General features: G+C 40.6%; 69 non-coding genes across 69 annotated transcripts; all 69 read right to left on the bottom strand.

Annotated features, from left to right (window-relative positions):
- Positions 1–5,351: 5,351 nt before the first annotated feature.
- Positions 5,352–5,433, bottom strand: Trnas-uga (transfer RNA serine (anticodon UGA)). The gene has a single exon. It is a non-coding gene; the product is annotated as a tRNA-Ser (tRNA).
- A 1,029-nt stretch (positions 5,434–6,462) lies between these two features.
- Positions 6,463–6,544, bottom strand: Trnas-uga (transfer RNA serine (anticodon UGA)). Its single transcript has one exon. It is a non-coding gene; the product is annotated as a tRNA-Ser (tRNA).
- Positions 6,545–11,705: 5,161 nt separating this feature from the next.
- On the bottom strand, positions 11,706–11,787 carry Trnas-uga (transfer RNA serine (anticodon UGA)). The gene has a single exon. It is a non-coding gene; the product is annotated as a tRNA-Ser (tRNA).
- A 5,241-nt stretch (positions 11,788–17,028) lies between these two features.
- Trnal-uaa (transfer RNA leucine (anticodon UAA)) lies at positions 17,029–17,144 on the bottom strand. The gene is made up of 2 exons: positions 17,108–17,144; positions 17,029–17,073 (listed from the first exon to the last, which is right to left on the bottom strand). It is a non-coding gene; the product is annotated as a tRNA-Leu (tRNA).
- A 478-nt stretch (positions 17,145–17,622) lies between these two features.
- Trnae-uuc (transfer RNA glutamic acid (anticodon UUC)) lies at positions 17,623–17,761 on the bottom strand. Its single transcript has 2 exons — positions 17,725–17,761; positions 17,623–17,666 (listed from the first exon to the last, which is right to left on the bottom strand). It is a non-coding gene; the product is annotated as a tRNA-Glu (tRNA).
- A 760-nt stretch (positions 17,762–18,521) lies between these two features.
- On the bottom strand, positions 18,522–18,603 carry Trnas-uga (transfer RNA serine (anticodon UGA)). Its single transcript has one exon. It is a non-coding gene; the product is annotated as a tRNA-Ser (tRNA).
- Positions 18,604–25,525: 6,922 nt separating this feature from the next.
- Positions 25,526–25,607, bottom strand: Trnas-uga (transfer RNA serine (anticodon UGA)). Its single transcript has one exon. It is a non-coding gene; the product is annotated as a tRNA-Ser (tRNA).
- Positions 25,608–25,806: 199 nt separating this feature from the next.
- Positions 25,807–25,888, bottom strand: Trnas-uga (transfer RNA serine (anticodon UGA)). The gene has a single exon. It is a non-coding gene; the product is annotated as a tRNA-Ser (tRNA).
- A 198-nt stretch (positions 25,889–26,086) lies between these two features.
- On the bottom strand, positions 26,087–26,168 carry Trnas-uga (transfer RNA serine (anticodon UGA)). The gene has a single exon. It is a non-coding gene; the product is annotated as a tRNA-Ser (tRNA).
- Positions 26,169–26,366: 198 nt separating this feature from the next.
- Trnas-uga (transfer RNA serine (anticodon UGA)) lies at positions 26,367–26,449 on the bottom strand. Its single transcript has one exon. It is a non-coding gene; the product is annotated as a tRNA-Ser (tRNA).
- Positions 26,450–26,647: 198 nt separating this feature from the next.
- Positions 26,648–26,729, bottom strand: Trnas-uga (transfer RNA serine (anticodon UGA)). The gene has a single exon. It is a non-coding gene; the product is annotated as a tRNA-Ser (tRNA).
- Positions 26,730–27,747: 1,018 nt separating this feature from the next.
- On the bottom strand, positions 27,748–27,829 carry Trnas-uga (transfer RNA serine (anticodon UGA)). Its single transcript has one exon. It is a non-coding gene; the product is annotated as a tRNA-Ser (tRNA).
- Positions 27,830–28,858: 1,029 nt separating this feature from the next.
- On the bottom strand, positions 28,859–28,940 carry Trnas-uga (transfer RNA serine (anticodon UGA)). Its single transcript has one exon. It is a non-coding gene; the product is annotated as a tRNA-Ser (tRNA).
- Positions 28,941–30,238: 1,298 nt separating this feature from the next.
- Positions 30,239–30,320, bottom strand: Trnas-uga (transfer RNA serine (anticodon UGA)). The gene has a single exon. It is a non-coding gene; the product is annotated as a tRNA-Ser (tRNA).
- Positions 30,321–30,518: 198 nt separating this feature from the next.
- On the bottom strand, positions 30,519–30,600 carry Trnas-uga (transfer RNA serine (anticodon UGA)). The gene has a single exon. It is a non-coding gene; the product is annotated as a tRNA-Ser (tRNA).
- A 1,028-nt stretch (positions 30,601–31,628) lies between these two features.
- On the bottom strand, positions 31,629–31,710 carry Trnas-uga (transfer RNA serine (anticodon UGA)). The gene has a single exon. It is a non-coding gene; the product is annotated as a tRNA-Ser (tRNA).
- Positions 31,711–32,738: 1,028 nt separating this feature from the next.
- Positions 32,739–32,820, bottom strand: Trnas-uga (transfer RNA serine (anticodon UGA)). The gene has a single exon. It is a non-coding gene; the product is annotated as a tRNA-Ser (tRNA).
- A 1,028-nt stretch (positions 32,821–33,848) lies between these two features.
- Positions 33,849–33,930, bottom strand: Trnas-uga (transfer RNA serine (anticodon UGA)). Its single transcript has one exon. It is a non-coding gene; the product is annotated as a tRNA-Ser (tRNA).
- A 198-nt stretch (positions 33,931–34,128) lies between these two features.
- On the bottom strand, positions 34,129–34,210 carry Trnas-uga (transfer RNA serine (anticodon UGA)). The gene has a single exon. It is a non-coding gene; the product is annotated as a tRNA-Ser (tRNA).
- A 1,028-nt stretch (positions 34,211–35,238) lies between these two features.
- Trnas-uga (transfer RNA serine (anticodon UGA)) lies at positions 35,239–35,320 on the bottom strand. Its single transcript has one exon. It is a non-coding gene; the product is annotated as a tRNA-Ser (tRNA).
- Positions 35,321–38,277: 2,957 nt separating this feature from the next.
- Trnay-aua (transfer RNA tyrosine (anticodon AUA)) lies at positions 38,278–38,359 on the bottom strand. Its single transcript has one exon. It is a non-coding gene; the product is annotated as a tRNA-Tyr (tRNA).
- A 1,585-nt stretch (positions 38,360–39,944) lies between these two features.
- Positions 39,945–40,026, bottom strand: Trnas-cga (transfer RNA serine (anticodon CGA)). Its single transcript has one exon. It is a non-coding gene; the product is annotated as a tRNA-Ser (tRNA).
- A 197-nt stretch (positions 40,027–40,223) lies between these two features.
- On the bottom strand, positions 40,224–40,305 carry Trnas-cga (transfer RNA serine (anticodon CGA)). Its single transcript has one exon. It is a non-coding gene; the product is annotated as a tRNA-Ser (tRNA).
- Positions 40,306–41,057: 752 nt separating this feature from the next.
- Positions 41,058–41,139, bottom strand: Trnas-uga (transfer RNA serine (anticodon UGA)). The gene has a single exon. It is a non-coding gene; the product is annotated as a tRNA-Ser (tRNA).
- A 2,148-nt stretch (positions 41,140–43,287) lies between these two features.
- On the bottom strand, positions 43,288–43,369 carry Trnas-uga (transfer RNA serine (anticodon UGA)). The gene has a single exon. It is a non-coding gene; the product is annotated as a tRNA-Ser (tRNA).
- Positions 43,370–43,847: 478 nt separating this feature from the next.
- Trnas-uga (transfer RNA serine (anticodon UGA)) lies at positions 43,848–43,929 on the bottom strand. The gene has a single exon. It is a non-coding gene; the product is annotated as a tRNA-Ser (tRNA).
- Positions 43,930–44,407: 478 nt separating this feature from the next.
- Positions 44,408–44,489, bottom strand: Trnas-uga (transfer RNA serine (anticodon UGA)). Its single transcript has one exon. It is a non-coding gene; the product is annotated as a tRNA-Ser (tRNA).
- Positions 44,490–44,962: 473 nt separating this feature from the next.
- On the bottom strand, positions 44,963–45,044 carry Trnas-uga (transfer RNA serine (anticodon UGA)). The gene has a single exon. It is a non-coding gene; the product is annotated as a tRNA-Ser (tRNA).
- A 1,877-nt stretch (positions 45,045–46,921) lies between these two features.
- On the bottom strand, positions 46,922–47,003 carry Trnas-uga (transfer RNA serine (anticodon UGA)). The gene has a single exon. It is a non-coding gene; the product is annotated as a tRNA-Ser (tRNA).
- A 477-nt stretch (positions 47,004–47,480) lies between these two features.
- Trnas-aga (transfer RNA serine (anticodon AGA)) lies at positions 47,481–47,562 on the bottom strand. The gene has a single exon. It is a non-coding gene; the product is annotated as a tRNA-Ser (tRNA).
- Positions 47,563–48,039: 477 nt separating this feature from the next.
- On the bottom strand, positions 48,040–48,121 carry Trnas-aga (transfer RNA serine (anticodon AGA)). Its single transcript has one exon. It is a non-coding gene; the product is annotated as a tRNA-Ser (tRNA).
- Positions 48,122–48,598: 477 nt separating this feature from the next.
- Trnas-aga (transfer RNA serine (anticodon AGA)) lies at positions 48,599–48,680 on the bottom strand. The gene has a single exon. It is a non-coding gene; the product is annotated as a tRNA-Ser (tRNA).
- A 477-nt stretch (positions 48,681–49,157) lies between these two features.
- On the bottom strand, positions 49,158–49,239 carry Trnas-uga (transfer RNA serine (anticodon UGA)). Its single transcript has one exon. It is a non-coding gene; the product is annotated as a tRNA-Ser (tRNA).
- Positions 49,240–49,716: 477 nt separating this feature from the next.
- On the bottom strand, positions 49,717–49,798 carry Trnas-aga (transfer RNA serine (anticodon AGA)). Its single transcript has one exon. It is a non-coding gene; the product is annotated as a tRNA-Ser (tRNA).
- A 197-nt stretch (positions 49,799–49,995) lies between these two features.
- Trnas-uga (transfer RNA serine (anticodon UGA)) lies at positions 49,996–50,077 on the bottom strand. The gene has a single exon. It is a non-coding gene; the product is annotated as a tRNA-Ser (tRNA).
- A 1,317-nt stretch (positions 50,078–51,394) lies between these two features.
- Positions 51,395–51,477, bottom strand: Trnas-uga (transfer RNA serine (anticodon UGA)). Its single transcript has one exon. It is a non-coding gene; the product is annotated as a tRNA-Ser (tRNA).
- A 477-nt stretch (positions 51,478–51,954) lies between these two features.
- On the bottom strand, positions 51,955–52,036 carry Trnas-uga (transfer RNA serine (anticodon UGA)). The gene has a single exon. It is a non-coding gene; the product is annotated as a tRNA-Ser (tRNA).
- Positions 52,037–53,120: 1,084 nt separating this feature from the next.
- Positions 53,121–53,203, bottom strand: Trnas-uga (transfer RNA serine (anticodon UGA)). Its single transcript has one exon. It is a non-coding gene; the product is annotated as a tRNA-Ser (tRNA).
- A 1,596-nt stretch (positions 53,204–54,799) lies between these two features.
- Positions 54,800–54,881, bottom strand: Trnas-uga (transfer RNA serine (anticodon UGA)). Its single transcript has one exon. It is a non-coding gene; the product is annotated as a tRNA-Ser (tRNA).
- Positions 54,882–55,638: 757 nt separating this feature from the next.
- Trnas-uga (transfer RNA serine (anticodon UGA)) lies at positions 55,639–55,720 on the bottom strand. Its single transcript has one exon. It is a non-coding gene; the product is annotated as a tRNA-Ser (tRNA).
- A 1,037-nt stretch (positions 55,721–56,757) lies between these two features.
- On the bottom strand, positions 56,758–56,839 carry Trnas-uga (transfer RNA serine (anticodon UGA)). The gene has a single exon. It is a non-coding gene; the product is annotated as a tRNA-Ser (tRNA).
- A 754-nt stretch (positions 56,840–57,593) lies between these two features.
- Trnas-uga (transfer RNA serine (anticodon UGA)) lies at positions 57,594–57,675 on the bottom strand. Its single transcript has one exon. It is a non-coding gene; the product is annotated as a tRNA-Ser (tRNA).
- A 2,158-nt stretch (positions 57,676–59,833) lies between these two features.
- Trnas-uga (transfer RNA serine (anticodon UGA)) lies at positions 59,834–59,915 on the bottom strand. The gene has a single exon. It is a non-coding gene; the product is annotated as a tRNA-Ser (tRNA).
- A 197-nt stretch (positions 59,916–60,112) lies between these two features.
- Trnas-aga (transfer RNA serine (anticodon AGA)) lies at positions 60,113–60,194 on the bottom strand. Its single transcript has one exon. It is a non-coding gene; the product is annotated as a tRNA-Ser (tRNA).
- Positions 60,195–60,389: 195 nt separating this feature from the next.
- On the bottom strand, positions 60,390–60,471 carry Trnas-uga (transfer RNA serine (anticodon UGA)). Its single transcript has one exon. It is a non-coding gene; the product is annotated as a tRNA-Ser (tRNA).
- A 1,318-nt stretch (positions 60,472–61,789) lies between these two features.
- Positions 61,790–61,871, bottom strand: Trnas-uga (transfer RNA serine (anticodon UGA)). The gene has a single exon. It is a non-coding gene; the product is annotated as a tRNA-Ser (tRNA).
- Positions 61,872–62,068: 197 nt separating this feature from the next.
- Positions 62,069–62,150, bottom strand: Trnas-aga (transfer RNA serine (anticodon AGA)). Its single transcript has one exon. It is a non-coding gene; the product is annotated as a tRNA-Ser (tRNA).
- A 195-nt stretch (positions 62,151–62,345) lies between these two features.
- On the bottom strand, positions 62,346–62,427 carry Trnas-uga (transfer RNA serine (anticodon UGA)). The gene has a single exon. It is a non-coding gene; the product is annotated as a tRNA-Ser (tRNA).
- A 1,879-nt stretch (positions 62,428–64,306) lies between these two features.
- On the bottom strand, positions 64,307–64,388 carry Trnas-uga (transfer RNA serine (anticodon UGA)). The gene has a single exon. It is a non-coding gene; the product is annotated as a tRNA-Ser (tRNA).
- A 1,038-nt stretch (positions 64,389–65,426) lies between these two features.
- Positions 65,427–65,509, bottom strand: Trnas-uga (transfer RNA serine (anticodon UGA)). Its single transcript has one exon. It is a non-coding gene; the product is annotated as a tRNA-Ser (tRNA).
- A 1,038-nt stretch (positions 65,510–66,547) lies between these two features.
- On the bottom strand, positions 66,548–66,627 carry Trnas-uga (transfer RNA serine (anticodon UGA)). Its single transcript has one exon. It is a non-coding gene; the product is annotated as a tRNA-Ser (tRNA).
- Positions 66,628–73,815: 7,188 nt separating this feature from the next.
- On the bottom strand, positions 73,816–73,898 carry Trnas-uga (transfer RNA serine (anticodon UGA)). Its single transcript has one exon. It is a non-coding gene; the product is annotated as a tRNA-Ser (tRNA).
- Positions 73,899–77,169: 3,271 nt separating this feature from the next.
- On the bottom strand, positions 77,170–77,251 carry Trnas-uga (transfer RNA serine (anticodon UGA)). Its single transcript has one exon. It is a non-coding gene; the product is annotated as a tRNA-Ser (tRNA).
- Positions 77,252–80,190: 2,939 nt separating this feature from the next.
- Trnas-uga (transfer RNA serine (anticodon UGA)) lies at positions 80,191–80,272 on the bottom strand. Its single transcript has one exon. It is a non-coding gene; the product is annotated as a tRNA-Ser (tRNA).
- A 1,319-nt stretch (positions 80,273–81,591) lies between these two features.
- On the bottom strand, positions 81,592–81,673 carry Trnas-uga (transfer RNA serine (anticodon UGA)). Its single transcript has one exon. It is a non-coding gene; the product is annotated as a tRNA-Ser (tRNA).
- A 1,318-nt stretch (positions 81,674–82,991) lies between these two features.
- On the bottom strand, positions 82,992–83,073 carry Trnas-uga (transfer RNA serine (anticodon UGA)). The gene has a single exon. It is a non-coding gene; the product is annotated as a tRNA-Ser (tRNA).
- A 477-nt stretch (positions 83,074–83,550) lies between these two features.
- Positions 83,551–83,632, bottom strand: Trnas-uga (transfer RNA serine (anticodon UGA)). Its single transcript has one exon. It is a non-coding gene; the product is annotated as a tRNA-Ser (tRNA).
- Positions 83,633–83,830: 198 nt separating this feature from the next.
- Positions 83,831–83,912, bottom strand: Trnas-uga (transfer RNA serine (anticodon UGA)). Its single transcript has one exon. It is a non-coding gene; the product is annotated as a tRNA-Ser (tRNA).
- A 198-nt stretch (positions 83,913–84,110) lies between these two features.
- Trnas-uga (transfer RNA serine (anticodon UGA)) lies at positions 84,111–84,192 on the bottom strand. The gene has a single exon. It is a non-coding gene; the product is annotated as a tRNA-Ser (tRNA).
- Positions 84,193–85,230: 1,038 nt separating this feature from the next.
- Trnas-uga (transfer RNA serine (anticodon UGA)) lies at positions 85,231–85,312 on the bottom strand. The gene has a single exon. It is a non-coding gene; the product is annotated as a tRNA-Ser (tRNA).
- A 198-nt stretch (positions 85,313–85,510) lies between these two features.
- Positions 85,511–85,592, bottom strand: Trnas-uga (transfer RNA serine (anticodon UGA)). Its single transcript has one exon. It is a non-coding gene; the product is annotated as a tRNA-Ser (tRNA).
- A 198-nt stretch (positions 85,593–85,790) lies between these two features.
- Trnas-uga (transfer RNA serine (anticodon UGA)) lies at positions 85,791–85,872 on the bottom strand. The gene has a single exon. It is a non-coding gene; the product is annotated as a tRNA-Ser (tRNA).
- A 1,597-nt stretch (positions 85,873–87,469) lies between these two features.
- Trnas-uga (transfer RNA serine (anticodon UGA)) lies at positions 87,470–87,551 on the bottom strand. The gene has a single exon. It is a non-coding gene; the product is annotated as a tRNA-Ser (tRNA).
- A 475-nt stretch (positions 87,552–88,026) lies between these two features.
- Trnas-uga (transfer RNA serine (anticodon UGA)) lies at positions 88,027–88,108 on the bottom strand. The gene has a single exon. It is a non-coding gene; the product is annotated as a tRNA-Ser (tRNA).
- Positions 88,109–91,942: 3,834 nt separating this feature from the next.
- Trnas-uga (transfer RNA serine (anticodon UGA)) lies at positions 91,943–92,024 on the bottom strand. The gene has a single exon. It is a non-coding gene; the product is annotated as a tRNA-Ser (tRNA).
- Positions 92,025–92,221: 197 nt separating this feature from the next.
- Trnas-uga (transfer RNA serine (anticodon UGA)) lies at positions 92,222–92,303 on the bottom strand. Its single transcript has one exon. It is a non-coding gene; the product is annotated as a tRNA-Ser (tRNA).
- Positions 92,304–93,341: 1,038 nt separating this feature from the next.
- On the bottom strand, positions 93,342–93,423 carry Trnas-uga (transfer RNA serine (anticodon UGA)). Its single transcript has one exon. It is a non-coding gene; the product is annotated as a tRNA-Ser (tRNA).
- Positions 93,424–93,620: 197 nt separating this feature from the next.
- Positions 93,621–93,702, bottom strand: Trnas-uga (transfer RNA serine (anticodon UGA)). Its single transcript has one exon. It is a non-coding gene; the product is annotated as a tRNA-Ser (tRNA).
- Positions 93,703–94,460: 758 nt separating this feature from the next.
- Positions 94,461–94,542, bottom strand: Trnas-uga (transfer RNA serine (anticodon UGA)). The gene has a single exon. It is a non-coding gene; the product is annotated as a tRNA-Ser (tRNA).
- Between the last annotated feature and the right edge of the window lie 40,935 nt (positions 94,543–135,477).

The following is a 135,477-nucleotide window of genomic DNA, read 5'->3' on the forward strand; positions in this document are numbered from 1 at the left end:
CATTTCCAACACCTTTACAACGCGGGCGTAACAGCTTCCATCCAAAAACAATTGTGATTGAATAAATTGACTGATAATTGTGATTTAACAAAAGAAAAGAATTTCCTTATTCTTCGCTGCTAGCAGGCCTGCAACATACGTAAGAAGCTCCCCATGCATTTCAAGTCCCCTTTCGCAACCACTCGGTCATCACGGCTTACGCGGAAGTCATCGGGCAAAATTCCGGAAGCAATGGAGGTAAAATTTTCACGCTCGAGTGTTGAGGTGAGTTAGTGAAGTTTCTTTTTTTGCGATGACCATTAGCTAAGAAAAAAGGTCTTTGAATGAACAAAGTGATTGATTTTCTTTTTCTATAGACAAATAAAAGTTTTCCTTTTTGTTCGCTACAAGCCGGATCCAAACCTACGTGTGAATCTCATATTGTTCTTTAATTCCAACGCCCCAAACACTCGGCCACCACAACTTGAAGAGAAGCGCCACTAAATTGTTGAATTTCTGGCAGCAAAAATCGTAGATCTTTAATTCCAAGTGAGCTGAGTGATCAACTGTTTTGATTAAGTTTCCTCTATTCAGATGAGCAGTAATTAAAAAACAACTTAGAGTGAATACTTTGTAAAATAATCGTGATTTAACGACTAAACAAAATTTCTATTTTTTGCAGCGAGTAGAGTTTGCACCTACCCGGGAAGCACCCACTTGGATACAAGTCCAACGCCTCAAGCACTCGGCCATCAAAGCTTGAAGGGAAGCGCCAGTCATCTGGTGATTTTCTGGCAGCTAAAGTGTGGGAGCTTTTGTGTCTAGTAAGCTGACCGATGAGGTGGTTTGATGAGTTGGTTTGACTTACTCGCAAGTCATCTGGCAAAGTTCCGGAAGCAATGGAGGTAAAACTTTTGTGCTCAGTCGGCTGAGTGTTGAGGTGGGTTAGTGAAGTTTCATTTTTTTATGACCATTAGCTGAAAGAAAAGGTATTTGAATGAACAAATTGATTAACGTTCTTTTTCTACAGACAAAGAAAATTTTCCTTTTTGTCCGCTACAAGCCGGATCCGAACCTACGTGTGAATCTCATATTGTTCTTTAATTCCAACGCCCCAAACACTCGGCCACCACAACTTGAAGAGAAGCGCCACTCAACTGGGGAATTTCTGGCAGCAAAAATGGTAGATGTTTATTTCCAAGTGAGCTGAGTGATGAAGTCGTTTGAGGAAGTTTCCTCTTTTCTGATGAGCAGTAATTATAAAACAACTTAGAGTGAATAATTTGTAAAATAATCGTGATTTAACGACTAAGCCAAAATTCTATTTATTGCAGTGAGTAGAGTTTGCACCTACCCGGGAAGCACCCACTGGGGTACAAGTCAAACGCCTGAAGCACTCGGAGCATGAAGGGAAGTTCCAGTCATCTGGTGATTTTCTGGCAGCTAAAGTGTGAGCAGTATATAAGAAAAGACAGTTTTGATTGAATAAATTGGCTGATAATTGTGATTTAACGACACAACAAAAATCCCTTAATCTTCGATGCGCGCAGGGTTCGAACCTACGCGGGAAGCTGCCATTGGATTTCAAGTCCAACGCTTTAACCACTGTCATCACAGCTTGAAGGGAACCGCCAGTCATCTGGTGATTTTCTGGCAGCTAAAGTGTGAGAGCATTTGTGCCTAGTAAGCTGACCGCTGAGGTGGTTTGATAAAGTTTTCTCTGTTTTGATGAGCAGCATTTAAGAAAAGATCAATCAAATGATGGAGTTCCGTCAGCAATTGATGTAAAAATTATGCTCAGTGGGCTGAGTGGTGAGGTGGGTTGACAAAGTTTCTTTTTTCTGACTACCATTGTTTAAGAAAACACATTTTTGATTGAATAAACTGATTGAAGTTCGTTGTTGAACAACAAAATAAATTGGCTTTTTGCTTCGCTGGAAGCCGGGTTGGATCCTACGCGGGAACATCCCATTGGATTTCACGTCCAACGCCTTAATAACTCAGAAGTCACCTTTTCCATCTAAACTCCAATCATCTGGTGAAGTTCAGTCAGCAATGGAGGTATAACTTTTATGCTTAGTCGGTTGAGTCGCTTTTTGTTCGCTACAAGCAGGATCCGAACCTAAGTGTGAATCTCACCTTGTTCCCTAACTCAAACGCCGCAAACACTCGGCCAACACAGCTCGAAGGCAAGCGCCAGTCATTTGGTGAATTTCTGGCAGCAAAAGTGGTAGATCTTTTTCGCCAAGTGAGAGAAATGGTGAGGCTGTATGATAAAATTTCCTCCTTTCTAAGGAGCAGTATTTAAGAAAAAACAAATTTGATTGAGTAAATTGTATGATAATTGTAATTTAACGACAAATCAAATATTTCTTCTTTGCTGCGAGTAGAGTTTGCGCATACGCGAGAAGCTCCCTTTCGATTTCAAGTCGAACGCCTTTACCACTCGGCCAGCACATCTTTAAGCAGAGAACCAGTCATCTGGCGAAGTTTCATCAGCAATGGAGTTCAAACTTATATTCTCAGTGGGCTGAGTGGTTAGGTTGGTTGACAAAGTTTTTTTTCTGATTACCAGTATTTAAGAAGACACATTTTTGGTTAAAAAAACTGATTGATGGTCGCTGTTTAACATCAATAGCTTTTGTCTTCGCTGCGAGCAGGGTTCTATCCTACGCGTGAAGCTCCCATTGGATTTCAAATCCAACGCCTTAAGAACTTGGCCGTCACAGCTTCCATCTAAGTTCCATTCATCTGGTGAAGTTCAGTCAGATATAGAGGTAAAAGTTTTATGATCATTGGGCTGAGGGTTGAGGTGTGGTGTGTTGGCGAAATTTCGTCTTTCTGATGACTATAATTAAGAGAAAAACATTTTTGATTGAATAGATTGATTGATACTCTATATCAAATGACAGAAAAAAGTTTTTTGTTCACCACAAGCAAGATTTGAACTTACGAGCGAATCTCCCAATGTTTTTGTAACTCCGGCGCCCCAACCACTAGGCCATCACAGAATGAAGGGAAACGCCACTCATCTGGTGATTTTCTGGCAGCTAAAGTGTGAGAACTTCTATGCCTAGTGAGCTGACCGGTGAGGTGGTTTAATCGTTTTCTCTTTTCTGATGAGCAGTATTTTAGAAAAAACCACTTTGATTGAATAAACTGTATGATAATTGTGATTGAACGAGAAAACAAAACTTCGTTTTTTGCTGAGAGCAGAGTTAGCACCTACGCGAGAAGCTCCCTTTGGATTTCAATTCGAATGCCTTAACCACTCGGCCATTACATCTCTAAGCAGTGAACCACTCATCTGGTGAAGTTCCATCAACAATGGAGTTAAAACTTATATGCTCAGTGGGCTGAGTGGTGGGTTGACAAAGTTTCTTTTTTCCGATTTGCAGTTTTTAAGAAAACTTATTTTTGTTAGAAAAACTGATTGATGATCGTTGTTTAAAGACAAAATAAAGTGGCCTTTTTCTCCGCTAGGAGCAGGGTTGGATCCTACGCTTGAAGTTCCCTTTGGAATTGACGTCCAACGCTTTTACAACTCGGGCGTCATAGCTTCAATCTAAGCTCCACAAATCTGGTAAAGTTCAGTCAGATATGAAAGTAAAAGTTTTATTCTCGTTGGGCTGAGTGTTAAAGTGTGGTGTGTTAGTGAAGTTTATTCTTTCTGATTACCAATATTTAAGCAAAAACATTTTTGATTGAATAAATTGATTGATATTCTTTATCAAACGACAGAAAAAATATTCCTTTTTTCTTCGCTACAAGCAGGATTCGAACTTACGAGGGACTTGCACATTGTATTTTCAGTCCGACGCCCCAACCACTAGGCCATCACAGCTTGAAGAGACGCGCCAGTCATCTGGTGATTTTTCCGCAGCTACAATGTGAGAACTTTTCTGCCTAGCGAGCTGACCGCTGAGGTGGATTGATGAAGTTTGTTCTTTTCTGATGAGCAGTTTTTAAGACAAAACAATTTTGATTAAATAAATTATATTTATTTGCACCTACGCGAGAAGCTCCCTTTGAATTTCAAGTCGAAGGCCTTAACCACTCGGCCATCACATTTTGAAGCAGAAAACCATTCATCTAGTGAATTTCCGTCAGGAATGGAGGTAAAACTTTTATGCTCAATCAGCTGAGTGGTGAGGCGGATTGGTGAATTTTCCTTTCTTTGATTGCCACTATTTAAGGAAGAAGACTTTTTGAATGAATAAATTGATTGACGTTCTTTTTCTAACGACAGGAAAAATTTTTCTTTTTTTCCGCTACAAACAAGATCCGAACCTACGTGCGAATCTCACAATATTTGTTAATTTCAACGACCCAAAACACTGGGCCAACACAGCTCGAAACGGAGCGCCAGTCAACTGGCAGCAAAAGTGGTAGATCGTTTTCGCCAAGTAAGATAAATGGTGAGGCGGTGTGATAAAGTTTCATCTTTTCTAAGGAGCAGTATCTAAGAAAAAACAATTTTGATTGAGTAAATGGTATGATAATCGTAATTAAACGACAAAACAAATATTTTTTTTGATGTGAGTAGAATTTGCGCCGACGCGAGAAGCTCCCTTTCGATTTCAAATCGAACGCCTTTACCCACTCGGTCATCACATCTTTAAGCAGAGAACCATTCATCTGGTGAAGTTTCCTCAGCAATGGAGTTGAAACTTATATTCTCAGTGGGCTGAGTGTTGAGTTGGGTTGACAAAGTTTCTTTTTTCCCAGTACCAGTATTTAAGGAAACACATTTTTGATTGAATAACCGGATTGATGTTCGCTGTTTAATGACAAAAAAAATGTCCTTTTTCTTCGCTGCGAGCAGTGTTGGATCCTATGCATAAAGTTCCCATTGGATTTCAAGTCCAACGCCTTAACAACTTGGCCGTCACAGCTTCCATCTAAGCTCAACTCATCTGGTGAAGTTCAGTCAGATATGGAGGTAAAAATTTTTTGCTCATTGGGTTGAGTGTTGAGGTGTGTTGTGTTGGTGAATTTTCTTCTTTCAGATGACCACTCTTTAAGGAAAAACATTTTTGATTGAATAAATTGATTGATATTCTATATCAATTGACAGAAAAAAACTTTTTTTGCCACAAGCAGGATTTGAACCTACAAGGGAGTTTCCCATTGTTTTTCTAATTCTGACGCCCCAACCAATAGGCCATCACAGAATGAAGGGAAACGCCAATCATCTGGTGATTTTCTGGCAGCTAAAGTGTGAGAATTCTTGTGCCTAGTAAGTTGAGCGGTGAGGTGGTTTCATAAAGTTTTCTCTGTTCTGATGAGCAGTATTTAAGAAAAGACAGTTTTGATTGAATAAATTGGCTGATAATTGTGATTTAACGAGAGAACAAAAATGCCTTATTCTTCGCTGCGAGCAGGGTTCGCACCTACGCGGGAAGCTCCCATTGGATTTCAAGTCCAACGCCTTAACCACTCGGCCATCACAGCTTGAAGGGAAGCGCCACTAAATCCGGTGATTTTCTGCCAGCTAATTTGTGAGAACTTTTATGCCTAGTGAGCTGACCGGTGAAGTGTCTTGATAGTTTTCTCTGATCTGATGAGCAGTAGTTTAAAAAACCACTTTGATTAAATAAATTTTATGATAATTGTGATTTAACGAGAAAACAAAACTTTGTTTTTTGCTGAGAGCAGAGTTAGCACCTACGCTAGAAGCTCCCTTTGGATTTCAATTCAGATGCCTTAACCACTCGGCCATCACATCTCTAAGCAGAGAACCATTCATCTGGTGAAGTTTCCTCAGCAATGGAGTTGAAACTTATATTCTCAGTGGGCTGAGTGTTGAGTTGGGTTGACAAAGTTTCTTTTTTCCCAGTACCAGTATTTAAGGAAACACATTTTTGATTGAATAACCGGATTGATGTTCGCTGTTTAATGACAAAAAAAATGTCCTTTTTCTTCGCTGCGAGCAGTGTTGGATCCTATGCATAAAGTTCCCATTGGATTTCAAGTCCAACGCCTTAACAACTTGGCCGTCACAGCTTCCATCTAAGCTCAACTCATCTGGTGAAGTTCAGTCAGATATGGAGGTAAAAATTTTTTGCTCATTGGGTTGAGTGTTGAGGTGTGTTGTGTTGGTGAATTTTCTTCTTTCAGATGACCACTCTTTAAGGAAAAACATTTTTGATTGAATAAATTGATTGATATTCTATATCAATTGACAGAAAAAAACTTTTTTTGCCACAAGCAGGATTTGAACCTACAAGGGAGTTTCCCATTGTTTTTCTAATTCTGACGCCCCAACCAATAGGCCATCACAGAATGAAGGGAAACGCCAATCATCTGGTGATTTTCTGGCAGCTAAAGTGTGAGAATTCTTGTGCCTAGTAAGTTGAGCGGTGAGGTGGTTTCATAAAGTTTTCTCTGTTCTGATGAGCAGTATTTAAGAAAAGACAGTTTTGATTGAATAAATTGGCTGATAATTGTGATTTAACGAGAGAACAAAAATGCCTTATTCTTCGCTGCGAGCAGGGTTCGCACCTACGCGGGAAGCTCCCATTGGATTTCAAGTCCAACGCCTTAACCACTCGGCCATCACAGCTTGAAGGGAAGCGCCACTAAATCCGGTGATTTTCTGCCAGCTAATTTGTGAGAACTTTTATGCCTAGTGAGCTGACCGGTGAAGTGTCTTGATAGTTTTCTCTGATCTGATGAGCAGTAGTTTAAAAAACCACTTTGATTAAATAAATTTTATGATAATTGTGATTTAACGAGAAAACAAAACTTTGTTTTTTGCTGAGAGCAGAGTTAGCACCTACGCTAGAAGCTCCCTTTGGATTTCAATTCAGATGCCTTAACCACTCGGCCATCACATCTCTAAGCAGAGAACCATTCATCTGGTGAAGTTTCCTCAGCAATGGAGTTGAAACTTATATTCTCAGTGGGCTGAGTGTTGAGTTGGGTTGACAAAGTTTCTTTTTTCCCAGTACCAGTATTTAAGGAAACACATTTTTGATTGAATAACCGGATTGATGTTCGCTGTTTAATGACAAAAAAATGTCCTTTTTCTTCGCTGCGAGCAGTGTTGGATCCTATGCATAAAGTTCCCATTGGATTTCAAGTCCAACGCCTTAACAACTTGGCCGTCACAGCTTCCATCTAAGCTCAACTCATCTGGTGAAGTTCAGTCAGATATGGAGGTAAAAATTTTTTGCTCATTGGGTTGAGTGTTGAGGTGTGTTGTGTTGGTGAATTTTCTTCTTTCAGATGACCACTCTTTAAGGAAAAACATTTTTGATTGAATAAATTGATTGATATTCTATATCAATCGACAGAAAAAAAATTAACTTTTTTCGCCACAAGCAGGATTTGAACCTACAAGGGAATTTCCCATTGTTTTTTTAAGTCTGACGCCCCAACCACTGGGCCATCACAGAATGAAGGGAAGCGGCACTCATCCGGTAATTTTCTGGCAGCTAATGTGTGAGAACTTTTATGCCTAGTGAGCTGACCGATGAAGTGGTCTGATAGTTATCTCTGTTCTGATGAGCAGTAGTTTAAAAAACCACTGTGATTGAATAAATTGTATGATAATTGTGATTTAACGAGAAAACAAAACTTTGTTTTTTGCTGAGAGCAGAGTTAGCACCTACGCTAGAAGCTCCCTTTGGATTTCAATTCAAATGCCTTAACCATTCGGCCATCACATCTCTAAGCAGAGAACCACTCATCTGGTGAAGTTCAGTCAGATATGGAGGTGAAAATTTTATGCTCATTGGGTTGAGTGTTGAGGTGTGTTGTGTTGGTGAATTTTCTTCTTTCAGATGACCACTATTTAGGAAAAAACATTTTTGATTGAATAAATTGATTGATATTCTATATCAATCGACAGAAAAAAAATTAACTTTTTTCGCCACAAGCAGGATTTGAACCTACAAGGGAATTTCCCATTGTTTTTTTAAGTCTGACGCCCCAACCACTGGGCCATCACAGAATGAAGGGAAGCGCCACTCATCCGGTGGTTTTCTGGCAGCTAATGTGTGAGAAATTTTATGCCTAGTGAGCTGACCGGTGAAGAGGTTTGATAGTTATCTCTGCTCTGATGAGCAGTAGTTTAAAAAACCACTGTGATTGAATAAATTGTATGATAATTGTGATTTAACGAGAAAACAAAACTTCGTTTTTGCAGAGAGCAGAGTTAGCACCTACGCGAGAAGCTCCCTTTGGATTTCAATTCGAATGCCTTAACCACTCGGCCATCACATCTCTAAGCAGAGAACCACTCATCTGATGAAGTTCCGTCAACAATGAAGTTAAAATTTATATGCTCTGAGTGGTTAGTTTGATTGACAAAGTTTCTTTTTTTGTGATTACCAGTATTTAAGAAAACACATATTTGGTTTAATAAACTGATTGATGTTCACTGTTTAACGACAAAATAGAATGGCCATTTCGTTTGCTGCGAGCAGGGTTGGATCCTACACGTTATGCTACCATTGGATTTCAAGTCCAACGCCTTAACAAGTTGGACGTCACAGCTTCCATCTTAGCTCCACTTTTCTGGTGAAGTTCAGTCAGCAATGGAGGTAAAACTTTTATGCTCATTGGACTGAGTGGTGAGGCGTGTTCGTAAAGTTTCCTCTTTTTGATGACCATTATTTAAGGAAAAACACTTTCGATTGAATAAATTGGTTGATTTTTTTTTATCAGACGACAGAAAAATATTTCTTTTTTTCTGCCATAAGCAGGATGCGAACCTACGAGGGAATCACACATTGTTTTTTATGTCCGACGCCCCAACCATTAGGTCATCACAGCCTGAAAGGAAGCGGCACTCATCTGGCAGCTAAAGGGTGAGAACATTTATGCCTAGTGAGCAGACCGACGAGGTGATTTGATAAAATTTCTCGTTTCTGAAGAGCAGTATTTAAGGAGAAACAGTTTTGATTGATTAAATTGGCCGATAATTGTGATTTAAGGACAAACAAAATTCCCTTATTCTTCGCTGCAAGCAGGGTTCGAACCTACGTGGGAAGCTCCCATGGGATATAACGTCCAACGCGCTAACAACTTGGACGTCACAGCTTCCAACTAAGCTCCACTTATCTGGTGAAGTTAAGTCAGATATGAAAGTAAAAGTTATATGCTCATTGGGCTGAGTGCTGAGGTTAGTTTGTTGCTAAATTTTTTTCTTTCTGATGACGACTAACTTAGGAAAAACATTTTTGATTGAATGAATTGATTGATATTCTTTATCAAAGGACAAAAAACAATTTTTTCGCTACAAGCAATATGTCAACCTACGAGGGAATCTCACATTGCTTTCTAGGTCCAACGCGCCAACCAGTAGGCCATCACAGTTTGTAGGGAAGCGCCTGTCATCTTGTGATTTTCTGACAGCTATTGTGTGAGAACTTTTATGCCAATTGAGCTAACCGGTGAGAAGGTTTGATAAAATTTCTCTTTTCTGATGAGCAGTGTTTAAGGAGAAACAATTTTGATTGAATAAATTGGCTGATAAATGCGATTTAACGACAGAACGAAATTACCTCATTCTTCGCTTCGAGCAGGGTTCGAACCTACGCGGGAAGTACCTATTGCATTTCAGGTCAAAAGTCTGAACAACTCGGGCGTCACAGCTTGCATCTGAGCTCTGCTCATCTGGTGAAGTTCAGTCAGATACGTAGGTAGAAGTTTAATGCTCATTGGGCTGGGTGTTGAGGTGTGGTGTGTTGGAGAAATTTTTTTCTTTCTGACGACCACTATTTAAAGAAAAACATTTCTGACTGAATAAATTGCTTGATATTCTTTATCAAATGACAAAAAAATTTCCTTTTTAATCGCTACAAGCAGGATTCGAACTTAAGAGCGAATCGAATATTGTTTTTTAATTCCGACACCCCAACCACTGGACCGTCACAGCTTGAAGGGAAGCGCCAGTCATCTGGCGATTTTCTGGCAGCTAAAGTGTGAGAACTATCATCCCTAGTGAGCTAACCGGTGAGGTGGTTTGATAAAACTTTCTCTCTTCTGATGAGAAGTCGTTAAGGAGAAACAGTTTTGATTGAATAAATTGGCTGATAAATGTGATTTAACAACAGAACAAAATTACCTCATTCTTCGCTGCGAGCAGGGTTCGAAACTACGTGGGAAGCTCCCATTGGATTTAACGTGCAACGCCCTAACAACTCGGACGTCACAGCTTCCACCTAAGCTCCACTTATCTGGTGAAGTTCAGTCGGATATAAAAGTAAAAGTTATATGCTCATTGGGCTGAGTGCTGAGGTTAGTTTGTTGCTGAATCTTTTTCTTTCTGATGACCAATAAATTAGGAAAAACATTTTTGATTGAATAAATCGATTGATAATCTTTATCAAAGGACAAAAAACATTTTTTTCGCTACGAGCAATATGACAACCTAAGAGGGAATCTCACCTTGCTTTTTAAGTCCAACGCGCCAACCGGTAGGCCATCACAGTTTGAAGGGAAGCACCAGTCATCTTGTGATTTTCTGGCAGCTAAATTGTGAGAAATTTTATGCCAATTTGAGATGATGGCCTGATGAGAAGTCGTTAAGGAAAAACAATTTTGATTGAATAAATTGGCTGATAAATGCGATTTAACGACAGAACAAAATTACCTCATTCTTCGCTTCGAACAGAGTTCAAACCTACGCGGGAAGCTCCCATTGGATTTCATGTCCACCTTCTTAACAACTTGGGCGTCACAGCTTCCATATGAGCTCCACTCATCTGGTGAAATTCTGTCAGATATGGAGGTGAAAACTTAATGCTCATTGGGCTGGGTGTTGAGGTGGGGCGTGTTGGAGAATTTTTTTCTTTCTGATGACAACTATTTAAGGAAATACAATTTTTATTGCTTAAATTGGCTGATAATTGTGAATTAACTACAGAATAAAATTCCCTTATTCTTTGCTGCGAGCAGGGTTCGAACCTACGTGGGAAGCTCCCATTGCATTTCACGTCAAACGTCTGAACAACTCGGGCGTCACAGCTTCCATCTGAGCTCTACTCAACTGGTGAAGTTCAGTCAGATATGGAGGTAAAAGTTTAATGCTCATTGCGCTGGGTGTTGAGGTGTGGTGTGTTGGAGCAATTTTTTTTTCTGATGACCACTATTTAAAGAAAAACATTTCTGATTGAATAAATTGCTTGATATTCTTTATCAAATGACAGAAAAAAAATTCTTTTTTAATCGCTACAAGCAGGAATCGAACTTACGAGGGAATCTAATATTGTTTTTAAATTCCGACACCCCAACCACGGGCCGTCACAGCTTGAAGGGAAGCGCCAGTCATCTGGTGATTTTCTGACAGCTGAAGTGTGAGAACTATCATCCCTAGTGACCTGACCGGTGAGGTGGTTTGATAAAACTTTCTATCTTCTGATGAGAAGTAGTTAAGGAAAAACAATTTTGATTGAAAAAAATGGCTGAACATTGTGATTTAACGACAAAAAAAATTCCTTTATTCTTCGCTGCGAGCAGGGTTTGAACCTACGCGGGAAGATCCCATTGCATTTGACGTCAAACGTCTGAACAACTTGGGCGTCACAGCTTCCATCTGAGCTCTACTCATCTCGTGAAGTTCAGTCAGATATGGAGGTAAAATTTTAGTGCTCATTGGGCTGGGTGTTGGAGAAAACTTTTGTTTCTGATTAACACTATTTAAGGAAAAACAATTTTGATTGAATAAATTGGCTGATAATTTTTATTTAACGACCGAATAAATTTCCCTTATTCTTTGGTGCGAGCAGGGTTCGAACCTACGCGGGAAGCTCCCATTGGATTTCAAGTCCAACGCTTTAACAACTCGGCCATCACAGCTTGAAGCCAAGCGCCGATAATCTGGTGATTTTCGGGCAGCTAAAGTGTGAGAAGTTTTGTGCCTAGTGGGCTGACCGTTGAGGTGGTCTGCTAAAGTTTTCTTTTTTTCTGATGAGAAGTATTTAAGGAAAATCTATTTTAATTGAGTAAACAGGCTGTTAATTGTAACTTAACGTCAGAAAATGTTTCCCATATTCTTCGCTGTGAGCAGGTTCGCACTAAACGAGAAGTGCCAATTGGATTCCAAGTCCAACGCCTGAAGCACTCGCCCATCACAGCTTGAAGGCAAGCGCCAGTCATCTGGTGATTTTCTGTCAGCTAAAATGTGAGAACTTTTATGCCTGTTGGACTGACCGGTGAGGTGGTTTGCTAAAGTTTTCTCTTTTCCGATGAGAAGTGTTTAAGGAAAATCTATTTTAATTTAGTAAATAGGCTGATAATTGTAACTTCACGTCAGAAAAGTTTCCCATATTCTTCGCTGTGAGCAGGGTTCGCACTTAAGCGAGAAGTTCCCATTGGATTTCAAGTCCAACGCCTTAACCAGTCGGCCATCACAGCTTGAATGGAAGCGCCATTCATCTGGCAATTATCTGGCAGCTAAAGTGTGAGAACTTTTATGCCAGTGAGCTGACCGGTGAGGCAGTTTGATAAAATTTTTTTTATTCTGATGAGCAGTATTTTAGAAAAAACAATTTTGATTGAATTATTTGGCTGATAATTGTGATTGGACGACAGAAAAAAATAATCCTTTTCCTCGCTGTGAGCAGGATTTGCACTTACGCGAGAATTTCCTATTGGATTTCAAGTCCAACGCTTTAACCAATCGGCTATCACAGCTTGAAGGGAAGCGACGTTCATCTGGCGATTATCTGGCAGCTAAAGTGTGAGAACTATCATGCCTAGTGAGCTGACCGGTGAGGTGGTTTGATAAAGTTTTCTCTTTTCTGATGGGCAGTATTTAAGGAAAAACAATTTTGATTGAGCAAATTGGCTGATAATTGTGATTTAAGGACAGAACAAAATTCCTTTATTCTTCGCTTGGAGCAGGGTTCGAACCTACGCGGGAAGCTCTCATTGGGTTTCACATCCAATGCTTTCACAACTCGGGCATCACAGCATCCATCTAAGCTCAACTCATCTGGTGAAGTTCAGTCAGATATGGATGGAAATAAGAGTTTTATGCTCATTGGGCTGAACGTTGAGGTGTGGTTTGTTGCTGAATTTTCTTCTCTCTGATGACCACTATATAAGGAAAAACACTTTCGATTTAATAAATTGGTTGTTGTTTTTGTATCAGACGACAGTAAAAAATTCTTTTTTGTCTGCTACGAGCAGGATGCGAACCTACGAGGGAATCTCACATTATTTTTTAAGTCCGAAGCCCCAACGACTAGGCCACCACAGCTTGTAGGCAAGCGCCAGTCATCTGCTGATTTTCTGTCAGCTAAAATGTGAGAAATTTTTTGCCTATTGGACTGACCGGTGAGGTGGTTTGCTGAAGTTCTCTTTTCTGATGAGAAGTGTTTAAGGAAAATCTATTTTAATTGAGTAAACAGGCTGTTAATTGTAACTTAACGTCAGAAAATGTTTCCCATATTCTTCGCTGTGAGCAGGTTCGCACTAAACGAGAAGTGCCAATTGGATTCCAAGTCCAACGCCTGAAGCACTCGCCCATCACAGCTTGAAGGCAAGCGCCAGTCATCTGGTGATTTTCTGTCAGCTAAAATGTGAGAACTTTTATGCCTGTTGGACTGACCGGTGAGGTGGTTTGCTAAAGTTTTCTCTTTTCTGATGAGAATTGTTTAAGGAAAATCTATTTTAATTTAGTAAATAGGCTGATAATTGTAAATTCACGTCAGAAAAAGTTTCCCATATTCTTCGCTGTGAGCAGGGTTCGCACTTAAGCGAGAAGTTCCCATTGGATTTCAAGTCCAACGCCTTAACCAATCGGCCATCACAGCTTGAAGGGAAGCGACCTTCATCTGGCGATTATCTGGCAGCTAAAGTGTGAGAACTTTTATGCCTAGTAAGCTGACTGGTGAGATGGTTTGATAAAGTTGTCTCGGTTCTGATGAGCAGTATTTAAGGACAAAACAATTTTGATTGAATAATTTCGCCGATAATTATGATTTAACGACAGAACGAAATTCTTTTATTCTTCGCTGAGCGCAGTGTTCGAACCTTCGCGTGAAGCTCCCATTGGATTTCACGTCCAGCCCCTTAACCACTCGGCCATCAGAGCTTGAGGTGCAGCGCCAGTCTTCTGCTGATTTTCTGGCAGCTAAAGTGTGAGAACTTTTATGCCTAGTAAGCTGACTGGTGAGGTGGTTTGATAAAGTTTTCTCTGTTCTACTAAACAGTATTTAAGAAAAAACAAATTTGATTGAATTATTTGGCTGATAATTGTGACTTAACGACAGAAAAATATTCATTTATCTTTCGCTGCGAGCAGGGTTCAAATCTACTCGGGAAGCTCCCATTGTATTTCACGTCCAACGCTTTAACAACTCGGGCGTCACATTTTCCATCTAAGCTCCGCTGATCTGGTGAAGTTCAGTCAGATAAGGAGGTAAAAGTTTTATGCTCATTGGGCTGAGTGTTGAGATGTGGTGTGTTGGTGAAGTTCCTTCTTTCAGGAACACTATTTAAGCAAAAACGTTTTGGATCGAATAAATTGATTGATATTTTTTTAACAAACGACAGAAAAAAATTCTTTTTGTCTGCTACAAGCAGGATTTGAACCTACGAGAGAGTCTCACATTGCTTTTTAAATCCGACGCCCCAACCACAAGCCCACCACAGCTTGAAGGCAAGCGCCAGTCATCTCGTGATTTTCTGGCAGCTAAAGTGTGAGAACTTTTATGTCTAGTGAGTTGACCGGTGAGGTGATTTGCTGAATTTTTCTCTTTTCTGATGAGAAAATTTTAAGGAAAAACAATTTTGGTTTAGTGAATTGGCTGATAATTGTAACTTAACGACAGGAAAAATTCCCCTATCTTCGCTGTGAGCGGGGTTCGCACTTACGCGAGAAGTTCCCATTGGAATTCAAGTCCAACGTTTGAACCAATCGGCCATCACAGCTTTAAGGGGAGCGATATTCATCTGAAAATTATCTGGCAGCTAAAGTGTGAGAACTTTTTTGCCTAGTAAGCTGACCGGTGAGGTGGTTTGATAGAGTTTTCTCTGTTCTGATGAGCAGTATTTAAGGAAAAACAACTTTGATTAATTAAATTGATTGATAATTGTGATTTAACGACAGAACAAAATTCCTTTATTGTTTGTTGTGAACAGTGTTCGAACCTCCGCGGGAAGCACTCATTGGATTTCACGTCCAACACCCTAAAAACTCGGGCGTCTCAGTTTCCGTCTAAGCTCCACTCATCTGTTGAAGTTCAGTCAGATTTGGAGGTTAAAGTTTTATGCTAATTGAGCTGAGTGTTGAGGTGTGGTGTGTTGGAGAAACTTTTTCTTTCTGATGTCCACTATTTAAAGAAAAAAGCTTTGATTGAATAAATTAATTGATATTCTTTATCAAAGGACAGAAAAAAATTTAAATTTTCTTGCTACAATAAGGATTCGAACCTGCGAAGGAATCTAACATTTTTTGAGTCTGACGCCCCAACCACAAGGCCATCACAGCTCGAAGTCAAGCACCAGTCATCTGGTGATTTTCTGGCAGCTAAAGTGTGAGAACTTTTATACCTATTGAGCTGACCGGTGAGAATGTTTGATAAAAATTCCCTTTTCTGATGAGCAGTATTTAAGGAAAAACCATTTTTTATTGAATAAGTTGGCTGATAAATGTGACTTAACGACAGGAAAAAATTCCCCTATTCCTCGCTGTGAGCGGGGTTCGCACTTACGCGAGAAGTTCCCATTGGAATTCAAGTCCAACGTTTGAACCAATCGGCCATCACAGCTTTAAGGGAAGCGACATTCATCTGTCAATTATCTGGCGGCTAATGTGTGAGAACCTTCATGCCTAGTTAGCTGATTAATGAGGTGGTTTGATAAAGTTTTCATTTTTCTGATGAGATGTACAGAAGAAAAAACAATTTTGATGGAAAAAAAATTGGCTGATAATTGTGATTTAACGACAGAATAAACTTCCCTTATTCTTTGCTGCGAGCAGGGTTCGAACCTACGCGGGAAGCTCCCATTGCATTTGACGTCAAATGTCTGAACAACTCGGGCGTCACAGCTTCCATCTGAGCTGTACTCATCTCGTGAAGTTCATTCAGATATGGAGGTAAAAGTTTCTTGCTCATTGGGCTGGGTGTTGAGGTGTGGTGTGTTGGTGAAGTTTCTTCTTTCTGATGACCAGTACTTAATGAAAAATATTTTTGATTGAATAAATTGATTGATATTTTTATCAAACGACAGAAAAAAATCCTTTTTGTCTGCTACAAGAAAGATTTGAACTTACGAGGGAATATCACATTGTTTTTTAAGTCTGACGCCCCAACCAATAGGCCATCACAGCTTGAAGGCGAGCACCAGTCATTTGGTGATTTTCTGGCAGCTAAAGTGTGAGAACTTTTATGCCTAGTGAGCTGACTGGTGAGGTGGTTTGCTGAAATTTTCTCTTTTCTGATGAAAAGTATTAAAGGAAAAACAATTTTTATTGAGTAAATTGACTGATAATTGTGATTAAATGACAGAAAAAAAGTACCTCATTCGTCGCTTTGAGCAGGGTTTGCACTTACGCGAGAAGTTCCCACTGTATTTCTAGTCCAACGCCTTAACCAATCGGCCATCAAAGCTTGAAGAGAAGCGCCAGTCATCTGGTGATTTTCTGTTAGCTAAAATGTGCAAATTTTTGTGCCTTGTGGGCCGACCGGTGAGGTGGTTTGATTAAATTTTCCCTTTTCTGATGAGCAGTATTTTAAGGAAAAACAGTTTCGATTGAACAAATTGGCTGATAATTCTGATTTAAGGAGAGAGCAAGAGTACCTGATGCTTCGCTGCAAGCAGGGTTCAAACCAACGCGGGTAGCTCCCTTGGATTTCAAGTGCAACGCTTTAACCACTCGACCATCACAGCTTGAAGAGAAGCGCCAGTCATCTGGTGATTTTCTAGTAGCTAAAATGTGCGAAAATTTACGCCTTGTGGGCCGACCGGTGAGGTGGTCTGATAAAATTTTCTCTGTTTTGATGAGCAGCAATTAAGAGAAGAAAGTTTAGATTGAATAAATTGGCTGATAATTGTGATTTAACGACAGAACAAAAAAACCCTATTCTTTGCTGCGAGCAGGGTTCGAACCTACGCGGGAAGCTGCCTTTGTATTTCGAGTGGTTAAAGAAGGAAGCTCGCAATGTATTTTAAGTCCAACGCCTTAACCACTCGGCCATCACAGCTTGCACGGAAGCGAAATCATCTGGCGATTTTCTGGCAGCTAAGGTGTGCGAACTTTTGTGCCATGTGGGCCGACCGGTGAGGTGGTTTGATTAATTTTTCTCTTTTCTGATGAGCAGTATTTTAAGGAAAAACAGTTTCGATTGAATAAATTGGCTGATAAATGTGATTCAAGGACAGAACACGAGTACCTGATGCTTCGCTGCGAGAAGGGTTCAAACCAACGCGGGTAGTTCTCATTGGATTTCAATCCAACGCTTTAACCCTTCGACCATCACAGCTTGAAGAGAAGCGCCAGTCATCTGGTAATTTTCTGGCAGCTAAAATGTGCGCAATTTTGTGCCTTGTGGGCCGACGGATGAGGTGGTTTGATAAAATTTTCTCTTTTCTGATAAGCAGTATATTAATGAAAAACAGTTTAGATTGAATAAATTGGCTGATAATTGTGATTTAACGACAGAACAAAAATACCCTATCCTTTGCTGCGAGCAGGGTTCGAACCTACGCGGGAGCTCCCATTGAATTTCGGGTGGTTAAAGCGGGAAGCTCCCATTGATGGTCGGGTGGTTAAAGCGTTGGACTTGAAAGTCCAACGCTTTAACCACTCAACCATCACAGCTTGAAGAGAAGCGCCAGTCATCTGGTGACTTTCTGGAAGCTAAAATTTGCGAAATTTTGTGCCTAGTGAGTTGACCGATGAGATGGTTTGTTAAAAATTTTCTTTTTTTCTGATGAGCAGTATTTAAGAAAAGACAACTTTGATTAAATAAATTGGCTGACAATTGTGATTTATCGACAGAACAAAACTGCCCTATTCTTCGCTGCGAGCAGGGTTTGAACCTACGCGGGAAGCTCCCACTGGATTTCAAGTCCAACGCTTTAACCACTCGGTCTTCACAGCTTGAAGCCAAGCTCCAGTCATCTGGTGTATTTCTGGCAGCTTATTTGCGAGAATTTTTATGCCTAGTAAGCTGACCGGTGAGGTGGTTTGATAAAGTTTTCTCTGTTCTGATGAGCAGTATTTAAGTAAAAGCAATTTTGATGAAACAAATTGGCTGATAATTGTGATTTAACGACAGAAAAAAATTCCCTTATTCTTCGCTGCGACCAGGGTTCGAACCTACACGGGAAGCTACCATTGGTTTTCAAGTCCAACGCCTTAACCACTCGGTCATCACAGCTTGAATTGACGCGCCATTCACCTGCTGATTTTCTGGCAGCTAAGGTTTGAGATCTTTTGTGCCTAGTAAGCTAACCGCTGAGGTGATTTGATAAAGTTTTCTCTGTTCTGATGAGCAGTATTTAAGAAAAAGCTATTTTGATTGAATAAATTGGCTGATAATTGTGATTTAACGAGAGAGCAAAATTGCCATATTCTTCGCTGCGAGCAGGGTTCGAACCTACGCGGGAAGTTCCCAATGGATTTCAAGTCCAACGCCTTAACCACTCGGCCTTCACAGCTTGCAGTGGAGCAACAGTCATCTGGCAATTTTCTGGCAGCTAAACTGTGAGAACTTTTATGCCTGGTGAGTTGACCGGTGAGATGGTTTGGTAAATTATTTCTTTTTTTCTGATGAGCAGTATTTAATAAAAGACAACTTTGATTAAATAAATTGGCTGACAATTGTGATTTAACGACAGAACAAAACTGCCCTTTTCTTCGCTGCGAGCAGGGTTTGAACCTACGCGGGAAGCTCCCACTGGATTTCAAGTCCAACGCCTCAACAACTCGCCCATCACAGCTTGGCGAAAACGCCAGTCATCTGGTAATTTTCTGGCAGCTAAAGTGTTAGAACTTTTATGCCAAGTAAGCTGACCGGTGAGGTGGTTTGATAAAGTTTCCTCTGTTCTGATGAGCAGTATTTAAGGAAAAACAGTTTTGACTAAATGAATTGGCTGATAATTGTTATTTAACGACAGAAAAAAATTCCCTTGTCCTTCGCTGCCAGCAGGGTTCGAACCTACGCGGTAAGCTTCTATTGGATTTCAAGTATAACGCCTTAACCACTCGGCCATCAGAATTCGACGTGAAGTACCAATCATTTGGCAATTTTCTGGCAGCTGAAATATGAGAATTTTTATGCCTAGTAAGCTGAGCGCTAAGGTGGTGTGATAAAGTTTTCTCTGTTCTGATGAGCAGTATTTAAGAAAAGTTAATTTTGATTGAATAAATTGGCTGATAATTGTGATTTAACGAGAGAACAAAAATGCTTTTTTCTTCGCTGCCAGCAGGTTCGAACCTAAACGGGAATCTCCCATTGGATTTCCAGTCCAACGCCTTAACCACTCGGCCATCACAGCTCGCAGGGAAAGGCCAGTCATCTTCTGAATTTCTGGCAGCTAAATTGTGAGAACTTTTGTGCCTAGTAAGCTGACCGGTAAGGTGGTTTGATAAAGTTTTCTCTGTTCTGATGAGCAGTATTTAAGAAAAGACAACTTTGATTGAATAATTTGGCTGATAATTGTGATTTAACGAGAGAACAAAAATGACTTCTTCTTCGCTGCGAGCAAGTTTCGAACCTACGCGGTTGTCTCCCATTGGATTTCAAGTCCAACGCCTTAACCACTCGCCCATCACAGCTTGAAGGGAAGCGCCAGTTATCTGGTGATTTTCTGGCAGCTAAAGTGTTAGAGCTTTTGTACCTATTAAGCTGACCGCTGAGGTGGTTTGATAAAGTTTTCTCTGTTTTGATGAGCATCATTTAAGAAAAGGCAGTTTTGATTGAATAAATTGGCTGATAATCCTATATATTAAATGCATGACAGTTTATAAGGCACCGTGTTTAACGAAAGGCGAAAATGCATGTTTAAGAGGCCTCTGAAGAGCATGTTTAAGAGCTATCGAAGAGCATGTTTAAGAGCTGTTGAGCAGCATGATTAAGAGGGTATATTGTGAGAGGTCAATGACCAAAAAAATGCTCTCGTAAAAGGCCAATGTCCGAAAAAGCGCAGACTGCAAAAGAGTCATTGGCCTAAATGCAAAAAGTCATTGACCTAAATGCAAAAGAGTCAATGACCGATAGTCCAGCTGCCAAAAGGTTTACGCGCCGCAAAAAAAAGGGATGCAAGAAAAGTCATTCACCGAAAAATGTCAATTAGAAATAGATCCAAAAAGAGGGTATTGCTATTTTTGGCCTTTCAATGATTTCTTGTTATTCCGTTGACAATATGCTGGTTGTCAGCATATGAGGTTAAACTACTCTATTTAATTGCTCTCAAACGAAGTTTGTAGCAATTATATTAGTCCTGTTGGTCTTTTTCATGCGATTTTTTTCTTGACCGACTATTTTTGACCCATTTGACTTTTTGTCCTTAAAAACGGGATAAACAGGTAGCGCCCACCTAAGTTTCTCTTTAACTTCTCCTGAACACAAATTCTTGCGATGCTTTAATCGGAACTTTGTATGCAAAATGTATGTGTGAGCGATATGATATTTTTGAACAATCTTCATTTGTTTTCGGTTTTGCTTGATCTCTGTCTCTTGAAAGTTTTTAAACTGAAGTTTAATTAATTGCATCATTTGCTGCCAGTTTTTTTCTAGATCAAATGAAGAGTTAGCTTGAGAAAAGAATTGATTCTTTTATTCTTTTGTACTCTCGAAGGAAGATGTTTTCTCTCTTTTTTTTCTTTGTGCTCCTTCTTGCTCTCCTTCTTTTCTCTCTGTCCTTTTTTTATTCCTTTTCTCTGTCCTTTCTGTATTTTTCCTTTTGCTTTTCTCTTTCTGTTCGCTTCTTTCAGTTGAATTTTTTTTCTGTCTTCGTTCTAGTTCGTTTGTTCTCTGATTTCTGTTTTTTTTCGCCCTTTTCTCTTTCTGATTTGTATTTTTTTCCTGTTTTTTTCTCTATCTTTTTTCCGGTCTTGTTTTGCCTTTCTTTTATCTCATTTTTAAAAATTTTGTTCCTCTCTTTCGTTTCTGTTTTTAGTTTGCCCCTCCCTCTCCTTTTCTCTCTTGCTTTTCTCTCTTTCCTTTCTGTATTTCTTTCCTGTCTTTCTTCTCTTTCGTTTGTCTTTTTCTTTTCTGTTCTTTTCTTCTGCCTTCCTTTTTGCTCATTACTTTTTTCTCTTTCGTTACTGTCATCATTTTCTTGTTCTTTTCTCTTTTTAATAGCCGCACAGCGATAGCTGGGGCTATTTTTAGTCTTATCACGGTTTTTTATTTCCTTGGCAGGATTTTTGTTACGACCATATGAGCTCACAACCACTTCAAATCTGCTTTTTGTTCATTCGTTCATATAACTTCAACTGAAATGCGAGCGTGGCGTTTTTTTCGCCCTTAGTGGAGCGAGTTTTTTCGTTCATTCGCTGTGATTAAATTTTTGGTCACACTTGACTTATCCCACTCTCAAAAATGACTTCCTCTTTTTGAATAAACTTTTTATTACGTTAAGTCAAAGAGATACGGTCAACTGGGTGTGTGTCACTCTAAATGAAGGTTATTTGAGATCAGCTTATGGAGGCAGCAAAAACTTATCAAGATTTTTAATCAAAATATAACATATCAGCCTTGAATGAAAAGACGATTTTATTTGTTGGTCTGTTCTTTTAACTGTTTTAGACTGCTGATCTACGACGCTATTGAAGCTATTTTCTGGCAATCTGCCAGCTATGTTTGTTTTTTTTCTGTCTTGCTTTTATCTCTGTTCTGTATTTATTTTCTCTCTTGCTTTTCCTTTTTTCTCTTGCTCTTCTCTTTCATATCCTTTCCGTTGTTGGTCTTTTTCTTCCTGTTTTTCTCTCTTTTCTGCTTTTCTTTTCTCTTTTATTTCTTTTGCTGTTCGTCTGTTCTGCCTCTTTTCTGTTTTGTTTATTTTGTATTTTATATGTCTCTTCGTTTCCTTTTCTTTTGTTTTTTTTTCTGCCGTCCTTTTTCTCAATATTTTTACTTTCGTTCCCCTCTCATTTCTCTTTAGTTTGTCGTTCTTTGCTCTTTTCGTTCTGTTTTCCTTTTCTCTCTTGCTTTGCTCATTCTTTTCTACTTTTATTTTCTTGTTTCCCCTTTCTGTTCTTTTCTTCTGCCTCTTTTCTCATCCTTTGTTTCTTTCTCTGTTGTTATCTTCTCTTTTTGCTCTTTTGTCTTTTTTTCTGTTCTTTTCTGCCTTTTTACTCTTTATGTGTTCTCTTACTTTTTCCTCTTTTTATTTTCTGCCTTTCGTTAGCTCTGCTTTTCTGGTTTATTTTTCTGTCTTTTCTCTGCCGTTCATTTTTCTCATCCTTTTTCTCTTTTGTTTCTCCTTAGCTTCTCTCTTTATTTCTTGCTTGATTTTTTGTTCTTTTTGTCTTCCTTTTCTCTTTCTTCTCTGTCTTTTGTTTCTGTCTTTCTGTTCTCTAATTTTTTTCTGTTTGTTTTTTCTGCCTCTTTTCGTTTCTTTTGTGTTTTTCTGTTCTGTCTCTCTCCTCTTCTGTTCTTTTTAGTCTGCCTTGCTTTTCTTTGTCCTCTGTTTTTTTTTCTCTTACCTTTTTGTATTCCGGTTTTGTCTTTCCTCTATTCCTTTTCTCTTTTCTTGGTTTTTTCCTGCCTTTCTTTGTTCGCATTCGTTTTTTCTCCTTCCTGCCTTTGTCGTTTCTCCATATTTTCTCGTTCTTTCCTTTTTTTTGTTTTTTCTCTCGCTTTTCTCTGTCTTTTCTGTCTGTCGTTTCTCTCTTGCTTTTGTCTTTTTCTCTTTTTTCTCTTGCTTTTCTTTTTCTTTTCTCCCTTTCCTTTCACTTTCCTTTTTCCCAATTCTGTCTTTCTTATACCTCTTGCTCTTGTTCTTTTTTTCTTTCTTTCATCATTTTTTTTCTTTCTCTTCCGTCTTTCCATTCTAGACTTTTTTTTACCTATATCTTTCATCTCTTGTTTTTCTCTTTTTCTCTCCTGCTTTTGGCTCTTACCTCTCTCTTGCTTTTATTTTGTCTTTTTTGCTTTTCTCTCTTTTGTCTCTTTACTGTCTTTCGATTCTCTTTCTTTTCTCTCTTTCGCTTCTCTTTCTTTTCTCTTCCTTTTCTGTCCATCTTTTTTTCTCTACTGTTTCTCTGTTTCTCTCGCTTTGCTCTGTATTTTCTGTCTTTCTTTTCTCTCTTGCTTTTCTCTTTCCTTTTTCTCTTGCTTTTCTCTTTCCTGTTTCTCAATTTTGTGTTTTCTATCTTTCTCTTACCTCTTTCTCTTGTTCTTTGTTGTGCATTTTTTCCTCATTTGTTTCTCTTTTCTCTTTTTCTCCTCTCTTTCCTTTCTGCCTTTTTTTACTTCTATCTTTCATCTCTTGTTTTTCTCTTTTTTCTCCTGCTTTTCTCTCTTACTTCTCTCTTGCTTTTCTGTCTTCTTTTTTTCTTCTCTCTTTTTTCTCTTTCTTTTCTGTCTTTCATTTCTCTCTTTCTTTTCTCTCTTTTTTCTGTTCATCATCTTTTTTTTACTGTTCCTCTCTTTTTCTCTGGCTTTTCTTTTTTTCGTTTGTTTTTCTTTTCTCTCTTTCATTTGTTGTTTATGTCTTTTCTCTTTTTCGTCTTTTCTCTCTATTTTGTCTTTTTTCTGTCTTTTTTCTCTCCTCTTTGCTCTTGCTTTTCTTTCTTTTCAGTCTTTTTTTCTCTTTTTTTCTGTCTCTTTTCTCTTTTTCGGTTATTTCTTTTCAAATTCCTTTCTGCTTTTCCTTTTTTTGTCTGTTTTATCCTTCCATATCTCTTTTTACGCTCCTCAAACATGCAGCCTAACGTATTAAGTGCGTTACGCTACGCCACCGTGTAGAAGTTCGCTATCTGTACTAGTCTTTGCGCTCCTTAAATATGCAAATTATCAAAGCCCAAAAATTGAATTTAAAATTTCTGGTACTTGGGGGTAATATACTAAATCAAACACATCGTTAACGTAACGTAATACCTATGACTGTTGAACGAGTGGCATATGTTCCAGCCCGACGTGGTACGAGGAGAAAATGAAGTTTAAAACTTCTGTTCTTTTAAATTATCTTGTTATGCTTTTGCGGGCCTGCTAGTTGTGATTTAATGACAAAACAAAAATCACCTTTTTTCGCTTCGAGAAGGATTCGAACCTACGCGGGAAGCTGACTTTGGATTTCAAGTCCAACGCCTTAACCATTCGGCCTTCACAGCTTGCAGGCAAGCGCCAGTCATCTGGTGATAATCTGGCAGCTAAAGTGGGACAGCCTCTGTGCCTAGTAAGCTGACCACTGAGGTGGTTTGATAAAGCTTTCTTTTTTCTGATGAGCAGTTTTTAAGAAAAGACAATTTTGATTGAATAAATTGGCTGATAATTAAGATTTAGCGACAGAACAAAATTCCTCTATTTTTCGCTGCGAGGAGGGTCCGAACCTACGCAGGAAGCTCCCATTGGCTTTCAAGTTTAACGCCTTAACCACTCGGCCATCACAGTTTGCAGGGAAGCGCGAGTCATCTGGTGATTTTCTGGCAGCTAAAGTGTGAGAACTTTTGTGCCTAGTAAGCTGACCGCTGAGGTGGTTTGATAAAGTTTTCACTGTTTTGATGAGCAGTATTTAAGAAAAGGCAATTTTGCTTGAATAAATTGGCTGATAATTAAGATTTAGCGACAGAACAAAATTCCCCTATTTTTCGCTGCGAGGAGGGTCCGAACCTACGCAGGAAGCTCCCATTTGATTTCAAGTCCAATACCCTAACCACTCGGCCATCACAGCTTGAAGGCACGCCCCAGTCATCTGGTGATATTCTGGCAGCTAAAATGTGAGAACCCTTGTGCCTAGTAAGCTGACCGCTGAGGTCGTTTGACAAAGTTTTCTCTTTTCTGATGAGCAGTATTTAAGAAAAGACAATTTTGATTAAATTGGCTGATAATTTAATGATAGAACAAAAATCCTTTTCTCTTCGTAGCGATCAGGGTTGGAACCTACGCGGGAAGCTCCAATTGGCTTTCAAGTTCAACGCCTTAACCACTCGGCCATCACAGTTTGCAGGGAAGCGCCAGTCATCTGGTGATTTCCTGGCAGCTAAAGTGTGAGAGCTTTTGTGCCTAGTAAGCTGACCGCTGAGGTGGTTTGATAAAGTTTTCTTCTTTTCTGATGAGCAGTATTTAAAAAAAGACAATCTTGATTGAATTGATTGATAATATAACGACAGAACAAAAATCCCTTTCTCTTTGTTGCGATCAGGGTTCGAACATACGCGGGAAGCTCCCCATGGCTTTCAAGTTCAATGCCTTAACCATTCGGCCATCACAGCTTGCAGTGAAGAGCCAGTCATCTTGTGATTTTCTGGCAGCTAAGTTGTGAGAACTTTTGTGCCTAGTAAGCTGACTGGTGAGATTGTTTGATAAAGTTTTCTCTGTTCTGATCAGCAGTATTTAAGAAAAGACCATTTTGATTGAATGAATTGGCTGATAATTGTGATTTTACGAGAGAACAAAAATGTCTTTTTCTTCGCTGCGAGAAGGGTTCGAACCTACGTGGGATGCTCCCATTGGATTTCAAGTCCAACGCCTTAACCACTCGGTCATCACAGCTTGCAGGGAAGGGCCAGTCATCTTGTGATTTTCTGGCCGCTAAAGTGTGAGAGCTTTTGTGCCTATTAAGCTGACCGCTGAAATGGTTTGATAAAGTTTTCTCTGTTTTGATGAGCAGTATTTAAGAAAATGCAGTTTTGATTGAATAAATGGGCTGATAATTGTGATTTTGACGACAGAACAAAAATCCCCTATTTTGCGCTGAGAGAAGGGTTCGAACCTACGCGGGAAGCTCCCATTGGATTTCAAGTTCAATGCCTTAACCACTCGGCCATCACAGCTTGCAGTGAAGAGCCAGTCATCTTGTGATTTTCTGGCAGCTAAATTGTGAGAACTTTTTTGCCTAGTAAGCTGACTGGTGAGATTGTTTGATAAAGTTTTTTCTGTTCTGATCAGCAGTATTTAAGAAAAGACCATTTTGGTTGAATAAATTGGCTGATAATTGTGATTTAACGAGAGAACAAAAATGTCTTTTTCTTCGCTGCGAGGAGGGTTCGAACCTACGTGGGATGCTCCCATTGGATTTCAAGTCCAACGCCTTAACCACTCGGTAATCACAGCTTGCAGGGAAGGGCCAGTCATCTTTTGATTTTCTGGCCGCTAAAGTGTGAGAGCTTTTGTGCCTATTAAGCTGACCGCTGAAATGGTTTCATAAAGTTTTCTCTGTTTTGGTGAGCAGTATTTAAGAAATGACAGTTTTGATTGAATAAATTGGCTGATAATTGTGATTTAACGAGAGAACAAAAATTCCTTATTCTTCGCTGCGAGCAGGGTTCGAAACCTACGTGGGATGCTCCCATTGGATTTCAAGTCCAACGCCTTAACCACTCGGTCATCACAGCTTGCAGGGAAGGGCCAGTCATCTTCTGATTTTCTGGCCGCTAAAATGTGAGAGCTTTTGTGCCTATTAAGCTGACCGCTGAAATGGTTTGATAAAGTTTTATCTGTTCTGATGAGCAGTATTTAAGAAAAGACAATTTTGATTGAAAAAATTGGCTGACAATTGTGATTTAACGACAGAACAAAAATCCCTTGTTTTTCGCTGCGAGCAGGGTTCAAATCTACGTGGGAAGTTCCCATTGGATTTCAAGTCCAACGCCTTAACCACTCGGCCATCACATCGTGAAGGGAAGCGCCAGTCATCTGGTGATCTTCTGGCAGCTAAATTGTGAGAACTTTTGTGCCTAGTAGGCTGACCGGTGAGGTGGTTTGATAAAGTTTTATCTGTTCTGATGAGCAGTATTTAAAAAAAGACAAATTTGATTAAATTGGCTGATAATTTAACGACAGAACAAGAATCACTTTCCCTTCGCTGAGATCAGGGTTCGAACCTACGCGTGAAGCTCCCATTTCCGTTCAAGGTCAACGCCTTAACCACTCGGCCATCACAGCTTGCAGGGAAGATCCAGTCATCTGGTGATTTTCTGGCAGCTAAATTGTGAGAACTTTTGTGCCTAGTGAGCTGACCGGTGGGGTGGTTTGATAAAGTTTTATCTGTTCTGATGAGCAGTTTTTAAGAAAAGTCAATTTTGTTTGAAAAAACTGGCCGACAATTGTGATTTAACGACAGAACAAAAATCCCTTATTTTTCGCTGCGAGAAGGGTTCAAATCTACGTGGGAAGCTCCCATTGGATTTCAAGTCCAACGCCTTAACCACTTGGCCATCACATCGTGAAGGGAAGCGCCATTCATCTGGTGATATTCTGGCAGCTAAAGTGTGAGAGCCTTTGTGCCTAGTAAGCTGCCGCTGAGGTGGTTTGATAAAGTTCTCTCTTTTCTGATGAGCAGTTTTTTAAGAAAAGACAATTTTGATTGAATTGGCTGATAATTTAATGACAGAACAAAAATCCCTTTCTCTTTGTTGCGATCAGGGTTCGAACCTACGCGGTAAGCTCCCATTGGCTTTCAAGTTCAACGCCTTAGCCACTCGGCCATCACAGCCTGCAGTGAAGAGCCAGTCATCTTGTGATTTTCTGGCAGCTAAATTGTGAGAACTTTTGTGCCTCGTAAGCTGACTGGTGAGATTGTTTGATAAAGTTTTCTCTGTTCTGATGAGCAGGATTTAAGAAAACACAGTTTTGATTGAATAAATTGGCTAATAATTGTGATTTAACGAGAGAACAAAAATTCCCTATTCTTCGCTGCGAGCAGGGTTCGAACCTACGCGGGAAGCTCCCATTGGATTTCAAGTCCAACGCCTTAACCACTCGGCCATCACAGCTTGAAGGGAAGCGCCAGTCATCTGGTGATTTTCTGGCAGCTAAAGTGTGAGAGCTTTTGTGCCTAGTAAGCTGACCGCTGAGGTGGTTTGATAAAATTTTCTCTGTTTTGATGGGAAGTGTTTAAGAAAAGGCATCTTTGATTGAATAAATTGGCTGATAATTGCGATTTAACGACAGAACAAAAATCTACTGTTTTTCGCTGCGAGGAGGGTGCGAACCTATGCGGGAAGCTCCCATTTGATTTCAAGCCCAACGCCTTAACCACTCGGCCATCACAGCTTGCAGGGAAGATCCAGTTATCTGGTGATTTTCTGGCAGCTAAATTGTGAGAACTTTTGTGCCTAGTGAGCTGACCGGTGAGGTGGTTTGATAAAATTTTATCTGTTCTGATGAGCAGTATTTAAGAAAATTCAATTTTGTTTGAAAAAACTGGCCGACAATTGTGATTTAACGACAGAACAAAAATCCCTTCTTTTTCGCTGTGAGAAGGGTTCAAATCTACGTGGGAAGCTCCCATTGGATTTCAAGTCCAACGCCTTAACCACTTGGCCATCACATCGTGAAGGGAAGCGCCATTCATCTGGTGATATTCTGGCAGCTAAAGTGTGAGAGCCTTTGTGCCTAGTAAGCTGCCGTTGAGGTGGTTTGATAAAGTTCTCTCTTTTCTGATGAGCAGTTTTTTTAAGAAAAGACAATTTTGATTGAATTGACTGATAATTTAATGACAGAACAAAAATCCCTTTCTGTTTGTTGCGATCAGGGTTCGAACCTACGCGGTTAGCTCCCATTGGCTTTCAAGTTCAACGCCTTAGCCACTCGGCCATCACAGCCTGCAGTGCAGAGCCAGTCATCTTGTGATTTTCTGGCAGCTAAATTGTGAGAACTTTTGTGCCTCGTAAGCTGACTGGTGAGATTGTTTGATAAAATTTTCTCTGTTCTGATGAGCAGGATTTAAGAAAAGACAGTTTTGATTGAATAAATTGGCTAATAATTGTGATTTAACGAGAGAACAAAAATTCCTTTTTCTTCGCTACGAGAAGGGTTCGAACCTACGCGGGAAGCTCCCATTGGATTTCAAGTCCAACGCCTTAACCACTCGGCCATCACAGCCTGCAGTGAAGAGCCAGTCATCTTGTGATTTTCTGGCAGCTAAATTGTGAGAACTTTTGTGCCTCGTAAGCTGACTGGTGAGATTGTTTGATAAAGTTTTCTCTGTTCTGATGAGCAGGATTTAAGAAAAGACAGTTTTGATTGAATAAATTGGCTAATAATTGTGATTTAACGAGAGAACAAAAATTTCTTATTCTTCGCTGCGAGCAGGAAGCGGGAAGCTCCCATTGGATTTCAAGTCCAACGCCTTAACCACTCGGCCATCACAGCTTGAAGGGAAGCGCCAGTCATCTGGTGATTTTCTGGCAGCTAAAGTGTGAGAGCTTTTGTGCCTAGAAAGCTGACCGCTGAGGTGGTTTGATAAAATTTTCTCTGTTTTGATGAGAAGTGTTTAAGAAAAGGCATCTTTGATTGAATAAATTGGCTGATAATTGCGATTTAACGACAGAATAAAAATCCACTGTTTTTCGCTGCGAGAAGGGTGCGAACCTATGCGGGAAGCTCCCATTCGATTTCAAGCTCAACGCCTTAACCACTCGGCCATCACAGCTTGCAGGGAAGATCCAGTCATCTGGTGATTTTCTGGCAGCTAAATTGTGAGAACTTTTGTGCCTAGTGAGCTGACCGGTGAGGTGGTTTGATAAAATTTTATCTGTTCTGATGAGCAGTATTTAAGAAAAGTCAATTTTGTTTGAAAAAACTGGCCGACAATTGTGATTTAACGACAGAACAAAAATCCCTTATTTTTCGCTGCGAGAAGGGTTCAAATCTACGTGGGAAGCTCCCATTGGATTTCAAGTCCAACGCCTTAACCACTTGGCCATCACATCGTGAAGGGAAGCGCCATTCATCTGGTGATATTCTGGCAGCTAAAGTGTGAGAGCCTTTGTGCCTAGTAAGCTGCCGTTGAGGTGGTTTGATAAAGTTCTCTCTTTTCTGATGAACAGTTTTTTAAGAAAAGACAATTTTGATTGAATTGGCTGATAATTTAATGACAGAACAAAAATCCCTTTCTCTTTGTTGCGATCAGGGTTCGAACCTACGTGGTTAGCTCCCATTGGCTTTCAAGTTCAACGCCTTAGCCACTCGGCCATCACAGCCTGCGGTGAAGAGCCAGTCATCTTGTGATTTTCTGGCAGCTAAATTGTGAGAACTTTTGTGCCTCGTAAGCTGACTGGTGAGATTGTTTGATAAAGTTTTCTCTGTTCTGATGAGCAGGATTTAAGAAAAGACAGTTTTGATTGAATAAATTGGCTAATAATTGTGATTTAACGAGAGAACAAAAATTCCTTTTTCTTCGCTACGAGAAGGGTTCGAACCTACGCGGGAAGCTCCCATTGGATTTCAAGTCCACAGCCTTAACCACTCGGCCATCACAGCCTGCAGTGAAAAGCCAGTCATCTTGTGATTTTCTGGCAGCTAAATTGTGAGAACTTTTGTGCCTCGTAAACTGACTGGTGAGATTGTTTGATAAAGTTTTCTCTGTTCTGATGAGCAGGATTTAAGAAAAGACAGTTTTGATTGAATAAATTCGCTAATAATTGTGATTTAACGAGAGAACAAAAATTTCTTATTCTTCGCTGCGATTAGGGTTCGAACCTACGCGGGAAGCTCCCATTGGATTTCAAGTCCAACGCCTTAACCACTCGGCCATCACAGCTTCAAGGGAAGCGCCAGTCATCTGGTGATTTTCTGGCAGCTAAAGTGTGAGAGCTTTTGTGCCTAGTAAGCTGACCGCTGAGGTGGTTTGATAAAATTTTCTCTGTTTTGATGAGAAGTGTTTAAGAAAAGGCATCTTTGATTGAATAAATTGGCTGATAATTGCGATTTAACGACAGAATAAAAATCCACTGTTTTTCGCTGCGAGAAGGGTGCGAACCTATGCGGGAAGCTCCCATTCGCTTTCAAGCCCAACGCCTTAACCACTCGGCCATCACAGCTTGCAGGGAAGATCCAGTCATCTGGTGATTTTCTGGCAGCTAAATTGTGAGAACTTTTGTGCCTAGTGAGCTGACCGGTGAAGTGGTTTGATAAAGTTTTATCTGTTCTGATGAGCAGTATTTAAGAAAAGTCAATTTTGTTTGAAAAAACTGGCTGACAATTGTGATTTAACGACAGAACATAAATCCTTTATTTTTCGCTGCGAGAAGGGTTCAAATCTACGTGGGAAGCTCCCATTGGATTTCAAGTCCAACGCCTTAACCACTTGGCCATCACATCGTGAAGGGAAGCGCCATTCATCTGGTGATATTCTGGCAGCTAAAGTGTGAGAGCCTTTGTTCCTAGTAAGCTGCCGCTGAGGTGGTTTGATAAAGTTCTCTCTTTTCTGATGAGCAGTTGTTTAAGAAAAGACAATTTTGATTGAATTGGCTGATAATTTAATGACAGAACAAAAATCCCTTTCTCTTTGTTGCGATCAGGGTTCGAACCTACGCGGTAAGCTCCCATTGCCTTTCAAGTTCAACGCCTTAGCCACTCGGCCATCACAGCCTGAAGTGAAGAGCCAGTCATCTTGTGATTTTCTGGCAGCTAAATTGTGAGAACTTTTGTGCCTCGTAAGCTGACTGGTGAGATTGTTTGATAAAGTTTTTTCTGTTCTGATGAGCAGGATTTAAGAAAATACAGTTTTGATTGAATAGATTGGCTAATAATTGTGATTTAACGAGAGAACAAAAATTTCTTATTCTTCGCTGCGAGCAGGTTTCAAACCTAAGCGGGAAGCTCCCATTGGATTTCAAGTCCAACGCCTTAACCACTCGGCCATCACAGCTTGAAGGGAAGCGCCAGTCATCTGGTGATTTTCTGGCAGCTAAAGTGTGAGAGCTTTTGTGCCTAGTAAGCTGACCGCTGAGGTGGTTTGATAAAATTTTCTCTGTTTTGATGAGAAGTGTTTAAGAAAAGGCATCTTTGATTGAATAAATTGGCTGATAATTGCGATTTAACGACAGAATAAAAATCCACTGTTTTTCGCTGCGAGAAGGGTGCGAACCTATGCGGGAAGCTCCCATTCGCTTTCAAGCCCAACGCCTTAACCACTCGGCCATCACAGCTTGCAGGGAAGATCCAGTCATCTGGTGATTTTCTGGCAGCTAAATTGTGAGAACTTTTGTGCCTAGTGAGCTGACCGGTGAAGTGGTTTGATAAAGTTTTATCTGTTCTGATGAGCAGTATTTAAGAAAAGTCAATTTTGTTTGAAAAAACTGGCTGACAATTGTGATTTAACGACAGAACATAAATCCTTTATTTTTCGCTGCGAGAAGGGTTCAAATCTACGTGGGAAGCTCCCATTGGATTTCAAGTCCAACGCCTTAACCACTTGGCCATCACATCGTGAAGGGAAGCGCCATTCATCTGGTGATATTCTGGCAGCTAAAGTGTGAGAGCCTTTGTTCCTAGTAAGCTGCCGCTGAGGTGGTTTGATAAAGTTCTCTCTTTTCTGATGAGCAGTTGTTTAAGAAAAGACAATTTTGATTGAATTGGCTGATAATTTAATGACAGAACAAAAATCCCTTTCTCTTTGTTGCGATCAGGGTTCGAACCTACGCGGTAAGCTCCCATTGCCTTTCAAGTTCAACGCCTTAGCCACTCGGCCATCACAGCCTGAAGTGAAGAGCCAGTCATCTTGTGATTTTCTGGCAGCTAAATTGTGAGAACTTTTGTGCCTCGTAAGCTGACTGGTGAGATTGTTTGATAAAGTTTTTTCTGTTCTGATGAGCAGGATTTAAGAAAATACAGTTTTGATTGAATAGATTGGCTAATAATTGTGATTTAACGAGAGAACAAAAATTTCTTATTCTTCGCTGCGAGCAGGTTTCAAACCTAAGCGGGAAGCTCCCATTGGATTTCAAGTCCAACGCCTTAACCACTCGGCCATCACAGCTTGAAGGGAAGCGCCAGTCATCTGGTGATTTTCTGGCAGCTAAAGTGTGAGAGCTTTTGTGCCTAGTAAGCTGACCGCTGAGGTGGTTTGATAAAATTTTCTCTGTTTTGATGAGAAGTGTTTAAGAAAAGGCATCTTTGATTGAATAAATTGGCTGATAATTGCAATTTAACGACAGAATAAAAATCCACTGTTTTTCGCTGCGAGATGGGTGCGAACCTATGCGGGAAGCTCCCATTCGATTTCAAGCCCAACGCCTTAACCACTCGGCCATCACAGCTTGCAGGGAAGATCCAGTCATCTGGTGATTTTCTGGCAGCTAAATTGTGAGAACTTTTGTGCCTAGTGAGCTGACCGGTGAGGTGGTTTGATAAAATTTTATCTGTTCTGATGAGCAGTATTTAAGAAAAGTCAATTTTGTTTGAAAAAACTGGCCGACAATTGTGATTTAACGACAGAACAAAAATCCCTTATTTTTCGCTGCGAGAAGTGTTCAAATCTACGTGGGAAGCTCCCATTGGATTTCAAGTCCAACAACTTAACCACTTGGCCATCACATCGTGAAGGGAAGCGCCATTCATCTGGTGATATTCTGGCAGCTAAAGTGTGAGAGCCTTTGTGCCTAGTAAGCTGCCGTTGAGGTGGTTTGATAAAGTTCTCTCTTTTCTGATGAACAGTTTTTTAAGAAAAGACAATTTTGATTGAATTGGCTGATAATTTAATGACAGAACAAAAATCCCTTTCTCTTTGTTGCGATCAGGGTTCGAACCTACGCGGTTAGCTCCCATTGGCTTTCAAGTTCAACGCCTTAGCCACTCGGCCATCACAGCCTGCGGTGAAGAGCCAGTCATCTTGTGATTTTCTGGCAGCTAAATTGTGAGAACTTTTGTGCCTCGTAAGCTGACTGGTGAGATTGTTTGATAAAGTTTTCTCTGTTCTGATGAGCAGGATTTAAGAAAAGACAGTTTTGATTGAATAAATTGGCTAATAATTGTGATTTAACGAGAGAACAAAAATTCCTTTTTCTTCGCTACGAGAAGGGTTCGAACCTACGCGGGAAGCTCCCATTGGATTTCAAGTCCAACGCCTTAACCACTCGGCCATCACAGCCTGCAGTGAAGAGCCAGTCATCTTGTGATTTTCTGGCAGCTAAATTGTGAGAACTTTTGTGCCTCGTATGCTGACTGGTGAGATTGTTTGATAAAGTTTTCTCTGTTCTGATGAGCAGGATTTAAGAAAAGACAGTTTTGATTGAATAAATTGGCTAATAATTGTGATTTAACGAGAGAACAAAAATTTCTTATTCTTCGCTGCGAGCAGGGTTCGAACCTACGCGGGAAGCTCCCATTGGATTTCAAGTCCAACGCCTTAACCACTCGGCCATCACAGCTTGAAGGGAAGCGCCAGTCATCTGGTGATTTTCTGGCAGCTAAAATGTGAGAGCTTTTGTGCCTAGTAAGCTGACCGCTGAGGTGGTTTGATAAAATTTTCTCTGTTTTGATGAGAAGTGTTTAAGAAAAGGCATCTTTGATTGAATAAATTGGCTGATAATTGCGATTTAACGACAGAATAAAAATCCACTGTTTTTCGCTGCGAGAAGGGTGCGAACCTATGCGGGAAGCTCCCATTCGATTTCAAGCCCAACGCCTTAACCACTCGGCCATCACAGCTAGCAGGGAAGATCCAGTCATCTGGTGATTTTCTGGCAGCTAAATTGTGAGAACTTTTGTGCCTAGTGAGCTGACCGGTGAAGTGGTTTGATAAAGTTTTATCTGTTCTGATGAGCAGTATTTAAGAAAAGTCAATTTTGTTTGAAAAAACTGGCCGACAATTGTGATTTAACGATAGAACAAAAATCCTTTTTTTTTCGCTGCGAGAAGGGTTCAAATCTACGTGGGAAGCTCCCATTGGATTTCAAGTCCAACGCCTTAACCACTCGGCCATCACATCGTGAAGGGAAGCGCCATTCATCTGGTGATACTCTGGCAGCTAAAGTGTGAGAGCCTTTGTGCCTAGTAAGCTGCCGCTGAGGTGGTTTGATAAAGTTCTCTCTTTTCTGATGAGCAGTTGTTTAAGAAAAGACAATTTTGATTGAATTGGCTGATAATTTAATGACAGAACAAAAATCCCTTTCTCTTTGTTGCGATCAGGGTTCGAACCTACGCGGTAAGCTCCCATTGGCTTTCAAGTTCAACGCCTTAGCCACTCGGCCATCACAGCCTGAAGTGAAGAGCCAGTCATCTTGTGATTTTCTGGCAGCTAATTTGTGAGAACTTTTGTGCCTCGTAAGCTGACTGGTGAGATTGTTTGATAAAGTTTTTTCTGTTCTGATGAGCAGGATTTAAGAAAATACAGTTTTAATTGAATAGATTGGCTAATAATTGTGATTTTACAAGAGAACAAAAATTCCTTATTCTTCGCTGCGAGCAGGGTTCGAACCTACGCGGGAAGCTCCCATTGGATTTCAAGTCAAACGCCTTAACCACTCGGCCATCACAGCTTAAAGGGAAGCGCCAGTCATCTGGTGATTTTCTGGCAGCTAAAGTGTGAGAGCTTTTGTGCCTAGTAAGCTGACCGCTGAGGTGGTTTGATAAAATTTTCTCTGTTTTGATGAGAAGTGTTTAAGAAAAGGCATCTTTGATTGAATAAATTGGCTGATAATTGCGATTTAACGACAGAACAAAAATCCACTGTTTTTCGCTGCGAGAAGGGTGCGAACCTATGCGGGAAGCTCCCATTCGATTTCAAGCCCAACGCCTTAACCACTCGGCCATCACAGCTTGCAGGGAAGATCCAGTCATCTGGTGATTTTCTGGCAGCCAAATTGTGAGAACTTTTGTGCCTAGTGAGCTGAACGGTGAAGTGGTTTGATAAAGTTTTATCTGTTCTGATGAGCAGTATTTAAGAAAAGTCAATTTTGTTTGAAAAAACTGGCTGACAATTGTGATTTAACGACAGAACATAAATCCTTTATTTTTCGCTGCGAGAAGGGTTCAAATCTACGTGGGAAGCTCCCATTGGATTTCAAGTCCAACGCTTTAACCACTCGGTCTTCACAGCTTGAAGGCAAGCGCCAGTCATCTGGTGATATTCTGGCAGCTAAAGTGTGAGAGCCTCTGTGCCTACTAAGCTGACCACTGAGGTGGTTTGATAAAGTTTTCTCTTTTCTGATGAGCAGTAATTAAGAAAAGACAATTTTGACTAAATTGGCTGATAACTTAACGACAGAACAAAAATCCCTTTCTCTTCGCTGAGATCAGGGTTCGAACCTACGCGTAAAGTTCCCATTGCCGTTCAAGTTCAACGCCTTAAACACTCGGCCATCACAGCTTGCAGGGAAGTTCCAGTCATCTGGTGATTTTCTGTCTGCTAAATTGTGAGAACTTTTGTGCCTCGTATGCTGACTGGTGAGATTGTTTGATAAAGTTTTATCTGTTCTGATGAGCAGTATTTAAGAAAAGACAATTTTGTTTGAAAAAACTGGCTGACAATTGTGATTTAACGACAGAACAAAAATCCCTTATTTTTCGCTGCGAGCAGGGTTCAAATCTACGTGGGAAGCTCCCATTGGATTTCAAGTCCAACGCCTTAACCACCCGCCCATGACAGCTTGAAGGGAAGCGCCAGTGATCTGCTCATTTTCTGGCAGCTAAAGTGCGAGAACTTTGTGCCTAGTAAGCTGACCGGTGAGGTGGTTTGATAAAGTTTTCTTTGTTCTGATGAGCATTATTTAAGAAAAAACAATTTTGATTGAATAAATTGGCTGATAATTTTGATTTAACGAGAGAACAAAAATTCCTTATTCTTCGCTCAGAGCAGGGTTCGAATCTACGCAGGAAGCTCCAATTGAATTTCAATTCCAACGCCTTAACCACTCGGCCATCACAGCTCACAGGAAAGAGCTGATAATCTGGTGATTTTCTGGCAGCTAAAGTGTGAGAACTTTTGTGCCTAGTAAGCTGACCGGTGAGGTGGTTTGATAAAGCTTTCTTTGTTCTGACGAGCAGTATTTAAGAAAAAACAATTTTGATTGAAAAAATTGGCTGATAATTGTGAATTAACGAGAGGAAAAAAATGCCTTATTCTCTGCTGCGAGCAGTGTTCGAACCTAAGCGGGAAGCTCCCATTGGATTTGAAGTCCAACGCCTTAACCACTCGGCCATCACAGCTTGATGTGAAGCGCCAGTCATCTGGTGATTTTCTGGCAGCTAAAGTGTGAGAGCTTTTGTGCCTAGTAAGTTGACCGGTGAGGTGGTTTGATAAAGCTTTCTTTGTTCTGACGAGCAGTATTTAAGAAAAGACAATTTTGATTGAAAAAATTGGCTGATAATTGTGAATTAACGAGAGGAAAAAAATGCCATATTCTCCGCTGCGAACAGGGTTCAAACCTACGCGGGAAGCTCCCATTGGATTTGAAGTCCAACGCCTGAACCACTCGCCCATCACAGCTTTAAGGGAAGCGCCAGTGATCTGCTGATTTTCTGGCAGCTAAAGTGTGAGAACTTTTGTGCCTAGTAAGCTGACCGGTGAGGTGGTTTGATAAAATTTTCTTTGTTCTGATGAGCAGTATTTGAGAAAAGACAATTTTGATTAAATTGGCTGATAATTTAACGACAGAACAAAAATGACTTTCTCTTCGCTGCGATCAATGTTCGAAACTAAGCGAGACGCTCCCATTGGATTTCAAGTCCAACGCCTTAACCACTCGCCCATCACAGCTTAAAGGGAAGCTCCAGTGATCTGCTGATTTTCTGACAGCTAAAGTGTGAGAAATTTTGTGTCTAGTAAACTGACCGTTGAGGTGGTTTGATAAAGCTTTCTTTGTTCTGACGAGCAGTATTTAAGAAAAGACAATTTTGATTGAAAAAATTGGTTGATAATTGTGTATTAACGAGAGAAAAAAATGCCTTAGTCTCCCCTGCGAGCAGGGTTCGAACCTACGCGTGAAGCTCCCATTGGATTTGAAGTCCAACGCCTTAACCACTCCAGCTTGAAGGGAAGCGCCAGTGATCTGCTGATTTTCTGGCCGCTAAAGTGTGAGAACCTCTGTGCCTAGTAAGCTGAGCGGTGAGGTGGTTTGATAAAATTTTCTTTGTTCTGATGAGCAGTATTTGAGACAAGACAGTTTTGATTAAATTGGCTGATAATTTAACGACAGAACAAGATCACTTTCTCTTCGCTGCGATCAAGGTTCGAACCTAAGCGGGAAGCTCCCATTCGATTTCACGTCTAACGCTTTAACCACTCGCCCATCACAGCTTGAAGGGAAGTGCCAGTTTTCTGCTGATTTTCTGGCAGCTAAAGTGTGAGAATTTTTGTGCCTAGTAAGCTGACCGATGAGGTGGTTTGATAAAGTTTTCTTTGTTCTGATGAGCAGTATTTAAGAAAAAACAATTTTGATTGATTAAATTGGCTGATATTTTTTATTTAACGAGAGAACAAAAATTCCTTACTCTTCGCTGCGAGCAGGGTTCGAATCTACGCGGGAAGCTCCCATTGGATTTATATTCCAACGCCTTAACCACTCGGCCATCACAGCTCACAGGCAAGAGCTGATAATCTGGTGATTTTCTGGCAACTAATGTGTGAGAACTTTTGTGCCTAGTAAGCTGACCGGTTAGGTAGTTTGATAAACCTTTCTTTGTTCTGACGAGCAGTATTTAAGAAAAGACAATTCTGATTGAAAAAATTGGCTGATAATTGTGAATTAACGAGAGAAAAAAATGCCTTTTTCTCCGCTGCGAGCAGGGTTCGAAACTACGTGGGAAGCTCCCATTGGATTTGAAGTCCACCGCCTGAACCACTCAGCCATCACAGCTTTAAGGGAATCGCCAGTGATCTGCTGATTTTCTGGCAGCTAAAGTGTGAGAACTTTTGTGCCTAGTAAGCTGACCGGTGAGGTGGTTTGATAAAGCTTTCTTTGTTCTGACGAGCAGTATTCAAGAAAAAACAATTTTGATTGAATAAATTGGCTGATAATTTTGATTTAACGAGAGAACAAAAATTCCTTATTCTTCGCTGCGAGCAGGGTTCGAATCTACTTGGGAAGCTCCCAATGGATTTCAATTCCAACGCCTTAACCACTCGGCCATCACAGCTCACAGGCAAGCGCTGATAATCTGGTGATTTTCTGGCAGCAAAAGTGTGAGAATATTTGTGCCTAGTAAGCTGACCGTTGAGGTGGTTTGATAAAGCTTTCTTTGTTCTGACGAGCAGTATTCAAGAAAAAACAATTTTGATTGAATAAATTGGCTGATAATTTTGATTTAACGAGAGAACAAAAATTCCTTATTCTTCGCTGCGAGCAGGGTTCGAATCTACTTGGGAAGCTCCCAATGGATTTCAATTCCAACGCCTTAACCACTCGGCCATCACAGCTCACAGGCAAGCGCTGATAATCTGGTGATTTTCTGGCAGCAAAAGTGTGAGAATATTTGTGCCTAGTAAGCTGACCGTTGAGGTGGTTTGATAAAGCTGTCTTTGTTCTGACGAGCAGTATTTAAGAAAAGACAATTTTGATTGAAAAAATTGGCTTATAATTGTGAATTAACGAGAGAAAAAAATGCCTTATTCTCCGCTGCGAGCAGGGTTCGAACCTTCGCGGGAAGTTCCCATTGGAATTGATGTCCAACGCCTTAACCACCCGTCCATCACAGCTTGAAGGGAAGCGCCAGTGATCTGCTGATTTTCTGGCAGCTAAAGTGTAAGAACCTCTGTGCCTAGAAAGCTGAGTGGTGAGGTGGTTTGATAAAATTTTCTTTGTTCTGATGAGCAGTATTTGAGAAAAGACAATTTTGATTAAATTGGCTGATAATTTAACGACAGAACAAAAATCACTTTCTCTTCGCTGCGATCAAGGTTCGAACCTAAGCGGGAAGCTCCCATTGGATTTCAAGTCTAACGCTTCAACCACTCGCCCATCACAGCTTGAAGGGACGCGCCAGTGATCTGCTGATTTTCTGGCAGCTAAAGTGTGAGAGCTTTTGTGCCTAGTAAGCCGACCGCTGAGGTGGTTTGATAAAGTTTTCTTTGGTTTGAGGAGCAGCATTTAATAAAAGCAATTTCGATTGAATAAATTGGCTGATAATTTTGATTTAACGAGAGAACAAAAATTCCTTATTCTTCGCTGCGAGCAGGGTTCGAACCTACGCGGGAAGCTCCCATTGGATTTCGAGTCCAACGCCTTAACCACTCGGCCATCACAGCTTGATGTGAAGCGCCAGTCATCTGGTGATTTTCTGGCAGCTAAAGTGTGAGAGCTTTTGTGCCTAGTAAGCCAACCGCTGAGGTGGTTTGATAAAGTTTTCTTTGGTTTGAGGAGCAGCATTTAATAAAAGCAATTTCGATTGAATAAATTGGCTGATAATTTTGATTTAACGAGAGAACAAAAATTCCTTATTCTTCGCTGCGAGCAGGGTTCGAACCTACGCGGGAAGCTCCCATTGGATTTCGAGTCCAACGCCTTAACCACTCGGCCATCACAGCTTGATGTGAAGCGCCAGTCATCTGGTGATTTTCTGGCAGCTAAAGTGTGAGAGCTTTTGTGCCTAGTAAGCCAACCGCTGAGGTGGTTTGATAAAATTTTCTTTGGTTTGAGGAGCAGCATTTAATAAAAGCAATTTCGATTGAATAAATTGGCTGATAATTGTGATTTAACGACAGAACAAAAATCCACTATTTTTCGCTGCGAGAAGGGTTCGAAACTAAGCGGGAAGCTCCCATTGGATTTCAAGTCCAACGCCATAACCACTCGGTCATCACAGCTTGCTGGGAAGGTCCAGTCATCTGGTGATTTCCTGGCAGCTAAATTGTGAGAACTTTTATGCCCAGTAAGCTGACCAGTGAGGTGGTTTGATAAAATTTTCTCTGTTCTGATGAGCAGTATTTAAGAAAAAAAAATTGATGAAATAAATTGCCTGATAATTGTGATGTAACGACAGAACAAAACTCCACTATTTTTCGCTGCGAGAAGGGTTCGAAACTATGCGAGAAGCTCCCATTGGATTTCAAGTCCAACTCCTTAACCACTCGGCCATCACAGCTTGAAGGGTAGCGCCAGTCATCTGGTGATTTCCTGGCAGCTAAATTGTGAGAACTTTTATGCCCAGTAAGCTGACCAGTGAGGTGGTTTGATAAAATTTTCTCTGTTCTGATGAGCAGTATTTAAGAAAAAAAATTGATGAAATAAATTGCCTGATAATTGTGATTTAACGACAGAACAAAATTCCCTTATTCTTTGCTGCGAGCAGGGTTCGATCCTACGCGGGAAGCTCCCATTGTATTTCAAGTCCAACGCCTTAACCACTCGGCCATCACATCTTGAAGGGAAGCGCCAGTCATCTGCTGATATTCTGGCAGCTAAAGTGTGGAAAATGTTGTGCCTAGTAAGCTGACCGCTGAGGCGGTTTGATAAAGTTTTCTCTGTTTTGATGCGCAGTATTTAAGAAAAGGCTATTTTGATTGAATAAATTGGCTGATAATTGTGACTTAACGACAGAACAAAAATCCCCTATTTTTCGCTGCAAGAAGGGTTCGAACCTACGTGGGAAGCTCCCAATAGATTTCAAGTCCAATGCCTTAGCCACTCGGTAATCACAGCTTGCAGGGAAGGGCCAGTCATCTTGTGATTTTCTGGCCGCTAAAGTGTGAGAGCTTTTGTGCCTATTAAGCTGACCGCTGAAATGGTTTGACAAAGTTTTCTCTTTTCTGATGAGCAGTATTTAAGAAAAGACAATTTTGATTAAATTGGCTGATAATTTAATGATAGAACAAAAATCCTTTTCTCTTCGTAGCGATCAGGGTTGGAACCTACGCGGGAAGCTCCAATTGGCTTTCAAGTTCAACGCCTTAACCACTCGGCCATCACAGCTTGACGGGAAGCGCCAGTCATCTGGTGATTATCTGGCAGCTAAATTGTGAGAACATTTATGCCTAGTAAGCTAACCGGTGAGCTGGTTTTATAAAGTTTTTTCTGTTCTGATGAGCAGTATTTGAGGAAAAACAATTTTGATGAAATAAATTGGCTGATAATTATGATTTAACGACAGAACAAAAATGCTTTATTCTTCGCTGCGATCAGGATTCGAACCTACGCGTGAGGCTCACATTGGATTTCAAGTCCCACGCCTTAGCCACTCGGCAATCACAGCTTGACGGGAAGCGCCAGTCATCTGGTGATTATCTGGCAGCTAAATTGTGAGAACATTTATGCCTAGTAAGCTAACCGGTGAGCTGGTTTTATAAAGTTTTCTCTGTTCTGATGAGCAGTATTTAAGGGAAAACAATTTTGATGAAATAAATTGGCTGATAATTATGATTTAACGACAGAACAAAAATGCCTTATTCTTCGCTGCCAGCAGGGTTTGAACCTACGCGGGAAATTCCCATTGGATTTCAATTCCAACGCCTTAACCTCTCAGTCATCACAGCTTGAAGGGAAGCGCCAGTCATCTGCTGATTTTCTGGCAGCTAAAGTGTGGAAAATTTTGTGCCTACTAAGCTGACCGCTGAGGCGGTTTGATAAAATTTTCTCTGTTTTGATGAGCAGTGTTTAAGAAAAGGCTATTTTGATTGAATAAATTGGCTGATAATTGTGACATAACGACAGAACAAAAATCCCCTGTTTTTCGCTGCGAGAAGGGTTCGAACCTACGCGGGAAGCTCCCAATAGATTTCAAGTCCAACGCCTTAGCCACTCGCCAATCACAGCTTGACGGGAAGCGCCAGTCATCTCGTGATTATCTGGCAGCTATATTGTGAGAACTTTTATGCCTAGTAAGCTGACCGGTGAGCTGGTTTTATAAAGTTTTCTCTGTTCTGATGAGCAGTATTTAAGGAAAAACAATTTTGATTAAATAAATTGGCTGATAATTATGATTTAACGACAGAAGAAAAATGCTCTATTCTTCGCTGCGAGCAGGGTTCGAACCTACGCGTGAAGCTTATATTGGATTTCAAGTCCCACGCCTTAACCACTCGACCATCACAGCTTAACGGGTAGCGCCAGTCATCTGGTGATTTTCTGGCAGCTAAATTGTGAGAATTTTTATGCCTAGCAAGCTGACCGGTGAGGTGGTTTGATAAAGTTGTCTCGGTTCTGATTAGCAGTATTTAAGGAAAAACAAATTTTGTTGAAATAAATTGGCTGATAATTATGATTTAACGACAGAACAAAAATGCCTTATTCTTCGCTGCGAGCAGGGTTCAAACCTACCTGGGAAATTCCCACTGGATTTCAATTCCAACATCTTAACCACTCAGTCATCACAGCTTGAAGGGAAGCGCCAGTCATCTGGTGATTTCTGGCAGCTAAAGTGTGAGACCTTTTGTGCCTAGTAAGCTGACCGCTGAGGTGATTTGATAAAGTTTTCTCTGTTTTGATGAGCAGTGTTTAAGAAAAGACAGTTTTGATTGAATAAATTGGCTGATAATTGTGATTTAACGACAGAACAAAAATCCTTTATTTTTCGCTGCGAGCAGGGTTCAAATCTACGTGGGAAGTTCCCACTGGATTTCAAGTCCAACGCCGTAACCACTCGGCCATCACAGCCAGAAGTGAAGCGCCAGTCATCTGCTGATTTTCTGGCAGCTAAAGTGTGGAAAATTTTGTGCCTAGTAAGCTGACCGCTGAGGCGGTTTGATAAAATTTTCTCTGTTTTGATGAGCAGTGTTTAAGAAAAGGCTATTTTGATTGAATAAATTGGCTGATAATTGTGACATAACGACAGAACAAAAATCCCCTGTTTTTCGCTGCGAGAAGGGTTCGAACCTACACGGGAAGCTCCCAATAGATTTCAAGTCCAACGCCTTAGCCACTCGCCAATCACAGCTTGACGGGAAGCGCCAGTCATCTCGTGATTATCTGGCAGCTATATTGTGAGAACTTTTATGCCTAGTAAGCTGACCGGTGAGCTGGTTTTATAAAGTTTTCTCTGTTCTGATGAGCAGTATTTAAGGAAAAACAATTTTGATTAAATAAATTGGCTGATAATTATGATTTAACGACAGAAGAAAAATGCTCTATTCTTCGCTGCGAGCAGGGTTCGAACCTACGCGTGAAGCTCATATTGGATTTCAAGTCCCACGCCTTAACCACTCGACCATCACAGCTTAACGGGTAGCGCCAGTCATCTGGTGATTTTCTGGCAGCTAAATTGTGAGAATTTTTATGCCTAGCAAGCTGACCGGTGAGGTGGTTTGATAAAGTTGTCTCGGTTCTGATTAGCAGTATTTAAGGAAAAACAAATTTTGTTGAAATAAATTGGCTGATAATTATGATTTAACGACAGAACAAAAATGCCTTATTCTTCGCTGCGAGCAGGGTTCAAACCTACCTGGGAAATTCCCATTGGATTTCAATTCCAACATCTTAACCACTCAGTCATCACAGCTTGAAGGGAAGCGCCAGTCATCTGGTGATTTCTGGCAGCTAAAGTGTGAGACCTTTTGTGCCTAGTAAGCTGACCGCTGAGGTGATTTGATAAAGTTTTCTCTGTTTTGATGAGCAGTGTTTAAGAAAAGACAGTTTTGATTGAATAAATTGGCTGATAATTGTGATTTAACGACAGAACAAAAATCCTTTATTTTTCGCTGCGAGCAGGGTTCAAATCTACGTGGGAAGTTCCCACTGGATTTCAAGTCCAACGCCGTAACCACTCGGCCATCACAGCCAGAAGGGAAGCACCAGTCATCTGTTGATTTTCTGGCAGCTATATTGTGAGATCTTTTATGCCTAGCATGCTGACCGGTGAGGTGGTTTGATAAAGTTTTCTGTGTTCTGATGAGCAGTATTTAAGAAAAAAACTTTGATTGAATAAATTGGCTGATAATTTTGATTTAACGACAGAACAAAATTCACTTATTCTTCAGTGCGAGCAGGGTTCGAACCTACGCCGGATTTTCCCGTTGGATTTCAGGTCCAACGCCTTAACCACTCGGTCATCACAGCTTGAAGGGAAGCACCAGCCATCTGATGATTTTCTGGCACCTAAATGTGAGAGCTTTCGTGCCTAGTAAGCTGACCGCTGAGGTGGTTAGATAAAATTTTCTCTGTTTTGATGAGCAGTATTTAAGAAAAAAACTTTGATTGAATAAATTGGCTGATAATTTTGATTTAACGACAGAACAAAATTCCCTTATTTTTCGCTGCGAGCAGGGTTCGAACCTACGCGGGAAGCTCCCATTGGATTTCAAGTCCCACGCCTTAACCACTCGTCCATCACACCTTGAAGGTAAGGGCCAGTCATCTGGTGATTTTCTGGCAGCTAAATTGTGAGAACTTTTATGCCTAATAAGCCGACCGGTGAGGTGGTTTGATAAAGTTTTCTCTGTTTTGATGAGCAGTAATTAAGAGAAGAAAGTTTTGGTTGAATAAATTGGCTCATAAATGTGATTTTACGACAGAACAAAAATCCTTTATTTTTCGCTGGGCTCAGGGTTCGCACCTACGCGGGAGGCTCGCATTGGATTTCAAGTCCAACGCCTCAACCACTCGGCCATCACAGCTTGAAGGGAAGCGCCAGTCATCTGGTGTTTTTCTGGCAGCTAATTTGCGAGACCTTTTATGCCTAGTAAGCTGACCGTTGAGGTGATTTGATAAAGTTTTCTCTGTTCTGATGAGCAGTATTTAAGGAAAAGCAATTTTGATGAAACAAATTGGCTTATAATTATGATTTAACGACAGAACAAAATTCCCTTATTCTTCGCTGCGAGAAGGGTTCGAACCTACGCGGGAAGCTGCCATTGGATTTCATGTCCAACGCCTTAACCACTGGGTCCTCACAGCTTGAAAGGAAGCGCAAGTCAGCTGGTGATTTTCTGGCAGCTAAAATGTGAGAGCTTTTATGACTAAAAAGCTAACCGGTGAGGTGGTTTGATAAAGTTTTCTCTGTTTTGATGAGCAGCAATTAAGAGAAGAAAGTTTTGATTGAGTAAATTGGCTGATAAATGTGATTTAACGCCAGAACAGAAATCCCTTATTTTTCTCTGCGAGCAGGGATCGAACCTACGCGGGACGCTTTCATTGGATTTCAAGTCCAACGCCTTAACCGCTCGTCCATCACAGCTTGAATGGAAGCACCAGTCACCTGGTGATTTTCTGGCAGCTAAATTGTGAGAACTTTTATGACTAAAAAGCTAACCGGTGAGGTGGTTTGATAAAGTTTTCTCTGTTTTGAGGAGCAGTATTTAAGAGAAGAAAGTTTTGATTGAATAAATTGGCTGATAAATGTGAATTAACGACAGAACAAAAATCCCTTATTTTTTGCTGCGAGCAGGGTTCGAACCTACGTGGGAAGCTCGCATTGGATTTCAAGTCCAACGGCTTAACCACTCGGCTTTCACAGCTGCTAGCGAACGTCAGTCACCTGGTGATTTTCTGGCAGCTAAATTGTGAGAACTTTTATGACTAAAAAGCTAACCGGTGAGGTGGTTTGATAAAGTTTTCTCTGTTCTGATGAGCAGTATTTAAGGAAAAGCAATTTTGATGAAACAAATTGGCTTATAATTATGATTTAACGACAGAACAAAATTCCCTTATTCTTCGCTGCGAGAAGGGTTCGAACCTACGCGGGAAGCGGCCATTGGATTTCAAGTCCAACGCCTTAACCACTGGGTCCTCACAGCTTGAAAGGAAGCGCAAGTCAGCTGGTGATTTTCTGGCAGCTAAAATGTGAGAGCTTTTATGACTAAAAAGCTAACCGGTGAGGTGGTTTGATAAAGTTTTCTCTGTTTTGATGAGCAGCATTTAAGAGAAGAAAGTTTTGATTGAATAAATTGGCTGATAAATGTGATTTAACGCCAGAACAAAAATCCCTTATTTTTCTCTGCGAGCAGGGTTCGAACCTACGCGGGAAGCTCCCATTGTATTTCAAGTCCAACGCCTTAACCGCTCGTCCATCACAGCTTGAATGGAAGCACCAGTCACCTGGTGATTTTCTGGCAGCTAAATTGTGAGAACTTTTATGACTAAAAAGCTAACCGGTGAGAGGGTTTGATAAAGTTTTCTCTGTTTTGATGAGCAGTATTTAAGAGAAGAAAGTTTTGATTGAATAAATTGGCTGATAAATGTGATTTAACGACAGAACAAAAATCCCTTATTTATTGCTGCGAGCAGGGTTCGAACCTACGCGGGAAGCTCGCATTGGATTTCAAGTCCAACGGCTTAACCACTCGGCCTTCACAGCTGCTAGCGAACGTCAGTCATCTGGTGTATTTCTGGCAGCTAAATTGCGAGAACTTTTATGCCTAGTAAGCTGACCGGTGAGGTGGTTTGATAAAGTTTTCTCTGTTCTGATGAAGAGTATTTAAGAAAAAGCAATTTTGATGAAACAAATTGGCTGATAATTGTGATTTAACGTCAGAACCAAATTCCCTTAATCTTCGTTGCGAGCAGGGTTAGAACCTACGCGTGAAGCTCCCATTGGATCTCAAGTCCAATGCCTTAACCACTCGGTCAACACAGCTGGAAGGGAAGCACCAGTCATCTGGTGATTTTCTGGCAGCTAAAGTGTGAAAGCTTTTGTGCCTAGTAAGTTGACCGCTGAGGTGGTTTGATAAAATTTTCTCTGTTTTGATGAGCAGTATTTAAGAAAAAGCAATTTTGATGAAACAAATTGGCTGATAATTGTGATTTAACGACAGAACCAAATTCCCTTATTTTTTGCTGCGAGCAGGGTTCGAACCTACGCGGGAAGCTACCATTGCATTTCTAGTCCAACGCCTCAACCACTCGGCCATCACAGCTTGAGGCTAAGCGCCAGTCATCTGGTGATTTTTTGGCAGCTAAATTGTGAGAAATTTATGCCTAATAAGCTGACCGGTGAGGTGGTTTGATAAAGTTTTCTCTTTTTTGATGAGCAGTATTTAAGAGAAGCAAGTTTTGATTGAATAAATTGCCTGATAATTGTGCTTTAACGACAGAAAAATAATCCCCTATTTTTCGCTGCGAGAAGGGTTTGAACCTACGCGTGAAGCTCCCATTGGATTTCAAGTCCCACGCCTTAACCACTCGTCCATCACACCTTGAAGGTAAGGGCCAGTCATCTGGTGATTTTCTGGCAGCTAAATTGTGAGAACTTTTATGACTAAAAAGCTAACCGGTGAGAGGGTTTGATAAAGTTTTCTCTGTTTTGATGAGCAGTATTTAAGAGAAGAAAGTTTTGATTGAATAAATTGGCTGATAAATGTGATTTAACGACAGAACAAAAATCCCTTATTTATTGCTGCGAGCAGGGTTCGAACCTACGCGGGAAGCTACCATTGCATTTCTAGTCCAACGCCTCAACCACTCGGCCATCACAGCTTGAGGCTAAGCGCCAGTCATCTGGTGATTTTTTGGCAGCTAAATTGTGAGAAATTTATGCCTAATAAGCTGACCGGTGAGGTGGTTTGATAAAGTTTTCTCTTTTTTGATGAGCAGTATTTAAGAGAAGCAAGTTTTGATTGAATAAATTGCCTGATAATTGTGCTTTAACGACAGAAAAATAATCCCCTATTTTTCGCTGCGAGAAGGGTTTGAACCTACGCGTGAAGCTCCCATTGGATTTCAAGTCCCACGCCTTAACCACTCGTCCATCACACCTTGAAGGTAAGGGCCAGTCATCTGGTGATTTTCTGGCAGCTAAATTGTGAGAACTTTTATGACTAAAAAGCTAACCGGTGAGAGGGTTTGATAAAGTTTTCTCTGTTTTGATGAGCAGTATTTAAGAGAAGAAAGTTTTGATTGAATAAATTGGCTGATAAATGTGATTTAACGACAGAACAAAAATCCCTTATTTATTGCTGCGAGCAGGGTTCGAACCTACGCGGGAAGCTACCATTGCATTTCTAGTCCAACGCCTCAACCACTCGGCCATCACAGCTTGAGGCTAAGCGCCAGTCATCTGGTGATTTTTTGGCAGCTAAATTGTGAGAAATTTATGCCTAATAAGCTGACCGGTGAGGTGGTTTGATAAAGTTTTCTCTTTTTTGATGAGCAGTATTTAAGAGAAGCAAGTTTTGATTGAATAAATTGCCTGATAATTGTGCTTTAACGACAGAAAAATAATCCCCTATTTTTCGCTGCGAGAAGGGTTTGAACCTACGCGTGAAGCTCCCATTGGATTTCAAGTCCCACGCCTTAACCACTCGTCCATCACACCTTGAAGTTAAGGGCCAGTCATCTGGTGATTTTCTGGCAGCTAAATTGTGAGAACTTTTATGACTAAAAAGCTAACCGGTGAGAGGGTTTGATAAAGTTTTCTCTGTTTTGATGAGCAGTATTTAAGAGAAGAAAGTTTTGATTGAATAAATTGGCTGATAAATGTGATTTAACGACAGAACAAAAATCCCTTATTTATTGCTGCGAGCAGGGTTCGAACCTACGCGGGAAGCTCGCATTGGATTTCAAGTCCAACGGCTTAACCACTCGGCCTTCACAGCTGCTAGCGAACGTCAGTCATCTGGTGTATTTCTGGCAGCTAAATTGCGAGAACTTTTATGCCTAGTAAGCTGACCGGTGAGGTGGTTTGATAAAGTTTTCTCTGTTCTGATGAAGAGTATTTAAGAAAAAGCAATTTTGATGAAACAAATTGGCTGATAATTGTGATTTAACGTCAGAACCAAATTCCCTTAATCTTCGTTGCGAGCAGGGTTAGAACCTACGCGTGAAGCTCCCATTGGATCTCAAGTCCAATGCCTTAACCACTCGGTCAACACAGCTGGAAGGGAAGCACCAGTCATCTGGTGATTTTCTGGCAGCTAAAGTGTGAAAGCTTTTGTGCCTAGTAAGTTGACCGCTGAGGTGGTTTGATAAAATTTTCTCTGTTTTGATGAGCAGTATTTAAGAAAAAGCAATTTTGATGAAACAAATTGGCTGATAATTGTGATTTAACGACAGAACCAAATTCCCTTATTTTTTGCTGCGAGCAGGGTTCGAACCTACGCGGGAAGCTACCATTGCATTTCTAGTCCAACGCCTCAACCACTCGGCCATCACAGCTTGAGGCTAAGCGCCAGTCATCTGGTGATTTTTTGGCAGCTAAATTGTGAGAAATTTATGCCTAATAAGCTGACCGGTGAGGTGGTTTGATAAAGTTTTCTCTTTTTTGATGAGCAGTATTTAAGAGAAGCAAGTTTTGATTGAATAAATTGCCTGATAATTGTGCTTTAACGACAGAAAAATAATCCCCTATTTTTCGCTGCGAGAAGGGTTTGAACCTACGCGTGAAGCTCCCATTGGATTTCAAGTCCAACGCTTTAACAACTCGGCCATCACAGCTTGAAGCCAAGCTCCAGTCATCTGGCGTATTTCTGGCAGCTTATTTGCGAGAACTTTTATGCCTAGTAAGCTGACCGGTGAGGTGGTTTGATAAAGTTTTCTCTGTTCTGATGAGCAGTATTTAAGGAAAAGCAATTTTGATGAAACAAATTGGCTGACAATTGTGATTTAACGACAGAACAAAATTCCCTTATTCTTCGCTGCGATCAGGGTTCGAACCTACACTGGAAGCTCCCATTGGTTTTCAAGTCCAACGCCTTAACCACTCGGTCATCACAGCTTGAAGGGAAGCGCCAGTCATCTGGTGATTTTCTGCAGCTAAAGTGTGAGAGCTTTTGTGCCTAGTAAGCTGACCGCTGGGGTGGCTTGATAAAGTTTTCTCTGTTTTGATGAGCAGTATTTAAGAAAACAAAATTGTGATTGAATAAATTGGCTGATAATTATGATTTAACGATAGAACAAAATTTCCTAACTCTTCAGTGCGAGCAGGGTTCGATCCTACGTGGGATTTTCCCATCGCTTTTCAAGTCTAACGCCAAAACCACTAGGCAATCACAGCTCGAAGGGAAGCGCCAGTCATCTGATGATTTTCTGGCAGCTAAAGTGTGGGAGCTTTTATGCCTAGTAAGCTGACCGCTGGGGTGGTTTGATAAAGTTTTCTCTGTTTTGGTGAGCAGTATTTAAGAAATGACAGTTTTAATTGAATAAATTGGCTGATAATTGTGATTTAAAGAGAGAACAAAAATTCCTTAGTCTTTGCTGTGAGCAGGGTTCGAATCTACGCGGGAATTTCCCATCGTTTTTCAAGTCTAACGCCTAAACCACTAGGCAATCACAGCTTGAAGGGAAGCACCAGTCATCTGGTGATTTTCTGGCAGCTGAAGTGTGGGAGCTTTTGTGCCTAGTAAGCTGACCGCTGGGGTGGTTTGATAAAGTTTTCTCTGTTTTGGTGAGCAGTATTTAAGAAATGACAGTTTTGATTGAATAAATTGGCTGATAATTGTGATTTAACGAGAAAACAAAAATTCCTTAGTCTTCGCTGTGAGCAGGGTTCGAATCTACGCGGGAATTTCCCATCGTTTTTCAAGTCTAACGCCTAAACCACTAGGCAATCACAGCTTGAAGGGCAGCACCAGTCGTCTGGTGATTTTCTGGCAGCTAAAGTGTGGGAGCTTTTGTGCCTAGTAAGCTGACCGCTGGGGTGGTTTGATAAAGTTTTCTCTTTTTTGATGAGCAGTATTTAAGAGAAGAAAGCTTTGATTGAATCAATTGGCTGATAATTGTGAGTTAACGACAGTGCAAAAATCCCTTATTTTTCGCTGCGAGCAGGGTTCGAAACCTACGCGGGGAGCTCCCATTGGATTTCAAGTCCAACGCCATAACCACTCGGTCATCACAGCGTGAAGGGAAGCGCCAGTCATCTGCTGATTTTCTGGCAGCTAACTTGCGAGATTTTTTAAGCCTAGTGAGCTGACCGGTGATGTGGTTTGATAAAATTTTCTCTGTTCTGATGAGCAGTATATAAGGAAAAACAATTTTGATGAAATAAATTGGCTGATAATTGTGATTTAACGAAAGAACAAAATTCCATTATTCTTCAGTGCGAGCAGGGTTCGAACCTACGCGGGAATTTCCCATTGTTTTTCAAGTCCAACGCCTTAAATACTCGGCCATCACAGCTTGAAGGGAAGCGCCAGTCAACTGCTGATTTTGTGGCAGCTAAAGTTTGAGAATTTTGTGCCTAGTAAGCTGACCGGTGAGGTGGTTTGATAAATTTATCTCTGTTCTGATGAGCAGTATTTAGGAAAAAGCTATTTTGATTGAATAAATTGGCTGATAATTGTGATTTAACGAGTGAACAAAAATCCCCTATTTTTCGCTGCGAGCAGGGTTCGAACCCACGCGGGAAGCTCCCACTGGATTTCAAGTCCAACGCCTTAACCACTCGCCCATCACAGCTTGAAGGGAAGCGCCAGTCATCTGCTGATTTTCTGGCAGCTAACTTGCGAGAACTTTATGCCTAGTGAGCTGACCGGTGAAGTGGTTTGATAAAATTTTCTCTGTTCTGATGAGCAGTATTTAAGGAAAAACAATTTTGATGAAATTAATTGGCTGATAATTGTGATTTAACGACAGAACAAAATTCCCTTACACTTCAGTGCGAGCAGGGTTCGAACCTACGCGGGAATTTCCTATTGTTTTTCAAGTTTAACGCCTAAACCACTTGGCCATCACAGCTTGAAAGGAAGCGCCAGTCATCTGGTGATTTTCTGGCAGCTAAAGTGTGAGAGCTTTTGTGCCTAGTAAGCTGACCACTGGGGTGGTTTGATAAAATTTTCTCTGTTTTGATGAGCATTATTTAAAAAAAGAAAATTTTTATTGAATAAATTGGCTGATAATTATGATTTAACGATAGAACAAAATTTCCTTAATCTTAAGTGCGAGCAGGGTTCGATCCTACGCGGGAATTTCCCATCGTTTTTCAAGTCTAACGCCTAAACCACTAGGCAATCACAGCTTGAAGGGAAGCGCCAGTCATCTGGTGATTTTCTGGCAGCTAAAGTGTGGGAGCGTTTGTGCCTAGTAAGCTGACCGCTGGGGTGGTTTGATAAAGTTTTCTCTGTTTTGGTGAGCAGTATTTAAGAAATGACAGTTTTGATTGAATAAATTGGTTGATAATTGTGATTTAACGAGAGAACAAATATTCCTTATTTTTCGCTGTGAGCAGGGTTCGAATCTACGCGGGAATTTCCCATCGTTTTTCAAGTCTAACGCCTAAACCACTAGGCAATCACAGCTTGAAGGGAAGCGCCAGTCATCTGGTGATTTTCTGGCAGCTAAAGTGTGAGAGCTTTTGTGCCTAGTAAGCTGACCACTGGGGCAGCTAAATTGTGAGAACATTTAAGCCTAAAAATCTGACCGGTGAGGTGGTTTGATAAAGTTTTCTCTCTTTTGATGAGCAGTATTTAAAAGAAGAAAGCTTTGATTGAATAAATTGGCTGATAATTGTGAGTTAACGAAAGTGCAAAAATCCCTTATTTTTCGCTGCGAGCAGGGTTCCAAACCTACGCAGGGAGCTCCCATTGGATTTCAAGTCCAACGCCCTAACCACTCGGCCATCACAGCGTGAAGGGGAGCGCCAGTCATCTGCTGATTTTCTGGCTGCTAACTTGCGAGATTTTTTAAGCCTAGTGAGCTGACCGGTGATGTGGTTTGATAAAATTTTCTCTGTTCTGATGAGCAGTATTTAAGGAAAAACAATTTTGATGAAATAAGTTGGCTGACAATTGTGATTTAACGAAAGAACAAAATTCCCTTATTCTTCAGTGCGAGCAGGGTTCGAACCTACGCGGGAATTTCCCATTGTTTTTCAAGTCCAACGCCTTAAATACTCGGCCAACACAGCTTGAAGGGGAGCGCCAGTCAACTGCTGATTTTGTGGCAGCTAAAGTTTGAGAATTTTTGTGCCTAGTAAGCTGACCGGTGAGGTGGTTTGATAAATTTATCTCTGTTCTGATGAGCAGTATCTAAGAAAAAGCTATTTTGATTGAATAAATTGGCTGATAATTGTGATTTAACGAGTGAACAAAAATTCCTTATTCTTCGCTGTGAGCAGGGTTCGAATCTACTTGGGAATTTCCCATCGTTTTTCAAGTCTAACGCCTAAACCACTAGGCAATCACAGCTTGAAGGGAAGCGCCAGTCATCTGGTGATTTTCTGGCAGCTAAAGTGTGAGAGCTTTTGTGCCTAGTAAGCTGACCGCTGGGGTGGTTTGATAAAGTTTTCTCTGTTTTGGTGAGCAGTATTTAAGAAAAGACAGTTTTGATTGAATAAATTGGCTGATAATTGTGATTTAACGACAAACAAAAATCCCCTATTTTTCGCTGCTAGAAGGGTTCGAACCTACGCTGGAGGCTTCCATTGGATTTCAAGTCCAACGGTTTAACCACTCAGCCATCACAGCTTGAAGGGAAGCGCCAGTCATCTGCTGATTTTCTGGCAGCTAACTTGCGAGAACTTTATGCCGAATGAGCTGACCGGTGAGGTGGTTTCATAAAATTTTCTCTGTTCTGATGAGCAGTATTTAAGAAAAAACAATTTTGATGAAATTAATTGGCTGATAATTGTGATTTAACGACAGAACAAAATTCCCTTACTCTTCAGTGCGAGCAGGTTTCGATCCTACGCGGGAATTTCCCATCGTTTTTCAAGTCTAACGCCTAAACCACTAGGCAATCACAGCTTGAAGGGAAGCGCCAGTCATCTGGTGATTTTCTGGCAGCTAAAGTGTGAGAGCTTTTGTGCCTAGTAAGCTGACCATTGGGGTGGTTTGATAAAGTTTTCTCTGTTTTGGTGAGCAGTATTTAAGAAAAGAAAGTTTTGATTGAATAAATTGGCTGATAATTATGATTTAACAATAGGACAAATTTTCCTTACTCTTCAGTGCAAGCAGGGTTCGCTCCTACGCGGGAATTTTCTATCGTTTTTCAAGTCTAACGCCTAAACCACTAGGCAATCACAGCTTGAAGGGAAGCGCCAGTCATCTGGTGATTTTCTGGCAGCTAAAGTGTGAGAGCTTTTGTGCCTAGCAAGCTGACCGCTGGGGTGGTTTGATAAAGTTTTCTCTGTTTTGGTGAGCAGTATTTAAGAAATGACAGTTTTGATTGAATAAATTGACTGATAATTGTGATTTAACGACAAAACAAAAAACCCCTATTTTTCGCTGCTAGAAGGGTTCGAACCTACGATGAAAGCTTCCATTGGATTTCAAGTCCAACGGTTTAACCACTCAGCCATCACAGCTTGAAGGGAAGCGCCAGTCATCTGCTGATTTTCTGGCAGCTAACTTGCGAGAACTTTATGCCGAGTGAGCTGACCGGTGAGGTGGTTTCATAAAATTTTCTCTGTTCTGATGAGCAGTATTTAAGAAAAAACAATTTTGATGAAATTAATTGGCTGATAATTGTGATTTAACGACAGATCAAAATTCCCTTACACATCAGTGCGAGCAGGGTTCGAACCTACGCGGGAAATTCCCATTGTTTTTCAAGTGCAACGCCTTAACCACTCTGCCATCACAGCTTGAAGGGCAGCGCCAGTCACCTGCTGATTTTGTGGCAGCTAAAGTTTGAGAATTTTTGTGCCTAGTAAGCTGACCGGTGAGGTGGTTTGATAAAGTTTTCTCTGTTCTGATGAGCAGTATTTAAGAAAAAACAATTTTGATTGAAAAAATTGGCTGATAATTGTGAATTAACGAGAGGAAAAAAATGCCTTATTCTCTGCTGCGAGCAGTGTTCGAACCTAAGCGGGAAGCTCCCATTGGATTTGAAGTCCAACGCCTTAACCACTCGGCCATCACAGCTTGATGTGAAGCGCCAGTCATCTGGTGATTTTCTGGCAGCTAAAGTGTGAGAGCTTTTGTGCCTAGCAAGCTGACCGCTGGGGTGGTTTGATAAAGTTTTCTCTGTTTTGGTGAGCAGTATTTAAGAAATGACAGTTTTGATTGAATAAATTGACTGATAATTGTGATTTAACGACAAAACAAAAAACCCCTATTTTTCGCTGCTAGAAGGGTTCGAACCTACGATGAAAGCTTCCATTGGATTTCAAGTCCAACGGTTTAACCACTCAGCCATCACAGCTTGAAGGGAAGCGCCAGTCATCTGCTGATTTTCTGGCAGCTAACTTGCGAGAACTTTATGCCGAGTGAGCTGACCGGTGAGGTGGTTTCATAAAATTTTCTCTGTTCTGATGAGCAGTATTTAAGAAAAAACAATTTTGATGAAATTAATTGGCTGATAATTGTGATTTAACGACAGATCAAAATTCCCTTACACATCAGTGCGAGCAGGGTTCGAACCTACGCGGGAAATTCCCATTGTTTTTCAAGTGCAACGCCTTAACCACTCTGCCATCACAGCTTGAAGGGCAGCGCCAGTCACCTGCTGATTTTGTGGCAGCTAAAGTTTGAGAATTTTTGTGCCTAGTAAGCTGACCGGTGAGGTGGTTTGATAAAGTTTTCTCTGTTCTGATGAGCAGTATTTAAGAAAAAGCAATTTTGATGAAACAAATTGGCTGATAATTGTGATTTAACGACAGAACCAAATTCCCTTAATCTTCGTTGCGAGCAGGGTTAGAACCTACGCGTGAAGCTCCCATTGGATCTCAAGTCCAATGCCTTAACCACTCGGTCAACACAGCTGGAAGGGAAGCACCAGTCATCTGGTGATTTTCTGGCAGCTAAATTGTGAGAACTTTTATGACTAAAAAGCTAATCGGTGAGGTGGTTTGATAAAGTTTTCACTGTTCTGATGAGCAGTATTTAAAAAAAGGCTATTTTGATTGAATAAACTGGCTGATAATTGTGATTTAACGACAGAACAAAATTCCCTTTCTCTTCAGTGCGAGCAGGTTTCGAACCTACGCGGGATTTTCCCATTGTTTTTCAAGTCCAAAGCCTTAAATACTCGGCCATCACAGCTTGAAGGGAAGCGCCAATCAACTGCTGAATTTGTGGCAGCTAAAGTTTGAGAATTTTTGTTCCTAGCAAGCTGACCGCTGGGGTGGTTTGATAAAGTTTTCTCTGTTCTGATGAGCAGTATTTAAAAAAAAGCAATTTTGATGAAACAAATTGGCTGATAAATGTGATTTAACGAGAGAGCAAAAATCCCTTATTTTTCGCTGCGAGCAGGGTTCGAACCTACGCGGGAAGCTCGCATTGGATTTCAAGTCCAACGCCTTAACCACTCGGCCATCACAGCTGCAAGCGACCGTCAGTCATCTGGTGTATTTCTGGCAGCTAATTTGCGAGAACTTTTATGCCTAGTAAGCTGACCGGTGAGGTGGTTTGATAAAATTTTCTCTGTTCTGATGAGCAGTATTTAAGAAAAAGCAATTTTGATGAAACAAATTGGCTGATAATTGTGATTTAACGACAGAACCAAATTCCCCTAATCTTCGTTGTGAGCAGGGTTAGAACCTACGAGTGAAGCTCCCATTGGATCTCAAGTCCAATGCCTTAACCACTCGGTCAACACAGCTGGAAGGGAAGCACCAGTCATCTGGTGATTTTCTGGCAGCAAAAGTGTGAAAACTTTTGTGCCTAGTAAGTTGACCGCTGAGGTGGTTTGATAAAATTTTCTCTCTTTTGATGACCAGTATTTAAGAAAAAGCAATTTTGATGAAACAAATTGGCTGATAATTGTGATTTAACGACAGAACCAAATTCCCTTACTCTTCAGTGCGAGCAGGGTTCGAACCTACGCGGGAAGCTACCATTGCATTTCTAGTCCAACGCCTCAACCACTCGGCCATCACAGCTTGAAGCTAAGCGCCAGTCATCTGGTGATTTTTTGGCAGCTAAATTGTGAGAAATTTATGCCTAATAAGGTAACCGGTGAGGTGGTTTGATAAATTTCTCTGTTTTGATGAGCAGTATTTAAGAGAAGAAAGTTTTGATTGAATAAATTGCCTGAAAATTGTGATTTAACGACAGAAAAAAAATCCCTTATTTTTCGCTGCGAGCAGGGTTCGAACCTACGCGGGAAGCTCCCATTGGATTTCAAGTCCAACGCTTTAACCACTTGGCCATCACAGCTTGAAGCCAAGCTCCAGCCATCTGGTGTATTTCTGGCAGCTTATTTGCGAGAATTTTTATGCCTAGTAAGCTGATCGGTGAGGTGGTTTGATAAAGTTTTCTCTGTTCTGATGAGCACTATTTAAGTAAAAGCAATTTTGATGAAACAAATTGGCTGATAATTGTGATTTAACGACAGAACAAATTTCCCTTATTCTTCGCTGCGACCAGGGTTCGAACCTACACGGGAAGCTCCCATTGGTTTTCAAGTCCAACGCCTTAACCACTCGGTCATCACAGCTTGAAGGGAAGCGCCAGTCATCTGGTGATTTTCTGGCAGCTAAAGTGTGAGAGCTTTTGTGCCTAGTAAGTTGACCACTGGTGTGGTTTGATAAAGTTTTCTCTGTTTTGATGAGCAGTATTTAAGAAAAGAAAGTTTTGATTGAATAAATTGGCTGGTAATTGCCAGTTAACGACAGAACAAGAATCCCCTATTTTTCGCTGCGAGCAGGGTTCGAACCCACGCGTGAAGCTCCATTTGGATTTCAAGTCCAACGCTTTAACCACTCGGTCTTCACAGCTTGAAGGGAAGCGCCAGTCATCTGGTGATGTTCTGGCAGCTAAATTGTGAGAACATTTAAGCCTAATAAGCTGCCCGGTGAGGTGGTTTGATAAAGTTTTCTCTTTTTTGATGAGCAGTATTTAAGAGAAGAAAGCTTTGATTGAATAAATTGGCTGATAATTGTGATTTAACGACAGAACAAAGTTCCCTTATTCTTCGCTGCGATCAGTGTTCGAACCTACACGGGAAGCTCCCATTGGTTTTCAAGTCCAACGCCTTAACCACTCGGTCATCACAGCTTGAAGCCAAGCTCCAGCCATCTGGTGTATTTCTGGCAGCTTATTTGCGAGAATTTTTATGCCTAGTAAGCTGATCGGTGAGGTGGTTTGATAAAGTTTTCTCTGTTCTGATGAGCACTATTTAAGTAAAAGCAATTTTGATGAAACAAATTGGCTGATAATTGTGATTTAACGACAGAACAAAATTCCCTTATTCTTCGCTGCGACCAGGGTTCGAACCTACACGGGAAGCTCCCATTGGTTTTCAAGTCCAACGCCTTAACCACTCGGTCATCACAGCTTGAAGGGAAGCGCCAGTCATCTGGTGATTTTCTGGCAGCTAAAGTGTGAGAGCTTTTGTGCCTAGTAAGTTGACCACTGGTGTGGTTTGATAAAGTTTTCTCTGTTTTGATGAGCAGTATTTAAGAAAAGAAAGTTTTGATTGAATAAATTGGCTGGTAATTGCCAGTTAACGACAGAACAAGAATCCCCTATTTTTCGCTGCGAGCAGGGTTCGAACCCACGCGTGAAGCTCCATTTGGATTTCAAGTCCAACGCTTTAACCACTCGGTCTTCACAGCTTGAAGGGAAGCGCCAGTCATCTGGTGATGTTCTGGCAGCTAAATTGTGAGAACATTTAAGCCTAATAAGCTGCCCGGTGAGGTGGTTTGATAAAGTTTTCTCTTTTTTGATGAGCAGTATTTAAGAGAAGAAAGCTTTGATTGAATAAATTGGCTGATAATTGTGATTTAACGACAGAACAAAGTTCCCTTATTCTTCGCTGCGATCAGTGTTCGAACCTACACGGGAAGCTCCCATTGGTTTTCAAGTCCAACGCCTTAACCACTCGGTCATCACAGCTTGAAGGGAAGCGCCAGTCATCTGGTGATTTTCTGGCAGCTAAAGTGTGAGAGCTTTTGTGCCTAGTAAGCTGACCACTGGTGTGGTTTGATAAAATTTTCTCTGTTCTGATAAGCAGTATTTAAGAAAAAGCAATTTTGATGAAACAAATTGGCTGATAATTGTGATTTAACGACAGAACCAAATTCCCTTAATCTTTGTTGCGAGCAGGGTTAGAACCTACGCGTGAAGCTCCCTTCGGATCTCAAGTCCAATGCCTTAACCACTCGGTCAACACAGCTGGAAGGGAAGCACCAGTCATCTGGTGATTTTCTGGCAGCTAAATTGTGAGAATTTTTATGACTAAAAAGCTAACCGGTGAGGTGGTTTGATAAAGTTTTCTCTGTTTTGATGAGCAGTATTTAAGAGAAGAAAGTTTTGATTGAATAAATTGGCTGATAAATGTGATTTAACCTCAGAGCACAAATCCCTTATTTTTCGCTGCGAGCACGGTTCGAACCTACGCGGGAAGCTCGCATTGGATTTCAAGTCCAACGCCTTAACCACTCGGCCATCACAGCTGCAAGCGAACGTCAGTCATCTGGTATATTTCTGGCAGCTAATTTGCGAGAATTTTTATGCCTAGTAAGCTGACCGGTGAGGTGGTTTGATAAAGTTTTCTCTGTTCTGATGAGCAGTATTTAAGAAAAAGCAATTTTGATGAAACAAATTGGCTGATAATTGTGATTTAACGACAGAACAAAATTCCCTTATTTTTTGCTGCGAGCAGGGTTCGAACCTACGCGGGAAGCTACCATTGCATTTCTACTCCAACGCCTCAACCACTCGGCCATCACAGCTTGAAGCTAAGCGCCAGTCATCTGGTGATTTTTTGGCAGCTAAATTGTGAGAAATTTATGCCTAATAATGTAACCGGTGAGGTGGTTTGATAAATTTCTCTGTTTTGATGAGCAGTATTTAAGAGAAGAAAGTTTTGATTGAATAAATTGCCTGAAAATTGTGATTTAATGACAGAAAAAAAATCCCTTATTTTTCGCTGCGAGCAGGGTTCGAACCTACGCGGGAAGCTCCCATTGGATTTCAAGTCCAACGCTTTAACCACTTGGCCATCACAGCTTGAAGCCAAGCTCCAGTCATCTGGTGTATTTCTGGCAGCTTATTTGCGAGAATTTTTATGCCTAGTAAGCTGACCGGTGAGGTGGTTTGATAAAGTTTTCTCTGTCCTGATGAGCAGTATTTAAGGAAAAGCAATTTTGATGTAACAAATTGGCTGATAATTGTGATTTGACGACAGAACAAAATTCCCTTATTCTTCGCTGCGACCAGGGTTCGAACCTACACGGGAAGCTCCCATTGGTTTTCAAGTCCAACGCCTTAACCACTCGGTCATCACAGCTTGAAGGGAAGCGCCAGTCATCTGGTGATTTTCTGGCAGCTAAAGTGTGAGAGCTTTTGTGCCTAGTAAGTTGACCACTGGTGTGGTTTGATAAAGTTTTCTCTGTTTTGATGAGCAGTATTTAAGAAAAGAAAGTTTTGATTGAATAAATTGGCTGGTAATTGCCAGTTAACGACAGAACAAGAATCCCCTATTTTTCGCTGCGAGCAGGGTTCGAACCCACGCGTGAAGCTCCATTTGGATTTCAAGTCCAACGCTTTAACCACTCGGTCTTCACAGCTTGAAGGGAAGCGCCAGTCATCTGGTGATGTTCTGGCAGCTAAATTGTGAGAACATTTAAGCCTAATAAGCTGCCCGGTGAGGTGGTTTGATAAAGTTTTCTCTTTTTTGATGAGCAGTATTTAAGAGAAGAAAGCTTTGATTGAATAAATTGGCTGATAATTGTGATTTAACGACAGAACAAAGTTCCCCTATTCTTCGCTGCGATCAGGGTTCGAACCTACACGGGAAGCTCCCATTGGTTTTCAAGTCCAACGCCTTAACCACTCGGTCATCACAGCTTGAAGGGAAGCGCCAGTCATCTGGTGATTTTCTGGCAGCTAAAGTGTGAGAGCTTTTGTGCCTAGTAAGCTGACCACTGGTGTGGTTTGATAAAATTTTCTCTGTTCTGATAAGCAGTATTTAAGAAAAAGCAATTTTGATGAAACAAATTGGCTGATAATTGTGATTTAACGACAGAACCAAATTCCCTTAATCTTTGTTGCGAGCAGGGTTAGAACCTACGCGTGAAGCTCCCTTCGGATCTCAAGTCCAATGCCTTAACCACTCGGTCAACACAGCTGGAAGGGAAGCACCAGTCATCTGGTGATTTTCTGGCAGCTAAATTGTGAGAATTTTTTTGACTAAAAAGCTAACCGGTGAGGTGGTTTGATAAAGTTTTCTCTGTTTTGATGAGCAGTATTTAAGAGAAGAAAGTTTTGATTGAATAAATTGGCTGATAAATGTGATTTAACCTCAGAGCAAAAATCCCTTATTTTTCGCTGCGAGCACGGTTCGAACCTACGCGGGAAGCTCGCATTGGATTTCAAGTCCAACGCCTTAACCACTCGGCCATCACAGCTGCAAGCGAACGTCAGTCATCTGGTGTATTTCTGGCAGCTAATTTGCGAGAATTTTTATGCCGAGTAAGCTGACCGGTGAGGTGGTTTGATAAAGTTTTCTCTGTTCTGATGAGCAGTATTTAAGAAAAAGCAATTTTGATGAAACAAATTGGCTGATAATTGTGATTTAACGACAGAACCAAATTACCTTATTTTTTGCTGCGAGCAGGTTTCGAACCTACGCGGGAAGCTACCATTGCATTTCTAGTCCAACGCCTCAACCACTCGGCCATCACAGCTTGAAGCTAAGCGCCAGTCATCTGGTGATTTTTTGGCAGCTAAATTGTGAGAAATTTATGCCTAATAATGTAACCGGTGAGGTGGTTTGATAAATTTCTCTGTTTTGATGAGCAGTATTTAAGAGAAGAAAGTTTTCATTGAATAAATTGCCTGAAAATTGTGATTTAAAGACAGAAATAAAACCCCTTATTTTTCGCTGCGAGAAGGGTTCGAACCTACGCGGGAAGCTCCCATTGGATTTCAAGTTCAACGCTTAAACCACTCGGCCATCACAGCTTGAAGCCAAGCTCCAGTCATCTGGTGTATTTCTGGCAGCTTATTTGCGAGAATTTTTATGCCTAGTAAGCTGACCGATGAGGTGGTTTGATAAAATTTTCTCTGTTCTGATGAGCAGTATTTAAGGAAAAGCAATTTTGATGAAACAAATTGGCTGATAATTGTGATTTAACGACAGAACAAAATTCCCTTATTCTTCGCTGCGATCAGGGTTCGAACCTACACGGGAAGCTCCCATTGGTTTTCAAATCCAACGCCTTAACCACTCGGTCATCACAGCTTGAAGGGAAGCGCCAGTCATCTGGTGATTTTCTGGCAGCTAAAGTGTGAGAGCTTTTGTGCCTAGTAAGATGACCACTGGTGTGGTTTGATAAAGTTTTCTCTGTTTTGATGAGCAGTATTTAAGAAAAGAAAGTTTTGATTGAATAAATTGGCTGGTAATTGCCATTTAACGACAGAAGAAAAATCCCCTATTTTTCGCTGCGAGCAGGGTTCGAACCCACGCGGGAAGCTCCCATTGGATTTCAAGTCCAACGCTTTAACCACTCGGTCTTCACAGCTTGAAGGGAAGCGCCAGTCATCTGGTGATGTTCTGGCAGCTAAATTGTGAGAACATTTAAGCCTAATAAGCTGACCGGTGAGGTGGTTTGATAAAGTTTTCTCTTTTTTGATGAGCAGTATTTAAGAGAAGAAAGCTTTGATTGAATAAATTGGCTGATAATTGTGATTTAACGACAGAACAAAATTCCCTTATTCTTCGCTGCGATCAGGGTTCGAACCTACACGGAAAGCTCCCATTGGTTTTCAAGTCCAACGCCTTAACCACTCGGTCATCACAGCTTGAAGGGAAGCGCCAGTCATCTGGTGATTTTCTGGCATCTAAAGTGTGAGAGCTTTCGTGCCTAGTAAGCTGACCACTGGTGTGGTTTGATAAAGTTTTCTCTGTTTTGATGAGCAGTATTTAAGAAAAGAAAGTTTTGATTGAATAAATTGGCTGGTAATTGCCATTAAACGACAGAACAAAAAACCCTTATTTTTCGCTGCGAGCAGGGTTCGAACCCACGCGGGAAGCTCTCATTGGATTTCAAGTCCAACGCTTTAACTACTCGGTCTTCACAGCTTGAAGGGAAGCGCCAGTCATCTGGTGATGTTCTAGCAGCTAAAATGTGCAAATTTTTGTGCCTTGTGGGCCGACCGGTGAGGTGGTTTGATTAAATTTTCCCTTTTCTGATGAGCAGTATTTTAAGGAAAAACAGTTTTGATTGAACAAATTGGCTGATAATTGTGATTTAACGACAGAACAAAATTCTCTTACTCTTCAGTGCGAGCAGGGTTCGAACCTACGCGGGAATTTCCTATTGTTTTTCAAGTTTAACGCCTAAACCACTAGGCCATCACAGCTTAAAAGGAAGCGCCACTCATCTGGTGATTTTCTGGCAGCCAAAGTGTGAGAGCTTTTGTGCCTAGCAAGCTGACCGCTGGGGTGGTTTGATAAAGTTTTCTCTGTTTTGGTGAGCAGTATTTAAGAAATGACAGTTTTGATTGAATAAATTGGCTGATAATTGTGATTTAACGACAAAACAGAATTCCCTTATTCTTCAGTGCGAGCAGGGTTCGAACCTACGCGGGAATTTCCTATTGTTTTTCAAGTCCAACGCCTTAAATACTCGGCCATCACAGCTTGAAGGGAAGCGCCAGTCAACTGCTGATTTTGTGGCAGCCAAAGTTTGAGAATTTTTGTGCCTAGTAAGCTGACCGATGAGGTGGTTTGATAAGGTTATCTCTGTTCTGATGAGCAGTATTTAAGAAAAAGCTATTTTGATTGAATAAATTGGCTGATAATTGTGATTTAACGAGTGAACAAAAATGCCTTATTCTTCGCTGCGAGCAGGGTTCGAACCTACGCGGGAAGCTCGCATTGGATTTCAAGTCCAACGCCTTAACCACTCGGCCATCACAGCTTGAAGGGAAGCGCCAGTCATCTGCTGACTTTCTGGCAGCTAACTTGCGAGAACTTTATGACTAGTGAGCTGACCGGTGAAGTGGTTTGATAAAATTTTCTCTGTTCTGGTGAGCAGTATTTAAGGAAAAACAATTTTGATGAAATTAATTGGCTGATAATTGTGAATTAACGACAGAACAAAATTCCCTTACTCTTCAGTGCGAGCAGGGTTCGATCCTACGCGTGAATTTCCCGTCGTTTTTCAAGCCTAACGCCTAACCCACTAGGCAATCACAGCTCGAAGGGAAGCGCCAGTCATCTGGTGATTTTCTGGCAGCTAAAGTGTGGGAGCTTTTGTGCCTAGTAAGCTGACCGCTGGGGTGGTTTGATAAAGTTTTCTCTGTTTTGGTGAGCAGTATTTAAGAAATGACAGTTTTGATTGAATAAATTGGCTGATAATTGTGATTTAACGAAAGAACAAAAATTCTTTAGTCTTCGCTGTGAGCAGGGTTCGAATCTACGCGGGATTTTCCCATCGTTTTTCATGTCTAAGGCCTAAACCACTAGGCAATCACAGCTTGAAGGGAAGCGCCAGTCATCTGGTGATTTTCTGGCAGCTAAAGTGTGGGAGCTTTTGTGCCTAGTAAGCTGACCGCTGGGGTGGTTTGATAAAGTTTTCTCTGTTTTGGTGAGCAGTATTTAAGAAATGACAGTTTTGATTGAATAAATTGGCTGATAATTGTGATTTAACGAGAGAACAAAAATTCCTTATTCTTCGCTGCGAGCAGGGTTCGAAACCTACGCGGGGAGCTCCCATTGGATTTCAAGTCCAACGCTTTAACCACTCGGTCTTCACAGCTTGAAGGGAAGCGCCAGTCATCTGGTGATGTTCTGGCAGCTAAATTGTGAGAACATTTAAGCCTAATAAGCTGACTGGTGAGGTGGTTTGATAAAGTTTTCTCTTTTTTGATGAGCAGTATTTAAGAGAAGAAAGCTTTGATTGAATAAATTGGCTGATAACTGTTAGTTAACTGCAGTGCAAAAATCCCTTATTTTTCGCTGCGAGCAGGGTTCGAAACCTACGCGGGGAGCTCCCATTGGATTTCAAGTCCAACGCCATAACCACTCGGCCATCACAGCGTGAAGGGAAGCGCCAGTCATCTGCTGATTTTCTGGCAGCTAACTTGCAAGATTTTTTAAGCCTAGTGAGCTGACCGGTGATGTGGTTTGATAAAATCTTCTCTGTTCTGATGAGCAGTATTTAAGGAAAAACAATTTTGATGAAATAAATTGGCTGATAATTGTGATTTAACGAAAGAACAAAATTCCCTTATTCTTCAGTGCGAGCAGGGTTCGAACCTACGCGAGATTTTCCCATTGTTTTTCAAGTTTAACGCCTAAACCACTTGGCCATCACAGCTTGAAAGGAAGCGCCAATCATCTGGTGATTTTCTGGCAGCTAAAGTGTGAGAGCTTTTGTGCCTAGTAAGCTGACCGCTGGGGTGGTTTGATAAAGTTTTCTCTGTTTTGATGAGCAGTATTTAAGAAATGAAAATTTTGATTGAATAAAATGGCTGATAAATATGATTTAACGATAGAACAAAATTTCCTTACTCTTCAGTGCGAGCAGGGTTCGAACCTACGCGGGAATTTCCTATTGTTTTTCAAATTTAACGCCTAAACCACTTGGCCATCACAGCTTGAAAGGAAGCGCCAGTCATCTGCTGATTTTCTGGCAGCTAACTTGCGAGATTTTTTAAGCCTAGTGAGCTGACCGGTGATGTGGTTTGATAAAATTTTCTCTGTTCTGATGAGCAGTATTTAAGGAAAAACAATTTTGAAGAAAAAAATTGGCTGATAATTATGATTTAACGAAAGAACAAAATTCCCTTATTCTTCAGTGCGAGCAGGGTTCGAACCTACGCGGGAATTTCCAATTGTTTTTCAAGTCCAACGCCTTAAATACTCGGTCATCACAGCTTGAAGGGAAGCGCCAGTCATCTGCTGATTTTCTGGCAGCTAACTTGCGAGATTTTTTAAGCCTAGTGAGCTGACCGGTGATGTGGTTTGATAAAATTTTCTCTGTTCTGATGAGCAGTATTTAAGGAAAAACAATTTTGAAGAAAAAAATTGGCTGATAATTATGATTTAACGAAAGAACAAAATTCCCTTATTCTTCAGTGCGAGCAGGGTTTGAACCTACGCGGGAAGCTCCCATTGGATTTCAAGTCCAACGCCTTAACCACTCGGCCATCACTGCTTGAGGGCAAGCGCCAGTCATTTGCTGATTTTCTGGCAGCTAACTTGCGAGAACTTTATGCCTAGTGAGCTGACCGGTGAAGTGGTTTGATAAAATTTTCTCTGTTCTGATGAGCAGTATTTAAGGAAAAACAATTTTGATGAAATTAATTGGCTGATAATTGTGATTTAACGACAGAACAAAATTCGCTTACTCTTCAGTGCGAGCAGGGTTCGAACCTACGCGGAATTTCCTATTGTTTTTCAAGTTTAACGCCTAAACCACTTGGCCATCACAGCTTGAAAGGAAGCGCCAATCATCTGGTGATTTTCTGGCAGCTAAAGTGTGAGAGCTTTTGTGCCTAGTAAGCTGACCGCTGGGGTGGTTTGATAGAGTTTTCTCTGTTTTGATGAGCAGTATTTAAGAAAAGAAAATTTTGATTGAATAAATTGGCTGATAATTATGATGTAACGATAGAACAAAATTTCCTTACTCTTAAGTGCGAGCAGGGTTCGATCCTACGCGGGAATTTCCCATCGTTTTTCAAGTCTAACGCCTAAACCACTAGGCAATCACAGCTTGAAGGGAAGTGCCAGTCATCTGGTGATTTTCTGGCAGCTAAAGTGTGGGAGCGTTTGTGCCTAGTAAGCTGACCGCTGGGGTGGTTTGATAAAATTTTCTCTGTTTTGGTGAGCAGTTTTTAAGAAATGACAGTTTTGATTGAATAAATTGGCTGATAATTGTGACTTAACGAGAGAACAAAAATTCCTTATTCTTCGCTGTGAGCAGGGTTCGAATCTACGCGGGAATTTCCCATCGTTTTTCAAGTCTAACGCCTAAACCACTAGGCAATCACAGCTTGAAGGGAAGCGCCAGTCATCTGGTGATTTTCTGGCAGCTAAAGTGTGAGAGCTTTTGTGCCTAGTAAGCTGACCACTGGGGTGGTTTGATAAAGTTTTCTCTGTTTTGGTGAGCAGTATTTAAGAAATGACAGTTTTGATTGAATTAATTGGCTGATAATTATGATTTAACGATAGGACAAGTTTTCCTTACTCTTCAGTGCGAGCAGGGTTCGATCCTACGCGGGAATTTCCTATCGTTTTTCAAGTCTAACGCCTAAACCACTATGCAATCACAGCTTGAAGGGAAGCGCCAGTCATCTGGTGATTTTCTGGCAGCTAAAGTGTGAGAGCTTTTGTGCCTAGTAAGCTGACCGCTGGGGTGGTTTGATAAAGTTTTCTCTGTTTTGGTGAGCAGTATTTAAGAAATGACAGTTTTGATTGAATAAATTGGCTGATAATTGTGATTTAAGTACAAACAAAAAGCCCCTATTTTGCGCTGCTAGAAGGGTCCGAACCTACGCTGGAGGCTTCCATTGGATTTCAAGTCCAACGGTTTAACCACTCAGCCATCACAGCTTGAAGGGAAGCGCCAGTCATCTGCTGATGTTCTGGCAGCTAACTTGCGAGAACTTTATGCCGAGTGAGCCGACCGGTGAGGTGGTATCATAAAATTTTCTCTGTTCTGATGAGCAGTATTTAAAAAAAACAAATCTGATGAAATTAATTGGCTGATAATTGTGATTTAACGACAGAACAAAATTCCCTTACTCTTCAGTGCGAGCAGGTTTCGATCCTACGCGGGAATTTCCAATCGTTTTTCAAGTCTAACGCCTAAACCACTAGGCAATCACAGCTTGAAGGGAAGCGCCAGTCATCTGGTGATTTTCGGGCAGCTAGAGTGTGAGAGCGTTTGTGCCTAGTAAGCTGACCACTGGGGTGGTTTGATAAAATTTTCTCTGTTTTGGTGAGCAGTATTTAAGAAATGACAGTTTTGATTGAATAAATTGGCTGATAATTGTGAATTAAAGAGAGAACAAAAATTCCTTATTCTTCGTTGTGAGCAGGGTTCGAATCTACGCGGGAATTTCCAATCGTTTTTCAAGTCTAACGCCTAAACCACTAGGCAATCACAGCTTGAAGGGAAGCGCCAGTCATCTGGTGATTTTCTGGCAGCTAAAGTGTGAGAGCTTTTGTGCCTAGTAAGCTGACCACTGGGGTGGTTGATAAAATTTTCTCTGTTTTGGTGAGCAGTATTTAAGAAAAGAAAGTTTTGACTGAATAAATTGGCTGATAATTATGATTTAACGATAGGACAAATTTTCCTTACTCTTCAGTGCGAGCAGGGTTCGATCCTACGCGGGAATTTCCTATCGTTTTTCAAGTCTAACGCCTAAACCACTAGGCAATCACAGCTTGAAGGGAAGCGCCAATCATCTGGTGATTTTCTGGCGGCTAAAGTGTGAGAGCTTTTGTGCCTAGTAAGCTGACCGCTGGGGTGGTTTGATAGAGTTTTCTCTGTTTTGATGAGCAGTATTTAAGAAAAGAAAATTTTGATTGAATAAATTGGCTGATAATTATGATGTAACGATAGAACAAAATTTCCTTACTCTTCAGTGCGAGCAGGGTTCGATCCTACGCGGGAATTTCCTATTGTTTTTCAAGTTTAACGCCTAAACCACTTGGCCATCACAGCTTGAAAGGAAGCGCCAATCATCTGGTGATTTTCTGGCAGCTAAAGTGTGAGAGCTTTTGTGCCTAGTAAGCTGACCGCTGGGGTGGTTTGATAGAGTTTTCTCTGTTTTGATGAGCAGTATTTAAGAAAAGAAAATTTTGATTGAATAAATTGGCTGATAATTATGATGTAACGATAGAACAAAATTTCCTTACTCTTAAGTGCGAGCAGGGTTCGATCCTACGCGGGAATTTCCCATCGTTTTTCAAGTCTAACGCCTAAACCACTAGGCAATCACAGCTTGAAGGGAAGTGCCAGTCATCTGGTGATTTTCTGGCAGCTAAAGTGTGGGAGCGTTTGTGCCTTGTAAGCTGACCGCTGGGGTGGTTTGATAAAATTTTCTCTGTTTTGGTGAGCAGTTTTTAAGAAATGACAGTTTTGATTGAATAAATTGGCTGATAATTGTGACTTAACGAGAGAACAAAAATTCCTTATTCTTCGCTGTGAGCAGGGTTCGAATCTACGCGGGAATTTCCCATCGTTTTTCAAGTCTAACGCCTAAACCACTAGGCAATCACAGCTTGAAGGGAAGCGCCAGTCATCTGGTGATTTTCTGGCAGCTAAAGTGTGAGAGCTTTTGTGCCTAGTAAGCTGACCACTGGGGTGGTTTGATAAAGTTTTCTCTGTTTTGGTGAGCAGTATTTAAGAAATGACAGTTTTGATTGAATTAATTGGCTGATAATTATGATTTAACGATAGGACAAGTTTTCCTTACTCTTCAGTGCGAGCAGGGTTCGATCCTACGCGGGAATTTCCTATCGTTTTTCAAGTCTAACGCCTAAACCACTATGCAATCACAGCTTGAAGGGAAGCGCCAGTCATCTGGTGATTTTCTGGCAGCTAAAGTGTGAGAGCTTTTGTGCCTAGTAAGCTGACCGCTGGGGTGGTTTGATAAAGTTTTCTCTGTTTTGGTGAGCAGTATTTAAGAAATGACAGTTTTGATTGAATAAATTGGCTGATAATTGTGATTTAAGTACAAACAAAAAGCCCCTATTTTGCGCTGCTAGAAGGGTCCGAACCTACGCTGGAGGCTTCCATTGGATTTCAAGTCCAACGGTTTAACCACTCAGCCATCACAGCTTGAAGGGAAGCGCCAGTCATCTGCTGATGTTCTGGCAGCTAACTTGCGAGAACTTTATGCCGAGTGAGCCGACCGGTGAGGTGGTATCATAAAATTTTCTCTGTTCTGATGAGCAGTATTTAAAAAAAACAAATCTGATGAAATTAATTGGCTGATAATTGTGATTTAACGACAGAACAAAATTCCCTTACTCTTCAGTGCGAGCAGGTTTCGATCCTACGCGGGAATTTCCAATCGTTTTTCAAGTCTAACGCCTAAACCACTAGGCAATCACAGCTTGAAGGGAAGCGCCAGTCATCTGGTGATTTTCGGGCAGCTAGAGTGTGAGAGCGTTTGTGCCTAGTAAGCTGACCACTGGGGTGGTTTGATAAAATTTTCTCTGTTTTGGTGAGCAGTATTTAAGAAATGACAGTTTTGATTGAATAAATTGGCTGATAATTGTGAATTAAAGAGAGAACAAAAATTCCTTATTCTTCGTTGTGAGCAGGGTTCGAATCTACGCGGGAATTTCCCATCGTTTTTCAAGTCTAACGCCTAAACTACTAGGCAATCACAGCTTGAAGGGAAGCGCCAGTCATCTGGTGATTTTCTGGCAGCTAAAGTGTGAGAGCTTTTGTGCCTAGTAAGCTGACCACTGGGGTGGTTGATAAAATTTTCTCTGTTTTGGTGAGCAGTATTTAAGAAAAGAAAGTTTTGACTGAATAAATTGGCTGATAATTATGATTTAACGATAGGACAAATTTTCCTTACTCTTCAGTGCGAGCAGGGTTCGATCCTACGCGGGAATTTCCTATCGTTTTTCAAGTCTAACGCCTAAACCACTAGGCAATCACAGCTTGAAGGGAAGCGCCAGTCATCTGGTGATTTTCTGGCAGCTAAAGTGTGAGAGCTTTTGTGCCTAGTAAGCTGACCGCTGGGGTGGTTTGATAAAGTTTTCTCTGTTTTGGTGAGCAGTATTTAAGAAATGACAGTTTTGATTGAATAAATTGGCTGATAATTGTGATTTAACGACAAAAAAAATCCCCTATTTTTCGCTGCTAGAAGGGTTCGAACCTACGCTGAAAGCTTCCATTGGATTTCAAGTCCAACAGTTTAACCACTCAGCCATCACAGCTTGAAGGGAAGCGCCTGTCATCTGCTGATTTTCTGGCAGCTAACTTGCGAGAACTTTATGCCGAGTGAGCTGACCGGTGAGGTGGTTTCATAAAATTTTCTCTGTTCTGATGAGCAGTATTTAAGAAAAAAACAATTTTGATGAAATTAATTGGCTGATAATTGTGATTTAACGACAGATCAAAATTCCCTTACACTTCAGTGCGAGCAGGGTTCGAACCTACGCGGGAAATTCCCATTGTTTTTCAAGTGCAACGCCTTAACCACTCTGCCATCACAGCTTGAAGGGAAGCGCCAGTCACCTGCTGATTTTGTGGCAGCTAAAGTTTGAGAATTTTTGTGCCTAGTAAGCTGACCGGTGAGGTGGTTTGATAAAGTTTTCTCTGTTCTGATGAGCTGTATTTAAAAAAGACTATTTTGATTGAATAAACTGGCTGATAATTGTGATTTAACGAGAGAACAAAAACGCCTTATTCTTCGCTGTGCGCAGGGTTCGAACTTACGCGGGAAGCTCAGCTTGGATTTCAAGTCCAACGCCTTAACCACTCGGCCATAACAGCTTGAAGGGAAGCTCCAGTCATCTGGTGATTTTCTGGCAGCTAAAGTGTGAGAGCTTTTGTGCCTAGTAAGCTGACCGCTGGGGTGGTTTGATAAAGTTTTCTCTGTTTTGGTGAGCAGTATTTAAGAAATGACAGTTTTGATTAAATAAATTGGCTGATAATTGTGATTTAACGACAGAACAAAAATCCCTTACTTTTCGCTGCGAACAGGGTTCGAAATAACGTGGGAAGCTCCCATTGGATTTCAAGTCCAACGCCTTAACCACTCGGTCTTCACAGCTTGAAGGGAAGCGCCAGTCATCTGGTGATGTTCTGGCAGCTAAATTTTGAGAACATTTAAGCCTAATAAGCTGACCGGTTAGGTGGTTTGATAAAGTTTTCTCTTTTTTGATGAGCAGTATTTAAGAGAAGAAAGATTTGATTGAATAAATTGGCTGATAATTGTGAGTTAATGACAGTGCAAAAATCCCTTATTTTTCGCAGCGAGCAGGGTTCGAAAACTACGCGGGCAGCTTCTATTGGATTTCAAGTCCAACACCTTAACCACTCGGCCACCACAGCTTGAAGGGAAGCGCCAGTCATCTTCTGATTTTCTGGCAGCTAACTTGCGAGAACTTTTAAGCCTAATGAGCTGACCGGTGATGTGGTTTGATAAAATTTTCTCTGTTCTGATGAGCAGTTTTTAAGGAAAAACAATTTTGATGAAACAAATTGGCTGATTATTGTGATTTAACGACAGAACAAAATTCCCTTATTCTTCAGTGCGAGCAGGGTTCGAACCTACTTGGGATTTTCCCATTGTTTTTCAAGTCCAACGCCTTAAGCACTCGGCCATCACAGCTTGAAGGGAAGCGCCAGTCACCTGCTGATTTTGTGGCAGCTAAAGTTTGAGAATTTTTGTGCCTAGTAAGCTGACCGGTGAGGTGGTTTGATAAAATTTTCTCTGTTCTGATGAGCAGTATTTAAGAAAAAAGAATTTTGATGAAATTAATTGGCTGATAATTGTGATTTAACGACAGATCAAAATTCCCTTACACTTCAGTGCGAGCAGGGTTCGAACCTACGCGGCAAATTCCCATTGTTTTTCAAATGCAACGCCTTAACCACTCTGCCATCACAGCTTGAAGGGAAGCGCCAGTCACCTGCTGATTTTGTGACAGCTAAAGTTTGAGAATTTTTGTGCCTAGTAAGCTGACCGGTGAGTTGGTTTGATAAAGTTTTCTCTGTTCTGATGAGCAGTATTTAAAAAAAGGCTATTTTGATTGAATAAACTGGCTGATAATTGTGATTTAACGAGAGAACAAAAACGCCTTATTCTTCGCTGTGAGCAGGGTTCGAACTTACGCGGGAAGCTCCGATTGGATTTCAAGTCCAACGCCTTAACCAATCGGCCATTACAGCTTGAAGGGAAGCTCCAGTCATCTGGTGATTTTCTGGCAGCTAAAGTGTGAGAGCTTTTGTGCCTAGTAAGCTGACCGCTGGGGTGGTTTGATAAAGTTTTCTCTGTTTTGGTGAGCAGTATTTAAGAAATGACAGTTTTGATTGAATAAATTGGCTGATAATTGTGATTTAACGACAGAACAAAAATCCCTTACTTTTCGCTGCGAGCAGGGTTCGAAACAACGCGGGAAGCTCCCATTGGATTTCAAGTCCAACGCCTTAACCACTCGGTCTTCACAGCTTGAAGTGAAGCGCCAGTCATCTGGTGTTGTTCTGGCAGCTAAATTGTGAGAACATTTAAGCCTAATAAGCTGACCGGTTAGGTGGTTTGATAAAGTTTTCTCTTTTTTGATGAGCAGTATTTAAGAGAAGAAAGCTTTAATTGAATAAATTGGCTGATAATTGTGAGTTAATGACAGTGCAAAAATCCCTTATTTTTCGCTGCGAGCAGGGTTCGAAACCTACGCGGGCAGCTCCTATTGGATTTCAAGTCCAACACCTTAACCACTCGGCCATCACAGCTTGAAGGGAAGCGCCAGTCATCTACTGATTTTCTGGCAGCTAAAGTTTGAGAATTTTTGTGCCTAGTAAGCTGACCGGTGAGGTGGTTTGATAAAGTTTTCTCTGTTCTGATGAGCATTATTTAAGAAAAGGCTATTTTGATTGAATAAATTGGCTGATAATAGTGATTTAACGACAAAACAAAAATACCCTATTTTTCGCTGCTAGAAGGGTTGGAACCTACGCTGGAAGCTTCCATTGAATTTCAAGTCCAACGGTTTAACCACTCAGCCATCACAGCTTGAAGGGAAGCGCCAGTCATCTGCTGATTTTCTGGCAGCTAACTTGCGAGAACTTTATGCCTAGTGAGCTGACCGGTGAGGTGGTTTGATAAGAATTTCCCTGTTCTGATGAGCAGTATTTAAGGAAAAACAATTTTGATGAAATTAATTGGCTGATAATTGTGATTTAACGACAGAATAAAATTCCCTTACTCTTCAGTGCGAGCAGGGTTCGAACCTACGCGGGAATTTCCTATTGTTTTTCAAGTTTAACGCCTAAACCACTAGGTCATCACAGCTTGAAAGGAAGCGCCAATCATCTGGTGATTTTCTGGCACCTAAAGTGTGAGAGCTTTTGCGCCTAGTAAGCTGACCGCTGGAGTGGTTTGATAAAGTTTTCTCTGTTTTGATGAGCAGTATTTAAGAAAAAAAGTTTTGATTGAATAAATTGGCTGATAATTATGATTTAACGATAGAACAAAATTTCCCTACTCTTCAGTGCGAGCAGGGTTCAATCCTACGCGCGAATTTTCCATCGTTTTTCAAGTCTAACGCCTAAACCACTAGGCAATCACAGCTTGAAGGCAAGCGCCAGTCATCTGGTGATTTTTTGGCAGCTAAAGTGTGAGAGCTTTTGTGCCTAGTAAGCTGACCGCTGGGGTGGTTTGATAAAGTTTTCTATGTTTTGGTGAGCAGTATTTAAGAAATGACAGTTTTGATTGAATAAATTGGCTGATAATTATGATTTAACGATAGAACAAAATTTCCCTACTCTTCAGTGCGAGCAGGGTTCAATCCTACGCGCGAATTTTCCATCGTTTTTCAAGTCTAACGCCTAAACCACTAGGCAATCACAGCTTGAAGGCAAGCGCCAGTCATCTGGTGATTTTTTGGCAGCTAAAGTGTGAGAGCTTTTGTGCCTAGTAAGCTGACCGCTGGGGTGGTTTGATAAAGTTTTCTATGTTTTGGTGAGCAGTATTTAGGAAATGACAGTTTTGATTGAATAAATTGGCTGATAATTGTTATTTAACGACAAAACAAAAATCCCATTTTTTCGCTGCTAGAAGGGTGCGAACCTACGCTGGAAGCTTCCATTGGATTTCAAGTCCAACGGTTTAACCACTCAGCCATCACAGCTTGAAGGGAAGCGCCAGTCATCTGCTGGTTTTCTGGCAGCTAACTTGCGGGAACTTTATGCCTAGTGAGCTGACCGGTGAGGTGGTTTCATAAAATTTTCTCTGTTCTGATGAGCAGTTTTTAAGAAAAAAACAATTTTGATGAAATTAATTGGCTGATAATTGTGATTTAACGACAGAACAAAATTCCCTTACTCTTCAGTGCGAGCAGGGTTCGAACCTACGCGGGAAATTCCCATTGTTTTTCAAGTCCAACACCTTAACCACTCGGCCATCACAGCTTGAAGGGAAGCGCCAGTCATCTGGTGATTTTCTGGCAGCTAAAGTGTGAGAGCTTTTGTGCCTAGTAAGCTGACCGCTCAGGTAGTTTGATAAAGTTTCCTCTGTTTTGGTGAGCAAAATTTAAGAAATGACAGTTTTGATTGAATAAATTGGCTGATAATTGTGACTTAACGACAAAACAAAAATCCTCTATTTTTCGCTGCTAGAAGTATTCGAACCTACGCGGGAAGCTCCCATTGGATTTCAAGTCCAACGCCTTAACAACTCCTCCATCACAGCTTGAAGTGAAGCGCCAGTCATCTGGTGATTTTCTGGCAGCTAAAGTGTGAGAGCTTTTGTGCCTAGTAAGCTGACCGCTGGATTGGTTTGATAAAGTTTTCTCTGTTTTGATGAGCAGTATTTAAGAAAAAAAGTTTTGATTGAATAAATTGGCTGATAATTATGATTTAACGATAGAACAAAATTTCCCTACTCTTCAGGGCGAGCAGGGTTCGATCCTACGCGGGAATTTTCCATCGTTTTTCAAGTCTAACGCCTAAACCACTAGGCAATCACAGCTTGAAGGCAAGCGCCAGTCATCTGGTGATTTTTTGGCAGCTAAAGTGTGAGAGCTTTTGTGCCTAGTAAGCTGACCGCTGGGGTGGTTTGATAAAGTTTTCTATGTTTTGGTGAGCAGTATTTAAGAAATGACAGTTTTGATTGAATAAATTGGCTGATAATTGTGACATAACGACAAAACAAAAATCCTCTATTTTCGCTGCTAGAAGGGTTCGAACCTACGCTGGAAGCTTCCATTGGATTTCAAGTTGAACGGTTTAACCACTCAGCCATCACAGCTTGAAGGGAAGCGCCAGTCATCTGCTGATTTTCTGGCAGCTGACTAGCGAGAACTTTATGCCTAGTGAGCTGACCGGTGAGGTGGTTTGATAAAATTTTCTCTGTTCTGATGAGCAGTATTTAAGGAAAAACAATTTTGATGAAATTAATTGGCTGATAATTGTGATTTAACGACAGAACAATAATTCCCTATTCTTCAGTGCGAGCAGGGTTCGAACCTTCGCGGTAATTTCCCATTGTTTTTCAAGTCCAGCGCCTTAACCACTCGGGCATCACAGCTTGAATTGACGCGCCATTCACCTGCTGATTTTCTGGCAGCTAATGTTTGAGATCTTTTGTGCCTAGTAAGCTGACCGCTGAGGTGATTTGATAAAGTTTTCTCTGTTCTGATGAGCAGTATTTAAGAAAAAGCTATTTTGATTGAATAAATTGGCTGATAATTGTGATTTAACGAGAGAGCAAAATTGCCTTATTCTTCGCTGCGCGCAGTGTTCGAACCTACGTGGGAAGCTGCCATTGGATTTCAAGTCCAACGCTTTAACCACTCGGCCATCAAAGCTTCAAGGCAAGCGCCAGTCATCTGGTGATTTTCTAGCAGCTAAATTGTGAGAACTTTTGTGCATAGTAAGCTGACCGCTGGGGTGGTTTGATAAAGTTTTCTATGTTTTGGTGAGCAGTATTTAAGAAATGACAGTTTTGATTGAATAAATTGGCTGATAATTGTTATTTAACGACAAATCAAAAATCCCTTTTTTTCGCTGCTAGAAGGGTTCGAACCTACGCTGGAAGCTTCCATTGGATTTCAAGTCCAACGGTTTAACCACTCAGCCATCACAGCTTGAAGGGAAGCGCCAGTCATCTGCTGGTTTTCTGGCAGCTAACTTGCGGGAACTTTATGCCTAGTGAGCTGACCGGTGAGGTGGTTTCATAAAATTTTCTCTGTTCTGATGAGCAGTTTTTAAGAAAAAACAATTTTGATGAAATTAATTGACTGATAATTGTGATTTAACGACAGAACAATAATTCCCTATTCTTCAGTGCGAGCAGGGTTCGAACCTTTGCGGTAATTTCCCATTGTTTTTCAAGTCCAACACCTTAACCACTCGGCCATCACAGCTTGAAGGGAAGCGCCAGTCATCTGGTGATTTTCTGGCAGCTAAAGTGTGAGAGCTTTTGTGCCTAGTAAGCTGACCGCTCAGGTAGATTGATAAAGTTTCCTCTGTTTTGGTGAGCAAAATTTAAGAAATGACAGTTTTGATTGAATAAATTGGCTGATAATTGTGACTTAACGACAAAACAAAAATCCTCTATTTTTCGCTGCTAGAAGGGTTCGAACCTACGCTGGAAGCTTCCATTGGATTTCAAGTTCAACGGTTTAACCACTCAGCCATCACAGCTTGAAGGGAAGCGCCAGTCATCTGCTGATTTTCTGGCAGCTGACTTGCGAGAACTTTATGCCTAGTGAGCTGACCGGTGAGGTGGTTTGATAAAATTTTCTCTGTTCTGATGAGCAGTATTTAAGGAAAAACAATTTTGATGAAATTAATTGGCTGATAATTGTGATTTAACGACAGAACAATAATTCCCTATTCTTCAGTGCGAGCAGGGTTCGAACCTTCGCGGTAATTTCCCATTGTTTTTCAAATCCAGCGCCTTAACCACTCGGGCATCACAGCTTGAATTGACGCGCCATTCACCTGCTGATTTTCTGGCAGCTAAGGTTTGAGATCTTTTGTGCCTAGTAAGCTGACCGGTGAGGTGGTTTGATAAAGTTTTCTCTGTTCTGATGAGCTGTATTTAAAAAACACTATTTTGATTGAATAAACTGGCTGATAATTGTGATTTAACGAGAGAGCAAAATTGCCTTATTCTTCGCTGCGAGCAGTGTTCGAACCTACGTGGGAAGCTGCCATTGGATTTCAAGTCTAACGCCCTAACCACTCCGCCATCACAGCTTGAAGGCAAGCGCCAGTCATCTGGTGATTTTCTAGCAGCTAAATTGTGAGAACTTTTGTGCATTGTAAGCTGACCGCTCAGGAAGTTTGATAAAGTTTTCTCTGTTTTGGTGAGCAGTATTTAAGAAATGACAGTTTTGATTAAATAAATTGGCTGATAAATGTGATTTAACGACAAAACAAAAATTCCCTATTTTTCGCTGCTAGAAGGGTTCGAACCTACGCTGGAAGCTTCCATTGGATTTGAAGTCCAACGGTTTACTACTCGGCCATCACAGCTTGAAGGGAAGCGCCAGTCATCTGGTGATTTTCTGGCAGCTAATTTGCGAGAACTTTTATGCCTAGTGAGCTGACCGGTGAGGTGGTTTGATAAAATTTTCTCTGTTCTGATGAGCAGTATTTAAGGAAAAACCATTTTGATGAAATAAATTGGCTGATAATTGTGATTTAACGACAGAACAAAATTTCCGTAGTCTTCAGTGCGAGCAGGGTTCGAACCTACGCGGCAATTTCCCAATTCTTTTTCAAGTCTAACGCCTTAACCACTCGGCCATCACAGCCTGAAGGGAAGCTCCAGTCACCTGCTGATTTTCTGGCAGCTAAAGTTTGAGAACTTTTGTGCCTAGTAAGCTGACCGGTGAGGTGGTTTCAAAAAATTTTTTCTGTTCTGATGAGCAGAATTTAAGCAAGGCTATTTTGATTGAATAAAATGGCTGATAATTGTAATTTAACGAGAGAACAAAAATGCTTTATTCTTCGCCGCAAGAAGGGTTCCAACCTACGCGGGAAGCTCCCATTGGATTTCGAGTCCAACGTTTTAACCACTCGGCCATCAAAGCTTGAAGGGAAGCGCGAATCTTCTGCTGATGTTCTGGCAGCTAAAGTGTGAGAGCTTTTGTGCATAGTAAGCTGACCGCTCAGGTAGCTGGATAAAGTTTTCTTTGTTTTGGTGAGCAGTATTTAAGAAATGACAGTTTTGACTGAATAAATTGCTGATAATTGTGATTTACGACAAAACAAAAAAACCCGATTTTTCGCTGCTAGAAGGGTTTGAACCTACGCGGGAATTTCCCATTGTTTTTCAAGTCCAACGCATTAACCACTCGGCCATCACAACCTGAAGGGAAGCGCCAGTCACCTGCTGATTTTCTGGCAGCTAAAGTTTGCGAACTTTTGTGCCTAGTAATCTGACCGGTGAGGTGGTTTCATAAAGTTTTCTCTGTTCTGATGAGCAGAATTTAAGAAAAAGCTATTTTGATTGTATAAAATGGCTGATAATTGTGATTTAACGAGAGAACGAAAGTGCTTTATTCTTCGCTGGAAGAAGGGTTCCAACCTACGCGGGAAGCTCCCATTGGATTTCAAGTCCAACGCTTTAACCACGCGGCCATCAAAGCTTGAAGGGAAGCGCCAGTCTTCTGGTGATTTTCTGGTAGCTAAAGTGTGAGAGCTTTTGTGCATAGTAAGCTGACCGCTCAGGTAGTTGGATAAAGTTTTCTTTGTTTTGGTGAGCAGTATTTAAGAAATGACAGTTTTGATTGAATAAATTGCTGATAATTGTGATTTACGACAAAACAAAACAAACCCATATTTTTCGCTGCTAGAAGGGTTCGAACCTACGCGGGAATTTCCCATTGTTTTTCAAGTCCTACGCCTTAACCACTCGGCCATCACTGCTTGAGGGCAAGCGGCAGTTGACCGGTGAGGTGGTTTGAGAAAGTTTTCTCTGTTCTGATGAGCAGTATTTAAGAAAAGACAGTTTTGATTGAATAAATTGGCTGATAATTGTGATTTAACGAGAGAACAAAAATGCCTTATTCTTCGCTGCGAGCAGGGTTTGAACCTACGCGGGAAGCTCCCATTGGATTTCAAGTCCAACGCCTTAACCACTCGGCCATCACAGCTTGAAGTGAAGCGCCAGTCATCTGGTGATTTTCTGGCAGCCAAAGTGTGAGAGCTTTTGTGCATAATAAGCTGACCGCTGAGGTGGTTTGATAAAGTTTTCTCTGTTTTGGTGAGCAGTATTTAAGAAATGACAGATTTGATTGAATAAATTTGCTGATAATTGTGATTTAACGACAGATCAAAAATCCCCTATCTTTCGCTGCTAGAAGGGTTCGGACCTACGTTGGAAGCTTCCGTTGGATTTCAAGTCCAACGCTTTAACCACTCGTCCGTCACAGCCTGAAGGGAAGCGCCAGTCATCTGGTGATTTTCTGGCAGCTAAATTGTGAGAACTTTTATGCCTAGTACGCTGACCGGTGAGCTGATTTGATAAAGCTTTCCCTGTTCTGATAAGCAGTATTTAAGGAAAAACAATTTTGATGAAATAAATTGGCTGATAATTGTGATTTAACGACAGAACAAAATTCCCTTATTCTTCGCTGAGATCAGGGTTGGAAACTTCGAGGGAATTTCCCATTGTTTTTCAAGTCCAACGCCTTAACCACTCGGCCATCACAGCCTGAAGGGAAGCGCCAGTCACCTGCTGATTTTCTGGCAGCTAAAGTTTGAGAACTTTTGTGCCTAGTAAGCTGACCGGTGAGGTGGTTTCATAAAGTTTTCTCTGTTCTGATGAGCAGAATTTAAGAAAAAGCTATTTTGATTGTATAAAACGGCTGATAATTGTGATTTAACGAGAGAACAAAAATGCTTTATTCTTCGCTGGAAGAAGGGTTCCAACCTACGCGGGAAGCTCCCATTGGATTTCAAGTCCAACGCTTTAACCACTCGGCCATCAAAGCTTGAAGGGAAGCGCCAGTCTTCTGGTGATTTTCTGGTAGCTAAAGTGTGAGAGCTTTTGTGCATAGTAAGCTGACCGCTCAGGTAGTTGGATAAAGTTTTCTTTGTTTTGGTGAGCAGTATTTAAGAAATGACAGTTTTGATTGAATAAATTGCTGATAATTGTGATTTACGACAAAACAAAAAAAAACCCATATTTTTCGCTGCTAGAAGGGTTCGAACCTACGCGGGAATTTCCCATTGTTTTTCAAGTCCAACGCCTTAACCACTCGGCCATCACAGCCGGAAGGTAAGCGCCAGTCACCTGCTGATTTTCTGGCAGCTAAAGTTTGAGAACTTTTGTGCCTAGTAAGCTGACCGGTGAGGTGGTTTCATAAAGTTTTCTCTGTTCTGATGAGCAGAAGTTAAGAAAAAGCTATTTTGATTGTATAAAATGGCTGATAATTGTGATTTAACGAGAGAACAAAAATACTTTATTCTTCGCTGGAAGAAGGGTTCCAACCTACGCGGGAAGCTCCCATTGGATTTCAAGTCCAACGCCTTAACCACTCGGCCATCACAGCTTGAAGTGAAGCGCCAGTCATCTGGTGATTTTCTGGCAGCCAAAGTGTGAGAGCTTTTGTGCATAATAAGCTGACCGCTGAGGTGGTTTGATAAAGTTTTCTCTGTTTTGGTGAGCAGTATTTAAGAAATGACAGATTTGATTGAATAAATTCGCTGATAATTGTGATTTAACGACAGATCAAAAATCCCCTATCTTTCGCTGCTAGAAGGGTTCGGACCTACGTTGGAAGCTTCCGTTGGATTTCAAGTCCAACGCTTTAACCACTCGTCCATCACAGCTTGAAGGGAAGCGCCAGTCATCTGGTGATTTTCTGGCAGCTAAATTGTGAGAACTTTTATGCCTAGTACGCTGACCGGTGAGCTCGATTTGATAAAGCTTTCCCTGTTCTGATAAGCAGTATTTAATGAAAAACAATTTTGATGAAATAAATTGGCTGATAATTGTGATTTAACGACAGAACAAAATTCCCTTATTCTTCGCTGAGATCAGGGTTGGAACCTACGCGGGAATTTTCCATTGTTTTTCAAGTCCAACGCCTTAACCACTCGGCCATCACAGCCTGAAGGGAAGCGCCAGTCACCTGCTGATTTTCTGGCAGCTAAACTTTGAGAATTTTTGTGCCTAGTAAGCTGACCGGTGAGGTGGTTTTATAAAGTTTTCTCTGTTCTGATGAGCAGAATTTGAGAAAAAGCTATTTTGATTGAAAAAAATGGCTGATAATTGTGATTTAACGAGAGAACAAAAATGCTTTATTCTTCGCTGCAAGAAGGGTTCCAACCTACGCGGGACGCTCCCATTGGATTTCAAGTCCGACGCTTTAACCACTCGGCCATCAAAGCTTAAATGGAAGCGCCAGTCTTCTGGTGATTTTCTGGCAGCTAAAGTGTGAGAGCTTTTTGTGCATAGTAAGCTGACCGCTCAGGTAGTTGGATAAAGTTTTCTTTGTTTTGGTGAGCAGTATTTAAGAAATGACAGTTTTTATTGAATAAATTGCTGATAATTGTGATTTACGACAAAACAAAAGACCCATATTTTTCGCTGCTAGAAGGGTTCAAACCTACGCGGGAATTTCCCATTGTTTTTCAAGACCAACGCATTAACCACTCGGCCATCACTGTTTGAGGGGAAACGCCAATCATTTGCTGATTTTCTGGCAGCTAAAGTGTGAGAATTTTTGCGCCTAGTAAGTTGACCGTTGAGGTGGTTTGAGAAAGTTTTCTCTGTTCTGATGAGCAGTATTTAAGAAAAGACAGTTTTGATTGAATAAATTGGTTGATAATTGTGATTTAACGAGAGAACAAAAATGCCTTATTCTTCGCTGCGAGCAGGGTTCGAACCTACGCGGGAAGCTCCCATTGGATTTCAAGTCCAACGCCTTAACAACTCGGCCATCACAGCTTGAAGTGAAGCGCCAGTCATCTGCTGATTTTCTGGCAGCTAAAGTGTGAGAGCTTTTTTGCATAATAAGCTGACCGCTGAGGTGGTTTGATAAAGTTTTCTCGGTTTTGGTGAGCAGTATTTAAGAAATGACAGACTTGATTGAATAAAATGGCTGATAATTGTGATTTAACGACAGATCAAAAATCCCCTATCTTTCGCTGCTAGAAGGGTTCGGACCTACGTTGGAAGCTTCCGTTGGATTTCAAGTCCAACGCTTTAACCACTCGTCCATCACAGCTTGAACGGAAGCGCCAGTCATCTGGTGATTTTCTGGCAGCTAAATTGTGAGAACTTTTATGCTAGTACGCTCACCGGTGAGGTGATTTGATAAAGTTTTCCCTGTTCTGATAGGCAGTATTTAAGCAAAAACAATTTTGATGAAATAAATTGGCTGATAATTGTGATTTAACGACAGAACAAAATTCCCTTATTCTTCGCTGCGATCAGGGTTGGAACCTACGCGGGAAGCTCCCATTGAATTTCAAGTCCAGCGCCTTAACCACTCGGCCATCACAGCTTGAACGCAAGCGCCAGTCATCTGGTGATTTTCTGGCAGCTAAATTGTAATAACTTTTATGCCTAGTAAGCTGACCGATGAGGTGGTCTGATAAGGTTTTTTCTGTTCTGATGAGCAGTATTTAAGAAAAGACGATTTTGATTGAATAAATTGGCTGATAATTGTGATTTAACGAGAGAACAAAAATGCCTTATTCTTCGCTGCGAGCAGGGTTTGAACCTACGCGGGAAGCTCCCATTGGATTTCAAGTCCAACGCCTTAACCACTCGGCCATCACTGCTTGAGGGCAAGCGCCAGTCATTTGCTGATTTTCTGGCAGCTAAAGTGTGAGAATTTTTGTGCCTAGTAAATTGACCGGTGAGGTGGTTTGAGAAAGTTTTCTCTGTTCTGATGAGCAGTATTTAAGAAAAGACAGTTTTGATTGAATAAATTGGCTGATAATTGTGATTTAACGAGAGAACAAAACTGCCTTATTCATCGCTGTGAGCAGGGTTCGAACCTACGCGGTAAGCTCCCATTGGATTTCAAGTCCAACGCCTTAACCACTCGGCAATCACAGCTTGAAGTGAAGCGCCAGTCATCTGGTGATTTTCTGGCAGCTAAAGTGTGAGAGCTTTTGTGCATAATAAGCTGACCGCTGAGGTGGTTTGATAAAGTTTTCTCTGTTTTAGTGAGCAGTATTTAAGAAATGACAGATTTGATTGAATAAATTCGCTGATAATTGTGATTTAACGACAGATCAAAAATCCCCTATCTTTCGCTGCTAGAAGGGTTCGGACCTACGTTGGAAGCTTCCGTTGGATTTCAAGTCCAACGCTTTAACCACTCGTCCATCACAGCTTGAAGGGAAGCGCCAGTCATCTGGTGATTTTCTGGCAGCTAAATTGTGAGAACTTTTATGCCTAGTACGCTGACCGGTGAGGTGATTTGATAAAGTTTTCCCTGTTCTGATAAGCAGTATTTAAGGAAAAACAATTTTGATGAAATAAATTGGCTGATAATTGTGATTTAACGACAGAATAAAATTCCCTTATTCTTCGCTGAGATCAGGGTTGGAACCTACGCGGGAATTTCCCATTGTTTTTCAAGTCCAACGCCTTAACCACTCGGCCATCACAGCCTGAAGGGAAGCGCCAGTCACCTGCTGATTTTCTGGCAGCTAAACTTTGAGAATTTTTGTGCCTAGTAAGCTGACTGGTGAGGTGGTTTTATAAAGTTTTCTCTGTTCTGATGAGCAGAATTTAAGAAAAAGCTATTTTGATTGAATAAAATGGCTGATAATTGTGATTTAACGAGAGAACAAAAATGCTTTATTCTTCGCTGCAAGAAGGGTTCCAACCTACGCGGGACGCTCCCATTGGATTTCAAGTCCAACGCTTTAACCACTCGGCCATCAAAGCTTGAACGCAAGCGCCAGTCATCTGGTGATTTTCTGGCAGCTAAATTGTAATAACTTTTATGCCTAGTAAGCTGACCGATGAGGTGGTCTGATATGGTTTTTTCTGTTCTGATGAGCAGTATTTAAGAAAAGACGATTTTGATTGAATAAATTGGCTGATAATTGTGATTTAACGAGAGAACAAAAATGCCTTATTCTTCGCTGCGAGCAGGGTTTGAACCTACGCGGGAAGCTCCCATTGGATTTCAAGTCCAGCGCCTTAACCACTCGGCCATCACAGCTTGAACGCAAGCGCCAGTCATCTGGTGATTTTCTGGCAGCTAAATTGTAATAACTTTTATGCCTAGTAAGCTGACCGATGAGGTGGTCTGATAAGGTTTTTTCTGTTCTGATGAGCAGTATTTAAGAAAAGGCGATTTTGATTGAATAAATTGGCTGATAATTGTGATTTAACGAGAGAACAAAAATGCCTTATTCTTCGCTGCGAGCAGGGTTTGAACCTACGCGGGAAGCTCCCATTGGATTTCAAGTCCAACGCCTTAACCACTCGGCCATCACTGCTTGAGGGCAAGCGCCAGTCATTTGCTGATTTTCTGGCAGCTAAAGTGTGAGAATTTTTGTGCCTAGTAAATTGACCGGTGAGGTGGTTTGAGAAAGTTTTCTCTGTTCTGATGAGCAGTATTTAAGAAAAGACAGTTTTGATTGAATAAATTGGCTGATAATTGTGATTTAACGAGAGAACAAAACTGCCTTATTCATCGCTGCGAGCAGGGCTCTAACCTACGCGGTAAGCTCCCATTGGATTTCAAGTCCAACGCCTTAACCACTCGGCAATCACAGCTTGAAGTGAAGCGCCAGTCATCTGGTGATTTTCTGGCAGCTAAAGTGTGAGAGCTTTTGTGCATAATAAGCTGACCGCTGAGGTGGTTTGATAAAGTTTTCTCTGTTTTAGTGAGCAGTATTTAAGAAATGACAGATTTGATTGAATAAATTCGCTGATAATTGTGATTTAACGACAGATCAAAAATCCCCTATCTTTCGCTGCTAGAAGGGTTCGGACCTACGTTGGAAGCTTCCGTTGGATTTCAAGTCCAACGCTTTAACCACTCGGCCATCACTGCTTGAGGGCAAGCGCCAGTCATTTGCTGATTTTCTGGCAGCTAAAGTGTGAGAATTTTTGTGCCTAGTAAATTGACCGGTGAGGTGGTTTGAGAAAGTTTTCTCTGTTCTGATGAGCAGTATTTAAAAAAAGACAGTTTTGATTGAATAAATTGGCTGATAATTGTGATTTAACGAGAGAGCAAAATTGCCTTATTCTTCGCTGCGCGCAGTGTTCGAACCTACGTGGGAAGCTGCCATTGGATTTCAAGTCCAACGCTTTAACCACTCGGCCATCAAAGCTTCAAGGCAAGCGCCAGTCATCTGGTGATTTTCTGGCAGCTAAATTGTGAGAACTTTTATGCCTAGTACGCTGACCGGTGAGGTGATTTGATAAAGTTTTCCCTGTTCTGATAAGCAGTATTTAAGGAAAAACAATTTTGATGAAATAAATTGGCTGATAATTGTGATTTAACGACAGAATAAAATTCCCTTATTCTTCGCTGAGATCAGGGTTGGAACCTACGCCGGAATTTCCCATTGTTTTTCAAGTCCAACGCCTTAACCACTCGGCCATCACAGCCTGAAGGGAAGCGCCAGTCACCTGCTGATTTTCTGGCAGCTAAACTTTGAGAATTTTTGTGCCTAGTAAGCTGACTGGTGAGGTGGTTTTATAAAGTTTTCTCTGTTCTGATGAGCAGAATTTAAGAAAAAGCTATTTTGATTGAATAAAATGGCTGATAATTGTGATTTAACGAGAGAACAAAAATGCTTTATTCTTCGCTGCAAGAAGGGTTCCAACCTACGCGGGACGCTCCCATTGGATTTCAAGTCCAACGCTTTAACCACTCGGCCATCAAAGCTTGAAGGGAAGCGCCAGTCTTCTGGTGATTTTCTGGCAGCTAAAGTGTGAGAGCTTTTGTGCATAGTAAGCTGACCGCTCAGGTAGTTGGATAAAGTTTTCTTTGTTTTGGTGAGCAGTATTTAAGAAATGACAGTTTTTATTGAATAAATTGCTGATAATTGTGATTTACGACAAAACAAAAAACCCATATTTTTCGCTGCTAGAAGGATTCGAACCTACGCGGGAATTTCCCATTGTTTTTCAAGTCCAACGCCTTAACCACTCGGCCATCACTGCTTGAGGGGAAGAGCCAGTCATTTGCTGATTTTCTGGCAGCTAAAGTGTGAGAATTTTTGCGCCTAGTAAGTTGACCGTTGAGGTGGTTTGAGAAAGTTTTCTCTGTTCTGATGAGCAGTATTTAAGAAAAGACAGTTTTGATTGAATAAATTGGCTGATAATTGTGATTTAACGAGAGAACCAAAAATGCCTTATTCTTCGCTGCGAGCAGGGTTCGAACCTACGCGGGAAGCTCCCATTGGATTTCAAGTCCAACGCCTTAACAACTCCGCCATCACAGCTTGAAGTGAAGCGCCAGTCATCTGGTAATTTTCTGGCAGCTAAAGTGTGAGAGCTTTTGTGCATAATAAGCTGACCGCTGAGGTGGTTTGATAAAGTTTTCTCGGTTTTGGTGAGCAGTATTTAAGAAATGACAGTTTTTATTGAATAAATGGCTGATAATTGTGATTTACGACAAAACAAAAAACTCATATTTTTCGCTGCTAGAAGGATTCGAACCTACGCGGGAATTTCCCATTGTTTTTCAAGTCCAACGCTTTAACCACTCGTCCATCACAGCTTGAACGGAAGCGCCAGTCATCTGGTGATTTTCTGGCAGCTAAATTGTAATAACTTTTATGCCTAGTAAGCTGACCGATGAGGTGGTCTGATAAGGTTTTTCTGTTCTGATGAGCAGTATTTAAGAAAAGACGATTTTGATTGAATAAATTGGCTGATAATTGTGATTTAACGAGAGAACAAAAATGCCTTATTCTTCGCTGAGAGCAGGGTTTGAACCTACGCGGGAAGCTCCCATTGGATTTCAAGTCCAACGCCTTAACCACTCGGCCATCACAGCTTGATGTGCAGCGCCAGTCATCTGGTGATTTTCTGGCAGCTAAAGTCTGAGAGCTTTTGTGCATAATAAGCTGACCGCTGAGGTGGTTTGATAAAGTTTTCTCTGTTTTGGTGAGCAGTATTTAAGAAATGACAGACTTGATTGAATAAAATGACTGATAATTGTGATTTAACGACAGATCAAAAATCCCCTATCTTTCGCTGCTAGAAGGGTTCGGACCTACGTTGGAAGCTTCCGTTGGATTTCAAGTCCAACGCTTTAACCACTCGTCCATCACAGCTTGAAGGGAAGCGCCAGTCATCTGGTGATTTTCTGGCAGCTAAATTGTCAGAACTTTTATGCTTAGTACGCTGACCGGTGAGGTGATTTGATAAAGTTTTACCTGTTCTGATAAGCAGTATTTAAGGAAAAACAATTTTGATGAAATAAATTGGCTGATAATTGTGATTTAACGACAGAACAAAATGCCCTTATTCTTCGCTGCGATCAGGGTTGGAACCTACGCGGGAAGCTCCCATTGAATTTCAAGTCCAGCGCCTGAACCACTCGGCCATCACAGCTTGAACGCAAGCGCCAGTCATCTGGTGATTTTCTGGCAGCTAAATTGTAATAACTTTTATGCCTAGTAAGCTGACCGATGCGGTGGTCTGATAAGGTTTTTTCTGTTCTGATGAGCAGTATTTAAGAAAAGACGATTTTGATTGAATAAATTGGCTGATAATTGTGATTTAACGAGAGATCAAAAATGCCTTTTCTTCGCCCCGCGCAGCGTTCGAACCTACGCGGGAAGCTCCCATTGGCTTTCAAGTCCAACGCCTTAGCCACTCGGCCATCACAGCTTGAAGTGAAGCGCCCGTCACCTGCTGATTTTGTGGCAGCTAAAGTTTGAGAATTTTTGTGCCTAGTAAGCTGACCGGTGTGGTGGTTTGATAAAGTTTTCTCTTTTCTGATGAGCAGTATTTAGGAAAAGACAATTTTGATTGATTTGGCTGATAATTTAATGACAGAACAAAAATCCCTTTCTCTTTGTTGCGAGCAGGGTTCAAATCTACGTGGGAAGCTCCCATTGGATTTCAAGTCCAACGACTTAACCACTCGGCCATCACAGCTTGAAGTGAAGCGCCAGTCATCTGGTGATTTTCTGGCAGCTAAATTGTGAGAACTTTTATGCCTAGTAAGCTGACCTGTGAGGTAGTTTGATAACATTTTCTGTGTTCTGATGAGCAGTATTTAAAGTTTTCTCTGTTCTGGTGAGCAGTATTTAAGAAAAAACACTTTTGATAAAATAAATTGGCTGATAATTGTGATTTAATGACAGAACAAAAATCATTTTTTTTCGCTGCGAGAAGGGTTCGAACCTACGCGGGAAGCTCCCATTTGGTTTCACGTCTAACGCCTTAACCACTCAGCCATCACAGCTTGAAGGGAAGCGCCAGTCATCTGCTGATATTCTGGCAGCTAAATTGTGATCATTTTTGTGCCTAGTAGGTTGATCGGTGAGGTGGTTTGATAAAGTTTTCTCTGTTCTAATGAGCAGTATTTAAAAAAAGACAGTTTTGATTGAATAAATTGGCTGATAATTGTAATTTAAGGAGAGAACAAAAATGCCGTATTCTTCGCTGCGAGCAGGGATCGAACCTACGTGGGAAGCGCTCAATGGCTTTCAAGTCCCACGCCTTAACCACTCGGCCATCAAAACTTGAACTCATGATTTTCTGGCAGCTAAATTGTGCCTCGTAAGCTGACTGGTGAGATTGTTTGATAAAGTTTTATCTGTTCAGATGATCAGTATTTAAGAAAATGCAGTTTTGAATGAATAAATTGGCTGATAATTGTGATTTAACGACCGAACAAGAATCCCTTTTTCTTTTTTGCCAGCAGGGCTCAAACCTACGCGGAAAGCTCCCATTGGATTTCAAGTCCAAGGCTTTAACACCACTCGGCCCTCACAGCTTGAAGGGAAGCGACATTCATCTGGCAATTATCTGGTAGCTGAAGTGTTAGAACTTTCTCGCCTAACAAGCTGAGCGGTGAGGTGGTTTGATAAAGCTTTCTCTGTTCTGATGAGCACTTTTTAAGAAAAAACAATTTTGACGAAATAAGTTGGCTGATAATTGTGATTAAACGAAAAAACAAAAATCCTCTATTTTTCGCTGCTAGAAGGGTTCGAACCTACGCTGGAAGCTTCCATTGGATTTCAATTCCAACGGTTTAACCACTCAGCCATCACAGCTTAAAGGGAAGCGCGAGTTATCTGCTGATTTTCTGGCAGCTAAAGTGTTAGAACTTTGTAGGTTGCCTAGTAGGTTGACCGGTGAGGTGGTTTGATAAATTTTTATTTGTTCTGATGAGCAGTATTTAAGAAAAGACAATTTTGGTTGAATAAATTGGCTGATAATTGTGATTTAACGAGATAACAAAAATGCCTTATTATTTGCTGCGAGAAGGGTTTGAACCTACGCCGGAAGCACCCATTGCATTTCAAGTCCAAGGCCTTAACCACTCGCCCATCACATTTTGAAGGGAAGAGCCAGTCATCTGGTGGTTTTCTGGTAGCTAATATGTGAGAGCTTTTGTACCTAGTAAGCTGACCGCTGAGAAGGTTTGATAAATTTTTCTCTGTTTTGATGAGCAGTATTTAGGAAAAGACCGTTTTGATAGAATAAATTGGCTGATAATTGTGATTTAACGACAGAACAAAAACCCCCTATTTTTCGCTGCGATCAGGGTTTGAAACTACGCGGGAAGATCCCATTGCATATCAAGTCCAACGCCTTAACCACTCGGCCATCACAGCTTGACGTGAAGCGCCGGTCATCTGGTGATTTTCTGGCAGCTAAAGTGTGAGAAAATTTGTGCCTTGCGAGCTGATTGGTGAGGTTGTTTGAAAAAATTTTCTTTTTTCTGATGAGCAGGATTTAAGAAAAGACAATTCTGATTGGAAATATTGGCTGATAATGGTGGTTTAACGACAGAACAAAAATCCATTGCTCTTCCCTGCGAGCAGGGTTCGAACCTACGCGGGAAGATCCCATTGGATATCAAGACCAACGCCTTAACCACTCGACAATCACAGCTTGACGTGAAGCGCCGGTCATCTGGTGATTTTCTGGCAGCTAAAGTGTGAGAAAATTTGTGCCTTGCTAGTTGATTGGTGAGGTTGTTTGAGAAAATTTTCTTTTTTCTGACGAGCAGGATTTAAGAAAAGACAATTCTGATTGAAAATATTGGCTGATAATTGTGATTTAACGAGAGAACAAAAATCCCTTGCTCTTCCCTGCGAGCAGGGTTTGAACCTACGCGGGAAGCTGTCATTGCATATCAAGTCCAACGCTTTAACCACTCGGCCATCACAGCTTGACGTGAAGCGCCGGTCATCTGGTGATTTTCTGGCAGCTAAAGTGTGAGAAAATTTGTGCCTTGCGAGTTGATTGGTGAGGTTGTTTGAAAAAATTTTCTTTTTTCTGATGAGCAGGATTTAAGAAAAGACAGTTTTGATTGAAAAAATTGGCTGATAATTTTGATTTAACGACAGTACAAAAATCCCCTGATCTTTGCTTTGAGAAGGGTTCGAACCTACGCGGGAAGTTCACATTGAATTTTAAGTCCAACGCTTGAACCACTCGGCCATCACAGCATGACGGGTACCCCCAATCATCTGGCAATTTTCTGGTAGCTAAATTGTGAGAACTCTTATGCCTAGTAAGCTGACTGTTGAGGTGGTTTGAAAAAGTTTCCTTTGTTTCTGATGAGCAGTATTTAGAAAAGACAATTTTGCCTCAAAAAGTTGGCTGATAAAAGTGATTCAACGACAGAACAAAATCCCTTGCTCTTTGCTGCGAGCAGGGTTCGAACCTACGGGAGAAGATCCCATTGGATATCAAGTCCAAAGCCTTAACCACTCGGCCTTCACAGCTTGACGGTAAGCGCCAGTCATCTGGTGATTTTCTGGCAGCTAAAGTGTGAGAAAATTTGTGCCTTGCAAGTTGATTGGTGACGTTGTTTGAAAAAATTTCTTTTTTCTGATGAGCAGGGTTTAAGAAAAGACAATTCTGATTGAAAAAGTTGGCTGATAATTGTGATTTAACGAAAGAACAAAAATCCCTTGCTCTTCGCTGCGAGAAGGGTTCGAACCTACGCGGGAAGATCCCATTGCATATCAAGTCCAACGCCTTAACCACTCGGCCATCACAGCTTGACGTGAAACGCCGGTCATCTGGTGATTTTCTGGCAGCTAAAGTGTGAGAAAATTTGTGCCTTGCGAGCTGATTGGTGAGGTTGTTTGAAAAAATTTTCTTTTTTCTGATGAACAGGATTTAAGAAAAGACAATTCTGATTGGAAATATTGGCTGATAATGGTGGTTTAACGACAGAACAAAAATCCATTGCTCTTCCCTGCGAGCAGGGTTCGAACCTACGCGGGAAGATCCCATTGGATATCAAGACCAACGCCTTAACCACTCGACAATCACAGCTTGACGTGACGCGCCGGTCATCTGGTGATTTTCTGGCAGCTAAAGTGTGAGAAAATTTTTGCCTTGCTAGTTGATTGGTGAGGTTGTTTGAGAAAATTTTCTTTTTTCTGACGAGCAGGATTTAAGAAAAGACAATTCTGATTGAAAATATTGGCTGATAATTGTGATTTAACGAGAGAACAAAAATCCCTTGCTCTTCCCTGCGAGCAGGGTTTGAACCTACGCGGGAAGATATCATTGCATATCAAGTCCAACGCTTTAACCACTCGGCCATCAAAGCTTGACGTGAAGCGCCGGTCATCTGGTGATTATCTGGCAGCTAAAGTGTGAGAAAATTTGTGCCTTGCGAGTTGATTGGTGAGGTTGTTTGAAAAAATTTTCTTTTTTCTGATGAGCAGGATTTAAGAAAAGACAGTTTTGATTGAAAAAATTGGCTGATAATTGTGATTTAACGACAGTACAAAAATCCCCTGATCTTTGCTTTGAGAAGGGTTCGAACCTACGCGGGAAGTTCACATTGAATTTTAAGTCCAACGCCTGAACCACTCGCCCATCACAGCATGACGGGTACCCCCAATCATCTGGCAATTTTCTGGCAGCTAAATTGTGAGAACTCTTATGCCTAGTAAGCTGACTGTTGAGGTGGTTTGAAAAAGTTTCCTTTGTTTCTGATGAGCAGTATTTAGGAAAAGACAATTTTGCCTCAAAAAGTTGGCTGATAAAAGTGATTCAACGACAGAACAAAATCCCTTGCTCTTTGCTGCGAGCAGGGTTCGAACCTACGGGAGAAGATCCCATTGGATATCAAGTCCAAAGCCTTAACCACTCGGCCTTCACAGCTTGACGGTAAGCGCCAGTCATCTGGTGATTTTCTGGCAGCTAAAGTGTGAGAAAATTTGTGCCTTGCAAGTTGATTGGTGACGTTGTTTGAAAAAATTTCTTTTTTCTGATGAGCAGGGTTTAAGAAAAGACAATTCTGATTGAAAAAGTTGGCTGATAATTGTGATTTAAGGAAAGAACAAAAATCCCTTGCTCTTCGCTGCGAGAAGGGTTCGAACCTACGCGGGAAGATCCCATTGCATATCAAGTCCAACGCCTTAACCATTCGGCCATCACAGCTTGACGTGAAGCGCCGGTCATCTGGTGATTTTCTGGCAGCTAAAGTGTGAGAAAATTTGTGCCTTGCGAGCTGATTGGTGAGGTTGTTTGAAAAAATTTTCTTTTTTCTGATGAGCAGGATTTAAGAAAAGACAATTCTGATTGGAAATATTGGCTGATAATGGTGGTTTAACGACAGAACAAAAATCCATTGCTCTTCCCTGCGAGCAGGGTTCGAACATACGCGGGAAGATCCGATTGGATATCAAGACCAACCCCTTAACCACTCGGCCATCACAGCTTGACGTGAAGCGCCGGTCATCTGGTGATTTTCTGGCAGCTAAAGTGTGAGAAAATTTGTGCCTTGCTAGTTGATTGGTGAGGTTGTTTGAGAAAATTTTCTTTTTTCTGACGAGCAGGATTTAAGAAAGGACAATTCTGATTGAAAATATTGGCTGATAATTGTGATTTAACGAGAGAACAAAAATCCCTTGCTCTTCCCTGCGAGCAGGGTTTGAACCTACGCCGGAAGATATCATTGCATATCAAGTCCAACGCCTTAACCACTCGGCCATCACAGCTTGACGTGAAGCGCCGGTCATCTGGTGATTTTCTGGCAGCTAAAGTGTGAGAAAATTTGTGCCTTGCGAGTTGATTGGTGAGGTTGTTTGAAAAAATTTTCTTTTTTCTGATGAGCAGGATTTAAGAAAAGACAGTTTTGATTGAAAAAATTGGCTGATAATTGTGATTTAACGACAGTACAAAAATCCCCTGATCTTTGCTTTGAGAAGGGTTCGAACCTACGCGGGAAGTGCACATTGAATTTCAAGTCCAACGCCTGAACCACTCGGCCATCACAGCATGACGGGTACCCCCAATCATCTGGCAATTTTCTGGCAGCTAAAATATGAGCACCTTTATGCCTAGTAAGCTCACCGTTGAGGTGGTTTGATAAAGTTTCCTTTGTTTCTGATGAGCAGTATTTAAGATAAGACAATTTTGCCTCTTAATTGTGATTTAACGACAGAAGAAAATCCCTTGCTCTTCGCTGTGAGCAGGGTTCGAACCTACGCGGTAAGATCTCATTGGATATGAAGTCCAAAGCCGCAACCACTCGACCATCACATCTTGAAGGGAAGCACCAGTCATCTGGTGATTTTCTGGCAGCAAAAGTGTTCGAAAATTTGTGCCTAGCAAGCTGATCATTGAGTCCGTGTGAAAAATTTTACTGTGTTCTGATAAGCAGTTTTTAAGGAAAACATTTTTGATTAAATAATATGGCTGATAATTGTGATGTAACGACAGAACAAAAATCCCTTATTCTTCAACAATCGAGTGGGGTTTGAACCTACGCGGGAATTTACCATCGTTTTTCAAGTCTAACGCCTTAACCACTAAGCCATCACAGCTTGAAGGCAAGCGCCAGCCATCTGGTGATTTTCTGGCAGCTAAATTTTGAGGAATTTTGTGCCCCAGTAAGCTGACCGGTGAGGTGGTTTTATAAAGTTTTCTCTGTTCTGATGAGCAGTATTTAAGGAAAAACAATTTTGATTAATTAAATTAGCGCTGATAATTGTGATTTAACGAGGGGAGTTTCCATTGGATTTCTCGTCCAACGCCTTAACACTTCGGGCGTGACAGCTTCCATCCAAGCTCCACTCATCTGGTGAAGTTCAGTCAGATATGGAGGTAAAAGCATCATGCTCATGGCGCTGAGTGTTGAGGTGTGGTGTGTTGGTGAAGTTTCTTCTTTCTGAATACCAATATTTAAAAAAAAAACATTTTTAAATGAATAAATTGATTTGTATTCTTTATCAAACGACAGAAAATTTTGACAGACAGCTAAAGTGTGAGAAAATTTGTATCTTGCAAGCTAATTGGTGAGGTTGTTTGAAAATATTTTCTTTTTTTCTGATGAGCAGGATTTAAGAAAAGACAGTTTTGATTGAAAAAATTGGCTGATTGTTGTGATTTAACGACAGAACAAAAATCCCCTGATCTTCGCTGCGAGCAGGGTTCAGACCTACGCGGGAAGCTCCCATTGGATTTCAAGTCCAACGCCTGAACCACTTGTCCACCACAGCATGACGGGTAGCCCCAATCATCTGGCAATTTTCTGACAGCTAAAATATGAGAACTTTTATGCCTAGTAAGCTCACCGGTGACGGGGTTTGATAAAGTTTCCTTTGTTTCTGATGAGCAGTATTTAAGAAAAGACAATATTGCCTCAAAAAATTGGCTGATAATTTTGATTTAACGACAGAACAAAATCCCTTGCTCTTCGCTGCGAGCAGGGTTCGAACCTACGCGGGAAGATCCCATTGGATTTTACTTCCAACGCCTTAACGCTTCGGGCGTGACAGCTTCAATCCAAGCTCCACTCATATGGTGAATTTCAGTCAGATATGGAGGTAAAAGTTTCATGCTCATTGCGCTGAGTGTTGAGGTGTGGTGTGTTGGTGAAGTTTCTTCTTTTTGACTACCAATATTTAAGAAAAAACATTTTTTAATGAATAAATTGATTTGTATTCTTTATCAAACGACAGAAAATTTTGACAGACAGCTAAAGTGTGAGAAAATTTGTATCTTGCAAGCTAATTGGTGAGGTTGTTTGAAAAAATTTTCTTTTTTTCTGATGAGCAGGATTTAAGAAAAGACAGTTTTGATTGAAAAAATTGGCTGATTGTTGTGATTTAACGACAGAACAAAAATCCCCTGATCTTCGCTGCGAGCAGGGTGCGGACCTACGCGGGAAGCTCCCATTGGATTTCAAGTCCAACGCCTGAACCACTTGTCCATCACAGCATGACGGGTAGCCCCAATCATCTGGCAATTTTCTGGCAGCTAAAATATGAGAACTTTTATGCCTAGTAAGCTCACCGGTGACGGGGTTTGATAAAGTTTCCTTTGTTTCTGATGAGCAGTATTTAAGAAAAGACAATTTTGCCTCAAAAAATTGGCTGATAATTTTGATTTAACGACAGAACAAAATCCCTTGCTCTTCGCTGCGAGCAGGGTTCGAACCTACGCGGGAAGATCCCATTGGATTTTACTTCCAACGCCTTAACGCTTCGGGCGTGACCGCTTCCATCCAAGCTCCACTCATATGGTGAATTTCAGTCAGATATGGAGGTAAAAGTTTCATGTTCATTGCGCTGAGTGTTGAGGTGTGGTGTGTTGGTGAAGTTTCTTCTTTCTGAATACCAATATTTAAAAAAATCATTTTTTAATGAATAAATTGATTTGTACTCTTTATCAAACGACAGAAAATTGTGACAGACAGCTAAAGTGGGAGAAAATTGGTATCTTGCAAGCTAATTGGTGAGGTTGTTCGAAAAAATTTTCTTTTTTCTGATGAGCAGGATTTAAGAAAAGAAAGTTTTGATTGAAAAAATTGGCTGATAATTTTGATTTAACGACAGAACAAAATCCCTTGCTCTTCGCTGAGAGCAGGGTCCGAACCTACGCGAGAAGCTCCCATTGGATATGAAGTCCAAAGCCGTAACCACTCGGCCATCACATCTTGATCAGTCATCTGGTGATTTTCTGGCATTTAAAGTGTTGGAAAATTTGTGCCTAGCAAGCTGATCGTTGAAGTTGTTTGAAAAATTTTTCTGTGTTCTGATGAGCAGTTTTTAAGGAAAACAATTTTGATTAAATAAAATGGCTGATACTTGTGATTTAACGACAGAACAAAGTTCCCTTATTCTTCAATCGAGCGGGGTTCGAACCTACGCGCGAAGCTCCCAGTGTATTTCAAGTCCAACGCCTTAACCACTAAGCCATCACAGCTTGAAGGCAAGCGCCAGCCATCTGGTGACTTTCTGGCAGCTAAATTTTGACGACTTTTGTGCCCCAGTAAGCTGACCGGTGAGGTGGTTTTATAAAGTTTTCTCTGTTCTGATGAGCAGTATTTAAGGAAAAACAGTTTTGATTAATTAAATTAGCGCTGATAATTGTGATTTAACGACAAAACAGAATTTCCTTATTCTTGCCTGCGCGCAGGGTTCGAACCTACCTGGGAAGCTCTCATTGGATTTTACTTCCAACGCCTTAACGCTTCGGGCGTGACAGCTTCCCTCCAAGCTCCACTCATCTGGTGAAGTTCAGTCAGATATGGAGGTAAAAGTTTCAGGCTCATTGCGCTGTGTGTTGAGGTGTGATGTGTTGGTGAAGTTTCTTCTTTTTGACTACCAATATTTAAGAAAAAACATTTTTTAATGAATAAATTGATTTGTATTCTTTATCAAACGACAGAAGAAATTTCCTTTTTTGTTCGCTACAAGCAGGATTCGAACCTACGAGGGAATTTCAAAGTGTTTTTTAAACCCGACTCCCCAATCACTAGGCTATCACAGATTATCGCTGATAGTTATGATTTAACGACAGAACAAAATTCTCTTATTCGTCGCTGCGATCAGTGTTCGAACATTCGTGGGAAGTTCCTATTCGGTTCCAAGTTCAACGTCTTAACCACTGGGCCATCACAGCTTGAAGGGAAGCGCCACTCTTCTGGTGATTTTCTGGCAGCTAAAGTGTGAGAACTTTTGTGCCTAGTGAGGTGACCGGTGAGGTAATTTGATAAAGTTTTCTGTTTTCTGATGAAAATTACTTAAAGAGAAACAATTTTAATAGAACAAATTAGCTGATAATTGTGATTTACGACAGAGCAAAGTTCCTTTTTTCTTTCGCTGCGACCAGGGTTTGAACCTACGCGGGAAGTTCGCATTGGATATCAAGTCCAAGGCCTTAATCACTCGGCCATCACATTTTGATGGTAAGATCCAGTCATCTGGTGATTTTCTGGCAGCTAAAGTGTGAGAGCTTTTGTGCCTAGTAAGCTGACCGCTGAGGTGGTTTGATAAAATTTTCTCTGTTCTGATGAGCAGTATTTAAGTGAAATCATTTTTGATTCAATAAACTGGCTGATAGTAGGGCTTTAACGACAAAAAAATTTCCTTATACTTCGCTGCGAGCAAGGTTCAAAACTACGGGGGAAGCGCCCATTGGATTTGAAGTCCAACGCCCTAGCCACTAGGACAACACAGCTTGAAGGCAAGCGCCAATCCTCTTGCGATTTTCTGGCAGCTCAAGTGAGAAAACCTTTATGCCTAGTGAGCTGACCGGTGAGGTGTTTTGATAAAGTTTTCTCTTTTCTGATTAGAAGTATTTAAGAAAAAACATTTTTGATTGAATAATTTGATGACAATTGCAATTTACGACAGAACAAACTTACTTTTTCTTCCCTTGCGGGCAGGGTTCGAACATACGCGCGAAGCTCTCAATTAATTTCAAGTCCTCCGCCTTAACCACTCGGTCATCTTAGCCTGAAGGGAAGTGACATTCATCTGGCAATTATCTGGTAGCTAAAGTGTGAGAACTTTCATGCCTATAAAGCTGACCGATGAGGTGGTTTGATAAAGTTTCCTCTGTCCTGAGGAGCAATATTTAAGGAAAAATAATTTTGATTGAATAAATTGGCTGATAATTGTGATTTAACGAAAGAACAAAAATGCCTTATTCTTCGCTGAGAGCAGGGTTCAAACCTACGCGTGAACCTCTTATTGGATTTCAAGTCTAACGCCTTAACCACATGGCCATCTCAGCTTGAAGGGAAGCGACATTCATCTGGCAATTATCTGGTAGCTAAAGTGTTAGAACTTTCATTCCTAGTAAGCTGACCGATGAGGTGGTTTAAATGAAGTTTTCTCTGTTCTGAGGAGCAGTTTTTAAGGAAACACTATTTTGGTTGAATAAATTGGCTGATAGTAGCGATTTGACGACAGAACAAAATTCCCCTATTCTTCGCTGCGAGCAGAGTTCGAACCTACGGGGGAAGCTCCCATTGGATTTGAAGTCCAACGCCCTAACCACTCGGCCATCACAGCGTGAAGGGAAGACCCAATCATCTGGCGATTTTCTCACAGCTAAAGTGTGAGAACTTTCTTGCCTAGTACGCTGACCGATGAAGAGGTTTGATAACGTTTTCTCTGTTCTGAGGAGCAGTATTTAAGGAAAAGCAATTAATTGATTGAATAAACTGGCTGATAATTGTGCTTTAACGACAGAACAAAATTCCTTTATCATTGGCTGCGAGCAGAGTTTGAACCTACGCAGGAAGCTCCCAATGAATTTTACGCCCAGCGCTTTAACAACTCGGGCGTCACAGCTTCCATCTAAGCTCCACTCATCTGGTGAAATTCAGCAGATATAAAGTGAAAAAAATTTATGCTCATCGGGCTGAGTGTTGAGGTGTGGAGTGTTGGTGAAGTTTCTTCTTTCTGATGACCACTATTTAAGGAAAAACAATTTTAATTGAATCAATTGATTAATATTCTTTATCCAACGACAGAAAAAGATCCTTTTTTCGCTACAAGCAGGATTCGAACCTACGATGGAATCTAACCTTGTTTTTTAAGTCTGCTGCCCCAACCATCAGGCCATCACAGTTTGAAGGCAAGCGCCCGTCATCTGGTGATCTTCTGGCAGCTTAAGTGTGAGAACGTTTATGCCTAGAGAGCTGACCGGTGAGATGATATGATAAAGTTTTCTCTTTTCTGATTAGAAGCATTTAAGGAAAAACCTTTTTTGATTGAATAAATTGGCCGATAATTGTGATTTACGACAGAGCAAAATTTAGTTTTTCTTCGCCGCGAGAAGGGTTCAAAACTACGCGTGAAGCTCCCATTGGATTTCAAGTCTAACGTCTTAACCACATGGGTATCTCAGCTGGAAGTGAAGCGACATTCAACTGGCAATTATTTTGTATCAAAAGTGTGAGAACTTTTTTGCCTAGTAAGCTGACCGATGAGGTGGTTTGATACAATTTCCTCTTTTCTGAGGACCAGATTTTAAGGAAAAACAATTTCGATTAAATAAATTGGCTGATAATTGTGATATAACGAAAGAACAAAAATGCCTTTTTCTACGCCGCGAACAGGGTTCGAACCTACGCGGGAAGCTCCCATTTCATTTCAAGTCTAACGCCTTAACCACATGGCCATCTCAGCTTGAAGGTCAGCGAAATTCGTCTGGCAATTATTTGGTAGGTAAAGTGTTAGATTATTCATGCCTAACAAGTTGACCGATGATGTGGTTTGATAAAGTTTTCTCTGTTCTGAGGAGCAGTATTTAAAGAAAAAAATTTTGATTGAATAAATTTGCTGATAGTAGTGATTTAAAGAAGGAACAAAATTCCCTTATTCTTCGTTGCGAGCAGAGTTCGAGCCTACGGGGGAAGCTCCCATTGGATTTGAAGTCCAACGACCTAACCACCCGGCCATCACAGCTTGAAGGCAAGCGCCAATCCTCTGGCGAATTTTTGGCAGCTGAAATGTAAAAATTTTTATGCCTAGTGAGCTGACCGGTGAGGTGGTTTGACAAATTTTCTCTTTTCTGATTAGAAGTATTTAAGGAAAAACAATTTTGATTGAATAATTTGCTGACAATTGTGATTTAACGAAAGAACAAAAATGCCTTATTCTTTGCTGCGAGCAATGTTCGAACCTACGCGGGAAGTTCCCATAGGATTTCAAGTCTAACGACTTAACCACGGCCATTTCAACTTGAAGGGAAGCAACAGTCATCTGACATTTATCTGGTAGCTAAAGTATGAGAACTTTCATGCCTAGTACGCTGACCGATGAGGTGGTTTGAAAAAATTTTTTCTGTTATGAGGAGCAGTATTTAAGGAAAAATAATTTTGATTGAATAAATTGGCTGATAGTAGTGACTTAACGACAGAACAAAATTTCTTTGTTCTTTGCTGCGAGCAGGGTTCAAACCTACGCGGGAAGTTCCCATAGGATTTCAAGTCTAACGCCTTAACCACGGCCATCTCAACTTGAAGGGAAGCAACAGTCATCTGACATTTATCTGGTAGCTAAAGTGTGAGAACTTTCATGCCTAGTACGCTGTCCGATGAGGTGGTATGAAAAAGTTTTCTCTGTTCTGAGGAGCAGTATTTAAGGAAAAATAAATTTGATGGAATAAATTGGCTGATAATTTTGATTAAACGACCGAACAAAATTCCCTTTTTCTTCGCTTTGGGCAGGGTTCAAATCTACGTGGGAATTTCCATTGGATTTCACGTCCAACGTTTTAACAACCCGGGCGTCAACGTTTCCATCTAAGATCCAATCATTTGGTGAACTTCAGTCAGCAATGGAGGTATAACTTTTATGCTTAGTCGGCTGAGTGGTGAGTTGGGCTGTTGAAGTTTCTTCTTTTTGATGACCACTAATTAAAGGTCTCTGAATGAATAAATTGATTGATGTTTTTTATCCAACGGCAGAGAAAGTGTAAACTACAGTGTGAGAACTTTTATGCCTAGTAAGCTGACCGATGAAGTTTTTTGATAAAAATTTCTCTTTTCTGATGAGCAGTATTTAAGACAAAATAATTTTGATTATATAATTTGGCTGATAATTGGGATTTAACGACAGAACAAAATTCCCATATCATTGGCTGCGAGCAGTGTTTGAAGCAGGAAGCTACCATTGGATTTCACGTCCAGCGCTTTAACAACTCGGGCGTCACAGCTTCCATCGAAGTTCCACTCATCTGGAGATTTTCAGTCGGATATAAAGCTAAAACATTTATGCTCATTGGGTGGAGAGTTGAATTGTGGTGTGTTGGTAAAGTTTATTCTTTCTGATGACCACTATTTATAGAACAATTTTTTTGATTGAACAAATTGATTGATATTCTATATCTAACGACAGAAATTATTTTCCTTTCTGTTCACTACAAGCAGGGTTCGAACCTACGAGGGAATCTTACGTCGTTTTTTACGTCGTACGCCCCAACCACTAGGCCATCATAGCTTAAAGGCAAGCTTGTGGCAGCTAAAATGTGAGAAATTTTTTGCCTTTTGAGCTGAGCGGTGAGGGGGTTTGATAAAGTACTAGCAGGTCCGTAAAAGCAGTCTAAATGAGTTTTTTTAAGAGCTTTCTAAAAACGTTGGACGAAAAATTGTGCGCATTCCAATATTAACTTCATTGATACATTTACCGAGAACTAAGAAATGTATACAATCGTGAAATAATTGAAAAAAAAATCCGGCAAAACTAAGGAAAATATGCGCAATAGTCACAAATATAAAGATTAAGCTAAACTGCTTAATTTGTATATCAAATAATTTTTTTCCCTTCTGATGACAATGAAACATCCGACTAAAATCCAAAGAAACGGTCTCAAAAAAAGAAGGGGGATAAGTCCAACCTGCGTTGGCGGTAAGCTAAAAACTTCTTCAACCATTTTAAAGCATATCACTTTCGAAAGTAAAATTGGTGCTCGAAAATATTAAGGAGAAAGTCATAAAAACAAAGGCAAACAAGTATATCAAAAATCCAGATCTGTCAGCCAAAAACATTGCCTGAAAAAAATTGATGGAAAGCAATTAACTGATAAATTATACGATCGTGAGCGATAAATCGTAAAACTCGATAAGCCCACAAAACCTACATCGCAAAAGTTGAAACATAAGTGACCAACGGCGGGCGAATTGCTCTCAAACGGCGAGCAGTTGGCTCCATCAGTAGTTAGCCACGGTTTGGTGAGGCTAGCTTAATCTTAATTGAAGGGGCGTAAGGTCAGCAGGGGGATGTGCACCATAGCGGGGGGGGGGCAAAAGTGGGGGAGGGGGCAATGGTGGGAATGGATCTTTGACTGCAGGTAGCCCTTACGGTCTGAACGATGTGCAGGCGTGGGGAGGGCTGGTATGGGCGCGGGGTGGGGGATCGATTTCTAAGAAGCACCTTTCACACAATAAGTTTTTCTCCAAAGCAGTTTCTGTGATTCTCACATTTGGAGATAAATGAGATGAAACGCTCTAGGAGAACTTAATACTCCTTTAGCGCTACCTCTTCATCATGTTTTTGAGGACGAAATATCAAATGGGTCTGACAAAAGTCAAGCAAGAAAACGCATTAAAAGAACAAACAGGATTAAAATAATTGTTTGAGGTAGAGTTTGAGAGACGACGTGAACGAGAAAGAGAAGGAAAGAAACCCCAGACGGCAGAGAGAGAGAGAAAGAGAGAGAGAGAGAGAGAGCTTGCGCGGAAAAAATTGCACGATGAGACTCGACTCCGCCACTTCTAGTTTTCTAGCCTTATTAGAAATTAAATCAGATCAAAACTGAAAAGTTCAAAAAACAAAAGAAAACTTTTCAAATTTCGCAGTGAAAAAATTGTTCAAAGCCGTTTTTTCTCTCTGGAGTTTTGTCACTAAACCAATTTGCAAGACTTAAAAACTTTCGTTAATTTTTTAAAATTGCAAGTTTTATCAAAATCTTGCAATAATTCGTGATATCAATATCTTCAGAAACTTTCATTGACTCATGAGACTACCCAGCATCCCCATTTCAAGCCTTAAAAAGTTTCAGTGGCTTATGAACAACCATTAACTTGGAAAAAGATAATAATTTCCCAAAAATTTGACAAATTTTAATTTTTATCAAAAAATTGCTAAAACTTGAGTCATTAAAATATTGATAACCATTCCATTCCATTAACTCTAAAAACTATGCAGTAGCTTAATGCCAAATCTTAGGTCCCTGAGCCCGGAGAAATCTAAAAAGAATAAAAAAATTTTCAAACTTGAAAAATAATATCTAGAAACTATGCATTAAGCTATTATCAAATCCTGGGAGGTTGCTTTGCTCTTGATGCTGGAAAAATGAAAAAATGCTACAAATGTAAAGTGAAACTGAAACAAAAAATGCTAACCCTTGTGATATTAAAAAGTTGAAGAACATTCCATGGCCGATAAAAATTTTCCAGTAACTTATTCTTAAACACTGAAAGAGGTTTTTTGACCCCAAAAACCTGAATTGTGACAGTCAAGGTCAAAAAAAGTAAAAACTGCTAATTTTGTTCAAAAAACGCTAAAACTCGTTATGTGAAAATCTTCAAAAACATTCAATTATATCCATAAACTGTGCAGTAACCTATTATCAAGCCCTGGAGGAGCTTCTTTGGCTGTTGAGGCTGGAGAAACCTAAAAATAGGAAAAATAAAAGAAACCTGAAAAAATTAAAAAATTGAAAAACAATGATAAAAAATGTCAAAAAAATTGCAGATTTTGTCAGATAAATGCTAGAATTCGTAATTTTAAAATGTTGAAAACCATTCCATTGTCACTAGAAAAGTTACAGTAATCTTATTAAACCCTAGAGGAGGTTCCCCGACACGTAGGGCTGAAAAAAATTAAGAAAAATAATATAAGTATGCTTTTTTTGTTTGAAGTACCAAAACCGATATCTGTTGAAATGGTCATAAAAAGTAATCATGTCATGAAAAAGTCCTTTATCAACTTTATCCAGCCTCAATTTTAGACTGGTCCAAAAAATCGAGAAATGACGAAAAAAAAACACAAAAAATTACAACATTTTTGTATCAAAAACTCCTAAAATGACCGTTGAACCTTGAATTACGGCCCTCCCAGTACATACACCACAATAAGCACTTGAAAGACTACTTAACGCAACTAAGGGCTTCTAATAAAACCTAATGCCCGCTGAGCTCCACCTGTTTATCCCGTTTTTGAAAACGAAAATCGGTCAAGCTAAAAATCGCATAAAACAGACCAACAGGACTAATATGATTGCTACAAACTTCGTTCGAGAGCTATTAAGAAGAGTAGTAACCTCATATGTTCGCAACCAACATTGTCAACGAAACGAAAAGAGATCAAATAAAGGCCAAAATTAGCAAAACCCTCTTTTTGGATCTATTTCTAATTGACGTTTTTCGTTGAATGACTTTTCTTGCATCGCTATTTTTTTGAGGCGCGTAAACATTTTGGCAGTTGGATTATTTGCAATTGACTCTTTTTGCATTTAGTTCAATGATTCTTTGAAATTAAGTCAATGACTCCTTTGCAGTCTGCGCTTTTTCGGACATAGACATTCTACGCGATCAAATTTTTTTGGTCATTGACCTCTCACAATCTGCCCCCTTAACAGTGCTGCTCGAGAACTTTTAAACATGATCTTCTATAGTTCTTAAACATACCCTTCAGAGGCTTCTTAAACATGCATTTTCGCCTTTCGTTAAACATGGTGTTTTATAAACTGTCATGCATTTAATATATAAGATTCTCTTTTCTGATGAGCAGTATTTAAGGAAAAACAACTCTGACTGAAAAAATTGGCTGATAATTGTGATTTAACGACCGAACAAAATTCCCCTATCTTTCGCTGCGAGCAGGTTTCGAACCAACGCTGGAAGCTATCATTGGTTTTCACGTCCAACGCTTTTACATCTCGGGCGTCACAGCGTTTATCTAAGCTCCACTCATCTGGTGAAGTTCAGAAGTTTTATGCTCGTTGGGCTGAGTGTTGAGGTGTGATGTGCTGGTGAAGTTTATTCTTTTTGTGACAACTTTTTAAGGAAAAACATTTTTGAATGAATAAATTGCATGATATTCTTTATCAAACGACAGAGAAAAATTGTCCTTTATGTTTACAACAAGCAGGATTCACACCTACGTGCGAATCTCACATTGTTTTTTATGTCGGACGCCCCAACCACTGGGCCATCACAGCTTGAAGGGAAGCGCCAACCATCTGGTGATTTTCTGGCAACTAAAGTGTGATATATTTTATGCCTAATGAGCTGACCGGTGAAGTGGTTTGATAAAGTTTTCTCTTTTCTAATGAGCAGTAACTAAGGAAAACAAGATTCGATGGAATAAATTGGCTGATAATTGTGATTTAGCGACTGAACAAAATTCCCTTTTTCGTCGCTTTGAGCAGGGTTCGAACCTACGTGGGAAGTTCCCATCGGATTTCACGTCCAACGCTTTAACAACTCCGGCGTCATAGTTTCCATCTAAGCTCCACTCATCTGGTGAAATTCAGTCAGATATGGATAAAAAACTTTTATGCTTATTGGGATGAGTGTTGAGGTGCAGTGTGTTGGTGAAGTTTCTCCTTGTTGATGACCATTATTTAAGGAAAAATGTTTTTCAGTGAATAAATTGCTTGATATTCTCTATCAAATGACAGAAAAAATGTCCTTTATAATCGCAATAAGCAAGATTCGAACGTACTAGCGAATCTCACATTGTTTTTTTTGAGTCCGACGCCCTGGGCCATCAGTGCTTGAAGTGAGCCGGCAGTCATCTGTTAATTTTGTGGCAGCTAAGATGTGAGAACTTTTCAGCCTAGTAAGCTGACCGGTGAGCTGGTTTGATAAATTTTCCTCTTTTCTGATGAGAAATTTTTAAGGAAAAACAATTTTGATTGAATAAATTGGCTGATAATTATGATTTAACGACAGAACAAAATTCTCTTATTCGTCGCTGCGAGCAGTGTTCGAACTTTCGGGGGAAGTTCCCATTCGGTTCCAAGTTCAACGCCTTTACCACTGGGCCATCACAGCTTGAAGGGAAGCGCCAATCATCTGGTGATTTTCTGGTAGCTAAAGTGTGAGAATTTTTATGCCTAGTGAGGTGACCGGTGAGGTGGTTTGACAATTTTTTTCTTTTCTGATGATTAAAATTTAAGAAAAAAGATTTTTGATTGAATAAATTGGCTGATAATTATGATTTACGGACAGAACAAAATTTCCTTATCCTTAACTTCGAGCAGGGTTCGAACCTGCTCGGGGAGCTCCCATTGGATTTCACGTCCAACCCCTTAACAACTGGGGCGTCACAGCATCCATCTACGCTCCACTCATCTGCTGAAGTTCAGTCAGATATGGGGTAAAACTCTTATGCTCATTGGTCTGAGTGTTGAAATTTGATGTGTTGGTGAAGCTTCTTCTTTGTGATGACCACTATTTAAGGAAAAACATTTTTTGTTGAATAATTGATTGATATTATTCATCAAAGGACAGAAAAAAAAATTATGTGTTGTTCGCCACAAGCAGGATTTGAACCCACGAGTCAATTTAACATTGTTTTTTTAAGTCCGACGCCCCAACCACTAAGCCACCACAGCTTGAAGGCACGCGCCACTCATCTGGTGATTTTTTGGCAGCTAAAGTGTGAGAACCTTAATGCCTAGTGAGCTGATCGGGAGTTGGTTTGATAAATTTTTTTTTCTCATGAGAAATTTTTAAGGAAAAACAGTTTTGATTGAATAAAATGGCTGATAATTATGACTTAACGACAGAACAAAATACTCTTATTCGTCGCTGCGATCAGTGTTCGAACATTCGTGGGAAGTTCCTATTCGGTTCCAAGTTCAACGTCTTAACCACTGGGCCATCACAGCTTGAAGGGAAGCGCCAATCATCTGGTGATTTTCTGGTAGCTAAAGTGTGAGATCTTTTATGCCTAGTGAGCTGAACGGTGAGGTGGTTTGACAATTTTTTTCTTTTCTGATGAGTAGTATTTAAGGAAAAACAGTTTTGTTTGAATAAATTGGCATATAATTAAGATTTAATGACAAAACAAAATTCCCTTATTCTTTGTTTTGAGCAGGGTTCGAACCTGCTCGGGGAGCTCCCATTGGATTTCACGCCCAACCCTTTAACAACTCGGGCGCCACAGCATCCATATACGCTCCACTCATCTGCTGAAGTTCAGTCAGATATGGAAGTAAATTTTTTATGCTCATTGGGCTGAGTGTTGAGATTTGATGTGTTGGTGAAGTTTCTTCTTTCTGATGACCACTATTTAAGGAAAAACATTTTTTACTGAATAAATTGATTGATATTATTCTTCAAACGACAGAAAAAAATTCTGTTTTGTTCGCCACAAGCAGGATTCAAGCCCACGAGTCAATTTAACATTGTTTTTCTAAGTCCAACGCCCCAACCACTAGGCCATCACAGCTTGAAGGCAAGCGCCAGTCATCTCGTGATATTCTGGCAGATAAAGTGTGAGAACCTTAATGCCTAGTGAGCTGATCGGGGAGTTGGTTTGATAAAATTTTCTTTTTTCTAAAGAGAAATTTTTAAGGAAAAACAGTTTTGATTGAATAAATTGGCTGATAATTATGATTTAACGACAGAACAAAATTCTGTTATTCGTCGCGGCGATCAGTGTTCGAACATTCGTGGGAAGTTCCTATTCGGTTCCAAGTTCAACGTCTTAACCACTGGGCCATCACAGCTTGAAGGGATGCGCCAATCATCTGGTGATTTTCTGGTGGCTAAAGTGTGAGAACTTTTAAGCCTAGTGAGCTGAACGGTGAGGTGGTTTGACAATTTTTTTCTTTTCTGATGAGTAGTATTTAAGGAAAAACAGTTTTGTTTGAATAAATTGGCATATAATTAAGATTTAATGACAAAACAAAATTCCCTTATTCTTTGCTTTGAGCAGGGTTCGAACCTGCTCGGGGAGCTCCCATTGGATTTCACGTCCAACCCTTTAACAACTCGGGAGCCACAGCTTCCATGTACGCTCCACTCATCTGCTGTAGTTCAGTCAGATATGGAGGTAGAATTTTTATGCTCATTGGGCTGAGTGTTGAGATTTGATGTGTTGGTGACTTTCTTCTTTCTGATGACCACTATTTAAGGAAAAATATTTTTTATTGAATAAAGTGATTGATATTATTCATCAAACGACAAAAAAAAATTCTGTTTTGTTCGCCACAAGCAGGATTCGAACCCACGAGTCAATTTAACAATGTTTTTCTAAGTCCAACGCCCCAACCACTAGGCCATCACAGCTTGAAGGCAAGCGCCAGTCATCTCGTGATTTTCTGGCAGATAAAGTGTGAGAACCTTAATGCCTAGTGAGCTGATCGGGGATTTGGTTTGATAAAATTTTTGTTTTTTCAAATGAGAAATTTTTAAGGAAAAACAGTTTTGATTGAATAAATTGGCTGATAGTTATGATTTAACGACAGAACAAAATTCTCTTATTCGTCGCTGCGATCAGTGTTCGAACATTCGTGGGAAGTTCCTATTCGGTTCCAAGTTCAACGTCTTAACCACTGGGCCATCACAGCTTGAAGGGAAGCGCCAATCATCTGGTGATTTTCTGGTAGCTAAAGTGTGTGAACTTTTATGCCTAGTGAGCTGAACGGTGAGGTGGTTTGACAATTTTTTTCTTTTCTGATGAGTAGTATTTAAGGAAAAACAGTTTTGATTGAATAAATTGGCTGATAGTTATGATTTAATGACAGAAAAAAATTCCTTTATTCTTCGTTTAGAGCAGGGTTCGAACCTGCTCGGGGAGCTCCCATTGGATTTCATGTCCAACCCTTTAACAACTCGGCAGCCACAGCTTCCATGTACGCTCCACTCATCTGCTGTATTTCAGTCAGATATGGAGGTAAAATTTTTATGCTCGTTGGGCTGAGTGTTGAGATTTGATGTGTTGGTGAATTTCTTCTTTCTGATGACCACTATTTAAGGAAAAACATTTTTTATTGAATAAATTGATTGATATTATTCATCAAACGACAAAAAAATTCTGTTTTGTTTGCCACAAGCAGGATTCGAACCCACGAGTCAATTTAACATTGTTTTTCTAAGTCCAACGCCCCAACCACTAGGCCATCACAGCTTGAAGGCAAGCGCCAGTCATCTCGTGATTTTCTGGCAGATAAAGTGTGAGAACCTTAATGCCTAGTGAGCTGATCGGGGATTTGGTTTGATAAAATTTTTGTTTTTTTCAAATGAGAAATTTTTAAGGAAAAACAGTTTTGATTGAATAAATTGGCTGATAGTTATGATTTAACGACAGAACAAAATTCTCTTATTCGTCGCTGCGATCAGTGTTCGAACATTCGTGGGAAGTTCCTATTCGGTTCCAAGTTCAACGTCTTAACCACTGGGCCATCACAGCTTGAAGGGAAGCGCCAATCATCTGGTGATTTTCTGGTAGCTAAAGTGTGTGAACTTTTATGCCTAGTGAGCTGAACGGTGAGGTGGTTTGACAATTTTTTTCTTTTCTGATGAGTAGTATTTAAGGAAAAACAGTTTTGATTGAATAAATTGGCTGATAATTATGATTTAATGACAGAACAAAATTCCTTTATTCTTCGTTTCGAGCAGGGTTCGAACCTGCTCGGGGAGCTCCCATTGGATTTCACGTCCAACCCTTTAACAACTCGGGAGCCACAGCTTCCATGTACGCTCCACTCATCTGCTGTAGTTCAGTCAGATATGGAGGTAAAATTTTTATGCTCGTTGGGCTGAGTGTTGAGATTTGATGTGTTGGTGAATTTCTTCTTTCTGATGACCACTATTTAAGGAAAAACATTTTTTATTGAATAAATTGATTGATATTATTCATCAAACGACAAAAAAAAATTCTGTTTTGTTCGCCACAAGCAGGATTCGAACCCACGAGTCAATTTAACATTGTTTTTCTAAGTCCAACGCCCCAACCACTAGGCCATCACAGCTTGAAGGCAAGCGCCAGTCATCTCGTGATTTTCTGGCAGATAAAGTGTGAGAACCTTAATGCCTAGTGGGCTGATCGGGGATTTGGTTTGATAAAATTTTTGTTTTTTCAAATGAGAATTTTAAAGGAAAAACAGTTTTGATTGAATAAATTGGCTGATAGTTATGATTTAACGACAGAACAAAATTCTCTTATTCGTCGCTGCGATCAGTGTTCGAACATTCGTGGGAAGTTCCTATTCGGTTCCAAGTTCAACGTCTTAACCACTGGGCCATCACAGCTTGAAGGGAAGCGCAAATCATCTGGTGATTTTCTGGTAGCTAAAGTGTGTGAACTTTTATGCCTAGTGAGCTGAACGGTGAGGTGGTTTGACAATTTTTTTCTTTTCTGATGAGTAGTATTTAAGGAAAAACAGTTTTGATTGAATAAATTGGCTGATAATTACGATTTAATGACAGAACAAAATTCCCTTATTCTTCGCTTCGAGCAGGGTTCGAACCTGCTCGGGGAGCTCCCATTGGATTTCACGTCCAACACTTTAACAACTCGGGCGCCACAGCATCCATATACGCTCCACTCATCTGCTGAAGTTCAGTCAGATATGGAGGTAAATTTTTTATGCTCATTGGGCTGAGTGTGGAGATTTGATGTGTTGGTGAAGTTTCTTCTTTCTGATGACCACTATTCAAGGAAAAACAATTCTTATTGAATAAATTGATTGATGTCATTCATCAAACGACAGAAAAAAATTCTGTTCAGTTCGCCACAAGCAGGATCTGAACCCACGAGTCAATATAACATTGTTTTTCTAAGTCCAACGCCCCAAACACTAGGCCATCACAGCTTGAAGGCAAGCGCCAGTCATCTCGTGATTTTCTTGCAGATAAAGTGTGAGAACCTTAATGCCTAGTGAGTTGACCGGGGAGGTGGTTTGATAAAGTTTTCTTTTTTCTGATGAGAAGTTTTTCAGGAAAACCAATTTTGATTGAATAAATTGGCTGATAATTATGTTTTAACGACAGAACAAATTTCAATTCTTCTTCGCTTCGAGCAGGGTTCGAACCTTCATGGGGAGCTCCCATTGGATTTCACGTCCAACGCCTTAACAACTCGGGCGTCACACCATCCATCTACGCTCCACTCATCTGCTGAAGTTCAGTCAGATATGGAGGTAAAATTTTTATGCTCATTGGGATGAGGGTTGAGATTTGATGTGTTGGTGAAGTTTCTCCTTTCTGATGACCCCTATTTAATGAAAAACTTTTTTTATTGAATAAATTGATTGATATTATTCATCAAACGACAGAAAAAAAGTTTTTTCTTCGCCACAAACAGGATTCGAACCCACGAGTCAATTTAACATTGTTTTTCTAAGTCCAACGCCCCAACCACTAGGCCATCACAGCTTGAAGGCAAGCGCCAGTCATCTCGTGATTCTCTGGCAGATAAAGTGTGAGAACCTTAATGCCTAATGAGCTGACCGGTGAGGTGGTTTGATAAAGTTTTCTCTTTTCTAATGAGCAGTAACTAAGGAAAACAAGATTTGATGGAATAAATTGGCTGATAATTGTGATTTAACGACAGAACAAAATTCTCTTATTCGTCGCTGCGAGCAGTGTTCGAACTTTCAGGGGAAGTTCCCATTCGGTTCCAAGTTCAACGCTTTAACCACTGGGCCATCACAGCTTGAAAGGAAGCGCCAATCATCTGGTAGCTAAAGTGTGAGAATTTTTATGCCTAGTGAGCTGACCAGTGAGGTAGTTTGACAAATTTTTTCCTTTTTTGAAGAGTAGAATTGAAGGAAAAACAATTTTGATTGAATAAATTGGCTGATGATTATGATTTAAGGACAGAAAAAAATTCCCTTATTCTTCGCTTCGAGCAGGGTTCGAACCTGCTCGCGGAGCTCCCATTGGATTTCACGTCCAACCCTTTAACAAATCGGGCGTCACAGCATCCATCTACGCTCCACTAATCTGCTGAAGTTCAGCCAGATATGGGGTAAAACTCTTATGCTCATTGGGCTGAGTGTTGAGATTTGATGTGTTGGTGAAGTTTCTTCTTTCTGATGACCACTATTTAAGGAAAAACATTTTTTGTCGAACAAATTGATTGATATTAGTTATCAAACGACAGCAAAAAATTATGTAGATTTCGCCACAAGCAGAATTCAAACCCACGATTCAATTTAACATTGTTTTTCTAAGTCCGACGCCCCAACCACTAGGCCATCACAGCTTGAAGGCAAGCGCCACCTATCTGGTGATTTTTTGGCAGCTGAAGTGTGAGAACCTTAATGCCTAGTGAGTTGACAGGGGAGGTGATTTAATAAAGTTTTCTTTTTTCTGATGAGAAGTTTTTCAGGAAAAACAATTTTGATTGAATAAATTGGCTGATAATTATGTTTCAACGACAGAACAAAATTCACTTCTTCTTCGCTTCGAGCAGGTTTTGAACCTTCTTGGGGAGCTCCCATTGGATTTCACGTCCAACCCTTTAACAAATCGGGCGTCACAGCATCCATCTACGCTCCACTAATCTGCTGAAGTTCAGCCAGATATGGGGTAAAACTCTTATGCTCATTGGGCTGAGTGTTGAGATTTGATGTGTTGGTGAAGTTTCTTCTTTCTGATGACCACTATTTAAGGAAAAACATTTTTTGTCGAACAAATTGATTGATATTAGTTATCAAACGACAGCAAAAAATTATGTAGATTTCGCCACAAGCAGAATTCAAACCCACGATTCAATTTAACATTGTTTTTCTAAGTCCGACGCCCCAACCACTAGGCCATCACAGCTTGAAGGCAAGCGCCACCTATCTGGTGATTTTTTGGCAGCTGAAGTGTGAGAACCTTAATGCCTAGTGAGTTGACAGGGGAGGTGATTTAATAAAGTTTTCTTTTTTCTGATGAGAAGTTTTTCAGGAAAACCAATTTTGATTGAATAAATTGGCTGATAATTATGTTTTAACGACAGAACAAACTTCACTTCTTCTTCGCTTCGAGCAGGGTTCGAACCTTCATGGGGAGCTCCCATTGGATTTCACGTCCTACGCCTTAACAACTCGGGCGTCACAGCATCCATCTACGCTCCACTCATCTGCTGAAGTTCAGTCAGATATGGAGGTAAAATTTTTATGCTGATTGGGATGAGGGTTGAGATTTGATGTGTTGGTGAAGTTTCTCCTTTCTGATGACCCCTATTTAATGAAAAACATTTTTTTTGAATAAATTGATTGATATTATTCATCAAACGACAGAAAAAAAAGTTTTTTTGTTCGCCACAAACAGGATTCGAACCCACGAGTCAAGTTATCATTGTTTTTTCTAAGTCCAACGCCCCAACCACTAGGCCATCACAGCTTGAAGGCAAGCGCCAGTCATCTCGTGATTCTCTGGCAGATAAAGTGTGAGAACTTTAATGCCTAATGAGCTGACCGGTGAGGTGTTTTGATAAAGTTTTCTTTTTTCTAATGAGCAGTAACTAAGGAAAACAAGATTTGATGGAATAAATTGGCTGATAATTGTGATTTAGCGACAGAACAAAATTCCCTTTTTCTTCGCTTTGAGCAGGGTTCGAACCTACGTGGGAATTTTTTATCGGATTTCACGTCCAACGCTTTAACAACTCGGGCGTCACAGTTTCCATCTAAGCTCCAGTTATCTGGTGAAATTCAATCAGATATGGATAAAAAACTTTTATGCTTATTGGATGAGTGTTGAGGTGCAGTGTGTTGGTGAAATTTCTCCTTGTTGATGACCAATATTTAAGTAAAAATGTTTTTGAGTGAGTAAATTGCTGGATATTCTCTATCAAATGACAGAAAAAATATCCTTTATGTTCGCAACAAGCAAGATTCGAACGTACTAGCGAATCTCACATTGTTTTTTCGAGTCCGATGCCCCAACCACTGGGCTATCAGAGCTTGAAGTGAAGCGGCAGTCATTTGTTAATTTCGTGGCAGCTAAGATGTGAGAACTTTTCAGCCTAGTAAGCTGACCGGTGAGCTGGTTTGATAAATTTTTCTCTTTTCTGATGAGAAATTTTTGAGGAAAAACAATTTTGATTGAATAAATTGGCTGATAATTATGATTTAACAACAGAACAAAATTCTCTTATTCGTCGCTGCGAGCAGTGTTCGAACTTTCAGGGGAAGTTCCCATTCGGTTCCAAGTTCAACGCCTTAACCACTGGGCCATCACAGCTTGAAGGGAAGCGCCAATCATCTGGTGATTTTCTGGTAGCTAATGTGTGAGAATTTTTATGCCTAGTGAGCTGACCAGTGAGATGGTTTGACATTTTTTTTCTTTTCTGATGAGTAGAATTTAAGGAAAAACAATTTTGATTGAATCAATTGGCTGATGATTATGATTTAAGGACAGAAAAAAATTCCCTTATTCTTCGCTTCGAGCAGGGTTCGAACCTGCTCGCGGAGCTCCCATTGGATTTCACGTCCAACCCTTTAACAACTCGGGCGTCACAGCATCCATCTACGCTCCACTAATCTGCTGAAGTTCAGTCAGATATGGGGTAAAACTCTTATGCTCATTGGGCTGAGTGTTGAGATTTGATGTGTTGGTGAACTTTCTTCTTTCTGATGACCACTATTTAAGGAAAAACATTTTTTGTCGAACAAATTGATTGATATTAATTATCAAACGACAGCAAAAAATTATGTAGATTTCGCCACAAGCAGGATTCGAACCCACGATTCAATTTAACATTGTTTTTCTAAGTCCGACGCCCCAACCACTAGGCCATCACAGCTTGAAGGGAAGCGCCAATCATCTGGTGATTTTCTGGTAGCTAATGTGTGAGAATTTTTATGCCTAGTGAGCTGACCAGTGAGGTGGTTTGACAATTTTTTTTTCTTTTCTGATGAGTAGAATTTAAGGAAAAACAATTTTGATTGAATAAATTGGCTGATAATTATAATTTATTGACAGAACAAAATTCTCTTATTCGTCGCTGCGATCAGTGTTCGAACATTCGTGGGAAGTTCCAATTCGGTTCCAAGTTTAACGTCTTAACCACTGGGCTATCACAGCTTGAAGGGAAGCGCCAATCATCTGGTGATTTTCTGGTGGCTAAAGTGTGAGAACTTTTATGCCTAGTGAGCTGAACGGTGAGGTGGTTTGATATTTTTTTTCTTTTCTGATGAGTAGTATTTAAGGAAAAACAGTTTTGATTGAATAAATTGGCTGATAATTATGATTTAATGACAGAACAAAATTCCCTTATTCTTCGCTTCGAGCAGGGTTCGAACCTGCTCGGGGAGCTCCCATTGGATTTTACGTCCAACCCTTTAAAAACTCGGGCGCCACAGCATCCATATACGCTCCACTCATCTGCTGAAGTTCAGTCAGATATGGAGCTAAAATTTTTATGCTCATTGGGCTGAGTGTTGAGATTTGATGTGTTGGTGAAATTTCTTCTTTCTGATGACCACTATTTAAGGAAAAACATTTTTATTGCATAAATTGATTGATATTATTCATCAAACGACAGAAAAAAAGTTTTTTGTTCGCTACAAAAAGGATTCGAACCCACGAGTCAATTTAACATTGTTTTTCTAAGTCCAACGCCCCAACCACTAGGCAATCACAGCTTGAAGGCAAGCGCCACTCATCTCGTGATTTTCTGGCAGATAGAGTGTGAGAACCTTAATGCCTAGTGAGTTGACCGGGGAGGTGGTTTGATAAAGTTTTATTTTTTCTGATGAGAAATTTTTCGGGAAAACCAATTTTGATTGAATAAATTGGCTGATAATTATGTTTTAACGACAGAACAAATTTCACTTCTTCTTCGCTTCGAGCAGGTTTCGAACCTTCTTGGGGAGCTCCCATTGGATTTCACGTCCAACGCCTTAACAACTCGGGCGTCACAGCATCCATCTACGCTCCACTCATCTACTGAAGTTCAGTCAGATATTGAGGTAAAATTTTTATGCTCATTTGGATGAGTGTTGAGATTTGATGTGTTGGTGAAGTTTCTCCTTTCTGATGACCCCTATTTAATAAAAAACATTTTTTTATTGAATAATTTGATTGATATTATTCATCAAACGACAGAAAAAAAATTTTTTTGTTCGCCACAAACAGGATTCGAACCCACGAGTCAATTTAACATTGTTCTTTCTAAGTCCAACGCCCCAACCACTAGGCCATCACAGCTTGAAGGCAAGCGCCAGTCATCTCGTGATTTCCTGGCAGATGTAGTGTGAGAACCTCAATGCCTAGTGAGTTGACCGGGGAGGTGGTTTGATAAAATTTTCTTTTTTCTGATGAGAAGTTTTTCAGGAAAAACAATTTTGATTGAATAAATTGGCTGATAATTATGTTTTAACGACAGAACAAAATTCACTTCTTCTTCGCTTCGAGCAGGTTTCGAACCTTCTTGGAGAGTTCCCATTGGATTTCACGTCCAACGCCTTAACAACTTGGGCGTCACAGCATCCATCTACGCTCCACTCATCTGCTGAAGTTCAGTCAGATATGGAGGTAAAATTTTTATGCTCACTGGGATGAGTGTTGAGATTTGATGTGTTGGTGAAGTTTCTCCTTTCTGATGACCCCTATTTAATAAAAAACATTTTTTTATTGAATAATTTGATTGATATTATTCATCAAACGACAGAAAAAAAATTTTTTTGTTCGCCACAAACAGGATTCGAACCCACGAGTCAATTTAACATTGTTCTTTCTAAGTCCAACGCCCCAACCACTAGGCCATCACAGCTTGAAGGCAAGCGCCAGTCATCTCGTGATTTCCTGGCAGATGTAGTGTGAGAACCTCAATGCCTAGTGAGTTGACCGGGGAGGTGGTTTGATAAAATTTTCTTTTTTCTGATGAGAAGTTTTTCAGGAAAAACAATTTTGATTGAATAAATTGGCTGATAATTATGTTTCAACGACAGAACAAAATTCACTTCTTCTTCGCTTCGAGCAGGTTTTGAACCTTCTTGGGGAGCTCCCATTGGATTTCACGTCCAACGCCTTAACAACTCGGGAGTCACAGCATCCATCTACGCTCCACTCATCTGCTGAAGTTCAGTCAGATATGGAGGTAAAATTTTTATGCTCATTGGAATGAGTGTTGAGATTTGATGTGTTGGTGAAGTTTCTCCTTTCTGATAAACCCTATTTAATAAAAAACATTTTTTATTGATCAAATTGATTGATATTATTCATCAAAAGACAGAAAATAAAAGTTTTTTGTTCGCCACAAAAAGGATTCGAACCCACGAGTCAATTTAACATTGTTCTTTCTAAGTCCAACGCCCCAACCACTAGGCCATCACAGCTTGAAGGCAAGCGCCAGTCATCTCGTGATTTTCTGGCAGATAAAGTGTGAGAACCTCAATGCCTAGTGAGTTGACCGGGGAGGTGGTTTGATAAAGTTTTCTTTTTTCTGATGAGAAGTTTTTCAGGAAAAACAATTTTGATTGAATAAATTGGCTGATAATTATGTTTTAACGACAGAACAAAATTCACTTCTCCTTCGCTTCGAGCAGGTTTCGAACCTTCTTGGGGAGCTACCATTGGATTTCACGTCCAACGCCTTAACAACACGGGCGTCACAGCATCCATCTACGCTCCACTCATCTGCTGAAGTTCAGTCAGATATGGAGGTAAAATTTTTATGCTCATTGGAATGAGTGTTGAGATTTGATGTGTTGGTGAAGTTTCTCCTTTCTGATGACCCCTATTTAATGGAAAACATTTTTTATTGATTAAATTGATTGATATTTTTCATCAAAAGACAGAAAAAAAAGTTTTTTGTTCGCCACAAACAGGATTCGGACCCACGAGTCAATTTAACATTGTTCTTTCTAAGTCCAACGCCCCAACCACTAGGCCATCACAGCTTGAAGGCAAGCGCCAGTCATCTCGTGATTTTCTGGCAGATAAGGTGTGAGAACCTCAATGCCTAGTGAGTTGACCGGGGAGGTCGTTTGACAAAGTTTTCTTTTTTCTGATGAGAAGTTTTTCAGGAAAAACAATTTTGATTGAATAAATTGGCTGACAATTATGTTTTAACGACAGAAAAAAATTCACTTCTTCTTCGCTTTGAGCAGGGTTCGAACCTGCTCAGGGAGCTCCCATTGGATTTCACGTCCAACCCCTTAACAACTCGGGCTTTATAGCATCCATCTACGCTCCATTCATCTGCTGAAGTTCAGTCAGATATAGAGGTAAAATTTTTATGCTCATTGGGCTGAGTGTTGAGATTTGATGTGTTGGTGGAGTTTCTTCTTTCTGATGACCCCTATTTAATGAAAAACATTTTTTATTGAATAAATTGATTGATATTATTCATCAAACAACAGAAAAAAAATGTTTTTTGTTCGCCACAAACCGGATTCGAAACACGAGTCAATTTAACATTGTTTTTCTAAGTCCGATGCCCCAATCACTAGGCCATCACAGCTTGAAGGCAAGCGCCAGTCATCTGGTGATTTTCTGGCAGCCAAAGTGTGCAAATCTTAATGCCTAGTGAGCTGACCCGGTGCCTAGTGAGCGGAGGTGATTTGATAAATTTTTCTGATAAGAAGTTTTAAAGGAAAAACAATTTTGATTGAATAAATTGGCTGATAATTATGGTTTAACGACAAAACGAAATTCTTATATTCTTCGCTGTGAGCAGTGTTCAAACCTTCGCCGGAAGCGCCCAATCGGTTTCAAGTTCAACGCCTTAACAACAGGGCCATCGCAGCTTGAAGGGAAGCGCCAGTCATCTGATGATTTTCTCGCTGCTTAAGTGTGAGAACTTTTGTGCCTAGTAAGCTGACCGCTGATGTGGTTTGGATACAGTTTTCTCTTTTCTGATGAGTAGTTTTTAAGGAAAAACAATTTTGATTGAATAAATTGGCTGATAATTAAGATTTAATGACAGAACAAAATTCCTTTATTCTTCGCTTCGAGCAGGGTTCGAACCTGCTCGGGGAGCTCCAATTGTATTTCTCATCAAACCCCTTAACAACTGGGGCGTCACAGCATCCATCTTCGCTCCACTCATCTGCTGAAGTTCAGTCAGATATAGAGGTAAAATTTTTCTGCTCATTGAACTGAGTGTTGAGATTTGATGTGTTGGCGAAGTTTCTTCTTTCTGATGACCACTATTTAAGGAAAAACATTTTTTATTGAATCAATTGACTGATATTATTCGTCAAACGACAGAAAAAAAATTATTATTTGTTCGCCACAAGCAGGATTCGAACCCACGCGTCAATCTAACATTGTTTTTCTTAGTCCGACTCCCCAGCCACTAGGCCATCACAGCTTGAAGGAAAGCTCCAGTCATCTGGTGATTTTCGGGCTGCTAAAGTGTGAGAGCTTTTGTGCCTAGTAAGCTGACCACTGAGGTGGTTTGATAAAGTTTTCTCTTTTCTGATGAGTAGTTTTTAAGGAAAAACAATTTTGATTGAATAAATTGGCTGATAATTAAGATTTAATGACAGAACAAAATTCCTTTATTCTTCGCTTCGAGCAGGGTTTGAACCTGTTTGGGGAGCTCCCATTGGATTTCTCTTCCAACGCCTTAACAACTCGGGCGTCACAGCATTCATCTACGCTCCACTCATCTGCTGAAGTTCAGTCAGATATGGAGGTAAAATTTTTATGCTCATTGGACTGAGTGCTGAGATGTGGTGTGTTGGTGAAGTTTCTTCTTTCTGATGACCACTATTTAAAGAAAAACATTTTTGATTGAATCAATTGATTAATTTTCTTCATCAAACGACAGAAAAAAAAATATTTTTTGTTCAACGCCCCAACCACTAGGCCATCACAGCTTGAAGGCAAGCGCCAGTCATCTCCTGATTTTCTGGCAGATAAATCGTGAGAACCTTAATGCCTAGTGAGTTGAACGGGGAGGTGGTTCTATAATGTTTTCTTTTTTCTGATGAGAAGTTTTCACTGCTCGGGGTTTTCACTGCTCGGATGAGAAGTTTTCACTGAAGGGTTCGAGCCTGCTCGGGGAGCTCCCATTGGATTTCACGCCCAACGCCTTGACAACTCGGGCGTCACAGCATCCATCTACGCTCCACTCATCTACTGAAGTTCAGTCAGATATGGAGGTAATGTTTTTATGCTCATTGGGCTGAGTGTTGAGATTTGATGTGTTGGTGAAGTTTCTTCTTTCTGATGACAACTATTTAATGAAAAACATTTTTTATTGAATAATTGATTGATATTATTTATCAAACGACAGAAAAGAAATGTTTTTTGTTCGCCACAAGCAGGATTCGAACCCACAAAACAATTTAACATTGTTTTTCTAAGTCCAACTCTCCAACCACCAGGCCATCACAGCTTGAAGGCAAGCGCCAGTCATCTCGTGATTTTCTGTCAGATAAAGTGTGAGAACCTTAATGCCTAGTGAGTTGATCGGGGATGTGGTTTGATAAAGTTTATTTTTTTCTAATGAGAAGAGTTTAAGGAAAAACAATTTTGATTGAATAAATTGGCTGATAATTACGATTTAACGACAAACAAAATTCTCTTATTTTTCGCTGCAAGCAGTGTTCGAACTTTCGCCGGAAGTTCCCATTCGGTTCCAAGTTCAACGCCTTATATCCTGGGCCATCACAGCTTAAAGGGAAGCGCCAATCATCTGGTGTTTTTCTGGTAGCTAAAGTCTGAGAACTTTTATGCCTAGTGAGCTGACCGGTGAGGTGGTTTGACAAAATTTTCTCTTCTGATGAGTAGTATGTAAGGAAAAACAATTTTGATTGAATAACTTGGCTGATAATTATGATTTAACGACAGAACAAAATTCCCTTATTCTCATTTTTGATTGAATAAATTGATTAATGTTTTCCATAAAACGACAGAAAAAAATAGTTTTTTGTTCGCCACACGTAGGACTCGAACCCACGAGGCAATCTGACATTTTTTTTTCTAAGTCCGATGTCCCAATCACTAGGCCATCACAGCTTGAAGGCAAGCGGCAGTCGTCTGGTGATTTTCTGGCAGCTAATGTATGAGAATCTTAATGCCTAGTGAGCTAACCGGGGAAGCGGTTTTATAAATTTTTCTTTTTTCTAATGAGAAGTTTTAAAGGAAAAACAATTTTGATAAAATAAATTGCCTAATAATTGTGATTTAATGACAGAACAAAATTCCCTTATTCTTTGCTGCGAGCAGGGTTCGAGCCTACGCATGAAGCTCCTATTTGATTTCACGTCCAACGCCTTAACCACTAGGCCATAAGAGCTTGAGGTGCAGCGCCAGTCATCTGGTGATTTTGTGTTAGCTAAAGCGTCAGAACTTTTATGCTTAGTGAGCTGACCGGTGAGGTGGTTTGATAAAGTTTTCTTTTTTCTGATGAGTAGTATTTAAGGGAAAAACAATTTTGATTGAATAAATTGGCCGACAATTATGATTTAACGACAGAACAAAATTCTCTTATTCTTCGCTGCGAGCAGTCTTCGAACCTTCGCCGGAAGTTCAACGCCTTAACAACTGGGAGCTGGTGAGGTGGTTTGACAAAATTCTCTCTTTTCTGATGAGTAATATTTAAGGAAAAACAAATTCGATTGAATAAATTGGCTGATAATTATGATTTAAGGACAGAACAAAATTCCCCTTTTTTTCGATTGGAGCAGGGAGCGAACCTTTTCGCGCAGCTCCCATTTGCTTTCACGTCCAACGCTTTAACAACTAGGCCATCAGAGCTTGAGGGGGAGCGCCAATCATCTGGTGATTTTGTGTTAGCTAAAGCGTCAGAACTTTTATGCTTAGTGAGCTGACCGGTGAGGTGATTTGATAAAGTTTTCTTTTTTCTGATGAGTAGTATTTAAGGAAAAACAATTTTGATTGAATAAATTGGCCGATAATTATGATTTAACGACAGAACAAAATTCTCTGATTCTTCGCTTCGAGCAGGGATCGAGCCTACGCATGAAGCTCCCATTTGATTTCACGTCCAACGCCTTAACGACTAGGCCATAAGAGCTTGAGGTGCAGCGCCAGTCATCTGGTGATTTTGTGTTAGCTAAAGCTTCAGAACTTTTATGCTTAGTGAGCTGAACGGTGAGGTGGTTTGATAAAGTTTTCTTTTTTCTGATGAGTAGTTTTTAAGGAAAAACAATTTTGATTGAATAAATTGGCTGATAATTATGGTTTAACGACAGAACAAAGTGCAGTTATTCTTCGCTTCGAGCAGAGTTCGAGCCTACGCTTGAAGCTCCCATTTGATTTCACGTCCAACGCCTTAACCACTAGGCCATAAGAGCTTGAGGTCCAGCGCCAGTCATCTGGTGATTTTGTGTTAGCTAAAGCGTCAGAACTTTTATGCTTAGTGAGCTGACCGGTGAGGTGGTTTGATAAAGTTTTCTTTTTTCTGATGAATAGTATTTAAGGAAAAACAATTTTGATTGAATAAATTGGCCGATAATTATGATTTAATGACAGAACAAAATTCTCTTATTCTTCGGTGCGAGCAGTCTTCGAACCTTCGCCGGAAGTTCAACGCCTTAACAACTGGGAGCTGGTGAGGTGGTTTGACAAAACTCTCCCTTTTCTGATGAGTAGTATTTAAGGAAAAACAAATTCGATTAAATAAATTGGCTGATAATTATGATTTAAGGACAGAACAAAATTCCACTTTTTTTTCGATTGGAGCAGGGAGCGAACTTTTTAGCGAAGCTCCCATTTGCTTTCACGTCCAACGCTTTAACAACTAGGCCATCAGAGCTTGAGCCATCGAAGCGCCAATCATCTGGTGATTTTGTGGACGCTAAAGTGTGAATACTTTTATGCTTTGTGAGCTGACCGGTGAGGTGGTTTGATAAAGTTTTATTTTTTCTGATGAATAGTATTTAAGGAAAAACAATTTTGATTGAATAAATTGGCCGATAATTATGATTTAATGACAGAACAAAATTCTCTTATTCTTCGGTGCGAGCAGTCTTCGAACCTTCGCCGGAAGTTCAACGCCTTAACAACTGGGAGCTGGTGAGGTGGTTTGACAAAACTCTCCCTTTTCTGATGAGTAGTATTTAAGGAAAAACAAATTCGATTAAATAAATTGGCTGATAATTATGATTTAACGACAGAACAAAATCCCCTTATTCTTCGCTTCGAGCAGGGCTCGAACCTGCTCGGGGAGCTCCCATTGGATTTCTCTTCCAACGTCTTAACAACTCGGGCGTCACAGCATTCATATACGCTCCACTCATCTGCTGAAGTTCAGTCAGATATGGAGGTAAAATTTTTATGCTCATTGGACTGAGTGTTGAGATGTGGTGTGTTGGTGAAGTTTCTCCTTTCTGATGACCACTATTTAAAGAAAAACATTTTTGAATGAATCAATTGATTAATTTTCTTCATCAAACAACAGAAAAGAAATATTTTTTGTTCGCCACACGCAGGATTCGAACCCACGAGGCAATCTAACATTGTTCTTCTAAGTCCGACGCCCCAACCACTAGGCCATCACAGCTTGAAGGCAAGTGCCAGTCATCTGGTGATTTTCTGGCAGCCAAAGTGTGAGAACTTTTACGCCTAGAGAGCTGATCGGTGAAGTGGTTTGATAAAATTTTCTTTTTTTTCTGATGAGAACTTCTTAAGTAAAAAAAACTTCGATTGAATAATTTGGCTGATAATTACGATTTAACGACAGAACAAAATTCACCTATTCTTCGCTGCGAGCAGTGTTCGAACCTTCGCCGGAAGCTCCCTTTTGGTTTCAAGTTCAACGCCTTAACCACAGAGCCATCGCAGCTTGAAGGGAAGCACCAGCATTCTGATGATTTTCTGGCTGCTAAAGTGTTAGAACTTTTATGCCTAGTGAGCTGACCGGTGAGGTCGTTTGACAAAATTCTCTCTTTTCTTATGAGTAGTATTTAAGGAAAAACAAATTTGATTGAATAAATTGGCTGATAATTATGATTTAACGACAGAACAAAATTCCCTTATTCTTCGCTTCGCGCAGGGATCGAACCTACGCGCGAAGCTCCCATTTGCTTTCAACGTCCAACGCCTTAACAACTAGGCCATCAGAGCTTGAGGGGAAGCGCCAACCATCCGGTGATTTTGTGGAAGCTAAAGTGTGAGAACTTTTATGCTTAGTGAGCTGACCGGTGAGGTAGTTTGATAAAGTTTTCTTTTTTCTGATGAGTAGTATTTAAGGAAGAACAATTTTGATTGAATATATTGGCTGATAATTTTGATTTAACGACAGAACAAAATTCCCTTATTCTTCGCTTCAAGTAGTGATCGAACCTACGCGCGAAGCTCCCATTTGTTTTCACGTCCAACGCCTTAACAACTAGGCCATCAGAGCTTGAGGGGAAGCGCCAATCATCTGGTGATTTTGTGGATGATAAAGTGTGGGAATTTATATGCCAAGTGAGCTGACCAGTGAGGTGGTTTGATGAAATTTTCTTTTTTCTGATGAGCAGTATTTGAGGAAAAACAATTTTGATTGAATAAATTGGCTGATAAATATGATTTAACGACAGAACCAAATTCCATTATTCTGCTTTTCGAGCAGGTTTCGAACCTACGCACGAAGCTCCCATTGGATTTCACGTCCAATGCCTTAACAACTCTGGCGTCACAGCTTCCATCTACGCTCCACTCATCTGCTGAAGTTCAGTCAGATATGGAGGTAAAATTTTTATGCTCATTGCACTGAGTGTTGTGATGTGGTGTGTTGGTGAATTTTCTTCTTTCTGATGACCACTATTTAAGGAAAAACAAATATCATTGAATAAATTGGCTGATAATTGTGATTTAGTCACAAAACAAAATTCCCTTATTCTTCGCTGCGAGCTAGGTGCGAACCTACGCGGGAAGTTACCATTGGGTTCCAAGTTCAACGCCTTAACCACTGGGCCATCACAGCTTGAAGGGATGTGCCAATCATCTGGTGATTTTCTGGTAGCTAAAGTGTGCGAAATTTGTGCCTAGTGAGCTGACCGGTGAGGTGATTTGACAAAATTTTTTCTTTTCTAATGAAAAGATGAGTAGTATTTAAGGAAAAACAATTTTGATTGAATAAATTCGCTGATAATTATGATTTAACGACAGAACAAAAAACCCTTATTCTTCGCTTCGAGCAGGGTTCCAACATGCGCGGGAAGCTCCCATTGGATTTCACGTCCAACGCCCTTACAACTCGGGCGTCACAGCATCCATCTACGCTCCACTCATCTGCTGAAGTTCAGTCAGATATGGAGGAAAAAATTTTATGCTCATTGGGCTGAGTGTTGAGATTTGATGTGTTGGAGAAGTTTCCTCTTTCGGATTACCACTATTTAAGAAAAAAACATTTTTTTTGAATAAATTTATTGATATTATTAACAAAACGACAGAAAAAATTTTTTTGTTCGCCACACGCAGGATGCGAACCCACAAGGAAATCTGACCTTTTTTTCAAAGTCCGACGCCCCAATCATTAGACCATCACAGCTTGAAGGCAAGCGCCAGTCATCTGATGAGTTTCTGGCAGCTAAATTGTGAGAATCTTAATGCCTAGTGAGCTGACCGGGGAGGTGATTTGATAAAATTTTCTTTTTTCTGGTGAGAAGTTTTTAAGGAAAAACAAATTTGATTGAATAAATTGGCTGATAATTATGATTTAACGACAGAACGAAAATCTTTTATTCTTCACTGTACGCAGTGTTCGAACCTTCGCGGGAAGATCCCATTGGATTTCACGTCCAACGCCTTAACCACTAGGCCATCAGAGCTTGAGGTAAAGCGTCAGCCATCTGCTGATTTTCTGGCAGCTAAAGTGTTAGAAATTTTGTGCCTAGTTAGCTGACCGGTGAGGTGAATTGTTAAAGTTTTCTCTGTTCTGATGAGCAGCATTTAAGGAAAAACAATTTTGATTCAATAAATTGGCTGATAATTATGATTTAACGACCGAACAAAAATCCCATATTCTTCGCTTCGAGCGGGGTTTGAACCTACGCGCAAAGCTCCCATTGGATTTCACGTCCAACGCCTTAACAGCTCGGTCATCACAGCTGGAAGGGAAGCGCCGGTCATCTGGTGATCTTCTGGCAGCTATTGTGTGAGAGCATTTGTGCCTAGTAAGCGGACCGCTGAGGTGGTTTGATAAAGTTTTCTCTTTTCTGATGAGAAGTTTTTAAGGAAAAACATTTTTAATTGAATAAATTGGCTGATAATTATGATTTAACGACAGAACAAAATGCCCTTATTCTTCGCTTCGAGAAGGGTTCGATCCTTTGCCGGAAGCTCCCATTCTGTTTCAAGTTCAACGCCTTAACAACTGGGCAATCACAGCTGGAAGGGCAGCGCCAATCATCTGGTGATTTTCTGGTATCTAAACTGTGAGAACTTTTATGCCTAGTGAGCTGACCGGTGAGGTGGTTTGAAAAAATTCTCTGTTTTCTGATGAGTAGTTTTTAAGGAAAAACATATTTGATTGAATAAATTGGCTGATAATTATGATTTAACCACAGAACAATATTCCCTTATTCTTCGCTTCGAGTACTGATCGAACCTACGCGCGAAGCTCACATTTGCTTTCACGTCCGACGCCTTAACAACTAGGCCATCAGAGCTTGAGGGGAAGCGCCAATCATCTGGTGATTTTGTGGATGATAAAGTGTGGAAACTTTTATGCCTAGTGAGCTGACCGGTAAAGTGGTTTGATGAAATTTTCTTTTTTCTGATGAGCAGTATTTGAGGAAAAACAATTTTGATTGAATAAATTGGCTGATAAATATGATTTAACGACAGAACCAAATTCCCTTATTCTGCCCTTCGAGCAATTTCGAACCTACGCAAGAAGCTCCCATTGGATTTCACGTCCAACGCCTTAACAACTCGGGCGTCACAGCTTCCATCTACGCTCCACTCATCTGCTGAAGTTCAGTCAGATATGGAGGTAAAATTTTTATGCTCATTGGACTGAGTGTTGAGATGTGGTGTGTTGGTGAAATTTCTTCTTACTGATGGCCACTATTTAAGGAAAAACAAGTTTGATTGAATAAATTGGCTGATAATTGTGATTTAGTCACAGAACAAAATTCCCTTATTCTTCGCTGCGAGCTACGTGCGAACTTACGTGGGAAGTTACCATTTTGTTCCAAGTTCAACGCCTTAACCACTGGGCCATCACAGCTTGAAGTGAAGTGTCTATCATCTGGTGATTTTCTGGTAGCTAAAATGTGAGAAATTTATGCCTAGTGAGCTGACCGGTGAGTTGGTTTGACAAAATTTAGTATTTAAGTAAAAACAATTTTGATTGAATAAATTGGCTGATAATTATGATTTAACGACAGAACAAAAAACCCTTATTCTTTGCTTCGAGCAGGGTTCCAACATGCGCGGGAAGCTCTCATTGGATTTCACGTCCAACGCTTTAACAACTCGGGCGTCACATCATCCATCTACGCTCCACTCATCTGCTGAAGTTCAGTCAGATATGGAGGAAAAATTTTCATGCTCATTGGGCTGATTGTTGAGATTTGATGTGTTGGTGAAATTTCCTCTTTCTGATGACCACTATTTAAGAAAAAAATATTTTTTATTGAATAAATTTATTGATATTATTAACAAAACGACAGAAAAAAATTATTTTTTGTTCGCCACACGCAGGATGCGAACCCACGAGGCAATCTGACATTTTTTTCAAAGTCCGACGCCCCAATCACTAGGCCATCACAGCCTAAAGGCAAGCGCCAGTCATCTGATGAATTTCTGGCAGCTAAAGTGTGAGAATCTTAATGCCTAGTGAGCTGACCGGGGAGGTGATTTGATAAATTTTTCTTTTTTCTGATGAGAAGTTTTTAAGGAAAAAGAATTTTGATTGAATAAACTGGCTGATAATTATGATTTAACGACAGAACGAAAATCTGTTATTCTTCGCTGTACGCAGTGTTCGAACATTCGCGTGCAGATCCCATTGGATTTCACGTCCAACGCCTTAACCACTAGGCCATCAGAGCTTGAGGTAAAGCGCCAGTCATCTGCTGATTTTCTGGCAGCTAAATTGTGAGAAATTTTATGCCTAATAAGCTGACCGGTGAGGTGGTTTGATAAAGTTTTCTCTGTTCTGATGAGCAGTAATTAAGGAAAAACAATTTTGATTAAATAAATTTGCTGATAATTGTGATTTAGTGACAGAACAAAATTCCCTTATTCTTCGCTGCGAGGAAGGTGCGAACCTACGTGGGAAATTCCCATTCGGTTTCAAGGTCAACTCCTTAACCACTGCGCCATCACAGCATGAAGGGAAGCGCGAATCATCTGTTGATTTTCTGATAGCTAAAGTGTGAGAACTTTTATGCCTAGTGAGCTGACCGGTGAGGTGGTTTGACAAATATTTCTCTTCTCTGATGAGTAGTTTTTAGGGAAAAACCATTTTGATTAAATAAATTGGCTGATAATTATGATTTAACGACCGAACAAAATTCCCTATATTCTTTGCTTCGAGCAGGGTTTGAACCTACGCGCGAAGCTCCCATTGGATTTCACGTCCAACGCCTTAACAGCTCGGTCATCACAGCTTGAAGGGAAGCGCCAGTCATCTGGTGATTTTCTGGCAGCTAAATTGTGCGAACTTTTGTGCCTCGTAAGCTGACTGGTGAGATTGTTTGATAAAATTTTCTGTGTTCTGATGAGCAGGATTTAAGAAAAGACAATTTTGATTGAATAAATTGGCTGATAATTATGATTTAACGGCAAAAACAAAATGCCCTTACTCTTCGCTTCGAGCAGGGTTCGACCCTTTGCCGGAAGCTCCCATTCGGTTTCAAGTTCAACGCCTTAACAACTGGGCCATCACAGCTTGAAGAGCAGCGCCAATCATCTGGTGATTTTTGTGGTAGCTAAAGTGTGAGAGCTTTTATGCCTAGTGAGCTGACCGGTGAGGTGATTTGACAAAATTCTCTTTTTTCTGATAAGCAGTATTTAAGGAAAAACAAATTTGATTGAATAAATTGGCTGATAATTATGATTTAACGACATAACAAAAAAACCCTTATTCTTCGCTTCGAGCAGGGTTCGAACATGCGCGGGACGCTCACATTGCATTTTACGTCCAACATCTTAACCACTCGTCCATCACAGCTTGAAGGTAAGCGCCAGTCATCTGCTGATTTTCTGGCAGCTAAAGTGAGAGAAAATTTGTATCTTGCAAGCTAATTGGTGAGGTTGTTTGAAAAAATCGATTGACATTACTCATAAAACGACAGAAAAAAAACCCACGAGGCAATCAGACAATTTTTTCTAAGTCAGACACCCCAATCACTAGGCCATCACAGCTTGAAGGCAAGCGCCAGTCATATGTGATTTTCTGGCAGCTAAAGTGTGAGAATTTTAATGCTTTGAGAATCTTTTTGTTTAACGACAGAAGAAAATGCAGTTATTCTTCGCTTCGAGCAGGGTTCGAGCCTACGCATGAAGCTCCCATTTGATTTCAAGTCCAACGCCTTAACCACTAGGCCATAAGAGCTTGAGGTGCAGCGCCAGTCATCTGGTGATTTTGTGTTAGCTAAAGCGTCAGAAATTTTATGCTTAGTGAGCTGACCGGGGAGGTGATTTGATAAAGTTTTCTTTTTTCTGATTAGAGGTTTTTAAGGAGAAACAATTTTGATTGAATAAATTGGCCGATAATTATGATTTAACGACAGAACGAAATTTTTATATTCTTCGCTGAGCGCAGTGTTCGAACCTTCGCGTGAAGCTCCCATTGGATTTCACGTCCAACCCCTTAACCACTCGGGCGTCAGAGCTTGAGGTGCAGCGCCATTCTTCTGCTGATTTTCTGGCAGCTAAAGTGTTAGAACTTTTGTGCCTAGTAAGCTGACCGGTGAGGTGGTTTGGTAAAGTTTTCTGATGAACAAAGTTCCCTTTTTCTTCGCTTCGAGCAGTGTTCGAACTTTTTCCGGAAGCCCCCATCCGGTTTCAAGTACAACGCCTTAACAACTGGGTCATCACAGCTTGAAGGGAAGCGCCGATCATCTGGTGATTTTCTGGTAGTTAAAGTGTGAGAACTTTTATGCCTAGTGAGCTGACTGGTGAGGTGGTTTGACAAAATTCTCTCTTTTCTGATGAGTAGTATTTAAGGAAAAACAAATTTGATTGAATAAATTGGCTGATAATTATGATTTAACGACAGAACAAAATTCCCTTATTCTTCGCTTCGAGCAGGGATCGAACCTACGCGCGAAGCTCCCATTTGCTTTCACGTCCAACGCCTTAAAAACTAGGCCATAAGAGTTTTAGGGGCAGCGCCAATCATCGGGTGATTTTGTGGAAGCTAAAGTCTGAGACCTTTTATGCCTAATGAGCTGACCGGTGAGGTGGTTTGATGAAATTTTATTTTCTCTGATGAGCAGCATTTGAGGAAAAACAATTTTAATTGAATAAAATGGCTGATAATTATGATATAACGACAGAACCAAATTCCCTTATTCTGCTCTTCGAGCAAGGTTCGAACCTAAGTGCAAAGCTGCCATTGGATTTCACGTTCAACGCCTTAACAACTCGGGCGTCAAAGCTTCCATCTACGCTCCACTCATCTGCTGATGTTCAGTCAGATATGGAGGTAAAATTTTTATGCTCATTGGACTGAGTGTTGAGAAGTGGTGTGTTGGTGAAGTTTCTTCTTTCTGATGACCACTATTTAAGGAAAAAGAAGTTTCATTGAATAAATTGGCTGATAATTGTGATTTAGCGACAGAACAAAATTCCCTTATTCTTCGCTGCGAGCAAGGTACGAACCTATGTGGGAAGTTTCCATTCGGTTCCAACTTCAACGCCTTAACCACTGGGCCATCAGAGCTTGAAGGGAAGCGCCAATCATCTGGTGATTTTCTGGTAGCTAAAGTGTGAGATTTTTTATGCCTAGTGAGCTGACCGGTGAGGTAGTTTGACAAAAATCTTTCTTTTCTGATGAAAAGATGAGTAGTATTTAAGGAAAAACAATTTTGATTGAATAAATTCGCTGATAATTATGAATTAATGACAGAACAAAATTCCCTTATTCTTCACTTCGAGCAGGGTTCGAACCTGCTCGGGGAGCTCCAATTGTATTTCTCATCAAACCCCTTAACAACTGGGGCGTCACAGCATCCATCTTCGCTCCACTCATCTGCTGAAGTTCAGTCAGATATAGAGGTAAAATTTTTCTGCTCATTGAACTGAGTGTTGAGATTTGATGTGTTGGCGAAGTTTCTTCTTTCTGATGACCACTATTTAAGGAAAAACATTTTTTATTGAATCAATTGACTGATATTATTCGTCAAACGACAGAAAAAAAATTATTATTTGTTCGCCACAAGCAGGATTCGAACCCACGCGTCAATCTAACATTGTTTTTCTTAGTCCGACTCCCCAGCCACTAGGCCATCACAGCTTGAAGGAAAGCTCCAGTCATCTGGTGATTTTCGGGCTGCTAAAGTGTGAGAGCTTTTGTGCCTAGTAAGCTGACCACTGAGGTGGTTTGATAAAGTTTTCTCTTTTCTGATGAGTAGTTTTTAAGGAAAATCAATTTTGATTGAATAAATTGGCTGATAATTTTTGTTTAACGACAGAAGAAAATGCAGTTATTCTTCGCTTCGAGCAGGGTTCGAGCCTACGCATGAGGCTCCCATTTGATTTCACGTCCAACGCCTTAACCACTAGGCCATAAGAGCTTGAGGTGCAGCGCCAGTCATCTGGTGATTTTGTGTTAGCTAAAGCGTCAGAAATTTTATGCTTAGTAGGCTGAACGGGAGGGTGGTTTGATAAAGTTTTCTTTTTTCTGATGAGAAGTTTTTCAGGAAAATCAATTTTGATTGATTAAATTGGCTGATAATTATGTTTTAACGACAGAACAAATATCTCTTATTTTTCGCTGCAAGCAGTGTTCCAACCCTCGCCGGATGTTCCCATTCGGTTCGAAGTTCAACGCCTCAACCACTGGGCATTCACAGTTTGAAGGGAAGCGCCAATCATCTGGTGATTTTCTGGTAGCTAACGTGTGACAAATTTTACGCCTAGTGAGCTGACCGGTGAGGTGGTTTGACAAAAATTTCTCTTTTCTGATGAGTAGTATTTAAGGAAAAAGAATTTTGATTTAATAAATTGGCTGATAATTATGATTTAACCACAGAACAAAATTCTCTTATTCTCATTTTTGATTGAATAAATTTATTAATGTTTTTCATAAAACGACAGAAAAAAAATTATATTTTGTTCGCCACACGCAAGATTTGAACCCACGAGGCAACCTGACATTTTTTTCTTAGTCCGACGCCTCAATCACTAGGCCATCACAGCGTGAAGGCAAGCGCCAGTCATCTGGTGATTTTATGGCAGATAAAGTGTGAGAATCTTAATTCTTAGTGAAATGACCGGGGAGGTGATTTGATAAACTTTTCTTTTTTTCTGATGAGAAGTTTTTAAGGAGAAACAATTTTGATTGAATAAATTGGCCGATAATTATGATTTAACGACAGAACGAAATTCTTATATTCTTCGCTGTGCGAAGTGTTCGAATTTTCGCGGGAAGCTCCCATTGGATTTCAAGTCCAACGCCTTAACCACTAGGCCATCAGAGCTTGAGGTGAGGCGCCAATCATCTGTTGATTTTGTGTTAGCTAAAGTGTGCCTAGTGAGCTGACCGGTGAGGTGGTTTGATAAAGTTTTCTTTTTTCTGATGAGTAGTATTTAAGGAAAAACAATTTTGATTGAATAAATTGGCTGATAATTATGATTTAACGACAGAACAAAATTCCCTTATTCTTCGCTTCGAGCAGAGTTCGAACCTACTCGGGGAGTTTCCATTGGATTTCTCGTCCAACGCCTTAACAACTCGGGCGTCACAGCATTCATCTACGGTCCACTCATCTGCTGAAATTCAGTCAGATATGGAGGTAAAATTTTTATGCTCATTGGACAGAGTGTTGAGAGTTGGTGTGTCGGTGAAGTTTCTTCTTTCTGACGACCACTATTTAAGAAAACACAAATTTGATTGACTAAATTGGCTGATAATTGTGATTTAGCGACAAAAAAAAATTCCCTTGTTCTTCGCTGCGAGCAGGGTTCGAACCTACGCAGGAACCTCCCACTGGTTTTCACGTCTAACGCCTTAAAAACTCGGGCGTCACAGCTTTCATCTACGCTCCACTCATCTGCTGAAGTTTAGTCAGATATGGAGGTAAAATTTTTATGCTCATTGGACTGAGTTTTGAGATGTGGTGTTCTGGTGAAGTTTCTTCTTTCTGATGACCACTATTTAAGGAAAAACAATTGTGATTGAATAAATTGCCTGATAATTGTGATTTATTGACAGAACAAAATTGCCTTATTCTTCGCTGCGAGCAGGGTTCGAACCTACACGGGAACCTCCGATTGGATTTCACGTCCAACGCCTTAACAACTCGGGCGTCACAGCTTCCATCTACGCTCCACTCATCTGCTGAAGTTCAGTCAGATATGGAGGTAAAATTTTTATGCTCATTGGACTGAGTTTTGAGATGTGCTGTTCTGATGAAGTTTCTTCTTTCTGATGACCACTATTTAAGGAAAAACAATTTTGATTGAATAAATTGGCTGATAATTGTGATTTAGTGACAGAACAAAATTGCCTTATTCTTCGCTGCGAGCAGGGTTCGAACCTACGCGGGAACCTCACATTTGATTTCACGTCCAACGCCTTAACAACTCGGGCGTCACAGCTTCCATCTACGCTCCACTCATCTGCTGAAGTTCAGTCAGATATTGAGGTAAAATTTTTATGCTCATTGGACTGAGTTTTGAGATGTGGTGTTCTGGTGAAGTTTCTTTTTTCTGATGACCACTATTTAAGGAAAAACAATTGTGATTGAAAAAATTGCCTGATAATTGTGATTTATTGACAGAACAAAATTGCCTTATTCTTCGCTGCGAGCAGGGTTCGAACCTACACGGGAACCTCCGATTGGATTTCACGTCCAACGCCTTAACAACTCGGGCGTCACAGCTTCCATCTACGCTCCACTCATCTGCTGAAGTTCAGTCAGATATGGAGGTAAAATTTTTATGCTCATTGGACTGAGTTTTGAGATGTGGTGTTCTGGTGAAGTTTCTTCTTTCTGATGACCACTATTTAAGGAAAAACAATTTTGATTGAATAAATTGGCTGATAATTGTGATTTAGTGACAGAACAAAATTGCCTTATTCTTCGCTGCGAGCAGGGTTCGAACCTACGCGGGAACCTCCCATTTGATTTCACGTCCAACGCCTTAACAACTCGGGCGTCACAGCTTCCATCTACGCTCCACTCATCTGCTGAAGTTCAGTCAGATATGGAGGTAAAATTTTTATGCTCATTGAACTGAGTGTTGAGATGTGGTGCGTTGGTGAAATTTCTCCTTTCTGATGACCACTATTTAAGGAAATACAAATTTGATTGAATAAATTGGCTGATAATTGAGATTTAGCGACAAAACAAAATTCCCTTGTTCTTCGCACGCCTCCACCACTAGGCCATCACAGCTCGAAAGGAGATGCCAGTCATGTGGTGAAG

This window comes from Convolutriloba macropyga, chromosome 12 (genome assembly GCF_964194025.1).
Source record: "Convolutriloba macropyga chromosome 12, txConMacr16.3, whole genome shotgun sequence".
Classification (NCBI taxonomy): domain Eukaryota; kingdom Metazoa; phylum Xenacoelomorpha; order Acoela; family Convolutidae; genus Convolutriloba; species Convolutriloba macropyga.